At 38.9% G+C, this 144,179-nt stretch overlaps 7 protein-coding genes across 15 annotated transcripts in view; 4 read left to right on the top strand and 3 right to left on the bottom strand.

Annotated features, from left to right (window-relative positions):
• Positions 1-2,455, bottom strand: part of LOC124162959 (nose resistant to fluoxetine protein 6-like) — an 18,508-nt gene extending 16,053 nt beyond the window's left edge. Inside the window, exon 1 of the mRNA XM_046539739.1 lies at positions 2,393-2,455. Coding sequence (XP_046395695.1) covers positions 2,393-2,455 — 63 coding nt within the window. The remainder of the gene's footprint in view (positions 1-2,392) is intronic.
• A 41,110-nt stretch (positions 2,456-43,565) lies between these two features.
• On the top strand, positions 43,566-62,713 carry LOC124162193 (farnesol dehydrogenase-like). The gene is made up of 7 exons (XM_046538634.1): positions 43,566-43,777; positions 46,531-46,702; positions 53,881-54,049; positions 56,453-56,585; positions 56,950-57,079; positions 59,219-59,368; positions 61,973-62,713. The coding sequence occupies exons 2-7, from the start codon at positions 46,571-46,573 to the stop codon at positions 62,012-62,014; spliced, it is 756 nt and encodes a 251-aa protein (XP_046394590.1). The 5' UTR covers positions 43,566-43,777; positions 46,531-46,570; the 3' UTR covers positions 62,015-62,713.
• Positions 62,714-63,830: 1,117 nt separating this feature from the next.
• On the bottom strand, positions 63,831-73,077 carry LOC124162649 (protein AMN1 homolog). Of its 2 annotated transcripts, none has more exons than XM_046539245.1 (5): positions 72,861-73,077; positions 68,595-68,901; positions 66,286-66,503; positions 65,303-65,468; positions 63,831-64,646 (listed from the first exon to the last, which is right to left on the bottom strand). In XM_046539245.1, the coding sequence occupies exons 2-5, from the start codon at positions 68,881-68,883 to the stop codon at positions 64,576-64,578; spliced, it is 744 nt and encodes a 247-aa protein (XP_046395201.1). In that variant the 5' UTR covers positions 68,884-68,901; positions 72,861-73,077; the 3' UTR covers positions 63,831-64,575. The 2 variants fall into 2 exon arrangements, with proteins under 2 accessions (XP_046395201.1, XP_046395200.1); XM_046539244.1 differs by having other exon boundaries at positions 68,595-68,872; positions 72,861-73,075.
• Positions 73,078-73,340: 263 nt separating this feature from the next.
• Positions 73,341-96,835, top strand: LOC124162003 (clathrin light chain). 6 transcript variants are annotated; one of them, XM_046538311.1, is made up of 9 exons: positions 73,341-73,449; positions 73,522-73,656; positions 73,774-73,869; positions 74,138-74,182; positions 74,435-74,470; positions 83,466-83,570; positions 85,577-85,688; positions 86,696-86,707; positions 96,260-96,835. In XM_046538311.1, exons 2-9 carry the CDS (start codon positions 73,527-73,529, stop codon positions 96,435-96,437), a joined length of 714 nt encoding a protein of 237 aa, XP_046394267.1. In that variant the 5' UTR covers positions 73,341-73,449; positions 73,522-73,526; the 3' UTR covers positions 96,438-96,835. The 6 variants fall into 6 exon arrangements, with proteins under 6 accessions (XP_046394267.1, XP_046394271.1, XP_046394269.1 ...); XM_046538315.1 differs by lacking the exon at positions 74,138-74,182; XM_046538313.1 differs by lacking the exon at positions 74,435-74,470.
• A 3,983-nt stretch (positions 96,836-100,818) lies between these two features.
• LOC124162463 lies at positions 100,819-135,914 on the top strand. 2 transcript variants are annotated; one of them, XM_046539004.1, is made up of 10 exons: positions 100,819-101,059; positions 101,136-101,326; positions 101,409-101,600; positions 102,296-102,418; positions 102,536-102,681; positions 103,590-103,801; positions 111,369-111,440; positions 112,763-112,879; positions 123,556-123,784; positions 135,472-135,914. In XM_046539004.1, exons 1-10 carry the CDS (start codon positions 100,972-100,974, stop codon positions 135,812-135,814), a joined length of 1,713 nt encoding a protein of 570 aa, XP_046394960.1. In that variant the 5' UTR covers positions 100,819-100,971; the 3' UTR covers positions 135,815-135,914. The 2 variants fall into 2 exon arrangements, with proteins under 2 accessions (XP_046394960.1, XP_046394958.1); XM_046539002.1 differs by having other exon boundaries at positions 101,400-101,600.
• A 2,900-nt stretch (positions 135,915-138,814) lies between these two features.
• On the top strand, positions 138,815-140,216 carry LOC124162376 (mitochondrial import inner membrane translocase subunit Tim8). Of its 2 annotated transcripts, none has more exons than XM_046538890.1 (3): positions 138,815-138,915; positions 139,024-139,146; positions 139,300-140,216. In XM_046538890.1, exons 2-3 carry the CDS (start codon positions 139,030-139,032, stop codon positions 139,465-139,467), a joined length of 285 nt encoding a protein of 94 aa, XP_046394846.1. In that variant the 5' UTR covers positions 138,815-138,915; positions 139,024-139,029; the 3' UTR covers positions 139,468-140,216. The 2 variants fall into 2 exon arrangements, with proteins under 2 accessions (XP_046394846.1, XP_046394847.1); XM_046538891.1 differs by having other exon boundaries at positions 138,848-138,936; positions 139,023-139,146.
• A 1,191-nt stretch (positions 140,217-141,407) lies between these two features.
• LOC124161974 (LIRP-like) overlaps positions 141,408-144,179 on the bottom strand; it is a 20,640-nt gene continuing 17,868 nt past the window's right edge. Inside the window, exon 3 of the mRNA XM_046538259.1 lies at positions 141,408-143,797. Within this exon, the coding sequence (XP_046394215.1) occupies positions 143,592-143,797 (206 nt within the window). The 3' untranslated portion in view covers positions 141,408-143,591. The remainder of the gene's footprint in view (positions 143,798-144,179) is intronic.

Below are 144,179 nucleotides of genomic sequence, written 5' to 3'. Positions count from 1 at the left end.
TGCCCTCAATGGCACAGTAGACTGCGCGACCCACGGGCAGTGTGGGCCGTGACGGAGGGTTTCATCAAGCCGTGACAAAATAATGCTTACGTATTATTTGATTGATACGCACTTTCCCGGCGAACAGAACTAATACTGCCTTAGAACTAATACTACCTATCACATGAAAAATTTAGAAATTTTTTTTTCATTTTGATTGATACGCACTTTCCCGGCGAACAGAACTAATACTGCCTTAGAACTAATACTACCTATCACATGAAAAATTTAGAAATTTTTTTTTCATATAGCATACGTAACTTCAATATTCACGTTCTCTTCTTAACCTCAGAAATTGAAATCTACCTTTCGGCCATTTTAAAAATCAAGGAATGGGTAAAATTTATTTTATAAAAGCTCTTTGTAATGCGAAGTTGTCTTTCTCTCTATAAAAAATATAATTAAATGCACTTATCAAATATTTTGCCCGTGACGAGATGAAGAAGACGTTTCGCCGTTTTCAAAGTTTTTCGCGTGTTCTTCTTCACTCTTTCGATCGTAAAAGCTAAAAGTTTACATTTAAACAATGTTTAGTGATTTATTATTGTAGCCGAATAAAAAATGAGTAAAACGATATATAACGCGCCCCTATGAAGCCTCGGCAGAATTTCGTACAAATGCTTAAAGTTCAGCGTTCGACCTTTTTTGCGGCGATAGTAGTAGGTAGCCTTGAGAAAGGGTGACGAGTCGGAACCCTAAACGTCGCGTCGGCGCTCTTCGAATATCTTACCCGCGCGGAAACCTGAGAAAAGTTTAATATAATAACGCTTAGTTTTACCATAAACTCTTAAGTAAAACGCGCACGTCACACGCGTATTTTTTCAAATTTTTCGAGGTTATTGAATGCATGCCATGTGTAGGGTGGTGTGAAGGGAGAAATATTCTCTTGTTCTTTCCCGGTGTAGGATGTTGCTGAAGTCTCCTCAAGTTTTCAACCGGGTGAGTTCATTGTAGGCCAACGTTTCGATGGCATGAAAAATAGATGGCAGCGGCAGCCATCCAAACGTCGGCCTACAATGAACTCACCCGGTTGAAAACCCGAAAGGACTTCAGCAGCATCCTACGCCGGGAAAGAACAAGAGAATGAAATCCCGAATCCGAAGTTTGGATGGCTGCCTCTGCCATCGATTTATCATACCATCGAAACGTCGGCGTACAATTAAATCACCCGGTGAAAAACCCGAGAAGACTTCATCAGCAAATACTCTAACGCATTCCCTGGCGTAATTGCTATGGATTTTTGATATGGACGCGTTAATTTTCCTCTGCTTCATGGAAAAACTAGGTATTTCAATGGTTCTGAGACTATGAATTTTAGTAGACAAGGCTATGCGGGATATTTTTATCGCGCGTTATACTTGAAATTTTGGAGACAAGTGGACAACTGCCTAAGGTTCACCGGTATTCTTTTCAATGCGCGTTGCACTTAAGAATTTTGGATAGTTCAATGAAGTAAGTTAGTCCATTAACTACTTTTCAATTCAAAAACTCGTGTTTCAGAGCTTAACGCGTCGTAATGAGGCCTCTTTTGGGTTTATCATGGTCACATGTGCCTGACGACGGTTAAATCCAACTGCATTGGTAGTAAACTCAACGTTTCAAATTATTTACAAGATATCAGTTGTCTGTGTCTTCATTGGCTTGGGTATCCTTAATGCGCCATATCCCCGAATGGACCTCATAATAAACAATGTAATCAGAGTTTATTGCATGCATTTATTGATACTGTAGATAGAAGAGGTAATATTTCGAAGGTATCTTGTTTTGAAATTGAAATTCTATTGCTCTGAACTTATTGAACTTCCAAACATGCCCGTATTTAGCTATATCAGTGAAGTCAACCGATTTTGATCCCAAATTTGGAAATTGATAATAACCCCTCAGGCACGGAAAGACTTTAGAAAACTAGGAGCAGGGTTGAAGGCTGCCGACGATTGAAGAGAGTAGAGGCATGTCGTTGACGAGGCCAAAAAATCAGCTTAGTTTTGAGTGGCCACGAGAGTAATTATTGTAATTTCACATCGCATTTTTAGAGTTTGAACCGGTTCATCATCCATGGGCCCAGTTTTGAGGGGGGAGGGGTAGCCTGCCGCCCCAACTTAAATGGTAATTTGTATGGTAATGGTGCGAAAAATGTATAAAAAGCTGTGGAAATGCTAAAAAACTTTGTCTTACACATTACTTAAAATGTTATCTTAGAGGCTAATTTAAATTTTCTAGGCCTGGGCCCCCTTCTCCAGGGACCCTCCCCCATTTCACTGGGGCGTATTCCATAGCCCCGACACCCCCGGCAGGATTGCTGCCCCCCTATCCCCAACGCAAAAAAAACTCTAAATTCCGCCCATGCTCTCACCTCCTCGATGTATTGCCCGTTGGTGGTGGCGCCCCCGATGGTGACTCCATACTTGTGGCACATGATGATCATCACCATGGAGAGGACGCGCACTCCGAACACCGCCTTGAGGCCATCCTTGTTCGTCGCTCGGTGCAAGTTGACGAAATTCTTCCTCATCGAGAAGCAAAGGAACAGGGCCTGGAGAGGAGCTGCAACGATGAAGATATGTGCTATCATTCAGCGTCATACTAGGTGTTAATAAAATACTCTCCGTATTCGTAACAAGTAGTAGTAGATACACGTAAACGTTCTCCGGAGAGATAACGTGGAACAGCATATTCAATGATACAGAAAGATATCGTACTGTCCAGAGGCGTAACTAGGGATATGCTTTGGGGGTCAGGAATGGATGGTCAGGGGTGGCGACGGAGGGATGGGCAAACGGCAAATTTTTGAAAAATCACATGCCTGGAAATACATTTTTACATAATATTGGCACAAAAGATTTAACTTTAAGCAGATGCAGTTATAACATGCCATAACTAGACAATATCTTTAAATATTTTTTTCCTCTGAGGCTTTGAGGGGGGAGGGGATCTATCCCCTCATCCTCCTCCCATAGTTACGCCACTGGTACTGTCCACTTAACTATAATTTCACAAACTCTACTACACGTGCTTCGATTGGCTTTCAATCATCATCATCATCATCAGTCATCTGATGTTAAATGCAAACCAATCATCACTTGGCCACATAAGGTATAATTTTCCTTACATTTTCACCCGCAATATTTGAGTTCTTTGCCAGGTAACTAGCCTATTGCCCTGAATCACATTATCATGACCTAGCAACATTTCAGTGAATCAAAAACAGCCCACCGAAGTGATGATCTTATATAGATTTTATTCTTATTGGTCTCACGTGGTGTAAAGTCTCCGGTAAAAGGGGTTATTTTTACCGCAGGAGTGCCTGTATTCCGCCCTATGCTAATTCAATTGTCAAAATTATTTGTAGTAATTTGTAAAATAAAGTATCTATCGATCAATCTAAAATGACAAACTCTCCGAGGTTTCAGGTTTAAATGAATCAGTAGGTACGTAATTAAACTCCTGGGGCTCATTTTCAACAATATATATATTGATGTTTGGATATCCCTGGACCCTTCGGAAAGTAACCCAATGGTCTGCCCACTCGGTTGCAATGCTTTCCCTTAAACAAATACCTCCTAAAATATTGTAAATCCACATGCAAATAAGATTTTATTTTGGCAATCACTCCTTTAGCTACCCTGGGGTAGGAACTGATAGAATGGTGACTGAGCAGAGTTTTTAAAACGACTGTCACCGTTTACGAATGGTTAGATACTCACTTGGTCTAGAGTTGGCTCCCTTACGATGGAAATCAAAGTACGTCGCAGAAATGCTGGTTATGACACATAATGCCAGGATAACACTGGAAGAGAAAGTGGAAACACCTTTTAAAACCAATTTATATGCATTTGAAGAATTAACTTAGCTTTGAATCAATTCATGTATGTTACTACTTTCATAATATATAAGCTTTCAACGCAGTTTACCAGCACAGAGATCTAAATTAGCCATATTATCGAAAGGAAGCAAACAAAATTCAGGAAATCCTTTTGTAGGCTTCCTCGGGTGATTGTTTGTTAAGATGTAGGTCTTTCGTGCTTTACTCCGCATTCGCTCTATTTCTTCCAGGTCCGAAAAATCTACCTAACTCTAACAAGGGGAGACCACGAAAGTTGCTCCGCCTTTTTCGATGCCGTATTTTTTATGGCCTTCGGAATGGTGAACACATCCCTGAACTAGTAGTGGTTCCGTTGTAAGTGAAATCTGGAAGACGTGTATGTTCGCAATTTTCAGGGAAATAGCATTGTTACGCGATGATAATTCGCGCTACTGCACATACAAACTGTTTTAGGTAATTTCAAGCTCCATTCAAAAAGCGAAATAAGCCGTAATTAAATTTGAAAAGCTTTCAAAGTTAATTGCTTCGCTTGATGATGCAAATAGGAAGAGGCAATCCTAATGTGGAATAACTGTGAAGCAATGAGGGTCTTCAGGAGGTACTTAAAATCTATACTGGATGATGCAATTAAATCAGACAGCATGGCTTCAGCAGCGGCGGTCTGGCCAGGTCGGCTGGTCGGCGATCGCAGAGGGCCCCGACCTTGGGGGGGCCCACAACGATCGCGTCTATCGTGAAGCCTATATGAAAAGTGTAATAAAAAAGACTCAGATTACTTTAGCCAAATTTTTTTCAATTATAAAAGTCTACGTTTTCATTAGTTGCTTTGTATAGAACATAATCAGCGTAAAAATATATTATATGAAAAATAACAAAAGGTGTCAGAAGAATAAAGAGAACCTGATGGTTTTTTGAAAGGGTTATTCTAGAGGTTATTATAGAGATTTTTTTTAGATTTCAGTCCATTTTCAAGGAACAAAATCACTAAACAGATATTAGAACCAAAATAGATAATTAAATTTTGTAGGCTGTGAATATCTCACTTCGTATATTATTTTTTCTTACTAAATTGCTATTTGTGATAAATTTTATCCTGTTTTCAAGAGCCATAATAGCGTCAAATTCAATTTACGGGCATCCGGGCATGCAACTTCCTATTATTTTCCGGGGGAGGACCTTTGAATCCCTCGGTAAGGCGGAAAGTTTGCTCCCAAGACAAATATTTGAATAAAAATGTGACCGAACTATTGAGAGGAATATTTTTCATTATTACCTTAATTATCATCTTTACCTCCCGATCCTCCCCTACCCCACCCCCCCCCCCCCTCATGATCCCCAGTCGAGGATCCTCCATCACCCCAGACCGTCCTGTTCACTAAGGTAATCAGCAGAAAAGTTATATCAGGAGTCAGAAAGAGCTATTTTGAAGTCAACCGTCGCCACTCAGATCAGCAAAATTCGCATACTTGACCCTTCGGACTGCCATAGGGTCAAATTCCAGTCGTATTCTCCCCGACCTGTTTCGCCGGGGAAAATTCGGAAAAAATAAACCTACTTCCGGGATTAAAAGGAGTGCCGGCCACGTGTCTACGGCCTAAACGGCGGCCCCTGGTGGTGATTCAGTGCGGACAGACGACAATATGTTCTCGATAGTCTAGCTGGGGTGGGAAACCAGAATTATCAACATTTGTGGGACATCGTTAAAGAATTTCGGGACGGGTTTTGGGAGGCAAAAGCCAATGACTTGAGCCTCAAAACCTCGTGAGTAGTATACAGTATCCCGAGTGAATGCGGTCATTGGGGAAACAGGTCTCACAATAGGAAAATGGCTGACAGAAAACGAAAGATGCCTGAGCTTGTTCTTCCCAGTCATATCAGTGGTGGCAGAGGATTGCCTTTTTCATCTTTTATGTGAAAATTAATTTCATGTTTTATGTAAAAAATTACTATTAACATTCTCATTATCTTTTCCTTTTTATTTCAGGCTAATCATTCAGAATAGACAATTCGCAAAGGGATTGGAAAAATTTAAGTTGGTGCATACATTGTCATATCGTACGATTCAGAAATGACCAAACTCGACTCGACTCGACTCGATACTAGACTCGATATCAAAAAGCACTGCTCGCACATGCCTAACAAAAACTATTGAACTAATAAAAGTTTTTGATAATATTATATCACTAACTGTGATAATCACCGTTACTGAAAAGAAGCAGTCACTGTCGGTGACTTAAGACTCGAATTCACTGCGATTTGATCACTGTATTCGGTGAAGATAGCACAGGCTGCTAGCAGGTGATGAGCGATCTATCGCTACCTGTGATTGAAGAGAAGTAGCCGATCACTGCCGGTGGCTAAATCACTAAAGACTCAAAATCACTGCGAATGTGAATACGATGAAAATAGCTTCGGCTGCTACAACTGCTACCAACTACCTACAGTATTAAAAAGGTTGTCTCATTCAGCTTTTATGATGAATAAGACATTCTTTACAATATATACAGCTAACAGTTTGAATCATGATAGTTTGAATATAAAATATGTTATAAAAATGCCGACGGGATTTTAATATTTGCCACTTATCAATTCCTTTACCATATCAAATTTTCTTAATTATCGTAATATACACTCTGAATCATAGCTATTCACTGAAAAAATGTTTTGCCTAATTTTTGATTTTCAATAAGTTTATTCGTTTCTTTTGCGGAGAGCTCATTCATTGGAATTGCACAAAGTATCAGGAATAGCAGCGACACAAATCACGGCTGACTTTATGAGTGATTCTTTTCGGTGATCGCAATCACAGTTATCACCGTTACTGATGAGTAGCTGTCACAGGTAACGAAGTGATTGGAAAATCACAGTTCCGCTCATCACTATTTTCCATAGAACACTAAATAAATCACAGCTTTCTTGAATTGGGCTTGGGATCTCTAGGATTGAAAATGGAAATTACCGTGAGAACGAAAGGGCTTATCTTTTGCCGAAATTATGAAACGAAACTTCATGAACTAAAATAGGGCGAAAATTGAAGCCTCGTAAGACGTTCCCTGGCTGTATGCATGCGCAGGAAGAACATAGAACTGGTTGACACGCAGCGACTAAGGCTACTCGATCTTTTATAATCGCGGTAGTGGAGGGGAAGAGCGAGAGGAGGAAGGGAGATCTGTGGATGAGCGGGACGGAACATGCATTGGTCCTGCCATCTGTTGGCAATCTTACACACTTGATGTACTCTACCTGCGACGGATGCACATTGTGTTCGCATACACAGCACTACGCGTCTTCTTCATGGGTTTATATGGGATAAAGGTTTATCTGTTATCTCCCGGGCAATATGCAGGGGCGGATTGACGCCGTTTTTTTTGGGGGGATGACCAGTGGCGCCGACTCTAAGGGGCCAGAGGGGGCCCGAGCCCCCTAAAAAATTCGTTTTGGGTTTGAGGAAAAAATGTGTCAGGCTTGCCGATTTTCCCCGGAGTGTCCAGATATCGAGATTCGAGTTATTAGGGTTCTAATGTTGATCATACGACTCTTGTAAAATGCTTAAAAAACTTAAAACTCACTACTTATAAAATTTTCCTGGGTTTGGCCCTCCCCCCCAATATTTTTTGTAAGTCGGCATCCCTGGGGATGACGCGGGAGGGACCGTGTGATTAAGGAAAATGATCACTCTAGCGATCACTTTCCGTGGTGAAAAAAATGACCTGTGATTAATGTTTAATGGCCAACGGCTAACGCCTTCACTGGGAAATTCAAATCGGGCTAACAATGGGGTAACAAGTCCTATATAAGATCGAGACGAGATCGCTTTTCTCTCATTCTATTGAAAACGCTCTCAGTAGGAAGTTTGAAATGTCAAGCGGACAATGTTACCAGGACAGTATTTCCCGAGAGGAACTAACAAGATGGATAATAATAACAAGGAGAACAACGTGTAGTGTCTTCCGTAGATGACACGTAGTTTCAAAGCGTTAAACCAATATCATCCGGAAAATATAGAATTTCTCCACGCATTTAAGGGGAGATCTCCTCTATCCTCTCCTCTATCCAGCGGTATGTTTCCTTCAAAATAACCAGCCGTAATTCAATGTTCTCTGATCGTTTCGGGGACACATGGAAATGGATAGGAGCGGATGATGTTTTAAGCTTTGCATCTCACGCAATCCATACATTATCTAACTTAGTTGAAGGTTTCTCATAATAGTTAAAAAATCAAATTGGAAAAACTGAAATCAAATGACAGTATTGCTTATGAAACTATATACGAACTGCGATTATTATGTTTCACCATAGAGTAAGTATATATAGAGAGCTCACCACACGTACAAAAATCGTATACGTTTTTGGTGTAGTTCTAGAGCGATTAACCAGATGTCACTAGAAGAATTTTAGCAATTTTTTTCATTTGCTCGTTCCACAAGTCTAAAAATATATTCTGAAGCAGAAAGGGTTGCTACGTTAAGTGGAGACATTAATTATTCGATTTTGTTTATAACAATTGTTATAAAAAATATTTTATCGAATTTCGGCTAGTTACTTGACTTTTCCGAGTTTATATTCCTAATCCATTTTCCGGCAGACTGTTCTTAGTATAAAGTTGAAACTTGCAGGAAATGTTTATAGTACATTTTTTTCCATACTGGTAAACTTTAATTTGTTCATAACTTAGTTTCAACGTTGTTATGTGTGTTTATATATCTTTCGGACGAAAAATATGGAATTTTGCAGGGTAAAAATCAATCGCCTGCTAACTTTCGTATCTTACGATATAGGTCCATATATGCTGCGTATGAAATTTGAACAAAACTATAAATTTATTTTTGGTGAAAAAATTGTAACTTTATCTCGATTACAAGGGGAGTTATGAATTTTTAATGAACGCACCTCGTCAGGCTTTCCTTTCTGGCCTGGGTCCACGCTGAAAGCTTCCGCCTCCCAAGGATATCGTTTTGCCATCAGATAGGTTGGCGAGGTGAGCTGTTGTTTTGACGAGGAAGAGATTTTCCGTGAGGGAAGATTTTTTCCCTTCAAGAGACTTATAAATCTTATTGATGTTCATCGCTTCATTGAACAACCAACATATGGAATGAAATACATTTCGAGTGGTGTGCTTCAGAACTTCAGTTATGAAATACCTCACTTTGGTGAAGTGTAAATGTTATTTACAACACCAAGTGCCGGAATATTACAATAAAATAGGAATGCGAGATAGGATCCCTACACTGAAAAACAATGCACTGTTTGCCTTTCGCTAACGGTCATAGCCTCTTCACCACAGTTGGTAGCTAAAGCTTAAAAGTATTTGGTAATGAATTCTTAAGCGCGCAGCTTCAAACGAACACAAAGAGGTATGGATCAGCAGTAGCATTTTTGGGAATAAGGGGTGGTCGGTGACCTTGATTTGTTTGCTCGATAGCGGGATGAGTAATGGCCCATTCTGTTACCACGTCGAAAATGGAAAGGTTTCTTTCGGCTCTACCATTTTTCTACTTCGGGTCTTACGTATGAGGCAGAGGATCATCTAATGCATGTTTTTGTCTTTCCTTGAGACCTTATTCTAATCATAGTTGTGATAATCGTCGTCTCGTCAATAACAAGACGCATTGTCGTTTGAGGAAAGTTTTGTTTTAAGCGTTAGCATTTAGTTGAGGTTCTTAAAAGTAAAACAAATAGCGGCTGCAATTGAGCCCGGGTTCACTCATTGCTTAAATTCTTGCCTCATTATATGAATGAATCCCTTCTCCCAGGGGCCGAAAAACTAAATATCCAAAGATACATTTTACGCGGTGAGCATTTATACAGGAATATCGAATGGAGTATTTTTGGCATATTCCGATTGTAAGTTGTTGCGGCACTAGAAAAATATGGCGATTCAAAATTATACGCCCTCCCCTTTTTCGGAATTAAACCTCTTATTATGCAGTTTTGTGAATCGAAACTGCAAGCAAAATTTGCTTCGTAGGCCTCATGGGGAATCCTAATCCGTAGGCTAAAATATGTTATCGCGTTAGAATCTTGAGTTGTCCATTCATTAATTGTTATAAAACATTTGATTCTATGTATATTAGATATTGATTGCTTTTCGTACACAATTTAACAAACCAAAACCTATTTTTTTGTCTTTGATGACGAGTTATTCATTTAAATACAGATTTTCAACACTAATACAGGATTTATTATAATCTTGCAACATAAAGTAGGTTCGAAGATTTTCGCGGCGTTGATCAGATTATCTCTGCATTCTCTTCGGGTTTCCACCGCGTCCGTTGGCTTTTGTCGAAACTGTTCTCGCCAAAAGGCAACGGACGCGGTGGAAACCCGAAGAGAAGGCGAGTCATTCCATTTGAAATCAACACAGCTTCCAACCTGACCCTCTTCGATTTTCATGAAATTTGGTGTGTTCATTACACATAACAAGAGAATGAAAAATACCAAATTACAGATTTTTATCACAAGTATCATGAGAGTAATGGCCACTTGAAGTTATAAAAATGTGCGGAAAATTTGGCCAACACCCATGACAGAAATGGCTGTAACTTCCGTTCTAATAATGATAGAACAATGAATTAGGTAATTTTGGAAAGGTCTTGAAACAAGCTTTCCAACAATATGCAATTTTGTCATATTAGTGGAATTTTCATAGTTAAGGTCAGTGACCTTGACCTTTGACCTTGAATATCTCAAAACATGTCACCTTCGAAATTAATGAAAAAAATATATTTGATTTATCATGATATTCTTTACAAGTTAGTAAAAATTCAAGTTGGAATGACCATGGGATCAGGAGATATAAATTAATGAGTACAGCAATGCGTTGCATTATTTCACCACAGGAGGAACCCCATAGCAGGAGGGGTTCAGATACGGAAGGGACCCAAGGCCGAAAAAAAATCGAAACAACGTAGGCGTGAAAAACCCCAATCCTAAGCTTCAAACGTCGTAAATATGATACTAGATGCTGGCAGGTCTTCGAGGTTCCGAGGACCATTGAGTGACAAGGCCTGGAAGGTCCATGACTTCACTATATATTGCCACGGTGAAAGAGGAAGGAAACGATGAGGCAGAAAAGCAGATGATAATGAACCACAGAGGAAAGCATTCAGTGACCCCACTCAGAACACACAATCGCTAAGAAAGCACATAAATCGGAGCGTGAGTGGAGGAATATCTTCCATGAACATCCACCAGGCACCGCTCCTAAAGGAAGCATCCTGGCATCAGCAGGAAAAATATTCGAAAAAAATACGAGCACTCAAACAAAGGCAATTAAGAGGCGCAGAAAGAAAGCAGGCAGATATTTCTCACAGATATACTCATTAAAGTACATATATGGAAGCTAAAGAGATAGGAATTGTTGATGAAACCTTCGGACGCCTATGTGTGTCACGCACGCTTGAGGCGCATTCAGAAGATGCAGTCAGTGCATCGTACATGCTGAGAGAAGGACCACGGGCATTTAAAGTCACGCTTGAGGGGTTAAGCATTGTTACGTGCGCCAGGAGCAGGAATAGGTCACATGTAAACCTCATTTGGTTCTGTTATCCACCTGTGAAAATATAGTATACTGTGCATAAGTGAAGTGTTTGGCATAAGTTATTGTATGACAGTGTGGCTGGTGCATATACACCAATATTTACTGAAAAGGTTTTGTGTATTGACAAAGTTACCTTGAAGATGGAGTTTGAGCAGATCATCTATTGCTGTAATCCATTCGGGGAAAATGGACACGATAGATACAAGAAAAATCTACGTAAAGTGCAAATGTGGATGGTTGACATGATTGGTGGCATAACCAGTGACCACAAAATATGTGATAAATGTAGAAAAAAGTTATCTCAGGGACAACGGCCTGTGACTCACCCAGCTACATCAAAACAAGTGGATTCCACAAAACGGCATAGCTCCTCAGAAGAGTCGGACACATTCGTAGCCCCAGAAATTGCCTTAGATTCATTAAATGATAGTTTGGTATCTCTTGGTGAGTCCCCAGTGAAAAAGAAGAGACTGAGTGAGAAAACTTATGCACAGAGGAAGTTTGAGAAAGTGTCTGAGGTTTTCAAAAGTAAATATGTATCTAGTGTAGAAAAAAATACAGAGCATGAAAACAATTTAGAATCTCAAATAATATTGCAATTGAAAGATAAATTCAGAACAAGCACCACAACCAGTGAAAAGATACAAATTCTGACACTACTTCCAAAAGGTTGGAGCATTCGAATGATTGAAAATGAATTTGGAGCCTCAAACTATTTAGTAAGAAAAGCAAAGCAATTAGTCAAAGAATTCGGTATTTTAGCAACTCCCAATCCACGACCTAAACGTTCCTTAAGCGAACAAATAGTGAACAGTGTCATAGAATTCTACAATAGAGACGATATAAGCCGCTGTTTGCCTGGAAAGAAGGATTTTGTTTCCGTCAAAGAAAATGGTTCCAGGATTCACAAACAAAAACGACTGGTGCTAGCAAACCTGCACGAACTGTATAAGGCATTTAAGGATGAACACCCAGGACTGAAAGTAGGGCTATCAAAATTCTGCCAGTTGCGACCCAGGAACTGCGTTTTGGCCGGTGCAGCTGGTACCCATAGTGTTTGTGTTTGTAGTATTCACCAAAATGTGAAGCTCATGTTGGAAGGTTGCAGACTAAAAGAGTTGACACGTGATGCAGACTGTCAACTTAGCACATACAAACAGTGTCTTGCTTGGATTATTTGTAATCCTGCACATCCAAAATGTTATAATTCCACTTGTGAAAACTGCCCAGGTATGCATTCCACAATGACACACCTACAAGAATTATTTGATGAAAATGGAATAGATGAAATAACATACAAACAGTGGATATCTACAGATAGAACAACTCTCCAGACATGTGTATCATCCGTGGAAGACTTTTTGGAAAACCTTGGAGACAAATTAAAAAAGCTTTTGTTGCATTCCTTCATAGCCACACAACAATCACAATTTCTACAGCATCTGAAAGAGAGACTTAGTGACAATGAATATATTGTAATATGTGATTTTGCCGAAAATTATGCATTTGTCTTGCAAGATGAGGTTCAGGGATTTCATTGGAACAATGCTCAGGCCACAATTCATCCATTTGTTATTTATTACAGACATCCAGAAAACCATATGATAGATCACATTTCATTTGTTATAATTTCAGAATGCCGTAAACATGACACAGTGAGTGTTCATCTTTTTCAGCGTCACCTGATCAACTTCATGAAATCCCACTTCCTCAGAACACCCAAACACGTGTACTACTTCTCAGATGGTGCTGCAGCCCAATATAAGAATCACAAAAATTTTACAAACATAACTTTTCATCATGCTGATTTCAGTGTCTCTTCAGAGTGGCATTTCTTTGCCACATCACATGGCAAAGGACCATGTGATGGTGTGGCTGGTACTGTCAAGAGACTTGCTGCTCGTGCCAGTCTGCAGTGCATCTACAACTCGCAGATAATGACACCCAGACAGTTGTTTGAATGGTGCTCCAAGAACATTGAAGTGTGTCATTTTTGTTATACAACCAACAGCGAGTATGATGAAGAATTATCTCTCCTTCAAGAGCGGTTTGCACAAAGTCACACAATCGCAGGTACCCACAAAATACATTGCGTTATTCCCATTGGCCATTACAATATTCAAACGAAAATTTTCTCCGATTCTCTCGACATCAGAAATGAATCCCTAACTAGGACCCAACGAGACTTGTTCCTTGATGACATCACAGGTTTTGTTGCATGTATGCATGAAGGTCACTGGTGGCTTGGATGTGTTTTAAATGTTAATGAAGATACCAATGAGGTTTCAATTAGCCTTCTACATCCTCATGGGCCTTCACCTTCATATGTATACCCTGAGAAACCTGACATCTTAACTGTGGACAAGAAGGACATTGTTGCGAAGGTTGATGTGAGAACAGCAACCGGTCAAACTTATTTGATTTCACCAAAAGATGCACAAAGAGTATTATATGCTGCTTCCCGTTACTGAAGAATAAGAAGTCAGGTGATTTATTTTTCATATTTTTATCTGTAATTCTGAATGCCTGCAAAACATATTTTATGCTGGGAGGCCAAAACCATGATTTGCATCATTGAAAGTCTTATATCAGTGCATGTGACCTCCCATATTACAAATTCTTGCTATTGGCCCGTTGATTCACTTACTGACTGTGCTGTGGTAAATTACCATTTTTTTCTAACCAAAACATTTTTCAGTGCTTCTATTCCCATTGTAAGTATCTGAATACGTTTAATTGGGAAATAATGCAACGCATTGCTGTACTCATTAATTTATATCTCCTGATCCCATGGTCATTCCAACTTGAATTTTTACTAACTTGTAAAGAATATCATGATAAATCAAATATATTTTTTTCATTAATTTCGAAGGTGACATGTTTTGAGATATTCAAGGTCAAAGGTCAAGGTCACTGACCTTAACTATGAAAATTCCACTAATATGACAAAATTGCATATTGTTGGAAAGCTTGTTTCAAGACCTTTCCAAAATTACCTAATTCATTGTTCTATCATTATTAGAACGGAAGTTACAGCCATTTCTGTCATGGGTGTTGGCCAAATTTTCCGCACATTTTTATAACTTCAAGTGGCCATTACTCTCATGATACTTGTGATAAAAATCTGTAATTTGGTATTTTTCATTCTCTTGTTATGTGTAATGAACACACCAAATTTCATGAAAATCGAAGAGGGTCAGGTTGGAAATTGTACTTTTCTGTGTTGATTTGAAATGGAATGACCCAGGCAGAGATCATGCAACATAAAGTTTTAAGTCCACACTTCGAACTGTAACAGACCTATTGACGAGCCTTTCCGGAGATACTTCCTCTGAGTGGCTGAAATGTCACCTAGCAATGATTTTCCCAAGGTGTAATCCTCATTTTCCTCCATTGTTGGGGACTCATGTCCTGACGAGTAAAAACTAGTGATGTGTTTTTAGAAGGTTAAAAGACTTCCATCTGATGTAAAAAAATTTCGACGGAGTCGACGTGAAAGTAGCCCTCCGGCGCGAGAATGTAGGAAAACAAAATTGTGCGATATATATAATTATATTACTTTTGCTAATCCAAGTAAATCTCACCGTATGAAAATTAATCACAAACAAGTTGATTTTGATCAATCAATTAGAAGATAAACGAAGGAGATTTGATTATTTCCAAAGCAGAAAAAAAGAACAGTGTGCTAATCCGTAATAAGATCTCATGCATCGCAAAATGTTACATTCAATTTAATGTTACATAGATAGGTCAATCTACCTTCAAATGCAGTCAATTTCAATTGTGAACTTTCCACAATGAAATCAATTGCAATTTCAAATGGCTGCAGCTTACATACTTAAACTAAAATCCTTCAGAGAAAGATGAAAACGCGAGCTATTTCTCAGCTTTGCTCCCTTCCGCCATCACAGAGAATTCTAAAAATTGGTGCTGGTCATTTTTTGTGGGAGACCTTTCCAACAGGCTTGCAAACAAATTCCCCAAAAATAAATTCTATGTTTCTTTCTACAACCCTTGCACTCTCGGTGAAGTTCTGTGTCGTGACAAAGACAAAATAGAACCCATCCATCAATCCGGCATTTACAAAGTTAATTGTGAATCATGCAACTTGAGTTTCATTGGTCAAACAGGCAGAAGTTTTATTATCAGAATGAAAGAACATAGAAAGTGCAGGAAATTGGGATGAAACATCACTTCTCGCCAAACATTTGGTACAGACTTTTCATTCTTGTCATTTTCAACCATAATTTTCTTCACCCCTTCAGTAATGGCACAAGGCTTGATGTTTTAGAAAAATTTGAAATAGTACAAATTTATACAAATATTCTTATTAGATGTTCCCGTAGACATACCCCGTTAAGACGGTCTTAGGCACAGCTCCGCGGTGTCATAAAACGTCCGTTTTCGCAGTAAAACCCTGGGGGTGAGGGATCGGAGAGTACAGAAGGTATAACAGTCTCAGCTGGTATCTTTCTGGTAGGTCTTTTGTATGATTCCCGGGAAAACAAGTCACTTTTTCGAAGTGTGAACGCTTTTAAAAGAAGCATAGTCTTCGATCGTATCCAGTGAAAACGAAATGAACTGCAATGAAACGTGCACTCACCTCGGCTAAAATACTTCCACTGTCTTCACCACAGACCATTTGAGAATCGGTGTCTTGAATAAAAGCATAAAAACGGTGAATGCTGTGCGTTAAAACCCATACAGTTTCAATAACATTACCACGTCGCGGCTAATCCAACTCCCGACGTGCGCAGATTAAAGAAAGAACACCATGCCAATAGATTATGTGGTTTTTTATTCCGCAAGAATCCACCTACAACTTCACCTTCTACATACTTTGGAAGATTTTCAGAGAAAATTGAAGACGGGCGTTTTCATGGAACGTTGCTCACGTTTAAGCCTGTGTATCTCAGAATCGGGTAGGATCTTTGTCAAATGAATTGCATATCCTTAAATTTCAATCAGTTTTGAGTATACCTGCGAAGTTTTAAGTTTATAACTCAAAAAAAGTCATTTTGTAATTTTGTCCGGCTTTTTCCGATTTCCGCCCACTGTGCGATATCCCACGGTAAAATTTGCATCAAAATTTAATGCAACTAACGCGCACCCTGTCCCACCGTCAAAATTTCATCCAACTGGCTTTTGGTACTATCATTTGTACAAAACACCGTTTTGTCCAAATGGATAGGGCAGGTTCTAAATTTTCATCCAATAGGATGAAACCAACAATTCACAGGGCCCTTGACAAAAAGCATCGCCTAGCGCTGAAACAGAGGCCACATAGGTTAAGCCGGTGCCCCACGGTCAAACGGTGCAAATATTTTGATGCAACTGGACGGGGGTATCCCACGATGCATATCATTTGGACGAAAAGGAAAAAGACGATATTTATGTAAACAAATTTGGAAGCTTATGGAAGTGAAGGATTCTGTCTTTTTTAGCAAGCGAAATTGTCTGAACAGGCCTCTTGAATATTGAAGAGGCGAAAAAAAGAAAACAGAAGAAATGCTGAGCTTGGCCTTGGCTGGAAAAGGGGGTATGAATGGTTGGAATAAGCATGCTAAACATGATGGAGAAGGAGTTGGTCGCCGATGTTCCCGTATATTATCGATAATAATTGACGATAAGTGATGATATTTGCATGTCCCTTATCAGCAAGGTTGGGGGCAGAATGAAACGGCAGGATACAAACGTGACGCAGTTTATTCCCGAGGTGAATATATTATTAATAATTAGATGGATTTTGTGGTTGAGAAGATGTTATGATTAGTGCCGTAAACGTGCATTTAAATCACATTTTTCCTCTCCTAATCTAGCAGTTGCTAAAATAAGGCCCTTATCCTAAAATAATAGTGATAGAAACGGGCAGCTGTAGTGTTTCACAGGTATAATCGTCATTTCATATTAGTCATTTCGCCAGCTGCTCGCTCGCTCGGATTGCATGCCCGCCACAAAGATAACCTGTAGAATTCGGTCTCGATACCTTAAGTAAATCTTTTATTATTTCCAAAACTCCCCTCCTAGTATTGCGATTCTAAAGATAGCTTCCTTCTTATTAAAGATCAACTCATTATTACGGATTTCCTGGTTGAGAGTTTCCATCGCCTATCGAGACCAATTTTTGCTCATTTTAACTTTTAGGACCACACCAGTCGATGAAATAGACGATCACGAACGTATATATACATTTGAAATAATGTTTTGTGAACTCACTTCGCGGTATGGTGACATTATAAATTCAAAACTAAGCCATTTAGTATTCAATACAGTATTAATGAAAAAACTCAACCGGTTTCGATATTTTCAGGTATTTATCTAGAGGTTTACGATAACGCTAATGACCTGAAAAGAAGGAAACCGGTTGGGTTTTTAATGCATACTGTGTGGAATACAACAAAGTTTGCAAATGAGCATTTTAATTAATAAAATATATATTATGGACACAAAAATAAACTTTGTTGTATTCCACACAGTATGCATTAAAAATCCAACCGGTTTCCTCCTTTTCAGGTCTTTAGCGTTAATTGTATTGTATTCGATCGCTTCTCAGAACGACTTCAATTGCGTTTTGGTGATATATTGAAGTAAATACGATAGGCTACATGCACTGCTAATGGGAAAATCTACTACCGGCTTCCCTTTCTTTCAATCCGAAGTGGCAAGAGACCCGTCACCCGAACACATGCCGGACCTTAGGGACGTGGGAAGTGGTCCTTAGTCGGGACCTTATGTTATCTTAACTTGGAGCACCACCCAACTTGAGTTAATTTCCTAGAGGTGGTCTGACTTGCAATTGAAGCTACACTTGTTAATAGATGAGGTCTTTACCTTCCACCCGCCTCCTTTTGGACGGGTTGTATTGCAGGTCCGCCGCTATTTCATGGCATTGCATTTTCGCACAAAATCTAAACATTTCACATTCTCTTTACGGGTCCAACCCTACCCCTACAAGTTATCTGGGGGAATAGCCACATTTTCATGGCTCTTCTTTTTAACCCCGTCCAAATAGCGGCCAAAAAATTTTGTTACCCTTCAGTTTCTCCTTTTCTGCCGATGTGAACACATACCCATTACTAATTGAGAAGTCCTATTTTGGCCACAGTTTTTGTGTTTAACAGTGATCTCACACTGAAGTTATAGTGTTGTGATAACTAAAGAAATGTGATTCAGTGATTTATTAGTTCCTGACAACCACATACGAGTAGGCATACTATGTTTCATTTATTTCCGTTTCTAGTTTCCGTTTTTTTAAATTGGTCTGAGACGAGGCACAGCACTATTTTTCATATTTTCCCTTCTATTTTATATTTAAACTTTGTAGGAAGAAGACTGTTGTGTAGCTTTTTACAAATCTGTGTAATTATTGTTGACTGTCAAAAATTTCATGGACTTTTACGCGGCGAGAACTGCACGGAAAAATGCTGGAGAAAAAAGAGAAAACCATAGTTGCTCGAAAAAGGAATTTGAATGCATATCTAGGGGGTTGTTTCAGATTACACGGAGATGAAAGGCAAAACTTGAGCTTATTAATTTTTTGAACATGAAATTTCTTTATTCCGACGAGAGAAGATGGTGAGCTAGTTCACGATCAATCTCTTTTGTTTTTTAGAGGAATGGCAAATGGTTGGACAAAATTGTTGATTTCCCTGATGTATTTCGCAACCTTCCAAGCACCTCGGGTTCGTATTTTCCTAGTATTTTAATGGTGACATGGGGTCCCCTGGGATATTGTTCTAGTAGTCTTATTTTTTAACAGGTACTTCCGATATACAAGGGGGTAGGCCAAGTAACCAATTCACTGATGTTACTACGCGCTCCAAAATTAGGAAAACGAAGCTGCTTGAAGTCAATTAATTTGCAGGAGTAGAAGAAGAGTTAATCTTTCAATTCTCAACTAGTTTGAGATCTCTGTCTTGCGGATTTTTGATTGATCCGGTAAAATTTAAGAAGTTCTGCTTAGATACAGCGGATAATTTTGTGAGACATTATGGATGGTTTTACATGCCACCCATGGAGCACGAAGTATTTCTACATGGTGCAGATGTTATCGAGTTGGCTCTTCTTCCTAATGGAGAACTGTCAGAGGAAGCCCAGGAATCTCGCCATAAAGATATTAGAAAATACCGCGAGCATTACGCGAGAAAAATATCTCGAATTCATACGAATGAGAATATTTTCCGGTGACTGATCCTGACATCGGACCCTTTTATTAGCACATGAGGAACTGACTGAACTAATGTCGGGGCCTTAAAGATCTTTCGCAGGAGGTTCGTGATCTCTTGGTCTTGCATGAGTCTCAAAATTCTGCGAGCGAATGCGAAGAGGAGAGGGATGGGTGGGATTGAGAAGAATCTGATGATGAATAATTATAATACATAATTCGTAAAGTTATAAATCATTAACCATGCTTATATTAGAATGAAAGAGTCACTTAAATACTATTTTGACATTTATTTAAAAATTACATTTAGTCCATACAGAAGAACCTCTCGAAATCTGGAAATCGCACCTCTTTAACGTAAGTCAATGAACCCAAAAACCCTACTTTTAGCCTTTTTTGTTTATTGACTAATTTCAAAGATCATTAACTCATACTTTATAACTAATTATCATTTATTTTCATGTTTTATCATGATTTGGGTTCGTCTATGCAGTCAGCGTTACAATTGGCCAGTAAATAAGTTAAAGTTCCACGTATCGCCTAAAATAATATTTTTTCGTGAAAATAACTGCAGAAATGAAAATAGCATGCCAATAAACGTATAAAGAGCAATTTTCAAAGACATCCAACGAAAATCTGATTTTTGTCCAACTTTTTCGCGATCTGGGCCATTGTGCGCCGCCTGTCCTCCTATGCTCTATCAGGCCGATATAAACATCTTGTTCCCTTCCTTCGATGCTTGGGGCTCGGGGGACTGAGTCAGGAAGAGGGGGAGCGGGAAGGGAAGGGGATAGGCGAGTTGACCTTGACGCGATCTCTCTCGCCTCTGGCTAGCTACTGTCGTGCCATCTTCCCGCTTTTTGAGAATTAAAACTGTCGATACGATTTCCCCCTATGCCGTGAGCCCTCTAGAATATACTTACTCTATGGTTTCACCCACCCCTCCCCCCTCAAAGTATCTTTAATGCCTCGGCCGTGATAATCTAACTTGGCGTTTCATTATTAATGAGACAAGCTAGTAAGGTATTTCAAAATTCTAAGGTCAGACTAATAAATCATTAAATCAATTTCGTACAAATTTTAGTAGTTTCTGGGACACACAATGGGTATTAATATTTTTACTGCGTAACATTAGTTTTTTTAATCAAAGAAATGTCTTCCTAAACTTCACATTCAAAATTACGCCATGCAATGACAATTTAAGTTGTCATAAACGTGAGCTTTACACCTTTAAAACGTAAATGAAAATATAAAAATAATTCTCTCTCAAAATTAACTTGGCAAAAATCGCCTATGGGTAGGGGAATTAAAATTTGACGATGGAAATTTTTGTACTCGTTGCAGTGCCAGATAATACATCCGTAGCTTCATACTTCTCTGCGTTACGTAACCTTACGTGATGCTGGTGATTTCAACGCCCGTGAATACAATCGGGGGAAGAATAGGATGACATTTAGCCAAACCATAAAAGTACTCTACAGCTTTTCGACAGGGATACTAATGAGGAGAAAGGCGCCAGTTTAAACACGTGAGCTGTATGAATTGTACGTAGCAGACATTTGAAATTTTGCTCCATTATGCTCTGATAAATTAACTAAAATTCCAAATGCGAAAATAGTTTTAAATTTTCTTAAAAGATGACTTTTGTTATAAATATTTTGGCAGAAATTTTATTAAGTGCTCTGGTCTAGATATTCAATTACCTAATTCACCACTCAAAAGTAGAAAATACAAATACAATAATAAAATATTTTAACACGCTTTTTCGAAATCAGCAAAATACATGAGAAAAATAAGTTTTCATCCCTCGGACAATAAAGCGTGGATGCTAAATACCTTAATGTATACTTTATTGCGAGCTAATCCTTACTCACCCATCCAACAGGGTCTTCTACACTCGTTTCTAATAAATTTTAAATAATCCTAATCTGTACCCACGCTTTATACTCCGAGTGATGGAATGGTTATTGTTTACTTATTAGTGAAATGTACACTGATTTTGGAAAAATATGTTTTTCGTAATATTTTTTTTACTTTACCATACCGACGCCGTAATTAAATTTTTGTGCAGTAGCATTGCCTCAAAGTCGAAACTATTGCCCACTATTTCCCTGTCCACTCTCTTTTAAGTTTTAAAATTAATAATATTCAGAAGGGGCGACATCGGTAGGGGCGGGGTCCTTACCATCCGAACCGAAGGTTGGTGGTTCGAGTCCCGCATAGTTAAGGTTGAATGAAAATCTTTTATTTTACTTTTCAGTGCGTTTTACACTATCCATGGATGAGCTTGGATATTTGTGATCGTGCGATGTATCTTGTTGCTTCTCTTCCCATACTCATCCCAAACTAAAGGCCTCGCTAATCTGTTTTCGGTGTAAAGAAGGTACCTAAATAAAAAAACAGAAACTTATTCCTGTGTGTATGCAATGCATCCTTGTCAAAATTTACCAGTCTAACAGGCAGGAAAAATAAATCCTCAGCATTTTCTCTGATGCAATATTTCTCTATTGATAGATTTACATGAAAAGTTACTCGTATTTTCCACGAATACTTAAATGGAATATTTGCAAAATCTCTACCAGACAAAAATGCTAGATTTCAAATGTATAGTCCATCCGAGATATCTTTAATTTATTCAAATTTTTAAAATCTACGAATTAGCAATTACGCTGCAACACATGATCTCCAATAAATTTTCAGTAGATCTCAATTGAGAAAATTTAAAACCATTGAAGTTAATAAATTAGAGCAGAAAGGGACAGGACTTCAAATGTCTTATTATTGAATATTGCATCGCCACAAGAAGCAACAAAGAGCGCAAAACTTCGATCCGATCCGACAGTGGGAAATGGGAAAAAAACCAGTTACAAGATTCCTTCGATAAAAAAAGACGAAGCAAGTTAAGACAAACGCGTAATATTAAACACTTAGGAACAATTTGAGTAGAAATCGCTCCACAGACTCGGCAATCAAACTTGAGGAGCCTGCAAGTCCACGGTGAAGAAGTAACGCGTCACGCCCACATCACCGGCCAAATGGAGGTCGCGAGGCCAACCGCTGTGGCAGAGAAATGGGATGTAATAGTGACACAGCTATTCTCAGCACGACGGAATCTTGAGGGTGGCTGGAGTGTTTATTTTATTTAAGAGGGCTCATCAGGGGCGGATTCAGGATTTTTTTCTGGGGGGCACAAGGGTCTGATATGTCTTCGCATACTTGAGATTAAAAGCAAAATACAACTATTGCTGTATAAAATACTCTCTTTATTTTGATATGGAAGTTATTAATACGGAATTAAAGGACTGAGGCTCCGTAATACACAAAATAAAACGAAAGTAATGATAACCGTATTAAAAATCTTGTCAAGGGGGGGCACGCGCCCCCGTGCCCCCCCTAAATCCACCTATGGGGCTCTTCACTCTTGTTTGACAGGTCGCATATTGTCGTTTTTGCAAGCTTATCACACATTTTTAATTTTAGCTTCAATTTAGTGCATAAAAGAATGGTGGGGTTTCGGTAATTCATAGGAAGAGAGAAGGGATAGGGTGGTAGAGATTTTTCAGAGGCTGCCCGATCCCTGCTTGAGTGCCCTAAGTAAGGCACTTCAAGTGCAGCACTCCGACCGTCGGATAGGACGTTAAGCCGTGGTCCCCTTGGCGCCTTTCGTTCGGAGTGGGCTAATTTCGACGCCAGATTTTTATCTTTTCAAGCTACTAAGGGCGCACATAAAGGATTTATTAAATTTCCAAAAAAACTGTAAAGGCCTGGTTACATGATACATTAACACGTACGGGTTAATGTCTAAATGTATGAACGCGAGAATGAACGCCAAAATGCACCGTGTAACCACCCAACTTGTGCGAATGCATGCACAGAAAATAGAGCCTGTTCTAATTTGGCTCATGCATTCGTACACGTTCTGTTCCGGTCCACCAAAATCATTCACGCAATCGTACATTTACTTGTACGTGTTAATGTACCGTGTAACCAGGCCTTAAGAGACGACAAATTCGAAAAATAAAAAAAAACATAAACTGTAAGTAACTCTGATTTATATTCTAAATATGATCCGTTCTAGAGAAAAAAGCAGATGATGGAGGTAACTTTTTAACAGGTTTCGGCATAAATGTCTTTAAAGAAGATAGCCATACTTGATGGTACTTACCAAAAGGCTATATCGGAACCGCCAAAGGCCCTGTTTCCCTGTCCGGGGCGGCTGCAGTGGTGCGGCTGCACGTTGACCTGCAGCTGGATGCCGTTCTCGAGGCCCAGGGGGGGCAGCACGTGGTTCATGACGGACTCGAGATCTCCAGCAGAGCACGACGCCGGGACGCACATGGCCCAGTATGCACTGTCGCGACGGTGGCGCCAGCGGGCCCCCTTGTACTAATGGAGTAACGAGAGAGTCCATTAGTGTGGGATTTTCGTGGTTATAGTCGCTTGGAAAATATTAATTTCACCCATTTCCAAAAAAATAGATGCTAAACTTGATCATAAAAACTAGTCACTTTAAAAATAACCATGCTCATTTTACTGTGAACGCTTATTAGCGCCATAATTAGGGAAATAAACAATTAATTAATAATTTAATGGAGCAAACTGGTCACTTCCCACAAAGGGCATCTTTTTGTGGAATATTTCCAGTGTTTATTATAAATATATGTTAAACTTCCGCCAGATTAACCCTGAAAACACTTTTTTAAATGACTTTCTTATAATTTGTCTGGTTTATCCACGTCTACTGAAATGAGAATTGGTCCAATATTCTACGCGGTTGCCTATTTTTCCACTACGGAGTTTGGCATTAGAAACTTTTTCCTCTTTCTTAAATGTAAATATTGTCGTCATTGATGGCAAATACAATTCCTCTAATTACCATGATTTTACTAATTCCAATGCCACGAAAGACAATGAATCCATTATCACGGCTTTTTCCTGGTCTTAATGGCGATAAGTTACCAAAATACCTTCCCATGCACGGAGGCTGATAGAAGTATTCATTATTATTATATATTTTAAATCTACTCTCAGGATTTTGGCTCAGAATTGTAAAATATCGTAACCGTACCCTTCGTAATCTACCTACTGACGATCTACTCTCCAAACCTGAAATAGCTTCCTTCCAAGGTCGGCGCGTGACCTCAGTTTTTTTCCATCGGGTAATAAATCGCTGCTTCAGGTCTAACGATACTGTATCCCTCCGATGTTCTCCCTGTGTGTCCCTTCTCGTAAAACACGGCACTCTTCTCTCTTCGATGTTCCTCACCACCGCTTGGGTGACCCAGGGATTTAAATGCTTCCGTATTTAATTAAATGTGAAATTTATATACGAAAGTTGGCTATTTACGTTGTGTGTTACGCATAAGCGGATTCAATAGTGGTGAACGCACTATTTTTTTATAATTTACGTCAAAAAATTAATTAAGTTCTAAAATGGGCGATTATATTCAGAATAAATTTCGATCCACGTAAACAAAAAATGCGTCATAATTATAAAATCGTTAATAAAAAATTATATTAATTAAGTTCTAAAATGGGCGATTATATTCAGAATAAATTTCGATCTACTTAAACACAAAATCCGTCAGAATCATAAATTGTTCATAAAAAATTATATTTTTTAAACTGTGAGCTGTTACTAGACGTATAAGAAGATTTATTTACTATAGATTATTATATCACGACGCCGTTTCCGCCGCGTCAAGCCGTCGCGATAGCTTCAGGGAGTGTTTTCTTTACATTGTGTATTATGAGCACGCGAAGGTAGACCGTGATTTGTAAAAAAAAATATATTCATCACCAAATGTAAATAATGGTTGTCTTAAGAGCGAGGTGAATGAATCATTGAGTAGATTTACTCAAAATACTCAGGAAGCCTTTAAGAGTAAGTAAAAACACACTGCTAATTCAAAGTTAAATACCGCCCAAAAACGAGAGAATTTCACATTACCAACTTCCGATTATATCAATAACTGTATTCCAAAAAATAGGCAGTGAAAGAAGATAATTTTTTCCATTTTCCAAGAAATGATGCTTTAGTTTCGTAATTGTTTGGAACGGTTTGATCGACTTTTATTCGCAGAAAATGGGATATTAGACCGCAGACTACCTCAAAGGTACGAAACGGTAAACACGTGACCGCCGACGACGATTCTTCCTCCCGTCGAACAGGTCTTGTGCTAATTAACTTGATTTTTGCATAAAATTTGACCATTTGAATTTTTGGAAAAGGCCGTGGGTTGAATGCGAATTTGGCCGAGGAATTTTTCGAGATTGGCGATAATTACCTATATATGCAAGACTTAAAACATTATAATTTTAAGGAAACGAATAAATAAATGCTTAATTAAAAGCCATATCAGAGCATGGGAATTGTAATTGACGGGATTCGAACCCGCGGCAATCAGTGTAGTCAGCGACCTATCCAAATCAGAAAGGCTACTATAAATTTAATGAAAATTTGACTTCCTAGTGATTCATAAGTAACATGAATTGATACGTAGTAGCCCAAAGACGCCTCATGGGGTGGGATAGGCACGGAAGGGAAGGGATGGAAGAATCTCGCGCCGCCATTTGCGCGACGCGGGTGACCAAATAAATCGTTCCCAAGGAAATGTCAGATCATCTTATGAAGAAAACGATGCGCAGATTTTCTCTAGATGGCCAGATTTTTCTAGATAGAACTAGAAATGGTTCGTGAGACCAGGGTGGGTGTCCATGAGAATACAACCTTGAGGGCCGGAACCAAGTTACTACTTTTTCGCCCGGTCACCTCGGGAGGGGGTGGAGAGGAAGGAAAAGGAGAAGAAGGAACCGCCGCGAAGGCGCCACCAGGGTAAGGATAGGGGTAGTATTGGGATGAAAAAAATACAATAAAATGCACCAATCAAATGTTTTGCTCGTCACGAGATGAAGAAGACGCCCGATACGCCGTTCTCGTAGTTTTCCGCGTGTTTTTCTTCACTCTTTCGACCGTAGAAGCTAAACCTTTACGTTTGAACAATTTTTAAAGATTTAATGTCGTAGTCGAATAAACAATGGATAAAACGATATATGACACGACCCTATGGAGCTTCGGCAGGATTTTATACAAATGCTTAAAGTTCAGCGTTCTACCTTTTTTGCGCCTATTAGTACAGTGGTTTCTACGAGTGTCCTAACATACGAGATATTTGAGATAAGAGCCGTTGAGGGAGCGAAGTTTCGCTTTGAAAAACGAAAAACAATTTGAGATACGAGGAACGGCCGGCGATACTTGAATCCGACGAAAAAGTCAAAGATCAGTTAAGAGAAAAGCAGTGACTAAAATTTAGCATAAAGTAGCATTTGTACGTTGCATTTAAGCGACCGAAATATAAATCCACTTTATAAAAACAGTTTTTTTTCTGCTTTACATTCTCTTTTGTTATGTTTTTATACAATATTTGTCATTTATAAATACATTTGTCTTATTCAAAAACACGTATTATAAACAATTGGGGTTGTATTTTCGGGTTAATGGAAATTAAAGAAAACTTCATAATTCCACATAAGCATTTAACATGTTGTCTACCGGAGTATTTAAATACAGAGGAAAGGCGTAACTGTGTAGAAATTGTAACTATGTACCAATTTCCGCGCACTGCCTTTCGTTTAAACATACTTAAATAATCTAATGTTTAAAATATAACTCAACCAAATTAAAAACTAAAATACGACCATTCATTATAAGTGACGAAAAACGATTGAAAACGTGCTACCTAATGCATTGAGGAAGCTTTACAATTGTTCAAGTTGACGCACTTAAATGACGAGAATTTTCGAAACACGTCCTGAACAATCGACAAAAAAACGAGAATTCTCGTCATCCGTACGCAACGTGTGTACGACCTAGGTTTCGACGTGGCACGTCATAGCCTGGTATAGATGCACGGAAGTCAGAGAATAAATAGGGGAAAGAGACCTAGAAGTTTGTGCATCCGTACCAGAGGATGCCGCGCCTAGGTCGTACATTAAATATTTACATGGAATTACAAAGTTTTCTTTACTTTACATTATGTCAAGAAGATTCGATAAAGTCACGCCTGGAACAACTAAGAATTTTTGAGGATGGAACCGATTAATGGCATTTCAATTAATTTCAGTGGGGAATATTGCTCTGAGATACGAGAAAATTGGCGTAGGAGCCAGGTTACGGAACGAATAAAAACTCGTATCTCGAGTCATCACTTTATAGCCCGGTCAAATTAGACACTGACCCTTGCATAAATTCCCAACAGGCTGAAAATTTACAGAATACTATGAGCGCTAGGAATACCACTCTCATGAGAAGGAATATCACAATCCTGAGAGGTCTCCATCGACCCCGTGTGTGCAAAAAAATTTATTCAAGGTCAAAGGCCACTTAAATGTTTTTTTTTTGCTTTTTTGGCCAAACGGTTAGTTTTACGATAAAAATTGTGGTACCAAATTTGTAAACCAAGAAATTATCCGCAAAATTGCCACTATACTTTTTCCTCTAATATTTTTCATTTTTGAGAAAAAGCCATTCGAAAGTTAGCTGAAGCTGTCCAGTAATGTTCGGAGAGCGTAACAATATAGTCAAGATTATTACAGAGAATACAGCTCCAGCTAACTTTCGATTGGCTTTTTCTCCGTAATGGTAAATCTTAGAGAAAAAAGTATGGTGACAATTTTGTAGATAATTTTCTGATCTGCAATTTTGGTCAGACATTTTTATCGTAAAACTAACCTTTGGCAAATAACTTATTTTTGTGACCTTTGTCCTTGAATAAAAATTTTTGCACACACGGGATCGATGGGGACTTTTCAGGATTTCATTAGAGTGGTATTCCTAACGTCCCAGTAAATGCTCAGAGTGTTGGGATTTTTGTAAGGGTACCCCTATTTTTTGGGCTAATAACACCGCATAGCTCCGCAATAACACCGTACAAGCGACAGGCGGGTACTGCGCAGGTAGGGCAATTGCGTGTCCTCCGCACCACACACCCAAGTCATTTCTTAGCATAAGTTGTTCGTTTTAGGTTAGTAAGAATCTCATTAACTACACTGCGCCAATTGATTCTCCCGCCAAGTGAGTACTGCGGAGAGACAGCGAGAAAACTCGCGGAATGTCTTCAGCATTGACTAGTTTTGACCTTTGTGCCGATAAAAGAGAACTTTTCTGTAATGCAATGCGGCTGGAGTGTGAAACAGAGTGAAAAATTACGTCCTTTCCCATTCAAAACAAAAGAAGAGACATACTGACTTCTGGAAGTGTTCTGATCAATGACAACGCCCGTCAACTCAGCGCTGATGCTGCCTAACCGCTCCTTGAGCAATTTCTATGAGACATTTTCGATCACCCGCCGTGAAATGCCAACCTAGTGCCGCAGGACTTCCATCTTCACGCTGAAATGAAGATGTGGGTAGATTGCAAGGGTTTTCTAACGGGCAATGAGCTTCAGGACAAAGGCATAATTTAATGGAAGTCATTGGCAGCAACACTCCATGAAGAAGGTATAGTAAAGCTATTCCACAGGCACGACCAATTCGTCAATCGCCGAGGCGATTATGTCGAAAGGACACCACAAGTGTGCTCAAAATTTAGCAATGAAATAATTTTTAATCAGTCACTTCGTCTTCTGACCATGATCCATCCGAGGTTGAAAAAAACGGCCCTCGTATTATTTAAAATATTCTACAAGCAGAAGAGAAGAAGTCAAGACTAACATTAAAATAGGGAAGCAAAAAGTGATAGAGGTGGATGAATTCGGTTATTTGGGAAGCAAGATAACTAGTGACGGGAGAGGTGAGAAAGAAATTATCAGCAGAATAGCCCAGGCGAATAGAGCATTCCGCCAAAAGAGAGACCTGCTTACAGCGGGAAACTTAAATATGGAAGTAAATAAATAAATTTATAAGAACCTTCATTTGGAGTATGTTCCTATACGGAAGTGAGGCATGGACAATTACCGCAGCGGAGAAAGTAAGGATAGAGGCCTTTGAAATGTGGTGCAACAGAAGAATGATGAAAATCGAATGGATCGACCGAGTTAGTAACGAGGAAGTCCTAAGAAGAGTAGAAGAGAAGAGAAGCCTCATGAAAACCATAACAAGAAGACGGAACAACCTTATAGGTCGAGTGAAGAAAGATCTGAGGTTTTCCCGGCGTATGATGTTGTTGAAGTTATTTCGGGTTTCCCACCGGATGAGGTTCTCCATCTCTGCCAAAGAGATGGAGAACCTTATCCGGTGGGAAACCCGAAATAACTTCAACAACCTTATAGGTCACATCTTGAGACATGATGGCCTGATAAAGGCAATCGTGGAGGGACAAGTGGAAGGCAAGAACGGAAAAGGAAGACCTCGAACAAAATATATGGAACAAGTAAGGAAAGATGTGAAAGAGAAGAAATACGTAGGTGTGAAAAGATTAGCTGAAAGAAGAATTGAGTAGAGAGCTGCGTCAAACCAATCCTAGGATTGTTGACCAGTGATGATGATTCTACAGATTTCATTGCTAGAACAAGCAATGCACCCACCTCTATTTGCTCCCAGGTGGATGTGGTGGGGTCGAGCCAGATTGCGAAGGGGTCGGGTGTGGCTGGCGACTGCTGACGGCGCCTCTTCTTCGCCTCCTCCGGCTCCAAGATGGCGACTCGCGCAAGGCAGTACTGGCCCTGGATGCCGTGGGGTCCTCTGACCGACAGACACTCGTCGAAGTCACCCATGTTGTACACGTTGCCCGACAGAATGCCCAGTGGGTACTTGACAGAGGCGTCGAACACTGTGCGTGCAGGAAGAAATTTGGAGATATGATAAGGGGAAAATTGGGACATTACACAGGAATTTAAACAGCAATCGTTCAGAAAAATAGGGTGGTTTCCAATATTTTTTTAATTGCCTCAATCGAAAGATTATTACGCCTGGAGTACGTATTTCACGCTTCTAGATTTTTAAATGACGATATCTATTTTTCGCGATTAAATGAAAAGTGAAAATTTTCAAGCGCGCGAAAACGCGACGGCTAAGTATGAATGCTGAGAAAATCCCGTGTGCCGTCATTCTGGTTCCGGCTACCGCCGTGTGAGGCCACCTTGGTGCGAGCCTATGAGCGCCGATACGATGTAGGCTGCTAGCAGGTAGCGCTTGGTTTTAATAAGGATTATTAATACCCTATCAAACGAAGGAAACTTTCCAACCATAGGCAACTTTAATAAGTGATTATAAAGAGGTTTCCCTGAGCTCTGTGCCACATGCATGCAATGGTAATCTCAGACGATGTGAAACTCCTGACTACTCGTATAGCATATAGGTCCCTGTGACGTCACGTGGAGCTACATCGAATGACCCCCAATGCGGCCTTTTCCAAATGAAGTCAAATTGACCACTAGCATTCATCTAAACCGGGATATATAAAACCAAATAATTTGTATATATGAATACACTAATGGTGGGTAATGAATCGCAATCAATGCCTTTCGTATTCTTTGATGAAGGAAGCTACCCAATTGGGGGATAATTTAGTAAAAAAATGTAAATACAATTTATGACGTAAATAATGGAAAATATGTTGTTAATCAATAAAAGATTTTAATTATTCCTGTTGAATAATATTCAGGAATTCTTCTCAGGTTTTCTACCAGATTCATTAAGTCGTATTGTCCGACGTTTCGGAAAACGACTCGTCTTCCATTCTCAAGGCATGTTACTGTCTGAATTAGGACATTTATTAGGACATTAGTTATTCGGATGTGGTAAACACATATACGTGAAAATATACTTTTTGGGCGTGCATATGCACAACTCACTCGGGATAAATTGAGAGTATTGAATGGCTGATATCAGTAGTTTACATGAATCAGGTAAAGTTAACTTTTAAGAGGGTCATAAAGAGTCCAAGATCTTGTTACTCTCATAAATCCTTACGTGTTGTTTTTAATTAAAAACAAAATGTTCAACAAATCATTTTATCAGTGCATTGATAAAAACCTCTTTTGAAATTAAAATAAACGGACACGACACCTAGGCTTTGCCCATCACATTCCTATGCTGGGCCGAACAAAGAACTTACTCAGTTCCCCATCTTCCTCCTTTTTCTTCCGCACTCTTTACTTCAAATTAATGCTCTTTTAATGTCATATGTCACCTGAAGATGATGAAGTGCCATTTAAACCCGAGTCGGAAAATAAAACCGTTAAATTAGGCGTTGAGGTCAATTGCACATTTCCTTTTTTCCTTTCGCTATATTCGAACATCAGGCAATATCGCCGCAGAATGTTCAATTTTCAAAGATAATGGGTATAAATCCCATATTTTTTTGCCATCAACTGAAACTAGACATGTTATTAATTTCTTGTCACACATTAGACAACCCTAGTCTCGCATCCCCGCTTTTTTCCTCAGCGTCACCGATCAACTCTCAGGCGTAGGTACATATATAAAATATCTTCTAATCCACCAGGAAATGTGTGGTCTGCATCAGTCACGTAATTTCTACCTGATCCTTCAAACCTTACAACGCTCGCATTTTTAAAACGAGTAGAGAGTGAATAGGAATGTGCCAATAATTACTCTTTTATTTTCACACTAGTGTCAAAACATTTCTCTGTTTAAACAGACACGAATCACGGTCGCACTCCGTCCAGGTGCGTGAGAAAGATCGGGAAATTCTGGAATGCTATTGTGAAGTATTGTACCTAATATGTTTAGGACATTAATTCGAGTACCCTGACGGTACTCAAGTGCCCAAACTAATACATAGATAGAGAGTGCCTCAACACATACCTCCTGACCTAAGAGGAATACTTGCGACAATATTTAACAAAATATCATAATCTGATGCATTTCACTCAATTTTCTATTTCTCAATTCTCTTTAACACCACATTTCTGAACTCGTTCCGAATAACATCAATAAGATTCTGAAACTCTCTCTCAATGCCCCTATGGAAAAAATCTTATATTTAATTGTAATTGCCCGAACCAGTTATCTCTTTCAAAATAATTTTATACAATTATTTAAAGAAACGACAGAATATAGGAAGTAGGATTTACACCCGCGTCAAAAAGACACCCTTCTACCCTTCGACTTTCCTCTTCGCCGGCTGTATTTATCAGAAAAAAGTTTTGACGCAAAAACCCTTTCTCTCGCACCGTGCATTTATTTTATTAGGCTCTGAGTAATCGTAGGTATGAGAGAGAAGCACACGTTTTCACTGCACATAGAGATACAATTAGGACGTAAGCGGTGTGGATAAATCCATTTCCGAACGGGTCTCACTCACTTTGCGTGGCCCACAGCGTGAAGTTGCGCAGTCCCATCAGGAACTCGCGCGTGTCTTCCCGACAGCCGCTGCTGCGCACATCCGACAGGGCCGCCTCGATCGAAGCCTCGAACCCAGAGATCTGGCTCTCCCGGATCACATCCCAGTAGTCCAGACTATCCTGGAACCCGAACTGCTTTTGACCATGTTCATCATCATCATGGTCCTGCTCCTCTTCGGCCTTATCTTGTCCTGATGCCCTGTCGAGCACCGCCGTCGTGGTAGCCTCGGTGGTCATCCACGTGGAAGACGAAGGCGCAGGAGGCTCTTGCGTTGAGGCTACGCTGTATAGCGAACCATCTGGAGGCTGTCTACCCAAACGAGACGACGTATTTTCATGGAACTGATGATCTTCAGGCGACTGGAGGAATGATTGATGTTCGGGTGAAGTTTGTAAGGGTCCCAGCGTCGTAGGAGGACCTTGCGCCGAGGCTAAGCTATACTGCGAGCCATCTGGAGGTGGTTTGCCCAACCGGGACGATGTATTTTGATGGAATTGATGATCTTCGGGTGACTGAAGGAATGATTGGTGATCTAGTGAAGTTTGTAAGGGTCCCGGCGTCGTAGGAGGACCTTGCGTTGAGACTAAGCTGTACTGCGAGCCATCTGGTGGCGGTCTCCTCAATCGGGACGAAGTATTTTGAAGGATCTGATGATCTTCTTGTGACTGGAGGAATGGTTGATGATCGGGTGAAGTTTGTAAGGGTGTCATAGTCGTGCTAGCCTCTCCTCGGGTTCCGGACACCGCGAGCAGGTACACCAAGAGGGGGAATGCAGAATGCAGGAGGCCCAGGTATGTAGGGGCCATTTTTGAAGCGCAAGCGAATTGGGGGGTAAGTGTGGTAAACTTTTGGGTAGGGCACTTGGCTTCCCAACGAAGGGGATCCGGGTACAAATCCCTCGCGAAGTTCTAGATTAGGACGTGGGGACGGGAGCTGGAATACGCCCGAAACTGTCGTCCACAAAATGAGTCAACGTGGCATTAGCCCGAAAAAATATCCTCCCCCCAGCGAAGCCTTAGGACACCCCAGCACAAAGAATGCTCCGAGTGCGAGGTATCCCAGGGAAGGGCCACCGCAACCCCTACACCGAATTTTTACTTTTCACAAACAAGTGGATTAGTCTGGATTGAGCTCCACCCTCACCTTCCCTGATCAACCTTCGGGTTGGATCACTGCGTTAGTATGTGATAATGTTCGGGGCGTCGTGTGCGGGTATTAAGTAACACTCAGTCTTGAGGAGCACTTGTTCTAGTGGAGTCTAGAGCACGAATGTGATCGTATGGTACGGTCGCACTCTGGATTTGCAGAGCACGTCGGCGCATAAGGCGTCGTTGAGTGCCTTACTTGGAGCATAGACTGCGCTTCAAGGGCGCCATGCTTTGAGACTGGCCGTCCCCTCGCAGGTCAGCCCATAACAAGTGGACGGAGGGAAGAGCTGCGCAACTGCCAAGTGGGAATGTAGAGTGTATGCATAATATTACGGCCGTCGTCTGATCAAGGAAGTGCCCCTGGGAAGAAGAACAAGGCGGAAGCCACCGCTAATTAGATAAAAAGAAATTAGGTTCAAATAAATACTTGCAATTTTCCACAAATATAATATTTATCGCTATGTGCCCTTGCAAACCATGGTATAGACAATATCCTTATCTTTGACTTCTATAATTCTGAAATTGTAGATTATGAAAGTAATTTTATTAATTATTTAGAGAAATGATTCGGATATCTAAAAACAAAAACAGCTGCAGTAAAATATCAGAAATAAACCCAAATTTGTGGTAACTATGGTATTGTACTTGATTAGTGTCCATCAGTAAACAAATCTTTTCAAGAAAAGGTATGTCAAAATTCTTTTATTTTATTTTTAATTTTAGGAAAATTGAACTCTTTTTTATTTTTTATTTCATTGATGTTAAAGACATTTTAATAATCTTTCATGCCTGCATGTATCTATTTAATGTCATCATATTCATTGATAGCCCTGAAGAAAATATAAAAATATATATTAACGCTGGCAAATAATTTTGCCTATCATTCTTATACCTATACTTCGAAATGTTAATTAACATAATATTTATTACGACCTAGATATCAATTTTCATGGTGAATATGATGTAACAACATAGAAACCTATGTCGTAATAAATTTTATAATCGTGGAAAATTGCAATTATTTATTTTAATGTGGAAAATTCCACTCCACTACGCTTTAACCTTCGGTTTTTATTAAAAAGAGATTCCACTGCGGTTTAAGACTAGCACTCCATTTCCATTTTTTTTGTAAACATTATTTTGAAAATCATAGGTCACGCCAATCGAGGGAGTTCTTTACCTATATTCTTTACTGCCATGAAGGCTATGTTCACTGACTGCGTCCTCCCAATCCTCGATTACTTCTCCGTTGTCTACTCCACTGCCTATCCCTATAACTTGAAAATGCTAGAACTCAATATTAGTACGCAGAAAAAGAGAGGAGGCTAAGACAAACATTAGCCTAGGAAAGCATAAGCTGGAAGAGGTGAAAGAGTTTTCTTACCTGTGAAGCCAAATTACCAACGATGGACTATGCAAGAAAGAAATAGTCAGTAGAATATCGCAGGCGAATATGGCTTTCTACGAAAAGGAGAATCTTCTTACAGTGAGAATACAAGCATAGAAGTAAGGAAACAATTCATCAGATGCAACATATGGAGTATGTTTCTCTGTGGAAGCGAGGCTTGGACGTTGACAGCAGTAGAGAAGTCAAGAGTGGAAGCATTCGGAACGTGGTACTACCGAAGAATGATGAAGATAAAATTTATTGACCGTGTAAGTAACGAGGAAGTGCTAAGAAGAGTGGGAGAAAAGAGAAGCCTCCTAAAAACCTTCAGCAGAAGACGGGACAACTTAGTTGGCCACATTTTGAGGCATGGCGGCCTGATGAAGACTATCGTTGAAGGACTAGTGGAAGGGGAGAAGGGCAAGCAGGGATGCCGACTCACAAAAAATTGGGGGGGCCCAAACCCCGGGAAGTTTTATAAGTAGTGAGTTTTAAGTTTTTTAAGCATTGTAGAAGAGTCATATGATCAACATTAGAACCCTGATAACTCGAATCTCGATATCTGTACACTCCGGAGAATATCGAAAAGCCTGATACATTTTTTCCTCACACCCATAACGAATTTTTGAGGGGGGTCGGGCCCCATCGGGCCCCCTCGGGCCCGATGGAGTCGGCGCCACTGAGGGCAAGGGATGTCCCCGAATGAGCTACGTAGGACAGGTCATAAAGGATGTAAAAGAGAAGAAATACGTCGTTTTAAAAAGGTTAGCGGATAGGAGAGAGAAATAGAGAGCTGCGTCAAACCAATCTTAGGATTATTAACTTATAATTACTTCGATTCGCTTCATTTCAGTTATCCAACACCGCGTTCCTCACCTCTGTTATTCTTCTCGCTCTTAAATATATTATTTGCCCCTACCGTAGGAATATTTATGATTTCTTTCATTTACACTGCCTTTAAATGGTTAATACCGATCGTCTGAAATACTCCCATTCTTTTCGATTCTCATTCCCACCCGCGCCTTTCGCAATAATCACCTATAACACCAACCTACATTCCGTACATTCCTAGATAATTTCTTTACGGACTTCCTACTTTGTGCCACACCATTTCATCTAGGTACCCTTCCCTGGATATCTTCAGATCATTCAAGAGGCAGCTTCGAAAAGTCATCTTCACCTAAATTTTTATGTTTTATTCTTATTTCTTGTTTCATAATTTGTAATTGAGGGGGTGAGAAGCCAAAGGGTACAAGTGATTTTTTTTAACAGAGTTAGGTAAAGTTAATTGTTAGAAGAAATGCACAAAAACTTGGTTGCCAAGGGATACGAGTGAGTCTCTACTCCGTGGTGACATCGAGTAGAAAATCAAATGCACTACTAAATATCTAATTTAACTCGTTTGTTTTCTTTACGTAATTTCTGCACATAACTGTATAAAAAAATAAATCACTTGTACCCCTTGGCTTCTCACCCACTCAATTGTTAAAGATAAATATTATGAGTTTTATATTCAATGTAACGGTCACATAGGCTGTTAATGAATAAATAAACTATAAAAAGTAATTTACCCTACCTTGGAGCGGAATCAGCTACAGCAAAAAAGTTTAAGTAGCCTATATATAATATGCATTTGACTGGCGTAGTAGATGAGCCGTGGTCTCTTTTAACCTCCTCAGTCCCGGGATAAATTCCGTTCTTTTTTGTCTGTCTTATAGTTTTTTTTATTAATTGGATATTAACAAATATCATAAGCGATTTATGTGCTTCTGTATGATGCTATTATCTGTCAGGAAGCACTGAACAAGTTGCAATAACAACATTTCACTTAGTCAAGCGGTAAGAAATTCAAACGTCGATGTATTGTAAACAATATGCCAGAACCCAGGAGGTTTAAGCATTAAGTAATTCCCATCTCAGTGTATGGCAAAATTACCCCTCCTAAATTCCAATTTCCGATCTTTCCAATCGAACATTTCATTTATGTAAAAAGAGAAAAAGTGTGATAAATTTTAACAAAAAATTTCACAGAAAAATTAATTTTTCTAAATATGAATCTACTGTCCCGATTAGAATTTCATTCTATCATCCATTTAACTTTGAAACTTTCAATTGAATATTTCAAGCAACTTGTATGAGAAAACGAGATAATCAACCCTACGGTTAGCCCATGATAATGTCCAGGAATACTCGCAGGTGTTTCCATGTTGATAAACGATGAGTAATGTGGGAAGCATGATGAATGGAAGCGATTGCATAATGTAAGAGACTTTAGCTGCAAAAAGGCTGTTTCATGTGACGGTTATGAATGATGGCATTGCAAATTCAAAGGCCTCTAACGGATTAGGCTTCCTTCTCGTGGTTGTTTATTAAATCGAGAATATACTAAATGATTCAGATTTCTGCTTCTAGCAGCAATTTTTTTTACTTCGCTGCGGGAATAGCCGGTTTATGATGACTCGTTTTTTTCCGGGTACATGAAACTCGAATAGCGATTAGATTGTAACTCCAAAGTGGATGATTTGGCGGACAATAATTTCGGCTGCTATGCATGTACCTTAGATTGAAAATAAAAAAGTTGCCTTTGCGCTCCTATTACGCTAGCTTGCACTGACCAAGGTTACATTTAGCAGTAGCAACGGCAGTCAGCGCCAAATGCGGTCAGAATTTTAAACATTATCGGGAGGCACTTGTAACCCGATGATTCGTATTTAAAATCATGTTGGAAACACAATTTGTGCGACTCTAGCTACTCCTATACCGTGCAGCTTATTTCTCCTTAAATTAAAGATTAAAGTCGATATTTCTGATCCTTCCAGCTACATTTCTTGAGAAAACAGTGTCGTTACACGAGTTCATTCTGAATGGCAAAGGACGCTAGTGCCTCGAATCAAGTCCATTGACCAAACTTTAAGCACAAATACCAACTGGAATATATGAAACTCATATAAGTGAACTTTGGAACTTTGAATTTCCCGTTTCCGCTGACCACTGCTAGCGTTCTGAGCATATGAGGCTCTTGGAGGAAACTTTCACTCTTCTTCTTGCTGTCGATTTGTCACAAATATATACTGTTGAATACTGCAATAACTTAGCCACTTATTAGTTTATTTTCGAATCCAGTCAAAATAAGCCAACTGACGGAAAAAGATGGGTACGAAACGGAAATTCTATAAGGAAGCCTAATGTCTGTAAATTACGTGCAAGTACCATAAAAGTAAACTGGAACGGGCATTGAATAGATCATTTTAACTTGCAAAAAATATAACTGATAACTTCAGGCTTGAATTTGTGAAACCTCTCCATATTTGAAATAATGGAATAAAACTGTGTAAGGTTTACTATTTGTAAGGTTCATTATTATACAATAGTTAACCTTACAAAGTTTTATTCCATTATTTCCAGTAAGTATGCTTGTCATCTTTACCCAAAAATATGCTTGTCATGAAGATCCATCCTTTCCATCGAGATCACTCGTAGAAATTGAACAACATTAGATTCTGGCCTCGTTAATACCCTGTGTAGCTACACGGGTGAGTCTAAAAATACAAGTTGATGAATCACCAAGATAGTTCACTGGATTACTTAAGACGACCATAGGAGTAGTGTTGGAAAAATTTCGGTCGAAATCGATTTTCCGAAGAATCGTATTTTAATCGAAATGAAAAGTTCGACCTCGACAAAATCGAAATCTGAACCGAAAAATCGATCAATTTAAAAAGTTGACGGGTCTTTCCTTAAATACAATTCATCCAAAAAATGTTTATTGCTTGTTTTCTTGGATGTAAGTCCATTCTCCGTAGTGTATATGGAATGCACTCGAAAGAAAGAAGCCTTTCAGTGTACCTCTTGCAGTGCCCAGCGATTGCATAATAAGAGTCATTCGTAGCAATATTTATTAATTGTAATTTCGGGTGATTATTTTCTATCACTTTTTTTATCTGTTATCCAGATATAAAAGTGAATGTGGCTATATCGCATCTACACGCTTGCCGCATCGCCGTACTCCCCGTCGCCAGCAGCAAGAACCGGAGTCGGCACGCTCGAAAAAACGATGTAAAATTCGGGGGTGCGTGCTGGTGCAAAATTTTACTTTAGATTCGAAATGTACAAGCTTCATAGAATGATGTGGTATAAGTAACTTGGCGGAAGTCGGCGGAAGAATCTACTTTTTTCATACGTTTATGTAAAAAATTGGCTAAAAACAGGCTCCGCCATTTTGTTATAGATCAATGTTTAATGGAGACACAAAATCTTTAAAAACCCTCCAAATGTAAGAAAACGAAGTTATAATTAAGATGGTACAAACAGTTTTGTCAATAAAACGAGGATAAAGTTGGAAATTTTCAGAAAAAATCGAGGGTGGTCGTTTTTCGCTAAATTTGTTCAACTTTGACCTCAAATATATTTTATAACGTGAAGGCACAGGAAAAAAATAATCTGAAAATTTATGCACAGTTTATTTGAAAATATGTTTGCGAATTTCAACTTCCTAGCTCAAAAAAAATCGTTTTTGAGGTCTTGGCCAGCTTTTTTTCGATTCTAGTCCACTCTGCGCCATTCAGATCACTCGAAATGATCGAGATCGAAGTTTAAAATCGAGTTTGGATCGAAACTCGAAAATCATGGCTCTATATCAAATTCTACGATGTTTGAGTGTAAAAGCTAGATTTTCGATTACAATCGATGTCGATTTTTCCATCACTGCTCAGGAGGAATGTACTTAAATATCTTCACAATCGCAGTTAAAAAATTTTCTTGGCGGATGTGGGTTTATGTTTTTATTTGTCTCGATTGTGAAATAAATATCACTTTGTCAACAGCCCTGTGACGTCATGGTGAAGATCCATTCGGGAATGAGAATTTAGGTCTTTCAGTTTCAAAATTTGAACTTTGTCCTTGGTGGTCAACGGTCAAGGGCATGACGGAGGTGTTTTCGCATGAAGTGCCCCGAGCAATCTCTCTTGAGTGGGTCGCCAATGGAAGTAGAAAAGGAAATAGAGGATAGCTCTTCTATAAAGCATAGAGTCATCTTATTTACGTGCTATTTCATAATTTTCTTTTGATTTTTATGACCAATGACTATTTTCAAATAGATGATGCTGAAAAAACGTTGCTGTTTAATCTTCACTCATCGCTAGAGGTTTAGCCAAGAATTTCGTTCGGGGAAGGGGGTCCAAAACCAGGAAGGAAAGCTTTTGAAAAACAGTAGAGGGCTTCATAAAATTTTTAACACTTTTCCTAAGCGAAAAAATTTTATTTTTCACAGAAATCTTTTGTAGATTCATGATTTTTCAATGTTTTGTTTTCTTTTAGGAAGCAAAGTGATTGTGTTTTTATATTTCGGGGGAGGGGGGATCCGGACCCCCTTAATTTCCCCCCTCACTACGCCACTGGTCATCGTATTCCAGTCTACAGATTATCAGTTTTCTTGTATACTCTTTCTATTTCATTTTTCGGAGGCCGCGTATGAGAAATCATTCCATATTTTTCATTATACCTTCCAATTATACAACTGGTTTTCGGAATTACTTTCACAAATACTGATTATACTTTTACTTGTATTGTATATAGTTGAGGCCATCGGTGAATGACTCACGCCAAAATTTTAGCCAAGGAATCGGAATTAGTATATGTCTTCCCTCGTGTTAGTATTTTGATAAACCGCCACTGAAAATAATCAATTATAGGGCATTTCTTTAAATAAAAGCCAAATATATATTTCTAACAAAAATCAGAACAAAAATACGAAAAAATTATAATACTACGCAAAAATAACGACTTTCGTAAACATATTCCGTTGATTTTTTAGCAAATATTGAATTATTTTTGTTTTTATCTCATACATTTCCGCCAATAGGTTCCATATAATGGTAGTTTATTATTATATATCCTCGAGCAAGGACATATGACAGCTCTCAAGAAAATTTCAACCATTTTCAAAGTCATTATTTTAAGGACCTCAACGAATTAGAACTAAAAAATTAAAATTAATACCATAAGTACCTTGTCTTTACAAGATAATTTCAAAAAATCCTTTAAAATTCATTGATATCATAAGTGCATTAACTATATTAGAAATACATCTGTAACTTTTATCACATTTTCATTTTTATTATGTTACCACATTTATGTTTACCTATTATTTATTTATTTATTTATTTATTTCTTCATTTATTTATAGTAATATATTTGTTTATTTATTTTTATTCTCGGATTTTTTTATTTATTTAAAAACTTCTTCTTTCCAAACAAGTGAGCTTAATATGGGACGATTATCATTCAACTCACGCGATAATAACTGGATTCATTGGCTAAAAGTTTGAAAATGATCATGTTAACGGCCCCTACTGTTATTTTGGTCGCATTCCTTACTGTATAGCAAACATTATGTTCGCTTTTTTTAATAAGAGCAAGCCTAGTTGGGAGAGAGCATGGCTGCTCACCGAAAGGTCCCGGGTTTTAGGATGCAGGTATAATCCCATGCGAAGTCTTCCGATAACCCAACAGGAAAAAAATGATAGCACGAAGTTTCCCTGAGAAAAAATTCGGCTCCTCTTGCGCTGAATATGTACCTGAACTTCTCACACCTGTGGCTTACTCATGAGTGAGCTCTACGCTCACCCATCCAAAACAACCTGTCAGTGGGTGAGTGATAAGTGTGAAGATCAAACGGATTCGTAGTGTGGGTAATATGCAAGTACTGGAAAGATTTCGATAAAACGGAAATCATTAAAAAACCTTAAGAAGAAGACGAGTCAACCTAATCGACCGATTAGGCGTTGTAGCCTGATGGAACAACCGTCTAGTGACAAATGGAAGGGCATATCTACAAAGAAAGGCCTCAAATAAGGTATGAGGAGCAGGTGATGAAGGCATCAAGTAGTCATCATTAGAGTTTAAAGATAAGCTGATAATGGAATTGAAGTTGCTTCGCCTAATTAATTCTAGCTGGTATGATTCATGATAATGATAATAAAGCCTGAATCACACGATCATTTTCCGTCCCTCAGAATGATAGCTCCAATGATGGATTCTCTGGACCAAAAGAGTGATCGCGTGAGCCATCATTTTCTCATTCACGCGGTCATTCCCACCGCCCCTTTTTCCATCGATTATTTCGTCATTTTCCGTATTTACAACTGTCAGTCAATTAAAATTCAAGCGTTGCGTTATAATCCCTGTTATCGACCGTGCGATCTGATTGACTGAAGGACTGTGCCAGATATGGTTTCAGCAACGGAAAAAGGGACGTACCGAGTGAAGGGAAAATGAATGGAAATCCCATCCCTCGAGCCATCGCGGAAAACAATCGCGAGCAACTGTAATTTTTTCCTCCATCATTGGAGCGATCTTATGCAAGAGTTTAAAGACAAGGTTAGCGAGGAATCTGATTTAGAGTGTTGCGCTTTACGGCGCGGAAACGTGGCCACTTCGGAAGGATGACGAGAGAAGACTGAAGGCTTTGGAGATGTGGTTGTTGAGAAGAACGGAGGAGGAAAAGTGGACGGAGAGGAGAAGGAACGACGAAGTTTCGGACATTGTGGATGAGGGGAGGCACCTTTTAGATGAGGTACGGAGGAGACAGAAGGTATGGATGGAGCTAGTACTTAGCGGGAAGGGGATGTTGAAAACAGTGTTAGCGGGTAGAATGTTAGGCAAACGAGGGAGAGGAAGGAAGAGAATTGGATTTTTAGATAGAATGAAAGGGAATAGGTCTTATTGTGAATTGAATACGGAAGAACATGAAGAAAGGGGAGTCTGCAAGAATGCATCTTAAGAACTCCATTGAGACATACCTTAATCGGTAGAATACTTTTATGAAATGAATGAGTTGGGGGCATCGCTGGAGTTGTCCCCCGGCAGGGATGGAAAAAATGATCGCGTGACTCCGGATTAAGTAATGGTAGTATTTGTGAATAATGATGATTATAAGGTTCTCATTCAAGAAAACAGCCTTGGCCTTGGCTGTGATTGCAGCGCTCCCCTGACCTTGACGGAGAGACACCTCAACAGCGGGGGAGGGGCAGGAAAATATGATGAAGCAGAGGTAACGGCTGCTCGCATGTCAATCATTACGCTTCCCTCACCTCCGCTATGTCCGAAACAGCAGTTACGGACTTCAGGGGTGGGAAGGGTAGGGAAAGACGCTCGCCGCCGCGATTTGCCAGTGTTCTTCCATCCGTCATCCAACCGACAGCCTTGCCTTCATTCCATCTACTGATACGCTCTTGATCTTCTGGAACCCTTTGACAGCAGATAGCGTCGCGTCTTCTTCCTCGATCCTTACACGCCTCTATAGTCCGACTTTTGCCGAGGGTCTTCGAACTACTTTTTTCCCGGTACGCTAGCGGCGAAGCTTAGCAAGGTACGTTAATAGGTGTATGTGATAATTAAATAGACGTCCTCAGGGCCGGATTTAGCTGAATAGAGGCCCTAGAATAAGGTCCTTTGAGCTAAACGCGTTTGTCTTAACTAATGCATTTTTATGTTTGTTTATTAATCATTTTCGTAGAATTTCTCCTTGTTTTAGCAGCGAAGTTTAGCAAGGCAAGTTAAAAGATCTGTGTGATAATGTAATAGATGTTCCCAGGGCCATTCAGCTGAAAAGAGACCATAGGCTATTCCGCTTATAAGGCCCTTTGAGCCAAAAGCGTTTATCATCAAGTCAAGTTTACAGTCAAGGGCATGACGGAGAGGTTTCGTGTGATGTGCCGCAAGCAATCTTTCTTGACTATGTTTCCAATGAAATAGAAAAGGAAACAGTATAAAGCTCCCCTAAAAAGGTTAATAGTCATCTTGTTCATATTATATTTCATATTTTTATCGATTAGATACGGTGCTCCAAGAATTTCGTCAGGAAAAATACAGGCAACCTTCAAGAATTATTCTTTTCCCTCTACTTTTACGGTAAATAACCCAATGTAAGCTTGCTCTCCAGTCATTTCTGCAGAATGCATTGCAAAATTCGTTTTGAAAAATAAAAATACGGGTTATTCACTTGATTGTACCGTAGGTGATGCATAAATCTGAGGAAACAAGAAAGGAACAGAAAATAGTGAGCCAGCCAGTTTAGCCAAGGACTTGCCAATAGCTTTGACTTTTCGCGAACAGTATTTGCCATAAAATCTTTTTGATCTGCTTTTAGTCTTTCGTTTGGGAAGTCTTCGCAAGGAATTTTCATGATAGAGACCTTTAAGTTCTCGCCGATTTAAAAGCCATGGAAAGACACACGCCAAGGTCAGGTTTCTCTAGATGAGTTTCCGACACTCGTTAGCGTCTCCTCCATGATTTGAGAGCGGAAATGGTTGATAGAGTTTTTCGTGTCCATTCTAAACATCACGTAGACTAACATTCTCTCGGCTCCTGCGCTTCGACCCATCGGTGGCTCTACCGGGAGCAGTGGCGCAGCGAGGGGGGTTTTGGGGGATAAAACCCCACCCAGAGCTCAGAATTTTTTAAGCTTAATCCATTTTACTTATTTGGATCAGTATTACTTGTAGAATATTTTTAGGGTTAATCAAATATCCCCCAGAAAGCCGTAAAACTCGCCATTTTGAACCATTATTCTTAAAATTTTTCTGGAGGAGGGCCCCCGCAACCCCTTGTTACCCTGGTGGGTATGCAATACTCCCACACCCGTAAGTACTAATTGCTCCTAAAAACCCCCCCTAGCCTTAATTCTTAGCTGCGCCCCTGACCGGGAGTAATTAAGAATTACCCCCACTATTGCATTCCAAATGGCCATTGGTACGCGAAAGCTTTTCCACCTCGAAAAGGTTGTAATCCACGGGTTGTATTCCAAAGCTTTTAGCTGACAGTAGTTTCATTGTTTGGGGTATTCTACCGGTTGTATTAGGTTTACATGGAGACTTTTTATGAATCTCTCTTGCCTACACACTAGGGCGGATCGGAAAAATCGATTTTTTTCAAATCCATCTGGCCCAATGAAAAAAATTTGTGGGACCGATCAAAAATAAGGCCCGAAAAATTTGAGACCTCTATACGTGAACCCCTGACCCTCGCTCAAATGCGATTTAGGGGGGGAGGGTCAAAGTTCTAAAAAAGTAATATTTTATGGCCATTCCCTATGGATTTTGCCGAGTTACTTTCCCTGTGATCGAAAATTTCGTGCATTTTGACGTATCTGCCACCGTTTAGCCACAAAATGCCTAATTTTAGTCCGCGTCCGCGAAGAAAATATTCCAACGCCCACGCAGCGTCGCGGATACAAGAACGGCAGGCGAATCCCGTCCCCTCCCCGCTCGCTTCTTCCCCTCCCACGCCTCGAATACAGCAAAATTCATCCTGCGTGTGCTGCTAGGAGGGCGTTTATCTTTGATAATATAAATCGGAAGATGGTAGAAGGTAAAAAAGGATGCGTAGTGAGACGACTTGTCTCTTATTTGGCGCCTCGTCGGCGTTAAACAAATCGATGTTATCAGCTTTTAGAGAAGTGATGAAATATTTTTAGATCCGAGAACGCAGGAAAGTAGGGCAGTAACTCGGCAAAATCTATAGGGAATGACCATAAAATATTACATTTTTAGAATTTTGACCCTCCCCCCCTAAATCGCATTTGAGCGAGGGTCAGGGGTTCACCTAGAGGTCTCAAAATTTTCAGGCCTTATTTTTGATCGGTCCCACAACATTTTTTCATTGGGCCAGATGGATTTGAAAAAAATCGATTTTTCCGATCCGCCCTACTACACACCCCTTCCAATCTGAACTTTATGAGCTTTATAAATTTACATACAATGTCCATGAGAAACAGTTTTCCCTCCAAAAAATAAACGCTCTTTATAGTCGTATTTTGAATTGGTTGTTGCATTGATAAAGAGCGCATGACGTCAATGTCATTTTTTTCTCCAAATTTGCAAGGTTTCAATTTCATTGATTATCGATCGATTATCGCCTTATCGACCAATTTCATTGATTTGTTACCATAACGAATTCTAGTATGCTGACAACATTTCCTGTGGCTGCTGAAGCAATTTGTTGATTTGACAGATCATTGAGGACAAATCGATGCTTTATTTTACGGCAATTACTGGGTCAGAAAATGGATTTTGTAGTGAATAATTTTTATCAAACTCTCTCATTTACCGTGTTTTATTGCAGAGAGGCGGCTGTTGGATCAGACGTGGGCGTCCGGTTTCAGATGGATCGCTGGTCGGGGCACGTTGCCGTGGTGACGGGCGCCAGTTCTGGCATTGGCGCCGCCATCGCCCAAGAACTGCTGCGGCACGGCATGCAAGTGGTGGGCGTGGCCCGAAGGGTCGAAAGGGTCCAGGTGAGAAAGATAAACCAATAGGGTGGTTTCCTATTATTTTTTTATTGCCTTAATCGAAAGATTATTACTCCTGGAGTACGTATTTCACGCTTTTAGATTTTTAAATGACAATATCTATTTTTCGCGGTTAAATGAAAAGTGAAAAATTTCAAGCGCGCAAAAACGCGACGCTTAAGTATGAATGCCGGGAAATATCTCCGTACGTCGTATTTCTGGTTCCCCCTCCCGCCCGGTGAAGTGACCTTGAGGCGAGGCTTAGCGCTGATACGTCGCAGGCTGCTAGGGGGTAGCCGAGTACCTTGCTGGATGGCAGCACTTGGCTTAAAAAAGGTTTATTAATACCTTATAAAACGAAGAAAACTTTCCGACCTTAGCCAGTTTTAATAGGTGATTATTAAGACATGTTTCCCTGAGCTCTGTGCCTCATGCATGCAATGGTAACCTCAGACGATGTATAACTCCTATCCTCTCGTGTAGAAACTAGGTCCCTGTGACGTCATGTGGAGTGGAATCGCATGGGCGCCAATCTGGCCTTTTTCAAATGAGGATAAAATTTGACCCTTGCCATTCGTCTAAACCGGTATTTCAAAAACCAAATAATTTGTGTATTATGAATACACTAATGGTGGGTAACGAATCGCAATCAATGCCTTTCGTTTTCTTTGATGAAGGAAACTACCCTATTTACCGATTGATGACTGCCAAGTTCTGAAGGGTTCTCCAACCGCGTCTGTCGTTGTTATAGTTGACTACAGTTTCGAGAGCCATCCTGCTTTCGTCTTCAGGTCGAAGGCGAGTAGTGTTCGAGCAGACTTTCTGGTGCGCCGAAGGCGCTTGAAGAATTGTTTCGGTAGCCAATGGCCACCACTACCAATGTTGTCAGAAAAATAATTCTAATAAAAGAGACTTTTGTTTGCGTGGCAAGTGTAGTGTATTTTTTGTGAGAATAGGAAGCTAAAAATCTAAATGACTGTTCGTAAAACTTGAACAACTAAAGCTTGGAAAATAAATAAAAACAATAACAGGAACGAATTAAATTATGGCGTAGATATTTTTTTAAAGGTTTCTGACGGTTTTTTAATAGATTTTCTAGTTTTATATTATAGTCCTTTTCATTTTCGATATTTTTAATTATTTTGCGGATTTTCGAAATTTTTAAAATTTTCTCTTTTGTTTTCTAACGTATCTTTTGGGTGAGAAGTGTTGATTTACCGCCGCCTTATATAGCACTGGCCGTCCTCCCTCTGTGAGCTGATAGGTCAGTACTCTCTTCCACACGTTGCTGATTGAGTAGCCATTATCCATGTTAATATTTGGTGTTAAATGGATTTTCCTCAGGCAGGTCGGGGAAGCATTGACAAAGTAGCCTGTAGGAATTTGCGGACTTGATTTCTTTAAAAATTACAAGTGAATTCAACTCTGAATTCGTGGTTTAATCGGGATTATCGCCAAATCTTCTCACTGAACAACTTGCCACTTTTAAAACGCGTCGTGATATTCAAATAAATACTTATCTATAATCCGTCCAAATAGGTGTTACCACAGCAACTGATGACGAGAAAGGCAGTAATGTCATAAAATTAAAGTAGGTTCAAAGTGTTATCGATTATAGCTAAGTTATAACTGTGCCCCTTTATTTTTTTGGTAAAAACGAATCCCAATTCCTATCTACCTGACAATTTACTTCTTTCATTTTAAGAATGATGAAGATAAAATGGAACGACCGAGTAGATATTGAAGATGTGCTGAGAAGAGTGGGAGAAAAGATAAAATCATCTAAAAACCTGAAGCAGAAGACGGGACAACTTAGCAGGCCGCATTATGAGACATGATGGCATGATGAAAACTACAGTGAAAGGACAGGTTGAAGGGAAGAATGGTAAGGGACGACCCCGAATGAGTTACATAGGTTAGGTATGAAGGATGAAAAAGAGAAGAAACACGTCGCCATGAAAAGGCTAGCGGATAAGAGAGAGGAATGGAGAGCTGCGTCAAACCAATCTTATGATTGTTGACTAGTGATGATGAAGAATGTCGATATGGGTTGTTTTATAACTTTAAAGGAGGGTTATAATGTTATCGATTATTGCTAAATTATTACTATGACCCTTCCTTGTTTTTGAGAAAAAACGATCCCCAGTTCCTCTCTCTCTCTCTCTCTCGCTCTCTCTCTCTCTCACTCTGACAATATACATATATTAAATTTGATCGTTCCTATTGGGTATGGATATGTATTTTTGTTTTAAAATTATGTTGTTTGCATCAAACTGAAAGATATTTTTTACCAAAATAATATCGAGCCATTAACCAGAAGTAAAGAGAGACCTTTATGTCACGAAAAGTTATTACCTTATCCCTAAATGAGGTGAATGAAGCTCTCTGCTCGCACTTTGGCAGTTATATCAATGCAAACTTGAGCTAAACTCGTAAAGCAATCCCTTCATGCACCCATAGATGTGTTTTCCGGTAAATCATGATGTGAAGACTCACTTTTCCTCGTTGATAGAAAAAAGAATACCTCCATGAGGAAGGTCACTTACGTGAAAAAAAGTTGGCCTTGACCTTCCCAATTGTGAAGCGGCGCGGACTCTCCGAGCCATACGTTGCGCTTCCCCAGCACGTACTCATGCCTTTCACTTTCGCGTATGATTGATCACTGCTGGAGTTATTACTGGCGAAAATATAGTGATAGCCTCCCCTATAAAAAATACGTGAAAGCGGAATTATTTATTTTCATTGACATCGACCAGCAATACTGATATATCTCACTCAGCTCCCCATCTAGTTAGCTTATTCAGTGAATGGCTCTCACAACGACATAATTGACTCGTTAATAAATATCTCACCGTGGATTTTCACTGCTGAGGCCTTCTACTTGAATTCATTGATGGTTTGTCTGATGTAAACATTGAAAATACGAGGGAAAGGGAAACCCTTGTCTTACTCCATTCTATTTTTTGTTTTGTTTTGCAGAAGGAATTACTAGGTTTACAGCACACCTATATTTAGTTTCCAATTGAATTTTCATTCTCATCAAGATTTTCTACGGACGTAACTGTGGTAGGAATATTTTCATTTGCTATACGAATAATTTTTGTAAATATGTCTAGTAATGCCATGTAAATAAAAGTTCCTGAACAGAATCACACATAAGGAGATATTTTGATTTGCTGAGGCCAAGGGACACTCATCTCACCGTGGTGGATGCCACAAAAGAATTGCGGATTATATTATTTCTTCTTTGAAATGCACTTTGACTTAGAACTTTTCGAAGGCGTAGGCAAAAATTATATTTACGTATTTCTTTGTTTATATTTATCACACAATTTTGTCTTTTTTCTCGGGAATCTTTAGAAGTTGTATTTTACAGACAACGAGCGAAATTTTTATCGTTTGTGAACAAGTCATAAATTGTTTAAATCATGCTCCAAGTGTAAAAATTCCTTTGAATGGCAGTGGCGAATTTAGAGAGGGGTCATGGGGGTCATGGCCACCCCCCCCCACCAAATTTCATCAAAAATTGTTATTTTTTTTAAAGTATAAATAGCTTTTGTATCCATGTAAAAGAGTAAAGTGAGGGTGTAAGCAAATGCATGGCGGCAAGTATCAAACGTGAGAGAATTTTGAGTTGTATTTATCGTAGAGCGTATCGCATTTTTAAAAACATTTTCGCGGGAGAACGCCCCTCTCTCCCAGATCCATAGTCCACGGACCCAGGTCATGAGCCCTTCCCCACTCCGAAATTTGATGCATAATCTGCTCCTGCCCTCGAAATTGATGTCACGATTTTTAAGAGTTGTTCTACCACGCCGGGTAAATTTAATGAAAATGGGGATGCCGGAAACGGGCCACCCGCCACACATACTATGACTTACTGTCTGTAAAAAAAGCAAAACACCAGAGTTTGAAGAGCTCGATCGTCTAAACGAGTAAATCAATATCAATGCAACAAAGAGCATACGAAATATAATTTATTTCTACGCTGGATAATTTACTTCAAAAAATTTTCCGCAGAGCAACAGCGACAACCAAAGCTCAAAACAAGAATAAATATCATACGATATTGAATATACTGCTGATATTTAACGGGTATGATCTACGTACTTGCATTACTTACACTCTACGTCACACAACATTACCAATAAATTTTAAATTGACCCATTGGTTTCAAAGTTAGCAGAGATTTGCGTTATTTACAACAAATCTATCATTTTTTGTGGTATAAACATTTGTTTTCTGCCAATTGTCAATAATATGTCTGGCTTTCTTATATCAAAATTCAAAGTTATTGGAACGAAAACTGCGGGAATACCAAGCGCTCAAAGTGGGGCAACATGATTTTACGCGGAAAAAACGGGTACTTTTTTTGGAAAAAATTAAGTACAAGTAATACTAAAGCGCAGAAATTTTTAAAAAGTAAATTATCCAACGTAGAAATAAATTCTCTTTCGTATGCTTTTTGTTTCATTGATATTTATTTACTCGTTTAAACGACAGAGCTCTTAAAACTCGGGTGTCTTCCTTTTTTAACAGACAGTAAGCTTGAAAGTCACGCTTTGCCACTAGTCATTATGCTCAGGTTTTGAAACAGAGAAATGGCTAATTCTGTCATTATCATAAGTCATCAATCCTGTTATTGGTTTGACCCAGCTCTCCATTCCGCTCTGCTATCCGCTAGCCTTTTCATAGTGACTGACATATTTCTTCTCTTTAACATCCTTTACAACCTACTTATCCTGTGTCATTCATTCGGGGCTACCCCCTTACTTCCCTTCCCTTCCACCTATCTTTATACGATTGTTTTCATCAGGTCATCATGCCTCACAATGTGGCCAACTAATGGTGCGAAAAATCCACGGAGAAAATATCATTCGCCTTGACCGGGAATTCTCCTTTTTTTCTACGTGGATTTTTCGCAAAATTTGTGCATTTCGGGTGATTACGTATGGTTATCACCGGTATACTTAAATTAGTGGCCCAATAAGTTTCTTCGTCTTCTTCTTATGGTTTTTAGAAGACTTCTATTTTCTCCGAGACGCAATTCTAATGAAAAGATATTATTTCGGCTCTGACTGCATATCCACGCATAATTCAAGTCGCCGACACTTCTGTTCAGGAGTACATTTTCCCATATGATCGAATCATGATGTCGCTGCATTAACATACGCCGCGTCACGACGCAATACCAATCGAGAATTCTTGCCGCGTGTCATGCGACGGCTTGAACTGTCTGCGGCTCCCGACAGAGTCAATTGAAGTCAGTGAATGCTCATTAGAATGCGTCAATTTTGGAGTGCCGAGAGACCTTGTGCGCGGGTACGAATGTGCATATAGACTGGTTTTGGTGGTGGTATAAATGGTTAGGAATGGTGATCACTCGGAGTGAATGACATGTTTCCTGCATAGCAATGCGTGGCATGAGAAAGAGTTCACATTATTTTATCTCATCTACATCTACAAAATACCCTGAGATCCACCTCTAGGGTTTTTTGGCAAGGGGTGATCAATCACCAGTATGCAACTGGACTCCCACATGCACACCACACGGTCAAACAAACGTCACGCATACTTACAAATTATACTACCACACGCTGATATAATAATTACAAAATTCAGAAACAAGTATTAAGTTTTACTTAAGTTAGTAGGCTACACTACAAGTCATCGAAACTATTAATGAGTTCTAACGCTGCCGTTATAATCTCTTATTGATCGTGGAAAAAAAGACATTCTGAATCTGTCTGTTCTACAGTCTATCTCTCTTATTTTATTTATACGATCTGATCTTCCGTAGTATGTTGGCGTTCGTAAGATATGGCTAACTTCGTTAGAAAAGACACTGCTCTTGAATTTATCTAAAAGATTTAGTCTATTTTTCAATCTACGGTCTGACGGAGATTCCCATCCGAGTTTATCTAAGAGGTCAGTTACACTAACAAGACTATCATCTTAACGACCTTTCATGTATCTGGAATCTTTGCACGCGTTCTAATTCTATCTCGTCTGTAATCTCTGTAATATCTATGGAATTGGTGTTCGCATTACGTTAATTTCCTTCGAATAATTTCATATGTATTTATAATGGAATCGGCACGTCGCAAACATATTGACAAAGCACGGTTGCTATTGGTTCAACTCTTTAAATAAACTTTGCGCTGACGTACTGATGAAACAAATACAACTTTCACTGTAAAAGTGAACTGATTGGTTTGCAAGGCAAACATGTTAAGCGATTACATATTTTTAAGAGATATTTATATTCTGTCTAGATAACTAAAGGTCTCTTTGAAAATTTTTCAAATAAGGTGTTTTCATTCAAATTCAAGCAGGGGCTTATTTATTTGTATTTATATATAAATAATTTGTAAATAGAAAGCTGCTGTTTGTTTTTGTAGGATTTTTCAAGGTTGCGAAAAATTTCCCAACTCTACACAATTTTGTGATTTTTAAATAATTTAAAAGTACATTACGCTTCCTACGAAGCATGTCACCAGAGTAATATTTTCTAATGTCCTTTTCAAATATCTTTGCCACTGGCCCAGTCGTGCAAGTTCGGAATGTTTCGAGTGGCGTCGCAGAAGGAGGTGGGGCCTTCGACACAAGGAATGTAGGATGGGGAGAGGGACTAGGGCGTTGTCAAGTTTACTCAAAAGACTTTCAGTGAATCGAAACGAAAGACTGTCTCAAAAACCGTTTTTCCAACAGCCATATGGCCCATGTGGCTCATTAGGAAGGTTGGAAAAGGTTGGCTATCTCCTCGATGGAAGGGATTAACCATTTCCTATTCCTTCCTTCACTTGGGATTCCTTATTTTGACCATTTTCAAGGGCCGTTGGAGAGCAATCACCACGGCACAACAGGTGAACGAATGCAACGGACGTTTGGCAACATAGCTCACGAAGCGCACACCACGGAGGTTTGGAAGCGACTGAATTTCAAGGAGGCTTAATTCCGTCTATTGCGTCTTGGTTGGTTTTCAGGAAGTGGCGTGCCCTCCGCCCTCACCCGCAAATAACTTCAACCTGTCTCTCAGTCGCAAAGATATTTGAATACAACCATAGTAGCTCATCTCAATTATTTCTCTCCATGCTCATAGTCATGGCATAGAATGGTACACTAATGGTTAGCGCGAGTTCCCTCTGCTTTTAACTCCTATGCTCTCCCGAATTTTATTCCAGGAGTTGGCTTCGAGTGTGCCGGGGGCAAAGGACAGACTGCATGCCGTCAAAGGTGACGTCAGCGACGAGGCCGACGTCGCGAGGGTTTTCGAATGGGTTCGAAAAAAGTTCGGCAAGATCCACGTTCTCATCAACAACGCAGGCATCGCCAGGAACGTTCCGCTTACTGGTAAAACCTTGATCACGATCTGAATGCTAACTATACTCTTGCACAAGAGTGATCAATGATTTCTTGGTCCATTTGATTGCATATTCTAACGACTATTTTTTTGTTTAATTTTAAATTTTATCTTGAATTACGTGTGACACAATGTGGTGGAAGTTATTAATATTAGTTAAATAAGACCCCTAATACCGGACTCGTACTCTCAAACACCACGAGGGTACCACGCGCACGTGATACCTCACCTAGGAACCTTTCTCCAAAAAATCTCTCCAAGGAAACTTTAGTCCTCGAAACCTTAAAAAAAAGACCCATACTCCCACAACCTTCTTTATCCCCACTTTTCGACACCCAAACCCCACTCTTCCTGTTAAACCCTCCCCTTTAGCATTAGGACATACTTAAGGAAGAACTTGGCTGCGTATGATGCACTTGAGAAGGATTTGTAACAATAAAACGCTTCGAACTAAAATAAATTCAGAGGAAACATTACATTGTCTTCTTTGGCTAACATTAATTTTTTCGTTACCTTTAATTTTTTATGGTTAAAATATTCCTATGCTTAGTTTTATTGTTGAATGTTTTATGTTTGGACGTGAGAGCAAAGGGGAAGGTTCGTTGGAAGAAAAGGAGAAGAGGGTGGATGCAAAAAGAGTAAATCCGTTGGGTAAAAGTTTAATGTATTGTGGAGATAATATGCATTGAAAGAAAAACTAGAGTCTGACGCTACAGACGTAGATTTGGGACACTCTTTCCTGGCGACGAGGATAGGATGTTAGTAAAAGTCCGTAATTGCGAGGACAAAGTTTGTATGAAGTATTGAAGGAAAGTGCGAAAGCCATATTGGAGGAGCTGCTAACTTTTACGTCTAGTATTCTAGTCTGGAAGAGGCTCTCTGAGGGGGATTGCGTGGTTAGTAGTCCTGGATGATGCGGAAAATCTCAAAGTGCTTCACGTGAATATAATAACGAAATATGATAAGAGGAAAAATTGGCAGCAGAAGTAAATTTTTTATCGCAAGACTCGGACAGAGAGAAGATTAATCAGGAAAGGAGAAAAGGGAGAGGAAATTAAGGAGGGAGCAAAAAGAATAGTGAGGGAATTTATGCAGGAAAAAATATTGCGTTGTAGAAATAAAGTGAATTGGAAGTAAAATAAGAGTCTGACCAGCGGAAAAGCCAGAAATTTCGTTCGGGTGGGGGGTCCAAAACCAAAGAGAAAATTTTTTGAAAATCAAGGTACTAAGTAGAGGGTTTTAAACTAATTTTAACACTTTTCATTCTCGAAAAAACTTCATTGGTCAAAGAAATCTTTTATGATGTCATGATTTTTCAATATTTCATTTTCCTTTATGAAGTAAAGTAATTGTGTTTTAATATTCCGGTGGGGTCCGGACCCCCCTGCCCTCCGCTGAGCCAATGAATCTGACGTTGCAATATGAACAGGTGCGCCCAAATATTAATAAGAAGGCGTTTATTTTTGATCGCTTAAGGAGGTTTTGCCGTGATCGAATAGCTAATAATAGGTATTTTTTGCATAATCTTCAACAGCCATCAATCCAACAGTTGGTTTGACGCTGCTCTCCACTTCTCATATCAGCTAATCTTTTGATACCCATGTAAGTCTTCTGCTGTCCATCTTTATGTATCGGATTCTAGGCCCTCATCTGCAGTTCATACCTTCTGCCTGTCTTTCTACGATAATTTCAATCAGACCATTGTGTCCGTCTCATGATGTGACCGATTAAGTTGTCCAATTTCCGCATATTTATAAAAAAATATTTTTTCTTTCATGATGATATCAATCACAGTCAAAACTTTTGTTTTTTATGCATAATTTTTAAAATTTATGCCTCATATATTAAACTAAAAATTGTAAGTATTTAATGCGCCAAACATAGCACAATTTCCATGTAAGTCAATGCTTTTGAGACGTGGGATTTTGAAAAAAATATTTTTTCCCAGATGAAATTTGCAAGTACCTATGAGGTAATTTATCTTTCCAGTTTAGAACAGAAAATTCAAATGGTTTAATTTTCAGGAAAAAATAGTATTATGCAGCAAATTCAAAAATGATGTCCTCTTTTATAGTCTCCAATAATATATATTCTGAGTGCTACAGGGTAATTGGAGATAAAAATTATGGCAATTTATTCAAAGCATTTTATATGATAGTATTTTGTCGGGAGCACCTGTGTAAATTTGCTTTATTAAAATATTTTTGGGTAGTTCATTTGTCAAATTACACCCCTGGTAGGTAGGACGTATTTATTTTAGTACATTAATGTCCTAAAATTAATACGCCTTACAATTGTAGCGAAGGTTAAGGTATAAAAAGCTCTCTAGTCACATTCAAAATGGAAGCAACAGCCATGTACTTCATCTTCCTCGAAATCTCTGCTTTACGCAGGTAGCGCCAACATGACGGACATGCGTGCCGTGTTCCAGACGAACGTGTTCGGGCTCCTCTATTGCACGGACGCCGCGTTGACGCTGATGAAGGATACCGGAGTCGACGACGGGCATATCATCCACCTGAACAGGTGAGCAGCGCAGTGCATCACAGCGCAATGGGTCGGACTATTCGCCCAATTGGGGGGAGCACGTGAGCACATGCCCCCCCCCCCCCCCCAGACACTTTAAAATAAGCAAGATTTTTAATACGGTCCCATTATCATTGCGTTCGTTTTGTATTATGGGGTATCCTTGTGCCCCCCCAGAGCAAAATCCTGGATATGGCCTTGCTTGTGCCCTCCCAGAAATAAATCCTGGATCCGCCCCTGAAACCAGGGTTACGGATGTTCTAATTTTTGTCGTGGCTTTTGATAAATATCGAAAATTTCATGAAAAACAAGTCTCTTCACCTGGTTATCATTAATTTGTGGTGCTCGTCGCCATGGATTGCAGCATCACCGGCCACAGCGTGGTGCCGTTGCCTGGCAACTACGTGTACGTGGCGTCCAAGTTTGCGGTGACGGCGCTGACGGAAGGACTGCGCCGGGAACTGCGTGACGCCAACTTGAAGACTCGTATCACGGTCAGTGCTAGAATAACAATTTAGAGAGGAATCTCTGCGCAACGTCACACTCATAGTGTGGTTTCTTAGAGTAAATTTATGTATACTAGAGCGTTCTAGGTGTTGTTTAACAAACAAAAGCTGGAGCTATCTCTGAATCCCCCAAATTCGATCCATTATCGGATATGGAAGAAGTTTGAAGGTATAATAATTTCAAGAAAATAAATAATTTACTGTAATAATTAATAACTGTGAAATAAATAATTTATTGTAAAAAATCATTTACTTTAACTTTTTAAAATATCAGAGCTAGCTTTCTCAGAAAAGTTCACAAAATATATTTTATTATTAAAAGAGTTCTTTATTAAAAATGCATGGGTTTTTCATACAAATTGAATTTAAAATCAGCAATGATCTCAGAAAAAACTTACTCATATGAAACCAAAATATGACTTATAATACATAATATGGTTTTCATACAAATAATTTTAATGCTAAAAACATTTCATGGATCATTTTCAACGTTAAACAACAAAAATATTCTGATGAAGAGAATGAAATTTACCCTAATTAATTGCTACCACTTAAATGCAAAGCCTACTCTTATTTTCTTTACAGGGATTTCTTATTAATGCACAACTTGATGTTTCGTGTTATTTTATCTTCAAATTGATGAGCAAGTGGTTTATTTCGTAATTGATTTGATTTTACGTATTAATTTCCTTTTTGAACAGTTCCAGTGCATTGCAGAATAAACAGCCTTTCAATGAGATAAATAGTTGTTTTTATTTTGACTTTAATGTTTACTTTGTGCGCAGGCGCGTTTAGCTTTTCTATCGAATTATATAAATTTCCTTCGTAATAATCTAACTAATACTAGGAATTAGAAAACATATGCACGACATTACAGGTAAGATGGTTTAACAATAGATTAGTGAGTGTTTGTAAATATGCTTGCGGGAGGCAAGAGGCTCCATGTTGTAAATGTACGAGGGGGTCAATAAGTAATGCAACGTTCGGAACTACGTGAACTATTGTCAGGAGATGCATTCACACTGCTAGTTCGGCCATCTAACGATTTGATCGTCGGATCATTCTTCCTTATAGAATGATTCTCCTAAGTTGTTAGAATAGCAATGGCTGATGCCTGGTTTTGCTGTTGGTAGGACCCGCCCGCCAGGAAGCTGTTTAACAGAAAGCATTGGTCGCATTTGACCGGTCATATTTTATCCTTTTCGCAGACGCTTTGTTAGCCTGAAACACACAGTGTCATTTATAAATGTTTAGGGAATCTAAAAGCCTTTGTGCCGTTTTCGGTGATGAAATAAATAAATATAAATAAATAAAATAAAGTAAACACTTAAAAAATTTTTCGTATCTTAAGTATAAAAATATTACCTCAGAAAACATTGACGATAGGATTTCTTATTTGAAGAATAGTTAAATTTCAACAAGTATCTGGTCTATTTACTCTCAAAATATGTATATGCTTACGCAGATAAAAAGAAAGAAATAGTTCAGGAAAATAGACCGAAAGGGCAATCTTGACAGGAAATGCCACGTCTGCATTTTTATCCTTCGTAACATGCATCTCCAAATCTTCCTGGGGGGGGCACAAGCAAGGCCGTATCCAGGATTTTGTTCTGGGCACAAGGATACCTCGTAATACAAAAGGAAAGCAATGATAATGGGACCGTATTAAAAATCTTGCTTAATTTAAATGGTCTGGGGGGGCACGTGCCCTCGTATACCCCGCCTATGCCATCCCCCCTCCAAATCATATTCCTAGTTACCTCACTGATATAAATAATCTTGATTTCCAGAAAGGAGGACATTTTCCAATTCTTAAAAAATCCATCCGGACGAACATATAAAAAGGAGTACATGTCCGGACTAATCCAGGCATCTGGTCACCCTATGCATTACCATATTTTAAACGTCGTTGATTCAATTAATAATAGCTAATGAAGAACACTAACTACACTCTGGGGGGCATACTCCTGGACTCGCACATTGGAGTGTTGCATAACAATACGCAAGTCCTTGAGCATGCTTCCTTTCTCACTATTTGGCTGCCTTTGATTTTCTTACCAGCGAGGAAACCCGAAGAATGTTTATTCGTGTATTTATACCTTTGAAATGTGAATATGTGCTTCGCAGTGCATAAGCCCGGGGTTCGTGAGGACCGAGATAGCGAGTGCGGGCGGACAGATGGAATTGGACCAAATGATAACCAGCATGCCAGCGATGCAACCCTCTGACATCGCCCATGCGGTCATCTTTGCCATGTCGGCGCCGCCAACCGTACAGGTGAGAATGTGCTCCTCGACAATCAAGAAATTCTTCTGACCAGTGGCGTAACTATAGGGGGGGTGAGGGGATGTATCCCCCACTCCCTAAATCCTCAGAGATATCAAAAAATTATTTGAAAACCTTGTCTGGATTTGATACATAATAACTGAATCTCCTAAAAGTTAACTTTTAAGTGCCAAAATGATGTAAAATGCATTTATTTTCAGGCATGTTATTTTTCAAAAATTTTCCTGAAATAGGAGGGGGTTTCCTGGGGGTTAGGCCCCACTAACCCCTCTCATCCCCCCCTCAAAGCCCCCATTTCCCCCCCAAAGCTCCCTCGTCCCCCCAAAGCATATTCCTAGTTACGCCACTGCTTCTGACTATTGTCCACCTTAACTAAAATTATGTTAACACGCTGCGTGGAGATGGCGAGAATTCTCGTAATTTTTTCCCGAGCGTTCCGGATGGATAACGAAGACTCCCGTCATTTAGGCGCGCCAACGTGAACAATTTTTTAAAAACATGCTATAGGTATTTGGTGGTGCATTTTCATTTGTTGTCCGTTACTTGGAACGGATGGGCGTATCGTTGTTTTTCATTAATCATGGTTATATTTTTAACATTCGCTTTTTAACCATGTTTTAAACCAAAGGCAGTTGCCAAAAATTGGCACATATTTCCAATCTCAACACCTCTACCCAGGTTTGTCGTTCTTCTACATTTAATACCCCAGTACGCAACGCGTTAATCTTGGACGTTCGACCACTGTTGGTTCAAAGGAAACTTCATTATATGGGGTGAGAAAAATTTTCACCAAATTTTAACCCTGTATAGCTGATGCCAGTACGAACCAAAATTACTGATGATTTTTCGCTCGAAAACGCGCCATTTTTTAACTACAGAAACATGGGCTTAATCAGCAAGGGGTAGCTGCCCCCCTCTCCCCTAGAAGCAAAAAGTCTTTAAGCAAAATCAGTACTGAATTGAAACGAAAGTATTCAATAAATTTTTTTTAAACCTACAAAAAATGCTTTGCATTACTATAAGATATGAAACTAAAATAAAACTATTTTTTCAAGGAAATAATGTCATAAACTAATAAAGCGCTGTTATAATTTTCTTAAAATGTTGGTTTCATTCACCTTTTCCATGCTAAAATGTCACAACTTTGCTTGCCCCCCCTCTCCCCCCCCCCCCAGTTATGATCCTGGGTATGCCCTTGTACAGAAACTTTGAGCCAAATTTCCACGCCGCTCATTGGCCGCGAGTTTGTCCTGTTTCCGGATGCTTTTGGATCTCCGGCAATCAAAGTATTTGAAGTCATGAGTTGTCCAGAATATCCGACAGCAGAACAAACTCACGGCCAATCCAAGTGCTTGGCTCCGAGTTTCTTTTGTTTAAAAGCGGTGGGTTTTTGACATAAACGCCATTAGTTACCTATTTTGGATCCTTCTGGCATCAGCTGTCCATGGCTAAATTTTCCTCCACATTTTATCATAGTTTTACATAAACAACATCACAATATGCTGTACCTTTGCGTTAATATTGTAGGTATTAATGGCTTAATTACTTCTACAAGAAAAAATCACCCATTTCATAATTTTTGTTCCCATTGTAATGAATAAACATAATAATTTTTAGCGGTATTCGGGGAAAGCACCAAAACTAGTAACTTAGAAATCAATCCGTCAATAGCAACCGAAATTAGGGTAATTTGAGATGAATAACTTGTACTTCCACCAATATCATTTACCTCCTTCATTGCAATTTCTGCCCCGCTTTCTATGTCGGCCAATGCACCACCCCCCTCAATCTCAGAATTAATAATCACCGCACCTCCTGCTGCCCATCATCCCCCCACGCATCTCTACCAGTGTTTGTCCACACACATTGTTTGTCGCACGATTCCGCCTTCAATCAATGCTTCAAAGTTTCAGTCATTGCCTCCCTCCCTCCCACTGACTCCGCCCTCAATCTCCAGACCCTCGAATTGGCGTGCATTTGGCATTTGCCAGCCAATAGCTTTCCGGGTTAGAAAATCGCATCCTAGCGTCTCGTCCTAACCCCCTCTCCCTATACACCTCTCTCCGCTTTTCCCTCGTCCAACACACTCCTTTCCATCCCATTCTTACTTAGGTTGATGAAGAAGTCAGTACTTCGAAAGTTTCCAAGTTTATTTTCCCGTGTGAGTGTTTCTTTTTTTGTTTCTATGTTTATTGATATTTACTTGAACTATTTATATTACGTGCTAGGGGCATCTCATTTTCCTGTTTCAAAATTTTATCTTTAACAATGAAGAACCCTTATCATATTTGTACACTGTGTGCATAGCAAGACTGGAAGCAAGATATAATTCATTTCAATCAATTTTATCTTATGCTTTCAATACCACCTGACAAAGAAAAATTTTCATTTACCCATTTGAACACTCTGTGATATTTTTTGGTACAAATAGGGCACTTTCAAAATTTTCGATTTATTCCCAACTCATTGCCTAATATTAAGAATCTGAAAATCTGAAACCCCTAAGTGTGTTACCAAGTCAATCATCTTCTGTGTCAGTCATTCAGTTTTTGTAGTTTTACAAATATTGACATATATGCAATTCCAATGTTGCAGGTGCATGATGTGATAATCAAGCCTTTGGGAGAGATGATTTGAGGCGGAGATAGCACATGCCGATGTGAGACGGAGCTAACATTCTCCCAGACTCACTTGTTCTTCGTCCTCTGATAACAGTAGTCAACATCAATACTCCTGTTGCAATATACCTTTGGAAATGCTCTGCTTTATCTTAAATGCTATTTTGGTGTGTTCTGAAATTTCTAATCATATAAAGAAGCAACCAACGTCAACCAGCCTTAAAGCATAAATAATGTTCACTAGTGTTGGCACTCGAGCTACCACGGTCCAAGTGATCAGTGCTACAACAAAGTTATAGTTAGATGGTGAGACAGTTGTATTGGTTCCTAGATGTAGCTCTCTCCGATTTGAAAAAATAAGATATGCTATCATTTTATAAAATTACCATTTTCACCACATCATTCCTGCTTTCTGCACTGATATTCTAAGTTTTATGCATTAAATATATTCTTTTTCCTGCCAACTCATAAATTAAATAATGAATAAAAACAATTAATGAAAAATTCTTACACTGCATGCATGCTACTTTACTTCATTACTGATTCTTTTACTGATACTAGCTTCATTACTGATATTTTATTTTATGCTGCAAAATGAGCCTTTGTAAACTGAAGACTTGAGTAGAATTCGTTTTCACCATGGTTAGAGCTCATTGAATGGAAAAAGGAAGCAATTGGATTTCGATGAGGAAAATAAACAGTAATCATCCATGTGCCATACATTCTTCATTGATTTCCTCAGGTAGATTTTAATTCATTTTTTGCGTGAGGTATGCAAAATGTAAAAATTCAGCCCACTCCCATTCCTCTCCCTATTAGGTCCAGAATGTTTGAGGAATAGACAATGCACACTGAAGCTGTGAATTCTGTTGCATGAAATCACCACATCATACTCCAAGATACAAAAGGGAATATTTTACTGAAGATTGCAGCAAATTATGCAGTCAACTAGCTCTTGTGGGACTAGTGTGAAGACATTCCGGCTCTGAGATGATGATTAAACCACTTCAGTAGCCGTATTTTTTGCCATGTGGCTTTAACCCTTGGAGTGTGGGAACATTTTTATATTTTTTGCATGCTGACTGCGGCATTTACCCAAAATTTTTATTTCCTCTTGGATATCTTGCACTTGGATACTTTTCCTCACCATAAGGATCACTAAGGGGCTTAACTCTATTAGACCAGCCCTCGTGGCAGGGGGTGCCTCCTGCACAGGGGGGTCTCTTCTTCACTGGCTGGCAGCTATAATCATGAATTACCGCAGCTCAATGGTTAAAGAATAGAAATTTTGAAGAATTTCAAGATGTTGTTCTGTTGTTCGGATGCATCTGTTATTTTTTTGGATTTATAGATGCATAATTCATCTTCTTCCCTCTGATAAAAATTCAAATCAACTCAAATCAAACAAGATGGCACTTTTCCACACAGGTTTCAAGTGTATGGTTCATTTGCACTGTGAAGTCATTATTAAGTACCCTGAGACTTAATTGTCAGAACGAGTCATTATCAGGTGTACGGTAACTTAATAATCAAAATGCATCGTAAACCAGAAAACTGAGGAAAAATGCTATCTTATTTTATATGCCTCATAAAATCTTCCCATTTAAGCTTACATGAGACAGCTACTCATACTTTTAAATCAATTTGGCAATTCTTAGTCTTTTAGACTACCCTTTAGCTTTTCCACAGGGTCACATAGACTACTAAGTCATTGAATTCTGTGCTTTCACTTAAAATTACCAGACAATGCATGAAGAAACTCTAATTAGGATTTTCACAGCTTTAGGACATCTTTTGTGGCCAACATCTTGATGCTATACCCATACATCATCATCATTGCTGAAGAATATTGTATGGAAAGGCTGTATTTATACATTTAAACATTGGCCACAATGGACAACCTGACCTCGAGTACATCCTGGGAAGAATATATGTACATTCCACTTGTGCTCAGGGTAAGCAAGAGATCAGGAGATACATGAGTATACACACTGCAAAAGCGGCACCTTTGGGATGATCTAAGGCCCACTCCAAGCCCATTTTAAATAAGAGGCCCTTAATTAGTTGCCAGTAGTAGCCCCTCCATTACCCATTCACAAACAGATAGATAAAGGTTGACAACAATTGCTTTGATAAAAATTGAATTCCGGTAATAAAAAATTAACTATTAGTCAAAGAAATTTTTATCAACCTTCGGAATATAAAATTATTTTCATGCAAATGAGAAAGTTTAATCACAAAACATGAGGACATACATATTTCCATTTACAAAATCAGTCTTGCTTGCAGCATACAAGGCCATTGGCAGTGAAATCTAAGTTGTTTCCAGCCAAAATTATATGTATTATAATTGCTTTGCATGATTACTTCAAAGCAAAAATTAAAAAACATATCCAATAAACAGAGAACTTATTAATTAATAGAAAAATAATTTTCAATTATATAAAAATGGGGGCTTAATAATATTAAGAGGAATTGAAAAAATAAAGGGCATTCAAGAGTAATTACATCTATATAAAAGAGTTTATCTCTTTATAAATAAGTATCACAGCCACAGTCAGGATTTCAGCAGAAGTGTCTTCAGTAAATTGTCCAAGATATCTGTCTCATTTTGTGCTGTGGGGAAAGATCCAAATATTGCTCCACTTGCTCTGAAAATATATAAGAGGTAATCACAAGCATTAGACATTTCAACCTCCTGAGAAGTTAAAATGGAATCATTGAAAGGCTGGGCTTGAAAGTAGCAAAATTAGACCAATTAATGAGGAAGGCATCATCCCACAATGATTCAGGGTTTGGACATTTTACACGGTGATGCTCAGTGGCGTAGCAAGGGGGGAGGTCCAGAGGGTCCAGATCCCCCAAAATATAAAAACACAATTACTTTCCCTGACAAAAGGGCATTGAAAAATCATTAATTTTCTAAAGATTTCTTTGAAAAATGAAGTTTTGTCGATTTAGAAAAGTGTTTACATTTGTTTAACACCCTCTGCTTAGTACCCAGTTTTTCAAAAATTCCCCCCCCCCCTGGTTTTGGACCACCCTCCGCCCCCTGAACAAAATTCCTGGCTATCCCACTGGTCATCCTTGCCCTAGTTAAAAACTAACACTTCGCCACAAATATCCTTCTCTGACATCTATTAAAGTCATTCCAATCCGGTATAATTGAATTACATTTAAGAAGGCAAGTTGCCAACTTCATCTCAAATTCTGATGAACATCAAGACTAGACTATCTCTACAATAGCTAGCTTAAATACTCAGAAAGGATGGCATGGAATGAAGTAAATGTGGTTCTGAAAACTCACCAGAGACAGGACATCCATGGAACAAAAAATACTTCATACAGCTACAGGAGACCAAGATACTTTCCACTCCCTTTTCAGTAACACCAAGGCATTCGTTCACAAGAAGCTCAACCAAGGAATGCTGCGACCGACCCTGAGACAAACTTGCAAGTCCACTGTCTGTTATCTGTAAGATACATTCAAGGAATAACAATGAATGAAGATTGGATTACAAGCTGTGTATAAACCCAATTACTCGTGTTGCGACTAACATAGGACCATAATTACCCTTTTTAGGTATTATTTCATTAATATCTTGAGAGAGCAGTGCTTCTAAGGAGGACAATGTGGTTTTAAGAGATAGGCATAGAAATTTTGGTGAAGGAGAGAATTCAGCAACATTTTCAGACAAATATGTAACAATAATAAAATGCCTTCACTGGGACAAAATGAGATTGTGCAGTCCCTTAGTTCATCATTCAACAAATTAGAGAAAAGTAACGGTGAGGATAAAATATGGTGAGGTACTAGAAATATTATGCCTAAAATTTATTCTGCCATTCTAATTCACAATAACAATACAGTATGTTCTATTGAAAACTAATCTATAGTATTTACATATGTACATCAATAATCATTTGGGTATTCATTTATTCATTTGAGTACTCAAGTAATCATTTGGTTACCCAAGCAGTCAGTCGAGTGGTACTCAGATACCAATAAGTGATTATTTCTGGCACAACCCTAATCCCAATATGCCTATAAGCTTACACTAGCGTAGGCGATAGTCAAATTTTGCATCTGCCTGAACTGAAGATACATATTTAAGGGTTAGTTTCCTTGGAAAAGAATAAATATTGATTCCATACCAGCATAATGGAACACAATATGTTGAATCACTCACGATCACTGGAGAATAGGTATTCAAAAAATAAACACATAAGGAGGTTGTGAGATAACAATAAATTAAGTTGAAAAAAAATACGACAAGACAGTAAACTTACTTGTGACCTAGATATGTTAAGTGACATTAGCTTTGGTGAGCCGTCAGCAATGGCTACAAGAGACTTGTCCGTAAGGGATGTGCACCCAGCAATATCCAATTGTGAAAGGTGGATGCAATTTCTTGCAACTGACTCAATCACTTCATCTGATACTGCAGGACACCGTCGCATGTACAGAGTTGACAGTAAATTCAAACAAGGAAACAACTCCAGCAGGGCTGCAATTGAGGAAAAGAAGAAGGGATAAGGACAAGCATTCACAATTCCTATAATATCAGCAAGAAACTTCTAAGCGCAGCTCAACAATGATTCACACTCAGTGTTGATGAGTAATTGAGTAGAAGTAATAGGATTACTGGTAACGATTACTTTGGCAGTAATTTGTAGTTATAATGATTACTTTCATGTAATGTAATTCTTACTTTTAATTTAATCCTCACGGTGAAAGATGAATTGTTACTTATGTTGTAGTCGTTACTTGTTCGTAATCGACAATCACTATACTTATGTCACTGATTTGCCTAGGCCTACAAAAAACTTCTAGTCTTAGAATACCATAATTTGCTTGTTTAGGTCCAGTCACTCTTTACCTTGTAGCCTACTTCTGATGGGTACAAAAATATGACACACTTTGTGTTGGCGCACAATACATATTAATAACGTATGTACACAAGGTGCATTCCATAAGTAATGAGATCAAATTTTTCCTGACACAACGGTACACTGCAGTGGGTTCTAACCTACCAGGCTAGGTGTATGGGAGTGTTAGATTCAAAATATGCTCGGACTCATTTGGCTGCAATCTGCCAGAGAGCCAGGATGTGCATTCCCTTGAACCCTGTTTTGAGTTTATGTAACACAGCACAATGGATCGTTCTGTGGAGCAACAGTACACTTTCGAATTTTGCATTAAACTTGGAAAGTACGCCACCAAAACGTTTTCATTAATTCAGCAGATCTTTGGGAGTTATTGCTTGTCCAAATTACAAGTTTTCCAATCGTTAAATTCCTTCTTGAGAAGGGCGAGAAGAGATCACCAACAAATCTCGCCAAAAGAAATCACCAACAAACAAACCAACAAAGTGGATGGCCATCAACCTCAAATCCATGGATCCAAGGAGGATCAAAACCAAGCTCATTGTCTTCTTTGATGTCAGAGGCATTGCAAACCATGAATTCATACCGACAGGGACCGCAGTGTACTCAGCTTTCTACTTGGAAGTGCTCAAGAGACTGAAAAGGAGAGTCATACCCTGCCGAAGGGACATGAAAGTTGCGTGGAAATTTTATCACCACAACGCCCCGAGTCACAGCTCCTTCATTGTCAACAACTTCCTCCCCAGGACCCACACCCCAATGGTTCCCCAGCCTCCCTGCAGTCGTGACCTGGCTCCCACTGATTTTTTTTTGTTCCCCAGTTAAAAGGAGCCATGAAAGGAAAACATTCGGACACGATTGAAAGCATACACGCGCATGTTACCTCAGCTGTAAAGGACATTCCGGTAAAGGCCTTCCAGGATGCCTACTAGGCATGGAAACACCACCTCCAGAAATGCATTGATGCAAGAGAATATTTTGAAGATTTATGATTATTTGTACAAATATATTCAATAAATGATTTTTTATGAATTTGGTCGCATTACTTATGGAACACACCTGGTGTATATAGAGAGGACTTCTGCCTTGACCTTACCTTGACAAGGCATTTTTATGCATTAGCATGCACTGATACCAGATAAGTGGACTATCATAATTGATTGGGACAGAGATTGAGCAAAAATTATAAAATAGAGCCATCTCAGCCTCACTAAAAGTTAATCCAGAAAAGGTGGCCGGAACTTCTCTAACAAATCATGTTCAAAACATATTTGAATTTAACGCATTGACCACTACGGTGTTTTAGGGCATCTTTTCCGTGAAGCCACTGGTGTTTTTAATCATTTATGTATTAGTGATTCATGTCACGTAGAGATATCATTATAATGAATCCAAATTGTATTTCACTCATTTTGAGGTAATTTGGACATAATGACCACTTCAATCATGATCCGTGCCAGAACAATCTCTCGCAGTAACCCTTAGTGTAAGAAATACCTAGGGATTCAGTCCCTTTGTGGCCAGTCAATATGACAGGTTTGGCAGTCAACGTGTTAATATACTTTGAATTCAAAATTCAGTCCTAAAATGAATCCTAAATACATAATACTCGTCAAAAATATTTTAAAAATTCAACAATCATAAATGAAAAACTGGAAATAGGATAGAACTAAGTGCAAAAAAGAATTTTATACAAATATATGGGGACAAACCTTTGCTAGTAAATGCATGCACTTGGTTTTTCCCAGGATTCAAATTTAATTTTTGAAGAAAACGACATCTCTTCGTGGCTATTAAACAGTCGTCATCCAAGCATGACTCACTGAGGTCCAAGGACCTTTCAAAGCGACTGAGTAGGCTTGTGAGAGAGACAGCATTCAGCATTCCTCGCTTGCTCATCAACTCCAGCAATTTCCGTTTGAGGTTCACCGGGAGGACGTCCAAGCTTTGAGATTGGCAGTTGAAATGCTTGCATGTTATTTCTACTGCTCTGCAAGGCATGATATGGAAGCACAAAAGCTGAAATTAATACATAACTATGGAGGAAAATAGTTTCAACACAAAATACAATCGAAAAAGGAGAAAAGCAAAGAATAATAATATTTTTTTATTGTTCCTAGAGATCACATGTGTACCGTAACATCGGAAGTCATCAAAAAAATTATAAAAATAAACAATAAAAGTTACAAATAAATAAAGTGATAGGAATATTTACAATTTTTACAGTTTAAAGGAAAAGTTATAATTTTTTGTGGCTGATGGGCAAAGATTATTCAGAGCCAAACATAAAATCTTTCAGGCTATAGTTGTTGTTTTCCATAAAATATTTCTTCAAAGCATTCTTGAATGGTATAGGTGGAAGATATTTGATATCATACGGTAATTTGTTGTATATTTTTGAATGGAAGAATAAGGGTCCTTTTTGGCAGAAAGTTCTGGGGTAGTCTTTGAGGTGAACGTCATCATATCATTACACTTTAATGGGTACAATAATGACAAAGTAATTCTCCACAGAGTCTATTCACCAGTTTTGACATTTAGTGAGTCTTTGCGCAAAGAGTACAACTCAAGGGAGAGACTTAAGTACAGTAGATTCCAGTTAATTGGGACATATCAGGATTTGTGCACTTTGCCCCAATTAAGCGGCTGCCCCAATTAGGCGAACTCTCTTGAATATGGGCATAAAAAACTTTCAAATGGTAGAAAGAAGACTAAAAAATTTTTATAATGCAACATAAGTTTATTAAAATATTAATTTGATTAATAAATCAGCGAGTTTAGTTAATTTATTACCATTTTTAAGAATTATAACATTTTTGTCAAAAATATTTTTCACAGCCACGGGCGACGCTGAATGAATGTCTTTTACTAAGTCCTATTAAAGAAAAGTCCTATTCTCTTACTGATACTATAACAACAAGAGCTTTCAAAATAGGGCAAGAATAGGAACATTTGTGAAAAATAAGAGTAAATCAAAAGAGGTAAATATGTATAAAATATAGTATTCTGAAAACAAAAAATTTTAATTTCATCGCAAGTATAGAGTCTATGTCGCCGACTCATGGCCCAATAAAGCGGCATGCTGTCCCAATTAAGCGGAAAATACTCTGGGATATTCCTCTATTGGGTTCTGTTCTTCAAGATCTGCCCCAATTAAGCGGCTGCCCAAAGTAACCGGTGGACCCATTAAACGGAATCTACTGTACTTGAGAATGACACAGTAATTGTCGAAACTGGTTGGGTTAACCCTTAGGCAGCGGGAATGTTTTTCAACGGTCTGCATGGTGAGTGCGGGAAAAACGTTTTTCAACATTGGACCAGATTTTCTTATTACTTGCACTGGCAACCTTTCCTTAAGATTTTATTGCCATCCTTTTTCCGTGGTTGCTTGAACTCGGCCAAACCTAATGGCAGAGAGCAGAAGGGTGTCTTTCAAGGACTGGGCACCCTCACCACAGGGAGCGCTACCCGGATTACTCCTTTTTCGCAGGGCTGGCCTTAGGGCGGGGCGACCGCCCTGGGCCCCGTGCTTTGGGGGGCCCTGCGTTCGTGAAAAAAAAATTAAAATACACGATAGTTTTGAAAACGCAATTTTAACTATTACTGTATTGTTAAGTCCGTGCCAGACAAAAAGTAATATTATGAAAAAGGAATAATAATGCAGTAATTTTTATTGTGCAATTGCGTTTGTCAGTAAGCGTTTTTGTAAACTAAACTAAGTAATTGCTTTAGGCTTACAACTAATTAACTTTCATAATCTAACTTATAAAAATACGTACCTATTGAAAAAGCGCGCTTTTTGTGTTTATTTTACGTTATAATTTTATGAATAAATATAATTATAAATTTTATTTGTATTATACTATTTTGAACTCAACTGCGTGATGGTATCATAATGGTGTAATTACGAAGTCTGAATTTGGGAGGGGAACACATACTTAGCCAGAGAGTGGTAGGGATTCAAAATGCTCGAGTTTGTAGATGGGGTATAGAGTTTAATATTTTAAGTGAAGGGCCCCGACTGAAGGCTCGCCCCTAGCCCCGCACCTGCTAGGGCCGGCCCTGCTTCTCCGAGAGAGAGCTCCCTTCTCTCCTCGGCGCATTCACGATGAAAACAATTCTAATGAATAGGCGTGTTTCTTAGGAATTTATTTATCTTCTTATTGTCCATTAGCCGGGGAAACTTATTTGAAAGCATTGGTCTCTCTTTCTTATACTTTTGGTGGTGGGTCTTCTATCCCTGCGTAATTACCAAGGACATATTATATTAATGGTCAGTCTTCAGGGGGTAGGGTGGGCAGTCCCTGACTATGAGGGTCCACTACCTGCTAGACACACGCCCAGGGTCGACAGAAAAATATTTTCGCCGCTCATGTCCTGCACACAGTGGCAGCAAAATCTTGATGCTCCCGCAGCTAAAGAATTAAATAAATGTTTTGCAGAGACTTATTAAGTCATTCCCATGTAGCACAGACAGTTGGGCCAACATTTGGAAACGATGCCACAGTTGAGGAATGGTTTGGTTACTTCAGAACTGCTGGCCCAACGTTAGGAAAAGGTGCCATTTGAACGGTTATTTATGATCCCTTGGGACAACATTGGGAAAAAGAGGTAATAATAAACTTATTATTATACATTAATAATTATAAACTGGAATACACCAACCAATGTCATGCCTAGTAATATTGCATATATTAATAGGAGGGATGGTTTTACAACAATTGGTAGATAGTGTGACCAACGAATGGGCCATTAAGGCCTGTTTACACGATACATTAACATATACGAGTTAATGTCTGTTTGCATGAATGATTTTTGTGGACCGGAACGGAACATATACAAATGCATGAACCAAATTAGAACAGGTTCTATACTTCTGTTCATGCATTTGCGGAAGTTAGGTGGTTACACGGTGCATTTTGGTGTTTATTCTCATGCTCATATATTTCGACATTAACCCATATGTGTTAATATACCATGTAAACAGGCCTTAACAATTGGATAATAGTTGGCAAAGTCGACATGAATAATGGTTAATGACCAACCGTTGCACATAACCATTCCCCAATGTTGGCCCACCTATCTGTACTATATGGATTATTACTCCCATTAACATGGTCAATGGGAGTGGTCAATAATGGTCAATGTTTAGAGAACGATTTCCAGAATTTGTTTAGACGACTTATGGCCTTTAATTCTATTTTGAAGGACGGAAAAGTTTGACAAAGATAAATTTTGACACATTCCTGGCAAGAAATGTTACTCTACTACACTTGGGAATTTTTCTCTAATGTTTTCTATTAAACTATGCTACGTAGTATTATTCCAGCTCATAATATTAAATGCTTAAGAATGACGTTAATGGGGATCAATTAGCTGTGTGTCTCAATATTTAATGACTAGAGATGTATTAATTCCACCAAGACTCCATTACAAATTGTATCTTTAGTTTCATAGAATTGGCCAATAAGAATACTAAGTTTTACCATTGTAGTTTCCTAATGAGTATACACTCATGGGAAGTAATCGGTTTTTCTATGTAGTTGTTAATTTACTATGGCATAAATCAATCAATTATGTCCAACCAAAAATTTTATGACAGCATTTAGCTCATTTTCCAGCATTTTGTCGGACAAGTTTGTTTGTGGGGTAGTTTCTCGGCGTACCAAAAATTCTAAAACTGATCTAAATTATTCACGACTATCAATGGTCATAAGTACGCTGCACTATCAGCAACATCCAATTCCTCTCTAGCTATTACTTGACAATGACAGAAAAAAATACAAAGACAAAGACAGATAAACGAGTACAAATTTACCCAATCTGCTTCAAGATATTTCATATATACCTAGCTGTCTTAAAAATTCAAAACAATAACACCGATTAAGTTAGAAGAAAAAATATAATGAGAAAGTGAATTGGCAACTCATAAGTAAAAATACCCTAGAAGAGATTATCAACAACTCTAAATAACTCACAGAGACAGCAAAGTAGGGGGACAAAATAATTCCATTCTCTCACTTTCAGTTCATTTGCTTACAAACACCATAAACAATGTAAACTGATGTAAACAATGGCTAGCAAGAAGCTCCGGTTACTCTCCGCATGACGGACGGAGGGCGGCTGCTCGTCGTTGCGTTGACGCGACGAGAGCCTGCGCACCGCTGCGCACCTTCCGCACCAACCGCAACTTTTTGCGAGCTCCGCGTGTCCGCAATTACCGCGTCTCCGCAACTTCGCGTTGTTCGCGTTAATTTAAAAAAATGAAAGACGACAAGCGTCGTCTCTCGTTTAAATTATTTTATTGTTAAACGTTGTTAAAAACTATTATGATTGTTTATGTAGAAAAAGATGATAATTTTTATCGTTGAAAAGCAATTATCTCAAAATAAATTATAATAAATTATTTTAGTGTTCAGTTTCAATTCAAATGTCGCTAGTAGTGCGCGAAGGAAGCTGACTGTTAATTTCACATCTTTGTGGAACTTCATTGCGAAGGGGAGTTACTCAAGTAATCCGTGGTGAACGTCATCCGAGTTCGATTTTCCGCTGTAAAGTTTAAATCAGGTATTTTTGATGCCCAGTTTGATACATTATATACCAATAATATAAGAATTGATAATAATATCCATATTTCAGGAATAATGGATGGTTTCGGCGATAATTTCGATCAACCGGAGGTTGACCCAGCTGCAGAGTTCCTTGCCCGTGAACAAGATCAACTTGCAGGATTAGAAGATGAACTAAATCCTACACCCGTCCCTGCCGCCAATGGTAAATGCTCTTTGATTTACAATTAGAACTATTGATTTAAACATGAAGGGAGAGAAATATTTATTAAGTTGGTAACAGAATGTGAACGAAGTATATAAAATGATATCTCTGCTACAGGAGACACGCCTCTTCAAACGGATCATACTGGCAGTTTTGAGATGATTGACGGATTTGGGCAGCAAGATGGTTTCGATCAAATGGGGATGGGTGGAGGTAAGATTCCTGTCGGGTGTTCGTGGAGCTTGGTGGGGCTCATATGTGCGTGTAGAATTGCATACCATATATGATGGCGGTCATTCAATGATCTCCTTGGGGAAGAAAACTTGAGTTCGAATTTCATTTTAATTTTTTTATATAGCATGACAAGTTTTAATTGAACTGGCATGTTTTTACTCTAAGTTTGGCCTTGGCCTTCGTTTGTATTGTTTTAATTTGCCAGCCTGTTTTTGTGGCTTAATATTATGGATTATTGTTTCTTCAGAAAATGCCGTGCCTGAGGAATCTGGCCTCTCAGAAAATGATGATGGTAAGTTGTTGGTCTCTTGCCTTGTTGAATAGCTGTGTGTTTCGAAAGTTCGACTTCCCAGTATGACTTAATTGTCGTTTGTGTTATGGTCTTGATGTGAGTTATTTTTCAATGTTCTCTGTACTTAACAGTCGTTAGAAGAAACTTAAAGTAGTGTCTCCTTGTTGGTAGACTATTTTTTTATTGACTGTATCGTGTTCAATGCGAGTGGGTGGAAGTTTACTTTTTTAATATTGTTCCTTTTTGTCCAAGCTGCTCTTGGAACTGACACAGCTGTTAATCAACCGAGTAAGTGGGGTTTAGTCCTATTTTCTCTAATCTATTTTACCTGTCACTATCATATTGTAAACGTATAATATCCATCATAATTCACTGTAACCTGGTTTAGCTATATTCACTAGATTCTTACTTTTTACAAGCTTGTTAAAACGAGATCGTAGGTGTCAAGCAAGCTTGATGGTACAGTTTATGTGCGCATGGTGGATGTTAGTGCTGCTGAGATGTAGACTCTTGTGATCATATCGCACATCATGTCAAGATGTTGTATGAAAATAGTTAATACTTTTGATATTTTGAGGATTTTTTTACTTCAATAGATGAATAATTCTTCATTGCCTAAACTTATTAATAATGGTGATGTATGTTTTACTGTGTCCAAATGAGTTTAATTTCATCATTTTGAGGAATCAAACATCTCACTATTCTTGTTCAAAGTATGGATATAATATGACAATGGAGATGCTGCCTCAAAGAAATTGTTGATCTCAATTTAAAATAATCATTAAGTTGCACAGGACTGTTGATGTTAGCTAGCCATTTTCTTTGTATTGAAGCATTTAGTTAAATGACCAAATGGATCTGATGACTTTTCCATATCATACCAAATTTCTGATGAAAACTAACGGCAAACAAATGCATGGCATGCCTTTGGAACTATCCATGTTCTGTTTCTATAAACAGCATTTGCATTCAGTAATAACTCTTCCATTTCAAGGAAACCCACAGAACATTCGTTCAAATGGGAGTTAAATTTCTTGATAGTTCTGTCAACTTACTACGCTCAATCTATAGGTTGGACCACTACAGGAACTCTGAGGGGATCGGGTTGGTGGCTAGAGTGTTGGCCTCCCACCCGGCGTGCTCAGGTTCATATCCCGGCAGTGGCAGAGAATTTTCAGAGACTGCCCGATCCCTGCTTGAGTGTTGTGTGGAAGACATTTCAAGCGCAACACTCTGTCCGTCGCATGGGACGTTAAGCCGTGGTCCCCTTGGCACCTTTCGTTGACAGCAGGCTAATGCCAATGCCGGTTTCTCTACCCCTTCCCTCATGGTGCAAATGACCTAGCTGTCAGTCGCCCCCTCCAAATACCATAGGAACTCTGATTTTGTTGAGTGACTAGAAGAGCTTCTCAGTGGCATGAATCTTTATTAAAATGTAGCACTCTGTTCAAAAGTCCCTCATAGGTGGCTTAATCTGGCAAGGTGGTGGCCTTAATCAATGTTTGGCTTCACTCAAAGATGGGCTACCGTCAGGGTCGGTTCTAGACTTTTTAGTGTATGCGAACGACCAAACCTCAAATCAAACCCTCAGTCTTTAATATCCTTTTTTATAAATACTGAAAATTGGACTGAGTGCTTAGGCACCCATTTTTGCTTGGCACCCTATGCAGCCCCATACTTTGCTTACCACTTAAACCGGCCTAGGCTACTGTCATCCCATTGAGCTATCTTTCTTCAGTTGGGAGGCATTCCTTGAAAGAGTTCGCATCTTAATGTCCATGTTGCCATTCACAGTTCTGTAAAATTATGCCATCGTTAAGTGACTGAAAGTTGGGTTTGTAATAAGATTCTGGTAGGGAAGTTAAGAGCCATTAATTGAAGAAGTAGTGTTGTACTGTCCTAACTTGGACAAAGAATCATTAAAACAAGCACGCCTTACTTATCGCCATCTTTATTGTCTCACTCACATACAACAACCTTGTTCCCAGCAACCCCAACAATCGACCAACATCATGGCTGCCAACCTTAGGACACTACATCCCTTTTCTCCTTTCAGAGACATTCTTTCCCTTGCATAAATATAATGACGTGAACAAAACAAACAAATCCTTATACATGTTACAACAATGCACTTTTCAACTAAATAAAATTCTTCAGTCTACATAAATGAAAGTCTTTTACAAACTGGGCATTTGTTGAATAATGAATTAATAATGAACACATTAAATAGTGAATACATGTTAAATATTGAAGACATATTAAGTATTGAATACATTTCAGTGATCTACATAATATAATCCTGTAAATAACTAGGTTTATTATGTTCTCTCGTTGACCTCCTCAACTCTCCTGTTTTCCCTTCATTGTTTCTAGCCTTCACAGGACTAGGCTGTAAACACCTTCCCACATCTACTATCTCTTCCCTTGGTGTTATTTCATTGTAGTTCTCTTCTTTGCTCCCATTCTCCCTTTCCCTCTGAACATATGGTTTAACATGAGAAGTATTCCTTCTATAAGTTTTCCCTAGATTGTCCGAAATCAACACTGAATTTCCTTGACGTTCTATAACAGTCAGAGGATCCTGTCTAAAAGGAGTGGATAGTTTGTTTTCTCTAGCTTGTTTCATTAACACCACATCACCTGGTTCCACAAGACTAGGCTTTGCATGACGGTTTAAATCTGCATACAATTTACCTTTATCCTTCAACATTACCTCCCTGTCCCTAATTTCCTCATCTAACACCTGATTCTCCTGTGTAGATAACTGTAAATCTGGAATTTTTGACCTAATTTTGCGTCCAAAGAACAACTCTGCTGGTGGGCAACCTGTTACTGAGTGGGGAGTGGCTCGATATGAGGATAGGTATATCAGAAGTTCCTCTTTCCAGCGTTTCTTTGATGCACCAGCAATCCTTAACCTTTTCATAATGTTTCGATTTTGGCGTTCTACCGCTCCATTTGCCTGAGGCCAATATGGTGTAGCAAAATGATGGATAATATTTAAATCTTTCAGAAACTTTTGAAAACCTGTATCTTTAAATGATGGTCCATTATCTGATAACACTGACTTTGGCAAACCATACCGTGCAAACAAAACTTTTAATTTAGATATTAGTTTTTCAGCAGTGATGGACTTCATTATTTCCACCTCCAAATATCGACTGTACAAATCTAACACTACCAACAAATTGTCACCTGATGGCAAGGGGCCCAGAAAATCCAAACTAATATCTTCCCATGGTCGACTTGGCAATTCAGATCGTACCATTGGTTCTGGCGGGTCACTCCTAGCCACTAACTGACATTCATGACAGGACCTACACCACTTTTCAACATCCCTTAGCATATTTTTCCACCAAACCTTGGTTCTTAAAATTTGCTTCATACTAACAACCCCCATATGACCCTCGTGAGCTAATACCATTGCATGCTCCTGGAGAGTTTTTGGTAATACTATTCTTGTCCCCCTAATTAACAAGTGATTGATTTCACACAATTCATGTTTGATAAGCTCATAAAATCTTAATTCTTGAGGCCAATTGTCGCTTTGGAGACAATTTCTTATCAGTTTCAATTCGCTGTCCTGCTCAGAAGCCTTTTGAATTTGTTGTAAGGACATAGCATTTGGGATTGATGCCTCTACTAAGCACATCACCACCCTTTCGTCACTATCTGTTTTAGACTTTGGCTCATCTCGTATGCATAATAACCTTGACAAACAGTCAGCTATATTACTTTTTCCCGGCCTATATTTTACTTTGTAGCTATAAGCCTGAAGCCGCAAAACCCATCTTTCTATTCTGGCACTAGGTCTTGACTTAGGTCCATAAATAATTTCCAAGGGTCGATGATCTGTTATTAGCTCAAACTCCCTACCATACAGATAGAGGTGAAGCTTTTCACATGCCCACACTATCGCAAGAGCTTCTTTCTCCGTTTGAGAGTACCTTTTCTCTACGTCTGTTAGAGCTTTACTTATATATCTGACCACTCTAGGGCCTTCTGGTTTCAATTGCACCATTACTGCTCCCAATCCCACTGGGCTAGCATCGACGATTACCTGCAAAGGTGCTGTCATGTCATAGAAGTCTAACACAAGAGTGCCACTGATTAATTCTTTTAATTTTGCAAAAGCTTCCGCTTGTTCCTTTCCCCATGTGAAATTAACACCCTTTCTAGTGAGATACCGGAGAGGTTCTGTCACCGAAGAATAGTTATTGATGAACTTTGACACAAAATTTGTCAATCCTAAAAAACTTCTTACCTCCGATACATTCTCAGGGGCTCTAAATTCTTTGACAGCTTGCACATTACTCTCTGTGGGGCTAAAACCATCTGCAGATATGTTATGTCCCAAAAATTCTATTTCTTTTGCATTGAACCTGCATTTTCCTTTATTCAATGTCAAACCCTTTTCTTTAAAAGTTTGTAAAACCCTTTCTAGTCTGCAATCATGTTCAGCTTGAGACTTCCCAAATACCACCATATCGTCTAAAAAATGACATACCCCTTCACATTTTTGCAACACTTGTGACATAATTTTGTGGTACAATTCAGGAGCGCAATTCAGACCAAACATTAATCTTTTATATCTAAACAGACCAACACTGGTACAAAATGTGGTGATTGCCCGAGAGCTTTCGTCTAGCAGAATTTGGTGATATCCCCAAGTGAGATCCAACTTTGAAAAAACTACTCCTCCTCTTAGCTCATTAAGTAGTCCCTCAATCGTAGGCATTGGCTGACGTTCTCTTGTAATTGCCTCATTTACCCGGCGCATATCTACCACCAGGCGCCATTCATTTGATTTCTTCGGCACTATTTGGATTGGAGATACCCAAGGTGTGGGACCATCTACCTCTTCTATAATGTCCTTGTCTAACAAATCTTGGATTAATTTCCTTTCAACTTCTCTTAGCTGATACGGCATTCTCCGTACCGGCTGCGCTACTGGGTTAACATTAGTGTTTATTGGGATTTTAATGCTATAATCTTTCAATTTCCCAATGCCGGTAAAGACACTTTCATACTTTTTTTCCAAAAATGACCCCACTGACCTGACTTGGGCGTCTATTCCCACCTTCAAAAGTCCTAGATCAATAGAAGTATTTTTACTCAAGATTGAAATCGCCTTACCATCCATAACCAGGAATTCAACCTTAGGCACTATTCTATCAAGCACCGATACATCAGCCTTAAAAGCACCCAACACAGTCACAGGTTTATCAGAACCATACACATACAATCTTTGATTAGTTAAATATGAGATACACTTTACTTTCTCAGATTTCAGTCTTTCCCATTCCTCTTTGTCAATCACATTAACAGTAGCTCCTGAATCAATTAGGACGTCAGTTGGCACTGACCCAATTTTAACTTTTAACAAATCATGATTAACTTTAGAACCACCTTTAGCACTAAACGTATAACCACCCTTTACTCCACTACCAGAGCTTTCAGAATCACTTTCGTTGTCACAACTTATATTCCTCACTTTTCTCTTTGAGGGACTCGCTGCCCTAGACTTTATTTTGCTTGCTTTTGTTTTGCAACACTTTGAGAAATGCCCAATAAGACCACATTTATTACATTTCTTTTCCTTCGCTGGACACTCTTTGTCATTTGCGTAATGTCCTGTCAAACCACAACGATAACACTCGCCTTTCTTTGACGTCTTACGTTTACCTGAGTTACGTGACCACTGTTTATTCGCCGTGTGCATTGCATTCACCGCCACTTCTGAAGACATTTGTCTCGATTGCCTAGCAGTCAGCTCCCACCGGCGCGCGATGTCCATTGCCTTGGTCAATGTCAAATCTGAGGCTTCCGTGAGAAGTTTAACTCGAAGTTCACTGGAACAACACTTTGCAACGAGCTGGTCCCGGACAGCTTCCTCTGCTTGCTTCCCCTGCCAACCCGTATTTTGTATCTGCTGTCTCAGCCTAATCACGAATTCATCTACTGTCTCAGTATCACCTTGGCTTATCTGAGCGAACTTGTAACGTTCGTAGGGCGTGTTTACCTCCGCATCAAAATGTCTGTTCAGGATTTTGACCGCTTTGGCATACTCATCCTCCGGTCTTCCCGGTGATGCAACCGTTCCCGCGACACCGTCAGGAGAAGACTCGGCATAGTCCGCTGGGAGTGCAAAATAAATATCTTGCACCTCCGGTCCCGCATAATGTAACAGCATAGCCCGTTTTCTCGCTGCAGCGGAAACATTCTTCGACTCTGCCATCAGCTCGAATCCCCTTAACCACCTTCTCCAACGAACGCCTAATGTCGAAACGTCGCCGAAGGGATTAAACCTTTCGTATTCAAGGCCGCTGGCTGCCATTTCCAATCCGGACTCCCGTTGACGGAACGCGTTCTAAAGTTTTCGAATATCGCGACAAACCCACAGTTTACGCGAAACTAAGGAGTCCTTCCATTGAACGGAAATTTATCCTCGTCGCCAAATGTACTGTCCTAACTTGGACAAAGAATCATTAAAACAAGCACGCCTTACTTATCGCCATCTTTATTGTCTCACTCACATACAACAACCTTGTTCCCAGCAACCCCAACAATCGACCAACATCATGGCTGCCAACCTTAGGACACTACAAGTGTAACTTTTCAACCCTATTTCTAGCTCAAGATAATGTCTTTCTAAGAAGTAGCCAGCAAAGAGGTGGAAGTGGTGAATTCTGTCTACATTCTGAGAAGTTTTCCAGGTATCCCAGCTACATTTTTCTGTTGACAGTTTCGAAAGCCATCCTGCTATCGTCCTCAGGTTGAAGGTGAGAAGCTTGTAATTTTGCTGCCTTTTATAGTGCATTCCATCGTTCTGTTGAGTGCCGATTGGTGAGCACACTCTTCCACATGATGCTGATTGGGTAGGCTGGTCTCTGTTTAAGTTTTCTATCTTGTTTATTTCAAAGGCTTCTGTAATCTGCCTTGGATAGAAGCAGCTCTACTTACCAATATTTTTGGCATAAGGGTGTTATCCAATCAGTATTCAGCAGAACAACGGTAAGCATGATACGAGGCAGTGAAGTAATGAGCTTCTTACCTTAGACCTGATGCAAAAGCAGATGGCTTTCAAAACTGCTGTCACTGGCAACAGACAAACATGGTTGGAGCATTCGGAAAACTTCACTCATCTGTGTCATGGAAACCTTCGCAGGAATGTGTCTACATTCATTTTGAAAGCAAAATTTTGACCATATTCATAAGAGAAACGTCATGTAAATAACCTTTGACCATCTGTTTCTACAGTTTTTGCCCTTATTTAATCACTCACATGGTGCTTTAACCCTTAGGTGGGTTTTGAAAGGTGTGATTATAGTTTAATCCAGGCTAAGCCTCACACATCTAACTTCCCAGTAATCAGGGAATTAGTTCCTTTCCCTTAGCTACCTTGCACAATGAGCCGTTTTGTTTTTGGTTTCCCAATACTTCACCTAGATGGAATCATCAATCGGTAGCCCACCACTAAGTCACATTACCTCTGCCTTGGAATTCATGAATAGGTCAAATTTATTTTCATTCCTTAATAATTGTTTAAGTCAGTATTTGTGAATTTGATTAATGTCTAATGCATAATTCTTGATGGATAAAAAGCTTGTGAGTGCTGCACTTAAGTTAACTTATTAAGGGAGAGGTGAAGCTAAGATGGAAATTCGTTTTAGTTCCTTGCTGGCCCCATATATGGAGTTGCAACATGTGTGCATTTGCAATCTGTTTTAGAATTGTTAAGCTAATGATTACCAAAATTTATTGACCATGACAAATTCATTTCCTTTCCAAAGTATGGGTATGTATGTATGTCAGGGAATTGAATAATAATTTCATGTCTAATATTAGGAAAACCCTTATGGTTGTTTATCCATTTTTATATTTTATTTTGTTTTAAACATGAATATATTTGTGACTATGGAAAACTGTCATGTTTGAAAGCTTGATTGTGCTTGCATAATCTTTTCCATAAAGAACCTTTATTGCATTACAATGGTTATCGATCATGTGTTACACTTCTTAATCGATACTTGAAAGTAGAGGTGCACTCCAGTGAATTTTAAGGATTATTTTTTATTTTCCATTCCATATAATTAGTATACTGAACTAGACTTAGTTTAAAGCACTTCCCATTATGTGAGAGAATGTACAAAGCCTAAAGGGAAGATAGAGTGAAGTTCAGCGATACAATTAAATAGAATATTGCAATGCACGAAATTTTTTGCACCTCTATTCTGGTTACCAACACAACCAAAATTATTAAATTATACTTGCTGCGATTATATGTATTTAATTTTACTTTCAAGGAATGAAAGGTATCTCTTATGTTGGCTGTGATCCTTATCTTCAGTTTGATCTTAGAAAAAAAACATGCCATGAGAAAGAAAACCAGTTTTTTGTACAAAATAGTGGTGGCACAATTTTTGTTGGATCGCCTGTCTCTCACTTAATTTATTTAATGTGTTCCACTTATGTCATTTTTTTAGCTCTTGTCTGTAATGAATGGTATTATCTAAGTGCAAGATAATGCACAAAACGGGCTACAGTAGTGTTACAAGTCATTTGTAATACTTAGGAAATTTGATTTGCATTTGATTAATTATGTATGTATTGTGAAATGAGCAATATAATGGATTGAAAAGAAAACTGAGTCATTGGGCCAAGTGAACCCTGGATCCAGGCATTGTTGATTCCCAAGCGTACCACTTACATTATCTGGTTATTTGTTGTGAGGTGTGCTATTTAATATTTTCCCATTTGGCCTTCTATGTAGTTTGAAATCAATTAATTAGAATTATTCTTCTGTTTTCACAATCCCTCTAGTGACTACTTCTAAGATGTTTTTATATTATTTACTCTCTGTAATTTATTATGTTGTATGTATGTTATATTTTTCTTGGGTGTTGTCTATGGAGGTATTTTCTGCTCTTAGCTCCATGTCTTAATGAAGTCTTTCTCATTGTATTTTATCTTTAGGCCATGGTTATTCTTCCCTTATGTGTTTTAAGTCCTCAAAAAATCATACAAGTCTTAATCCTGTATTGTGATAATTCTTTGGTGGTCTTAATCTGTTATTTTTGGTAGTCCTAGCAGTAGTTGTAGCTGAAAATCATCATAGCATATTCATAAAATATTGTCAATAAGTCATAGGAATCCTTTTGCACTGGTACCGATAGGAGTTACATCCTCTTCATCTAGTCATACTTCCTATGCTGCCGCAAGAGGCTTGAATATTTAACCTAATTGTACCTTTTAGAAGGTTAATCTGGTGTTTGTATTCCAGAGTTCCAGCCTCCTGTGTCTGCCCCAGTGAAGAATGTCATTCGAGAGGAGCCCGAGAAGATCAAGAAGTGGAGGGAGGAGCAGAAGGAGCGTCTTGAACAAAAAGGTGAGTTCTCCATGTGGGTGGCACTTTTGATGGAAGATACATATCTGGCTTTACCCAAGGTTAGCTTGGGAAAATTCCTCCTGGATTTTACACCAGGCCAGTCTATGGAAATCAGTTTAATTCATAGGTAACTGACTACTCGGGATAAAATTTTTCAGCCATTGTAAAATACATTTGTCGCATTAGTAACAAATTGTCATAAGAGGCTCAGCCCACACGGTGCAACAAAGTGCGATGGGGAACATGCATGAAATTTGCTCATCATGCTACATAGTAAGTCTCATTGAATAGACAATTTTCTCACGAGTCCAAATATGTAACTCAAAACTCTCCTAGTCCTCCACAAACATCATTAAATGCTTATTAAAAGGGCTCGAATATCGCTTGATGTCACGTGACCTGAAACGCCTTCTGATGTCATCGCACAGTACACCATTCACTTTGCTAAGAGAGTAGAAGGGCAGAGTCTTGATTGCAATATATCGGAGTAAAAATCATCAACGAGCTTTGTAGAAGTTCCTCAAAGGACAAGTTGACTTAAGAGGGATTTAAGAAAGCACAATACATACGACAGTTTACTTTTGGTCGACTCCCTTATGGCAGCTGATTTTCTGAAAAATAGTGATAGCTTCCAAATCTCACCAAACAATCCCCATCATTTGTTTCAGTAGCGCTTTGGCAACAATGTGCTATTTGACATTGAAACAGCAATTATTTTTGCCAAATTTGCATTTTAACACCTGCATAGACGGATTTTCTATCCACTTCCTCAATCTGTCATCAGTGGATACCTTGCCGTGACGTCACGCTCCGATTATGTCGTGTTTTCAAGCAGCCGATGAAGATTAATTTTCATAGACTCATAACTCAGCTATAAAACATTGTTCATCCGCGAAAATTTCGGCGAGTATATTTGAGGTATGGACCTTCTTATTCTAGTACTTTGAAAAAATTGTGCATGTTCCCCATTGCAAACCAGTTGACTGCACGACTGTTTTGTGACCTTGACAATGTATTTGAGTTGGGAGGTGCACACAACATGTCTAGTTTTTGACGATTTCAAACCAGTCTGAAACCTGTCAATACCACTGTGGGCCTTTGGTTGGAGTTGCTTTGTAGACTTTAGTTGCACGAGACTGCGTTGTGTTTCGCTGGTCTTTTGATGGCTGTATGGTGTCAATCTCAACATGAGAGATCGAAAACTCAACATGAAGATCATTGGGGCAGTGGAGAAGCATGAAGTTTTTTACAACTAGAAACTATGTATCGTCTTTGGTTTTGATAATAGTTAACAATGTCTTCTCCATCTGAGTCTGACAAGGTAAGCACACATAGCCAAGCCAATGCCTTAAAAACAGCACGTACCGCACTAAATAAACATTCCACTGATTGCGTAATAGACGCAACTGATTCACTACCAGCCCTTTGTCAGTGTGCGGAAAGAAGTTTTGTTTCAGTTGGGAGCTGGTTGCAGACACAACTGGTTTCCAACTGTCGTCATAAAATAATTGCTCCTTGAGTGCTGGGCCTATGAAAGTGAAACAACAAAAAGCATTGTGGTACGTATTCAAAATGAGAATCAGATATTTTTACTTCTTCTTCTTTGATGTTTCTTCCTGTTAGGCATTAATGTAAAATGCCAGATTGAGAGCAGAGTTTTTTCATTGAATTTGGATCTGATTTTTATTATCCGGAAGACACAATTTTTAATCCCTCCCATTCCCCCTCCCAACTGTAACTGGAACCGCTCACTTCTAGTCTTCCCCTTCCCACCCCTAAAACTCTTCCTCCTCTCTGATCCTCCAGTATTTAAGGAATTGGCATGTAAAAATGTTTACTTGGCCAATGATTTAGTGAAATCATGGTCAGTGTTAACAAATCGATGTGAAATTTATTTCCTCCCTCAGAATCTAATTGATAAGGTATTTCTTAATTCATATATTCCTTGTTCTTGGGGTTACTTTTGTCCAGAGTGTCTAAATGTGAATATTTCTACTTCTTTTTAGATGCCAATGAGGAGAAGAAGCGTGAGGAGTGGAGGGAGGTGGCCAAGAAGGAGTTGGAGGATTGGTATCGCCACCATGAGGAGACCATCTCAAAGACAAAGGCTGCTAACAGGTGCGTCTTGTTGACAGTCGCTATTAATTCACTACATGCATTTTACCCATGTTCACCACCAGTGGCCTAACTAGGAATATGCTTTGGGGGGAATGGGAGGGCCTTGGGGGCGACCTCCCCCCTAACAACGGGAGGTCCGGGAAAATGCTTGAAATATTACATGCCTAGTAATACATTTTACATCATTTTTGCATTTAAAATTTAACTTTGAACAATTGCAGTTATTATGTGTCAAAACTAGATGATAGTTTTAAATATTTTTTTATTTCTCTGAGGCTTTGGGGGGGTGATCCATCCCCTTCCCCCCCCCCCCCACATAGTCACGCCACTCTTCACCATCAAAGAACCTGTCATGCAGTTTATTAAGAGACCCCTCTCCAGGCCCAAGTTAGGGTCCAGATGATCATGAATAGAAATGTACACGCTCCATGTTTCTCAGCTCCATTTTCACTTTTGCTTTGTTGCCCTCGCTTTAAATTTGGCAGTAACATGAGCTACTCTGAATAACTAACTGAAAAATGACTTTTTTTGATGAGTCTTAAAGTTAAATTGGAAACTTAATATTGATTTTTATTAGACTGAGCTGAGTTTACAAGTTAATGTTGTCCCGTGTTGGTTGTTAAGAAATGAATTGTAAAAAAATTCAAATCCATTTATTGACGAACTTTTTTAGACCCTTGCCCTTAAAAACGTTAATGTAATAATCAAAAGGAGAATGTAAGGAATTATAGAGGAATTAAAGATTTTTGCGAGGGAGAAGTCAATGAATTGAAATTTGCAACCCTGATATTGTACAATTAATATAAGCGAATCAAGTGAGTGAGTGGACTAAATCAGTGATTGTCACCATTGACTTCAATTCTCTGTATTTATCACGTGATTGACTTAGTGTCAGTAATAGTGAGACATACACCACTACTCCATCAAAGATCCCATCTTGCCTCAGCGGCTCCTTTTTCAAAAATGTTAATGTAGCTAATAGCAATTTCATCTTTTAATGCTTTCAGAGAATCGGCCAAGTAAGTTACCATTTTCTCACTTGAATTAGTTGAAAAATGCATGACATTGAGGTACTATTAAGTAAATACATATCAGTATTTCAGCAGAAATTTTTGCCAAGTGTACTCATTATATGCTCTTATTTCTGTAGCCAGTATGGTGTAATGTAGTTAATTTAGGAATTATGGATTATACACAGTGCTGTCGTTCGGAAAAAAAATTAGGTGGTACTTACCAAAAATTGCCTACTGCTGAACATGTATTATACATCCGGCCGCGATTGAATGTGGAACTCTAACTCTTACATTAGTTCCAAGTTGTACCACGAGATAACTCTTAACAAGTAAATAATCATTTCCGATTTTTCTTTCTGAAATCAATTGGACAATTTACAGTAGGGCTGTTTTTTACAGATTTAAGAAGGTAGTTTAACTGGTATGCTAATAAAGAGTGGATTTTAAGGGGTAAGCCGTACCAGCCCAACTACAGCACTGATTATACAGAATGTTGTATTGATACATTTTCAGCAATCTTGTTATTCTTCGTGCATGTGTTATTTCTTCATTCATTATGTATGTATTCATTGAATCATTTTTTTTATGTGTCTGGCCTGCCTAATTGTATGTTTATGTCTGAAAAGTGAATGATTTTATTTTAATATCTATGATGAAATACGCTCCTTTTTTACATATTGGCATTTAGTTATAGTGGAAATAACCCAATTCTCTTTTAAGGCTCTTGTCACTTATAGACTCTGCACACAAGCTGGGTGACCCCAATCTGATAGTCTGTAGATGTTAAACTGCTCACAAGAAGTTAATTGCGGTCCAATTTTTGTGAATGCGTAGCCTGTTGTATGTAATGAATGCTGGTAATCACCCAATTTGGATAAATAATCACAATCATCAGAGCCAAATGACAAAGGTTTTCCCTTGATTGAGGATACTTGTAATTTTGCATCATTTGTGTTTCTTTATCAGCAAGTGCGTGTTGTGGTATAAATACAGCTAACACTGAACACATTTTAAGTTTTCTTTCCTAAATTATCCATTTTCATAGCTTCAATTCACCTTGTATTTCCCTCATTCCTCCATTAATTGAGGATCCTTTCAATTTCCCATCATTTCTGCATGATGCAACACATGGAATCGTTGGTTAATTAATAACTGTTTAGTTGTGTATGACAATATTCGCGTTTTTGCAGTGAAATATGAGTTTGATAAAAGTTTAACCACTCCTGAAATAACAAAGTTTGTAAAAAGTAGAGTTACTCCTGGTGAAAGTGTTGAAGGTATTGATTTAACAAAATATCGTGAGTCTCGTTGTTTAACTCCTAGATTATTATCTTATCAAAGTAGGAAATTTGATTGTGGTGGTGTACCAGATGCAGCAATTGTTGCTACTCATAAAGATATTGATAATGTGAAAGTGTACAATAAAATTCCAAAGAAAGTTATTTTGAAGATATATCCTGGCTAGAATATTTAATCAGCTACTTGATTTAGATGGTATGAATATAGCTAATGCAGCATACAATGTAATGAGATTTCCATCCTAACATAACCATTTTCTTATCTTCAATTCCCCTTTTTCAAATTCTTGCCATTTATTTTAATAGGGATTTGGCTAAAATTAATTCTATTTATATATAACTATAGTAGACTTAGTACTCGATAGATGGTATATCAGATGATGGTATTAGTAGAGTATGAGAAGGTGTCGATATCTAATAGATGATATATCATTTTATATGCTAGTGGAGGTATGTATTTGTAATTGTTTCCAGAATCCTGTTATTTGAATTAATTTTAAATCAAATGGATGCATGTTCATAAAAGCTTGCTGAAATGAGAGCTAATAGGGTGGATTCCTATTATTTTTTTATTGCCTAAATCAAAAGATTATTACTCCTGGAGTACGTATTTCAGGCTTTTAGATTTTTAAATAACGATATCTATTTTTCGCGATTAAATGAAAAGTGGAAATTTTCAAGCGCGCGAAAATGCGACTGGTAAGTATGAATGCCGGGAAAACTCCATATGACGTCGTTCTCGGTTCCCGCTGCTGCAAGTGAGGTGACCTTGGGGTGAGGCTTTGAGCGCTGATACAACACAGGACGCTAGCAGGTAGCAGAGTACCATGCTAGCTGGTAGCGCTTGGCTTAGATAAGGATTAATAATACCTTATCAAACGAAGAAAACTTTCCGACCTTAGCCAGTTTTAATAAGTGATTATTAAGACATGTTTGCCTGAGCTCTGTGCCTCATGCATGCATTGGTAATCTCAGATGATATAAAACTCCTATCTACTTGTGTAGAAACTAGGTCCCTGTGACGTCACGTGGAGTGGGATCGCATGGGCGCCAATCTGGCCTTTTTCAAATGAGGATAAAATTGACCCTTGCTATTAGTCTAAACTGGTATTTCTACAACCAAATAATTTTTATGTTATGAATACACTGATGGTGGGTAACAAATCGCAATCAATGCCTTTCGTTTTCTTTGATGAAGGAAACTACCCTATTATTTTATTTGCATCTTAACTTTTTAAATTAGGTAAATGGTCATGAAAATTGCTAGGTTGTACCTTCTAATTTATATTTTGTGAACAAGGAAGTCATTAAGTTTTAGATTGAATAATTCTTGGAGTATAGGTCATATATAATGCAAAGAAGTTGTTAGCCAACATTTCAGTTTATTTAAAACCTTCATCAGTTAGTTTTGCACATATTTATTAACCACTTTGTTTTTGCACACATGTTTGACCTATATGTACAGTGAGTCTTCGTTTAACGTCACTTACCGTTCCTGAAAAATGTGACGATAAAAGAAATGACGTTAATTGAAGCATAATATCCCATAAGAAACAATGTAAAAAGTGAATATAGGCTCGTAGACCTCACAATTCCTACGCAAAAAAATTTTAGCGTATCATATAGGGGGCATTTTTTACAATGGGAATGCCAAACTATGGCATAAATACGAGTACCTGTCTTCATCGACGACAATAGCAGCACTGACGTAAATCCTTCTCCATTTTTGTATCTTCCCGCATTTGCTTTTCGGCTTCGCTATGGTGGTCGCCCGGGCGATCGTCGCCTGGGCATCATCATCGCTGATACATCATCGCAGTTACAGGAACCAAAATTATTGTGAACACGCCGAAAAAAGTGACGACAAAAGCTCCGAGTTCTACACGGAAAAATTCCTTGAAATCACTTTTTAGGTTCCTGAAAGCCATTATGTCAAGTAAAACGTTGCCCACCTGCCTAAGAATTCATTTAGCAGAAAATTTGCTAAAACCATGATCACAATTAACAATAAACACACAGTTTTACACTTCGTTTAGACTGACTGTATTACCGCCCACCAAACGAATAACCTGCAACGCCCGCCGCTTCGCGTTTTTTTCTCGCGCGAAATTTAAAAGCCTTGACGTTATCGCGAAGCGAAGGTGCGATAAACGAGTGATGGTCTCAAAATTTTCGTGACGTTATCGCGAAATGACGTTAAACGGGGTGACGTAGAACGAGGACTCACTGTACTTCAATAATTATATAATCATTAATTAAATGAGGTCAAGATAAGAGAAAAGAGAAAATCTAATTAAATTTTAGCTGACTATGGAAGTAAATACAGTAAACTCTTGATTTTACGAAGTCAGTGGGACCGGAAAATTGGCACTTCGTAAAATCGAGTTTCGTAAATTCAAACCTTTTTCATAAGTCACGAAAAAAATGTTCGCTTTTGTTTCTTCCGCCGTTTTTTGTCTTTAGTGGTCTTATTTAAATGTTTTCGGTGGTTATTCTCGGTATAACTCATAGAAAAGGCTTTTTGCTATCGATTTATGATGTGAAAAATCGTTAAATAATTATACCACCATAAAATTCCCATTTCTTGTTCATACTTCAACATCAACGATCGCTAAAGAAATTCCCGACCAGTTTAGAAAACGTAATCAAATAATGAATTGCAATGTTTATTATAAGAATTTACAGTAATAAATTTGTGGTTAGGAGCCAATAGCTACTATTAAGTATGCAAAAGATAGATATTTGTTTCTGACACCCACGGAATTTTAGCGGCAGCCGGCCTAACCGCCATTTATGTCGCCCTCTATCGCTCAGTGACGAGAAAAAAAGAAAAACAAGGGTCTTAGCCCGTTTCCAAAATAACCTTCGTAGATTAATATTTCGAGTTACTTCGTATTTTCAGCAGAATGTGCTCTATTTTCACTGAGATTCAATTACGATCATAAATAACGTAGGATGTGATTATCTTCTGGCGAATATTTGCAGTAAATAGGGAACTTGCATATATTTCAGATATAATCAATAGCCCCAAAATTATATAAAAATATATGTTTGCATACCTCGGTGAAAGTTTTTTTATTATTTTATGACGTGGTTTGCGATATTTAATGCATCAAAGTTCACGAAAATTTTCAAATTCAAGTGAGAAGCGAAAACGCCCGATGATTGGCTGGTAGAAAAGTGACGTCATAGTTCAGTACGAGGCACGGCGGCACGGGTTGCATAATTGAATACATGCGACGGCGTGGTTATGATTCATTTACTGAAGTGCAGACGTATCGGAGTTGTTCATTGTGACTTCCTATTTCTCCTCCATTGAAAGCGATAGATTGCGTAAAGATGAAGGCATATGGTTATTCTTACGCTGATCCTAGCAAGCTTCCTGTTACTGATTCCATCATGATAACAGGGTATTTTAGTGAAACTGTAGACTTCGTCGGCTCGGAAAGTCGATGCCGAGAAATGGAAAGGTAGCTGATGTGCATCTGTAATGTTTTATAGTTCATAACAAAGTGAGACTTGCGTATAATATTGGCGAAAGCGTATACTCATGTGAAATGTGTATTCTTTTGGCAGTCCGGTAGAGTCTTATGGTGAACTTATTTCCACCTCGAAGCTGTCGATGATACTTTCAACTTAAAAATACCTTGCCTGGAGGGCGACAGGAAGCTCTGAGGAAGCCAGACTATCAATGTTTCAATTAAGTAGCGATAATATAGACGAACTTCCAACACAATCTACCATCTTGTGACTAAAAACCCCGAAGCCACTTCCTATTCTGCAGAAAGAATCGGTCAATCGCACTTCGATCAATATAATAAACACAACGTCTTCAGGTGTTAATAAGTTACTTTTGAAATGAAATACTTCCTAAATTAGCATTAAAATCTGCATGTTTTCCAAACAGAGTCTTTAATACATTTTGGGAGCTTTTCTAACGATATATCTGAAACCTACGCTAAAGGCGAGCTCATCGTCATTGCGCGATCTGTTGTCACTTAAAAATTCCGTATCGGAAATCCTAGAGGGATGACTTTCGACGATGACCGTGATCACCTGCACTCTCACTATCACTGGAACCCGTGGTGAAAATATCATCCCAATCCAATTTCTATTTGGTTTTAACTGGGGAAAGAGCAACATAAAACTGCGCATTCTTTGGGCAACTTTGGGTTTGACTTTCCCTCAAACACACCATTTCCCCTGTGGTGCACATCAGTCCTATCTTTATACGATGGCCTGACAACCTTTAAATGGATCCTTGGTTTATCCTGACAACCAACTAAATGGAAATTGCTGATCCACACATGTCCATTCTTATCTCCATAGTTTCCAAATCAAAGGCAGCGGAACATTCCTCTTGTGACTCAACTTTTTTTTTGAAAAGCAAGCAACGGCGTAGAATAAAATCAAAGAATGCTGCGATTCATTTTTTGTGACCACCTCTGGATTCCATTCTTTTTCCATCTACAACTTCCTTTATCTTTCGGGGTAAACCATGGGACAAGATAATGTTAAAATATTTTCATTAATTTATAACAAAATATAAGTTCGAAAAATACCCAAAAGCCATTTTATTAATCCGCACTGATGAGTGTAAATTAATGTGGAAGATTAATGCTGTAAACGTAGTAGTTTTCCTTAGGTTGAGTTGCAAAGTTCATGAAGTTGACAAAACGGCTAATTTTTCGGTGCGCGGAGTCATTTATTGCACTGAGTGTGTCTACATTTTTCAATTTTTTTGTAATAAAATAAATCAGAATTTAGGATAACATTTCCTTTAAAATGACGTATAGTTCATTATTATAGCATGTAGTGAAGCCAGGATATAAATTTGCAAAGTACAGCGGCACATCATTTTGACGCCGACAGTAGAAGAAAACGCTGTCTTCTTGGCTGGCACTCGAATGCATGAGGATCAACGTTGCTCTATATTTTCATATTTCCTCCCTTGATTTTAAACATCATGGAATTTTCTATGTCCTTCCGTAACTGAAATTTGACAAGTGCCTTAATAATTTGAGTCCATCGTAACGATCGTAACCATCGAGAAACACCTATCTCGATTTTTGTTCGGAAGTTGAGTTTTTATTCTACGGCGGCCGATTTATCGAATGTTATTCAATATATGTTTCAAGTTATTCTGTCAATGAAATATGGAAATATTATTAATATTAAAGTTATCTTCGGTCAAATAGCACACGGGTTTATCATACTCTTATTTTTCCGAAACGCTCATCCCGACAGACGGCATGCATCGAGGCTTTTCTTCTAATTTCCTCCGTGGGAATGCAGACGAAATTATTTTCTGGGGTGTTATTGCACAGAGGAACAATGCACCACTTGTATGTTTTCCTTATTTCACCCATGTTCTCCTTTAAACGCAACGTGGCTCTTCCAAACCTGCAGTTACTGGGCTTGGATCTTGGACTCGTACTGAACTATGACGTCACAGCCAAAGATTAGTGGGGGCGGTATTTTTTAGCCCGCGAAACTCGGGCGACTTTTGGGAGTCATTTTCTAGGGTATAAAGTGAATTTTAAGCGGAAAAAAGTATATTGCTGTACTAAGTGTTTACTGTAGTATATCAGCATACTGTTTATAAAAAGTATGCAATTTCCCTATTCTGTTTGAGTTCTCCGTCCGACTACTGTGTTCCATCATCTTCGCAGACGTTGCCATAAAAGACTTAATTCTTCATCAGGACTGTATTCTTCATACCGGGTGTGAGGTGATCTGTTCATATAGTATGTTTCTCTCCTTTTATGCCGACAGGAGCAAGGTTCCAACCGGAAAACGACAGGAGAAACATCTTACAGTATCGGAGAAATATAGATAGAAACGTTATTATCCACATTGATTGTTTTCCTACAAGAGACGTTTTATCATTTCTCAACGTGGTTAAGTATTGGTTCACTAGCGTGAATTCCCAAAAAATGACACGCAAAAACCTGTACCGTCACCTCATTTAGTTTTCGTGTTCCTTTCTCCGCCGTATTGAAAGTTATGCAAAGGATCATTGACATAGAGAAAAGATTTTCTTAGTTTTAGCACTAAAAATAGTCGCGCCATAATCGTAAATAAATATAGTGTGGAAAGAGCAAAGAAAATAATTTCAATTGAAAAGTCAGCTGAGAAGAAGAGAGACAAATATAAGCGCGGCACCATTTTCCCGATAGTGGAAGATACTTCTTCCGCCTCTCTCCGGTGAATAACTTCCCCCAGTTGCAGGTAAAGATGAACCATGCCCTTCTCCACAATCGGGGAACGTTCCCAGTGGGTGGGGTGAATAAGAGTGGGATGGGGATTGCCTTGAGGAAGAAGTGTGGTCATCACAAGGACTGGTGAAGGGGGCAGGACAAAGAAGGGTGGGGAAATGGCCTTCAGCTCTGCCTCAGTCTACTTTTGGGGGCCGTATGTATTTTTTTGCGACGCACACAAGCTCAGTCACCTTAGGGAGGGAGTGAATGGGAAATGCTGGGGAAGGAGGGGTTTGGGATGCGTAAGGTGGGTGTCAGCAAGATCAGCCAAAGGCGGCAAGAGGGAAGGGACAAAGGCTTTTGAAAGACAGAACCCCAGCATGGGAGAACGGGGAAGCGCGTGAGAAGAAAGTTCATGGTTAGACTTGGAAGTGCGTCTTCATTACGAGAAGCCTGAAATATAAATTGGCGGTAAATATAGCCCAATACTTAAGATATTTAAGTTGTTCATTCACAAAGGCCAATATATACACGAAAAGATATTATGGCGCGGATTGCATGTATCAACGTCCATTTCGGGATGAGATTAATTTCTGTTCCCATTTATAAAAGTAGCAAATAGATTTGAAAGAATGATAATCATGAATAAAAATATCTAAATCGATATCCAAACGCACATGAGCAAAATAGATGAATGTATACATACCGATCCATCGCAAGTAATACCGCTCAAGCTTCTTCTGGTACAGGACTTTAAAATATTGGATAATGCCTTGGTCCAAGGGCTGGGACTTGCTAGTCGAGTTCGCGGGTAAAAAGAGGACTCGAACATTAGCCAATTATCAGATCCTCCACGTATTTATGAACGGTGGCATTATCCATTATTAAAACAATTTTGCTGTTCTCTCCAGCAATTTTTCTCTGTAGACGTATAACCGTTTGCTGGAAAATTTCTCGGGTCATCCAGCTGTTTTTATTTGCATGGTAAAAAACGGGGAGGGCTTCCAATTTTACATGCATGGTAGCACCGTGGCCTTTCAAATTTCCCAATGACATCGGGCTTATTTTGTCCGTGCCCGTTAGGTTGACGCACAGCCCCACCGTAACACGCACTTTACTCTTTTTCCCCCCATGGCACCTTTGCCCTTTGAAACCCAGGATTGCGTCAGGTAATGCATTAAAAATAGCCCAGTTTCAGGGGCCAGCGAGGGTGAGCTCGTCGAGGAAAGGGTCCCGGATTAGGGACCCTTCGAAGTGCTTCGGCGAAAAGTAGTCAAGTAGTCTTCGTTGTACGTTCACAGCAGTGCAAAGGGTTAATTAGGGGTGTACGAAATACTCCGCGCGACCTTCCTGGCATGTTAAACTACGAATTATTGTCGATGCTATGTTTACGAACAGGCACGTAAATAGGGGTATAATGTCAGCCGCGATATTTTAACTGAACTCCTACTCCCTCTAAATTCCCAGTGAGGTTTTTGGCGACCCATTTCTCTCCAAAGTTGCATTATCATTTACGATTTCGCACTTTTGATGGACCACAGTTGGAAGCGCTGATTTTTTAGCTACTTACGCCGGCGTAACTAGTTTTGTTGACAAATTTTTCGCCGTAGTTCGTATAAACGAATGCCATTTGTTCCTAGGGACCGAGCCGAGGTTCGTAAATTCAAAAAATTTCGTAAAATCGAAACTTCGTATAATCGAATAGCGCCATGTATTTAGCATAGGCTTTTCACCGGGACCGCAATATCACTTCGTATAATCGAAAACTTCGTAAAATCCTGCTTCGTAAAATCAAGAGTTTACTGTATGTACATTAGGGCTGACTAGCAAATATGTATTCATAAGAATTATTTATCTTTTTTTGACATCTCTTTTTTAATCGGTAGAAGAGCTAAGTAAGTTGGTGGTTGTATGTGATGCTGTTTGTTAGTTTTATTGGTAGTTGCTGATACTGCTTCTGAGTTACATGCCTGCATATTTTATTGTAAAAATCAAACTTAAATTTGGCCATAGTACACTCTTGTTTGATTGATTGCATGATCATTTGCGCATGTTAAAAGGAATGCGGAGAAGCTGTTTGTGGCCGAGACTGATGCAATGGAGCCAGGGACAGAGTGGGAGAGGATTGCCAAGCTGTGCGACTTCAACCCGAAGTCAAGCAAGTCCAGCAAGGACGTGTCGAGGATGCGCTCGATAATCCTACAGCTGAAGCAAAGCCCACCAATGGTGAAAACATAAACTCATGAACAATTGGCACGGGTGTGACCTGTTAGTGGAAGAAGGTGGTCATTAATGGAATAGATGCAACCTCTAATGTTTGTTGATTGTAACCGTGAGAATGTGAAATGTCTCATGTTCATTATACATAATTGTTTTTGGTATTAAGAAGACCTTTTGATGCAGTGATTATTATAACCAGTGTTATTTATTTGGATTCAAAACATAAGGCATTCCAAGTATATGTTGCAATAACCTCAGTAAATACTTCTCAAGTTGTACCATATACAACTGTAGAGTTTTTTTTGTATCTATAATGTATTGAAAAGTATGTATTTAAATCAGATTGGTATCTTTAATTGAAACTTACCTCTGGTAATGTTTCTTGTTAAATTATATAAAATGCTTTCTAAAACAAATTGTGTTATTTTTTATGTTGAAATTGTTCTAGATCATTAGGTAAATATGTTTCAGATAATGGAGGGCTGGTCGAGTTGACCAGTGTATCTGTTTTTTATTTTCTTAAATTACACTCCATGGCATGTTTGTAATTTGAAGCTCACTTGCTGGAGAGGATCTCAATTTTGTGCATGTTCACACAACTTCTTGCCTCTTTATTAGTAGGTTACCATTACCCATTTGTACGTCAAAGTTTGTATTAGATAATTGGTTCTCTACCTGTAGCATTCTGCGCACCATAAGCAAGGGTGTAACCCTTGCTTATTGTGCACAGAAGCAGGGTGTAACCCTTGCTTATTGTGTAACCCAGGATCGTAGCTAGGGGAGGTAAGCCATGGGATTTATGAGATTATTTCCTTGAAAAAATAGTTTTATTTTAGTTACATATATTATTCTATCATATACATAACATAGATCTATTATTATTATTCTATCATGTACATAACATAGATCATTTTTTGTGGGTTTAAAGAAAATTTGTTGAATACTTTGGTTTCGATTAAGTACTGGTTTTGCTTAAAGACTTATGCGATTTTTGCTTCCACCTGTCCCTCTCTGGGTACGCCCATGCCAATAAGGCTGAATATATTATTTAAATAGCATTTCCCACACTACCCTTCATCCATTTTTAAGTTTGCCTGATTTCTGTACTCTTTGACTGAATTCAAATGAGGTCATTGAAAAAGGTTTTAGATCTTATTATAAATCTCCGTTTCTTATGTACCTATTATCGGTTAAAGATTTACTGGAGTATAAAAGTGATCATGCTGTGTTAAAGTCCATGCTTGGTTTGATCAAACAGAGTTAAGTGTGGCACCATTTCATTGGAAATTTCAGTGTCGGAATCGATTGTCTGATTTTATACAGATTTTTATGGAAGAATGCTCTTAAATTTAAAAAATTGACAAAAAAAAGCTTTTGATACAGACATTTATTTTTATTATACTTTTTGACATTTTAATGTTTCCATCTCTAGTTCTTCTATCGATCTGATTGCTCTGCACGTTCACATTTAGGGATATTAATAGGGTGGTTTCATTTTTTTTTAATTGACTAAATCGAAAGATTATTGCTCCTGGGGTACATATTTCACGCTTTTAGATTTTAAATATATTTTTTTGCAATTAAATGAAAATTTAAAATTTTCAAGCGCACGAAAACGCGACGGCTAAGTACGAATGCTGGGAAAAGTCCACGTGACATCATTCTGGTTCCAGCTGCTGCCGTGAGAGGTGCAAGGCCATGAGCGTCGATTCAATGCAGGATGCTAGCAGGTAGCGATTGGCTTAAATACGGATTATCAATACCCTATTAAATATAGGAAACTTTCCGACCATAGGCAATTTTAATAGGTGATTATTAAGAAATGTTTCCCACAGTTCTGTGCCTAATGCATGCATTGGTAATCTCAGATGATGTAAAACTCCTGACTACTCTTATAGAATCTAGGTCCCTGTGACATCACATGGAGTTGCATCGCATGGGTGCCAATCTGGCCTTTTTAAATGAGGTTAAATTCACCTTTAACATTCGTCTCATCTGGGATTTCTAAAACCAAATAATTTGTATATTATCAATACACTAATGTTGGGTAACGAATTGCAATCAATGCCTTTCATTTTCTTTGATAAAGGAAACTACCCTATTTAAGTCTTTCAATTCTTAACACTTGTATATCCCATCATGGATGGCAGGGTGAGGCAAAAGTTGGAGGTGATCAACTGGTGGATGATGCCCTAGGCTCAAACTAGTTACGCCCAAGTGTGGAGCAACATTCACCTGCAGGGGCAGATTAAGGTTGTTATGGGAGTTCATGACTCATCCCGGTTCCTTGGTGGCACACACTATCTCACAATGATAATGTTGGTATGTGTAGGTAGGTCGTCAGACATGAATAGGCAAGTGTCTTTTGGGTCTTCAATTATGTTTAAGCATTGCTAAGGTAGTGAAATAAAGTATTGGATTGCCACCATCTTTTAAAATTTTCAAGGACATAAGGGCAGCTACCCTCAAAGACCCCACATTAATCTGTCTTTTCCCTCACGTGGATCACACTCCAGCCAGACTGAATGGTTCCAGGTCTACATCAGAATGATCGTCTATCCTCCACTCAAATCAACTCTTTCGATTTGAGCAACCTCATCAAGTCTGGCTTTATGCAACACAGAAATTGTCTCACTAACTGAGGTCATTTAGCAATCAAGTTCTACAGGTAACGTTCAAATAGTAGGTGGTTATTGTCTGATACCATGGCTGCAGCCGTATATTGATGTGTAAGCAGCAACAGAAGTGCCATGAATGGGCTTGTTCACCATTTTTTAGTTGAAAATTTCGATAGTCTTAAAAATAAAAGACCCAAATTTTTTCTCAACGTGTCGCCTATTTTGTAAGCTATTAACAGCCAAAAAATTAGTGGTCTTAACCTTTTTGCACAAGTTGATGTCACTGACTCCTTAAGTATGTCTCAATCCTGGACCTCATGTGGTTCGTTCTATATTCACTTTTGAAGGATTGCCCCTCTCAAAGCAGTTCTTGTTAAGAGTCGATGATCCGAAACTCATGGAAAGTGGCTGGCTAAGCATGGGCGTACCCAGAGAGGGGCAGCTGCCCCCCCTCTCTCCAAGAAGTAAATGTCTCTTTGGAAAATAATATTTTTTCAAGCAAATAATTTTAAAAACTAATATAGAGCTGTTGCAGTTTCCTTAAAATGTTGGTTTCATTCACCTTTTCCATGCATAAATCTTACCTATAGCGTTAACAACCATTGCTTGCCCCCCCCTAGTTTTGATCCTGAGTATGCCCTATGTGGCTCAGATTGCATTTTTTTTTAATTTCAAATTATGAAATATATCGAGATTTATTCCTAATGCACTTCCTCCAGGATACCATAACAACCTTGCTTTATACTTGCCCAGTTTTTTTCATAAACATTATAGGGTATGAGGTTAAGGTTTCTATATAGCCTGGGTTTTTCACCTAGTTTGGGTTTTGAGAATGGAGGGGACCAACCTGAGGGTTTTTTTATCACCGAGGTTGAATTTTCAACTGACTGAGAAAAATAGGGCATGCAAGGAGGAAGCAAAGGAGTGTAAGGGTTGTTTTGGTTCCAAATTTTCATTAATGAATGATTTCATAAATAAATTCAAAAAAAAATTTATCATAATCACTTGAAGTATAAATTACCGCATGTGTCCATTTTATGAAGAATACTTATTTGCTGAGACAAGAATTGTTTAAATAAGAGGTGTTGATGGATCAACTATGAAACATTTCTGTTCAACTCATGGGAAAGCGGGTCTTGGGTTGTCGACAGCAGTGCAATAGGCTACTACCAAAATATTTTCATACTACATCTACATAATACCCTGCGAGCCACCTCTAGGGTGTTTGGCAGGGGGTGACAAATCACCAACATGCAGCATGCAAGAGGACCACCACATGCACACCGCACGGTCATAGAAATATTACGAACACTAGAAAAATATACATGCTTATTCATAAAAAAATTGCTAATGGTTAGTAATTCATACTAAAATTTCAATGTTATTATATTTCTGGTATTTATTTGTTTCAATCTATATTTTTTCTGGACTTTTGGGAGGATCCTGTAATGCAAGTAGATCATCGTAAAGCACTTCAGTATTTTCATCCTCAATAGGTCTTTTAAATTATATAGCATTTAGGCACCAAATATTGCAAAATTAATTTGGAAGCATTCAAGCCCGTATAGCATTATTTTGGAGAAAAGGATAGAATAAAAGAACATGATTCTTAACCTAAAGAGGACTTTTTTCTAGATATATACCCGAAATTCAAAGAAAAAACTTTCACGAGCTCCTTTATTAGTTAACAAAGATTTAAGTGAATGTGGATGTAGCGCCTCTTTACAATACCTTCGAATGTCGACATAAATGTCTCAAGGCTGTCCTGCCGCACGTATACGATCTCGTATTAATATACAAGTGAGTGACGAAATGCGTTTAAATTTTAGCGGTTTTAGCGCAATCTGCAAATTGTCGAAAAATGATTAACCGCTAGTCATTAATGATTTAGTCAAGTTTTGAGGATAACTACTTAGTGAGTGTATCTCTTGAACATGTCCCAGATTGGCGGATGCTCTTGGAAACCTTTGGTCCATCCCTCATATTGGAATTCTGTTACTAGCCATGATGTTTGCGAGGACGGTATGTGTACTAACGGCAAGCGAAGTGTTCTCATTTTATTTACAGAGGCGTATTTTCATTGACTTAAGGATTTCAGGGTCCGCCGTTTTTGTCAGCACGAAAGAAGGAGCATTTATAAAATTCCACAAGGGTGTCATTGAATCGTCTTGTCGAACGGGTTTTTGCAACGTTGAAACAATAGAACAATTTTTCTCTTATCACCCCTACAAAAGATATTATTTACTGTGGGAATCTGATAAAATAGTGATCATTTCTGAAGAATTAAAGGTAAGTTTGGTCTAAATTGTCCAATGGAATGGATGCTTAAGTTTGTCTTTGAATCTTAGTTTATTTTTGAAAGTTACTCCAGGTTCACACCGGACTGGAGAAATACGAAATAGAAGATTTCATCGGAGAAGGAAGACCTCAGATTCAGCTTAAGCCCTTGGATAGTACTGTAGAACCCTTCATCGTAGATTTATCATCTCCACATCAAGGCACCAGGATAGTGACGAATCAAAGTAAAGGTTTTCTTTCCAGTCGACTGCAGCTTAAACTCAAGGTAAGCTGCAATTAGGCTAAATCTATCTTCACCCTCGAGTTGTGCCTAAGTTTGATGCCTCTTTATTAGACTAAGCGTTGGATATTGTGAATTGTCCTCAAATGTAAAGGAATCACTTCAAAAGACCATTTGCTAGCTTGTCAAAAATACCTAGTACGTGTGATAGATTGTATAAAGATTGGTTGCTGTTATAAATTAGGAACGAATCACTTGTAAATTAGTTTGTTCAAATAAAAAATCCCTCCAAGCATTGACTTAATTATGATGGTTTGTTGAATAATCATCTCAGTAGAACTAGTTACAAAAAAGAGGAAAAATTTCTATACTTCCTGTTCACCCTAGATTTGTCAGGCATGACTTAGAGTTAGCTTACCCTTCTTCCCGATTTAAGATGCTTTAATTTCAGCAGTGATTGAAAACAACAAGAGCTATGTAACTTTCGTTGAAAGTAAACAGATTTATCTTGAAAATGATGATTAATTAATCATACTTAACTTTACATAATTATGTTTGGAAAATAAAATTTTGTGTAATTTTACTAATTGATTTAATTTCTTTAGATACAGTAAACTTTAAAACCATTTCACATCTTCAAAGCATGGCTTTGGTTTTATTTGTCTAAATTTATCTGGTACACCCATTTCTTTTAAGCTGATTGAAGTATCTTTTGATCCTTCCTCATGTCATTCATCAAGGAAACCAAGAATGTATTGATGAAGTTTGTTGAGGAGGCTGAGAGAAAAAAGCGACTTCGTGTGGAGACACTGCAGAGGTTGGCATTAAATTACCCTGTGGAACACAGCAAACCCTCTGCTGGGGTGAGACTGTTAATTTCTACTTCCTATTTTGAGCTACATTTTCCTTTGTACGTGTTGAATGTATTAACATTTTTAGCTGCGCCATGAGCTGTTTTTTGTAAATTCAGTCTTCAACAGTTACAGCACTTTTTTGGTGATGCTTTTGGGGAGAACGTCCATCCCAGTGGTGATGATTCACAACCTCTACAATTGCTACACCATTGGCAAGTTACTATTAATGAAAGGTTGACACTGGGGTTGGCAATTAGAAATAGCAGTGACAGGTGAGCTGGATCTCCAATTTCCACAATTTCATCTCCTTGCCCCCCTTACTAGAACTTATCGATTCATTCCTCACTCTGTCCATCTCACGTCCATTTTCCTCTACACCAACATCTTGAATGCCCCCTTTCGCAGCCTATTTCATGAATATTTAATGGAGTATCTACGTTCCAGAATATCCTTTTAAGTATTTTATACTTAATTTTTTGAACTAGTGAGAATTTCTAATGCTGTTGATATCTTTGAGTTTAATTTCTGGTTGTACTAATCTTTTTTATTGAGCTACAATATCAAGATATCCACTCCAATTTTATGCTATTCATATCCTTTATTCTTATAGAGCTGTAATTCCCCAAGAGTCTGTGCATTTTAGAATATGACTTTTGAGATGCTGAATTTAATTTGGGATCTTGGAGATAAAGTGGGCGGCCAACACTAACCTCAATACCTTACATTAAATTCTGGATTATCTCGCTCAGAGCACGTACCCGTCTAATCCAACAATTTTTTGCTCTGTAACTCATGTGTCTTTCTACTTAAGATTTAGAATATAATGAGTCCGATTGAAATCCCAGTGGTGGCAGAGATTTTTCGGAGACTGGCCAATCCTTACTTGGGTGCTTTGTTGGGGAATTTCAAGTTCATCACTTAGTGTGTCACATGGGATGTTATGCCGTAGTTTCGTTGGTGCTCTTTGTTAAGATCAGGCTATTGCCAACACTGGGTTTCTATCCACCCTTCCTTCCTTACCATTCCCTATCTTGCAACTGACGATCGTCTCCTCAAAATGCCATACTATACCTTGAAAATGTAATGGTACATAGGTGTAAAATTTCATTTATTCCACCCTCTTGGCTTGGGTGTGTTCATCATTGTCAATCTTATGTGCGTATATTTTTGTTTCATTTAGGATCATTCACAATGTGAAAGTCTTCCTCGATGAGTCATCATCGCAGAGAGTGTGCTACAGCATGAGGAGACTCAACTGCTCCAATATGGATGAAGTTCTCTCCAGGTTTCATGTGAAAACACCTGAAGTTTTCAACTTATCATCTGCATCGACTTTCTATCATGAGGAAATGGACCGAGAGCTTCCCCCTGGAAAAGGATGCATACTCATGGGTTAGTTACCTTAATTGCCTCTTGCCTCTACACTCACTCACTCAGTGGCCCAAACCCAAATCTTTTTATGGATGGTTTAGGATAGAGCTCACCTTGAACTAAGGCATAATTATGATGGTGATGGTAATAATAATATTTATTAGCTCTGAGTGCAATACCCCTAAGATCACCAATTTTACAATGGTGATGACCTTAAGGAGGAACCATCATTTCAAACATGCCCGAAAACCTCCCCTCATTTTGACATATGTTGTTGCTCATTATTTTTTCTATCAAATAGTGAAAAAATATTACTATGTCACCGGCCATTTAAGAAAGATTTATGGATTTGAAAATGACTGATTTCCACCTTGAAATACATTGTCTTTATGGGAGAATGATGACCTTCCCTTGTAAAACATTTTTTATTTCAAATTTGGCCCGAAATATATCGTTGAAAATTTAGCACAGCATAGCATAGACATCGATGCTTAATATATCTATTTTTTTAGAAGGGTTTACCGATATGTTAGCGCCAGTATTTAAGTTTAAAGAACATACTTCCGGTTTTCTGCAGAGCGAGCAGCCATTATGCGGCGGAGGTAGTGGCAACGTTGCAAATATACGGAGGTTAAATATGAAGAGCGATATTGCACCTGTCGACCGCTGCATAATTCCAGTGAATTGGATTTTTCGGAGTCATTTTTATACGTATTCATTAAACGAATATTCAGTTCATCTCGAAACGTGCTAAACACCGAAGTATGAAATTTATCAGTGCTGGTTGTTAAAGTAATTCCTATATGCGACTACATTTTATTAAACATGCGAATAATCATTACCGGAATTCAATACATCCCTTGAAATTGTGGGCGTATCGCTTCAAAAGCGAAAATGATAGAATATAATGAGACTTGCGATAGTTTATCAGTTCTTCTGAATACTACTTCAAATTTTTTTACGTTTATTTCGAAAAATATGCATCGTTTTCAACTTGTAGAAAATACTTATTTAAATAGAAGTTCTAAGCGTAAAGTAGAAAATCTAGCGCATTATGTATTTAATCATCAGTTTAATTGATATTAAATGTCTAGAATAAGGTGTACAGGTAAATGAATGTACCACGAGACAAGCATATTGTTGTTGGGTACCGACTATGTAGTATTTGGAAATACAACTTCGCGAACGTACTAATTAATCGAATATTCACCCATGTAATTCTTCGAAAGTATAAAATGAAATAGACAAGAGTACTTCCTTTTTCACTGACCAAACAATTTACTTTGATACGTTTTCCAAAGGTCCAATTAGCATAATTTTAAAAAACAACAGTAAATACATTTACCTATTCATGAAGTCATTGCAGGAGGATAAAAATTAGGATGCATTCCTGAACAATCGATGGCAGCTGACATAAGTGAGTCCGTAGAAGTTGCAATGCCAGCCTTGCAAATTTACTGAAACTTCGGCACTAGGAACAAGTATTATTTAATTATCCTGATACTAATGATTCGAATTACATTTGGGTTATAACTGACACATTAGTTTCTAATTTTCACTAATCAACTCCTTATTAATAGTATGGATGAGGCTATTGAATGGAAAATCTACAAAGAAATAAACATTAAAGAGCTTTGTGTCAGTCATTCGACAGGGACTTTAATCTTCAAAATCAAGACATAAACATTGATTATTTAAACAATGATGGACACTTTATGTTGGGAAATATTGCAAAAATTTCTTAATAAATTAAAAATGCACGTAAACGATTGGGTATCCTTCAACAGATGCACTCGTTGAAATCGCTCCGATGGAATTGATGGATTCACTTTCAGCCACATTTCGTTTCCTCAAATAATCCAAGCTCTTACCTTTACCTTCAGACACAAATTTGCCTTTAAATCGGCATAATGACGCCATCACTTCAGCCCAAAGGTATATTTAATAACTTAAGGCTAAGTAAAAGGGATAATAAAACGAGTAATATTGTCACAATACAACGTAACTCTACGAGGTAACGTAAACAAACAAAGGTGCTCAACCGGTGTGAAACTACGATATGTTGGCAGCGTTGTCAAGTTGGTGGTCAGCAATTATAAATAAACCATTTTTCCAAATTAGGTTGAAATTAACAGAGCAAAAGGTCTCATTAGTTAAGTTAATTTTATTCATCACAAATGATGTAGTTATAAAGCTTTACTGTATTTCCAGAGAAAGTACTTAAATTCTTCCGATACCTAAGAGTCAATATAACAGCCATTCTTCATATCACTAGATTATTCCATTTTAAGTAAAATTCATGCATTGTATAGCTATTTTGATTGATTTACCATTACTTTTAATTTTTATGAATGACTAATTGAGCAATTTTAACTCGTTGTTATCGAGTTTATCTCACTAATGAAAGCAGTATTTCGAAGCGCAGGTTCCTCCTTAAGGTAGTCAACATTATATTGAACAGACAACAGATTAAAGGAATTGTGGAAAAAAGAAAAGCTTTGAAAATGAAACATAAAAATGCAATAAAAAATATGTCATATAAAATAAACCTAACTGAACAGTACACTAGTGAACAAAATGACGTAATTATTTTAGTGTGAAAATAACCAAATACAGAAACTGAACTAAATAACTGTAGAAAATTTTTTGAACCCATTTATAAATCAGTATTTTTAGTGGAAGCCTTTTTAATGAGCAATAAAGCATTGAAAATAATCGTCGCTAATTCTTTTTGGTATAAACTAAAACAAAAAACTAACACTGAACGACAGCATCACGAGTTCATTTTTTGTGTATTCACCCATGCCCTGCTTAGCACAATTTCGTTATGGCACATATTCCTTCATTGGGGAAACATCCCAACGCTGCTTCCCTGATAAAAATAAACTCCTCCATTGTGGGGAGGTCTACCCTTTAATGAGGGTAAGGGAAGGATAGGACTGCCCTTCCTATACCCTTCAGCAAGGGTAGACGAAGCGTATTTTAGAACATTGATGGGTGGCCCTATCCTGCCTGGAGTGTAGGGGAAGGGTAGGACTAATATTTGTAACAGGTATATAATTGACTGGGATTTGTACTACCACTCAAAGGATTGTCACATGTATGAGTGTTCGGATTATTTGCCCTTACAGCGGGTGTCTAGTTTCAAGTATCTGGGAATAATCCTGGATGAGTGTTTAAAATGGCGTCAACATGTTGAAAATGTTGCAAATAGTATGAGGCAAACTATATCAAATTTTTATTTCATCCGTAACAAATGCCCAACATATTTTTTGAAACTCATTTATAACGCTCTAGTAAATACCAGGCTAAACTACGGTGTGTTTAGTTGGGGTGCAGCTTATAAAAATTCTATAAGATCCATTGTTGTACTGCAAAAAAGGCTTATTGGAGTAATTTTAAAAAAGAGCCGTATTGAAAGTTCCTTTCCTTTATTTTATAGTATCTATAGCCTATAGGCTTGCTTCCCTTGAGACATCTTTTCATTTACAAGGTTTTACGTCGATTTTTCATGAGAAGTGGAAATTCGGGGTTATTATTATGCAACCATCCTTCCTTCACCCTACGAAGATCACGTATTACTTTACCAAGGACTAACCTTACGCTGTATAAACGTTGTTTTTTGTTTATAGGGCCAAAAGTGTACAACTTATTACCCAATTCATGCCTGAAAGCAAAAAATAATAACGTAATTATGAAAAATATTCAGTCTTGGCTGTTTGGAATGCAAAGTGTGGAGGATTTTTTTCTATGATGTAATACCATGTAATATATGTACGTACTTGCTTCAATTCAAATGTTGTGCTTGCTTCAATTCAAATGTTGTGCTAGCTTCAATTCAAATGTTTATATGTCAGCATGACCCTATGTAAATGATGGTAGCCAAAAAACAGGTTGTCCTTCATGGCTACCTAAAGTTACTCCGTTTTATGTAATTAATTAATTTTTTTCTTTTAATATTTTAATTAATTATATTCTGTACTTTTATTTTTTGGAGTAATAAACAATTATTATTATTATTATATAAAAACTAAAAATCCATAAATTAACATGAAAATTAAAAAAATCGCTAATCAACTAAATTAAAGGAATGGGGATGAGTTGTAACAGTGATTTCTAAAATTGTAAGACAGAAAAGAAATTAGCCGTCACAAAGTCTTGAACCCAGTACTCACATATTGGAGGATGATGAAGTAGCACCTTAACAACCTCGGCTACCGAGGTACTTGTGAGTTAGTGCTTCTCAATGGCACTTATACTACAAAATCTTTAGATGAGATTATCTTTTGCACCCGCGGGCCTATGTGGAAGAAAGCTGTGACTAAACTTTTTTCTACCATACTTATTTCGTTTCAGAAAATAGCATCGGCATTCAAATACCGAACATCACTCTCGCGATGTCTCATTGTCAGCCATACAGATAGGTTACATCCTAAAAATGTGAATTAAAGAACTTCTAAATGAGCTTTTTTCACACAATTATAGAAACTATTGTGTACAGTGGCGTAGCCAGGAATTTCGTTCGGGGGGGGGGGGGGGGGGGGGTCCAAAACCAGGGGGGAAATTTTTGAAAAACAGGATACTAAGTAATAGGTTTTAAACTAATTTAAACACTTTTCATAATCGAAAAAACTTCAATAGTTAAAGAAATATTTTTTAAATTCAGTATTTTTCAATATTTTGTTTTCTTTTATGAAGGAAAATGATTGTGTTTTTATATTTTGGGGGGGGGGGGATTCGGACCCCCCAGGACCCCACCCCTGGCTATGCCACTGAATATGTATATTATTGCTTTCCTTAGGGGAATTTTAAAGATAAGTTGTGCAGCCCGTCTATCTTTGCTTTCAAAGACTGCTTATGTTCTTGTACAGAACTCAATACTCTTTAGCAGGTGAAAGTAGCTGAGGAGACACTATTAGGATATGTTTTCCTCAGCAATAAATGCTAAGTCCCAAGGAAGGGTAGACGAAGGATAGCCCTACACTTCCCTTACCCTTAATGGCGTGTAGAGGAAGGGTAGACGGATGGTAAGCAAAGGAGTGCCAAGGAAGGGTAGATGAAGTATAGGCCTACCCTTCCCTTACCCTTAATGGCGTGTAGAGGAAGGGTAGACGGATGGTAAGGGAAGGAGTTCCAAGGAAGGGTAGACGAAGGTTTTTTCTACCCTTCCCCTACCCTTAATGGTGGGTTGAGGAAGGGTGGACAGATGGTAAGCGACGGAGTTTTCAGGAAGGGTAGAGGAAGGTTTTTTCTACCCATCCCTTACCCTCCTTGGAGTGTAGGGCGTTGGTAGTGCAAGGGTAACTACCCACCATGGTGGCTACTACCCTTCTTTTACCCACCATGGGGGAGTTTATTTTTATCAGGGTTAGCCTAATCAAATAACCTTAACACTCTCAGAAAGACTGCTAATTACCTGGATTTATCACAAACAGTCAAATGATGTTCCTCTATCACAGGAAATTACTTTTTTCAAAAGCTGTGGCTTTACTTGAATCTTTATTATATTTGAATTTATGTGGGTGGTGATTGCTCTGAGACATTTAGGGGAAGCTCCGGTTGGTTTCAGAATTTTTAACGGCTAGCTGGTATTTTAGTGCTGCTATATGAGGTGAACCTGCAAGTGCTGATAGTACTGTTGCTGCAGCATTTTCTCATGTACTCCGAGCTGTGATTGAGAGTGGCTCCTTCCCACATCAAGTAATTGCTAATGTTGATGAGATGGGATTCTTTTGGAAGAGAATGCCATCTCGTTAATTCCTTTTTAGGGAAGAAAAACCTGGGTCAGGTTTCGAGGGATTTAAAGACCATTTCGTTTTGACAACTTGGGGCAAAACTTGCACAGCAAAAAAAAATAATTCACCTTGACTGGGATTTCCACAGAGTGGAATGATCCCTAGGTAGCTTAACTGGCTTAAGCACTCGACTGGAAATCGGGGGATCCAGGTTCATATCCCAGTCAAGGCAAATGATTTTTTCTCTGGGAATTTTTGCTCAATTCGTGCATTCTGTTGAATCTGTTAAGTTATCATCATGGCTAGTCCCAGTATACTTTAAAAAATTGCCGTCAACGTTCAAAATCACTCATCAGCGACCCACATGGGGGCACAACAAAACAAGTGAGTGGTGATTTTGCCAAATTTAGCGTTGGACTCCCTTTGCAATATATGGCACGAACAATAATCTATGGGCTATATTCTAGAACTTGACTCAATTTTGAGTCCACATTCTACCTTGGAGGTTCAGGTTCTTATGCTCAAGTTTAGTTTAACTTAGAGTTTTATCCATGATAAAATAACACAAATGGTAATTTCCACACTTTTAATACAAAATGCAACTACCGACCATGGTTACAACACATTTTATACGTTAGAATTTGATATTTGAATCCAACTTCAACTCCACTCACTTGAGCTGGAGTAGTTATGGTGACGACGTTCGGTCACAAAGTTTACAGAATAATCTCTGTGCCTGAACTCTTGTCGCTCATGGTTTCTTGGTCATCAAAAACTACCTCTACTGGAGTACAAGGTCACACCTAGAAGTATTTTAATGAGAGATATTTCATTTCAAAAACATGTGGCAATGGCACCATTCATCTTGGAACTTGGCGAGTCAGTTTGAGTTGGAACTCAACATATGAACTGTGGAGTATAATCTGAGCAATCTATGGGACTTTTTTAGGTCTTGAAATACCAAAATGGCGACTGAGTCAAGAATAAGTCAGGATCAAGACATGAGTAATATCTTGTGATTAATGTGTGACAAGGGAAAAAAATGGATCCAGGTGTATTTTAGGCGGTTTGAGGTGCATGCCATTGTCCATGCTAATCATCTCTTCAGTGGGAATTGGTCACTAATGATTCAGAATTGTGTTGTGTACAAGGATTATGTCTAGTGTGTAAAATAATAGGTACTAATACAATAATACAATAGGACGTAGATTCGATATATATCGAAAGTTATTCCACCAGCAGCAGTCCGTTTAACATTGATCAGTGAAGAATACCAAGATGTACCATTCCTCCAAATTTCATTGGTCTATCCGAAACACTAAGCAAGTTGTTCTAATTTGCGTTTTTCAATGGCAGTATAGGTCAGGTAATGTACATTAGGCAAATGATTTTTCCTCTGTGGAATTTTATTATACATAATTCATGGTGTTTGTAAGGATGGCAATGATTTCATATTTGTTTTTATTATGTGAAAGATTCTTCATGATTTTTCAGTATTTGTTTCTGCATTTAGGTAATGGTATATTTTCAATTATTGTCTAATGGCATTTATGGTATTCCTGGATTAGCAGAAACTTATCTCTTGGTTTATGACTGATGTACATATCTATCAGTTTTGTTTTATGCAACGTTCTATTTATTATTTTCAAAAATAATAAAAAAATGTCTAAAATAATGGCTACCAGTTCACATTACATTGTTGTCAGTTGCAGCAGAGTTGAAAAATATTTGTGCCATATTTTATGTAGACTTTGTGTGTGAGCAGAATTTATTTACTTATAATTGGTGGAATTTGAGTGTTCCTCTGGTTATTATGCCCGTTACGTATTACCTTGTGGTTGATTTTTTTTCAGTTGTGCTTCCATTCCCAGAGTTTGTGTGGTCATCTAGGAAACGTGTCTTTGGAAGACTATCTTATTGTGTGGGTAAGTTTTTCATGCATGCGTAGGTAAGAAATGAAATGCATACTCAACCCAGACTTGTTTATCTTTTGAATGCTCAAGGTCAATTGTTCAAAATAGCTCACTGTACATGCAATGATAAGTGTTTGATAATAGCTCTTTGAGGTGAAACATTAGGCAGTTTCAATATTGCTATGGTTTTCTATTTATACATTGATGACATCAATCGCATTTACAATTTCATTTTTTATAAGTGAGGGTAAAAGGGATGAAACATGGCATTATGGTGATTGAGGGTGAGAACAAGATGGATGTTATGATGTTGAGTAGATGCTTATCCAATAGAAAGGTTGTAGAACATGAAACAAAAACAAAACAGTCATAAATAATTCTGAGGCCTCAAGCACAAATTCATGGGAGCATGAACAAAAATGGAGTTTCAGATATGGCAAGACATAAAGTATGAATGTACAGAGCTTTTTTGGCAGGTTTGTAGGTTTGCATTTAAAACTTTAAATATAAAGTAATATGATTTTTTGGAGCTAATTTCTTTCATGTGCTCTCAATACTTACGGATATTTTAAAGCGTGACAGATACTTAAAAAAACCGTTGCAAAAGCTACATGAAGCACAAAAAATAAAGGGGGGAGTAAAAGGGAGGTAAAAAACACCTGGCTTATCGATCAGCTCATGGCACTCTAAGCTTCTACCCTCTGACCAATAGATTGGCCCACTGTTGCAATAAGGGTTAAGAGAGACATTCTTTAGTACTTATGTGTGTGTGTGGGAGCAAGGGATGCATTATACTTTTCTTGATATTTGAGAAAAGAGTTAATGTTCTTTTGTAGGTGAAAGTGGATTTCTTTTTCTAAATATTACTCTATTTGTTTAACAATTGACTGTTTTCAAAATGGCTGACTCCACATACCTTGTATGAAAGTTTTTTTTTAAGAGTTAAGGAGGATTTACATGACTCATTACATTGTGCTTACTTGGACCGAGGGATGCTGACTTACAAAAAATATTTGGGGGGGCCCAAACCGGGGATCTTGTCCCAGGAAATTTTATAAGTAGGGTGTTTTAAGTTTTTTAAGCATTTTAGAAGAGTCATATAATCAAAATTAGAACCCTGATAACTCGAATCTCGATATCTGGACACTCCAGGGAAAATCGACAAGCCTGACACATTTTTTCCTCACACCCATAATGAATTTATGAGGGGGCTTGCGCCCCCTCAAGGCCCATGGAGTCAGCGCCACTGCTTGGACCTTATTAATGAGTAAACACAATGAATTGATGATTCACATCTTTTTGCTGTGTAATTTCATTTCCCAATTGTTATGCAGGTTTTCCTGATGATGAGGGTGATGCATACACTCAGGAGCTCCCCTTTTTTGAGACTACCGCCAGGGGTGTGCTGGATGATTCTCTGCTCTCCCAGGATGACGTGCACAAAAAATTCTGTAAGTGGATCCTTTAGAAGGTGTGAAATTGTTCCCTTTGGCTCTGTAAATACACCCTCCCTTTGGCCTATGCACCTGCAGAGGTGGGCATTTGAAAACACTTTTGAAATTGCAGCACACTCTCGATTATCTAGGCTAATGATGGGGAGAGACGGCACGAATAATTGGAAAAAAATAACCCAAACTTTAAAGTCTTATAATGTCAATAATTTACATAAGACAAACAATTTATTATTATTTACGCACTTATTCTGTTATTTCCGAGTGCTTCCCGCACTCATTGACAGCTTTCTTTGCCAGACCGCAATCTTTTTAGTGGCAATAACATGGTTGTACTCCTATTCCTACTGCTCCATAAAAGACCTGGTTTCGAAAACCACATATCCGCGGCTGTGTGACCACTGATACAGAAGAGTGGTTTGCACAGTTGCTTCAAAACCTTTGTGTGACGTTGGTAACTACACTGTCGGGCACCACGCCATGTAATCGCGTCTCGCACAAGTTGCCCGGGTTGCAACTGCCGCAAAACACGGATATGTGATCACGGAGCATGTTCGCACACTACGAGGCTTGGAAAACAGTACATGGAGCTCCTGTGAATGCAGCTAGCACGCGATTGTGCCATGGTGCAGCAGGGGTGCTAGGCTGTCCACGCCGGCGAGTGCCTGGCTTTGACTCATGCAATCTCTACTTCCTTCTTCTCTGCTTCCACTTCTCCCACTGACTTCACTTCTACAAATCCCTTCCACTCCAGTTTAATCTTGAATGGTCACGGTGTTAACATGCCTGAGTTCGACAAAATCTCCAGTTCCCTTGGGCTGTATTCAACCGCATGCAAGACCACAGCAATAATTGCTCATTTGCGATATGAAGCATGCATGTAAAGATTGTGGATAACATTTTTCTTAACTTACGATTGGTTAACAGTTGAAGAATCTTTTAAATTAATAAAGATATTTTTCCCGTCGCTTATCGTCTGTTTCAATACTAGAGCAGACCATGTAAACTTGAAACATTCCTTGTCAGCAAGTGAATAAAATACCATATTTCCAAATATAGTCCCCCTCTGAATGTAGTCCCCCCCTCCCCTAATTTTGAGGCTTCAGTTTCTGGAAAAGTGAAAAAAAAATGCATTTGAATATAGTCCCCCCCCTTTATTTTTACCATGGGCAATTTTTGAAAAAAAAAGGGGGACTATATTCAGACATATACGGTAATTCTGTTTTATGGAGAGGATTCTAATGAAAATTATTAACTCAGTTTAGCCTAGTATTAAAATGCAGTATTCTGGTAATTTTGCGTCCGATTTTTTTTATAAAGGTCACGGAAAACATTAAATGAGTGTGAAAATCATGCATGGATAATCCGCAACATGGATAAAACGGTAGCTGGATATTCGGGAGTCTACTGTACAGTTGTAATTTTTCTTTTACTTCCTAAGCTGTACATTTTTGTAAATGGGCTTACAGAGGAAACCAATTACAATCCGGGCACACTAATTGGGAGATGGCATGTATTTTAGTGAGAGGCCTAGTATACTACCATAGAGTAAGTATATATAGAGAGCTCACCACACGTACAAAAATCGTATACGTTTTTGGTGTAGTTCTAGAGCGATTAACCAGATGTCACTAGAAGAATTTTGGCAATTTTTTTAATTTGCTCGTTCCACAAGTCTAAAAATATATTCTGAAGCAGAAAGGGTTGCTACGTTAAGTGGAGACATTAATTATTCGATTTTGTTTATAACAATTGTTATAAAAAATATTTTATCGAATTTCGGCTAGTTACTTGACTTTTCCGAGTTTATATTCCTAATCCATTTTCCGGCAGACTGTTCTTAGTATAAAGTTGAAACTTGCAGGAAATGTTTATAGTACATTTTTTTCCATACTGGTAAACTTTAATTTGTTCATAACTCAGTTTCAACGTTGTTATGTGTGTTTATATATCTTTCGGACGAAAAATATGGAATTTTGCAGGGTAAAAATCAATCGCCTGCTAACTTTCGTATCTTACGATATAGGTCCATATATGCTGCGTATGAAATTTGAACAAAACTATAAATTTATTTTTTGTGAAAGAATTGTAACTTTATCTCGATTACAAGGGGAGTTATGAATTTTTAATGAACGCACCTCGTCAGGCTTTCCTTTCTGGCCTGGGTCCACGCTGAAAGCTTCCGCCTCCCAAGGATATCGTTTTGCCATCAGATAGGTTGGCGAGGTGAGCTGTTGTTTTGACGAGCAAGAGATTTTCCGTGAGGGAAGATTTTTTCCCTTCAAGAGACTTATAAATCTTATTGATGTTCATCGCTTCATTGAACAACCAACATATAGAATGAAATACATTTCGAGTGGTGTGCTTCAGAACTTCAGTTATGAAATACCTCACTTTGGTGAAGTGTAAATGTTATTTACAACACCAAGTGCCGGAATATTACAATAAAATAGGAATGCGAGATAGGATCCCTACACTGAAAAACAATGCACTGTTTGCCTTTCGCTAACGGTCATAGCCTCTTCACCACAGTTGGTAGCCAAAGCTTAAAAGTATTTGGTAATGAATTCTTAAGCGCGCAGCTTCAAACGAACACAAAGAGGTATGGATCAGCAGTAGCATTTTTGGGAATAGGGGTGGTCGGTGACCTTGATTTGTTTGCTCGATAGCGGGATGAGTAATGGCCCATTCTGTTACCACGTCGAAAATGGAAAGGTTTCTTTCGGCTCTACCATTTTTCTACTTCGGGTCTTACGTATGAGGCAGAGGATCATCTAATGCATGTTTTTGTCTTTCCTTGAGACCTTATTCTGATCATAGTTGTGATAATCGTCGTCTCGTCAATAACAAGACGCATTGTCGTTTGAGGAAAGTTTTGTTTTAAGCGTTAGCATTTAGTTGAGGTTCTTAAAAGTAAAACAAATAGCGGCTGCAATTGAGCCCGGGTTCACTCATTGCTTAAATTCTTGCCTCATTATATGAATGAATCCCTTCTCCCAGGGGCCGAAAAACTAAATATCCAAAGATACATTTTACGCGGTGAGCATTTATACAGGAATATCGAATGGAGTATTTTTGGCATATTCCGATTGTAAGTTGTTGCGGCACTAGAAAAATATGACGATTCAAAATTATACGCCCTCCCCTTTTTCGGAATTAAACCTCTTATTATGCAGTTTTGTGAATCGAAACTGCAAGCAAAATTTGCTTCGTAGGCCTCATGGGGAATCCTAATCCGTAGGCTAAAATATGTTATCGTGTTAGAATCTTGAGTTGTCCATTCATTAATTGTTATAAAACATTTGATTCTATGTATATTAGATATTGATTGCTTTTCGTACACAATTTAACAAACCAAAACCTATTTTTTTGTCTTTGATGATGAGTTATTCATTTAAATACAGATTTTCAACACTAATACAGGATTTATTATAATCTTGCAACATAAAGTAGGTTCGAAGATTTTCGCGGCGTTGATCAGATTATCTCTGCATTCTCTTCGGGTTTCCACCGCGTCCGTTGGCTTTTGTCGAAACTGTTCTCGCCAAAAGGCAACGGACGCGGTGGAAACCCGAAGAGAAGGCAGAGATCATGCAACATAAAGTTTTAAGTCCAAACTTCGAACTGTAACAGACCTATTGACGAGCCTTTCCGGAGATACTTCCTCTTGAGTGGCTGAAATGTCACCTAGCAATGATTTTCCCGAGGTGTAATCCTCATTTTCCTCCATTGTTGGGGACTCATGTCCTGACGAGTAAACACTAGTGATGTGTTTTTAGAAGGTTAAAAGACTTCCATCTGATGTAAAAAAATTTTGACGGAGTCGACGTGAAAGTAGCCCTCCGGCGCGAGAATGTAGGAAAACAAAATTGTGCGATATATATAATTATATTACTTTTGCTAATCCAAGTAAATCTCACCGTATGAAAATTAATCACAAACAAGTTGATTTTGATCAATCAATTAGAAGATAAACGAAGGAGATTTGATTATTTCCAAAGCAGAAAAAAAGAACAGTGTGCTAATCCGTAATAAGATCTCATGCATCGCAAAATGTTACATTCAATGTAATGTTACATAGATAGGTCAATCTACCTTTAAATGCAGTCAATTTCAATCGTGAACTTTCCACAATGAAATCAATTGCAATTTCAAATGGCTACAGCTTAAATACTTAAACTAAAATCCTTCAGAGAAAGATGAAAACGCGAGCTATTTCTCAGCTTTGCTCCCTTCCCCCATCACAGAGAATTCTAAAAATTGGTGCCGGTCATTTTTTGTGGGAGACCTTTCCAACAGGCTTGCAAACAAATTCCCCAAAAATAAATTCTATGTTTCTTTCTACAACCCTTGCACTCTCGGTGAAGTTCTGTGTCGTGACAAAGACAAAATAGAACCCATCCATCAATCCGGCATTTACAAAGTTAATTGTGAATCATGCAACTTGAGTTTCATTGGTCAAACAGGCAGAAGTTTTATTATCAGAATGAAAGAACATAGAAAGTGCAGGAAATTGGGATGAAACATCACTTCTCGCCAAACATTTGGTACCGACTTTTCATTCTTGTCATTTTCAACCATAATTTTCTTCACCCCTTCAGTAATGGCACAAGGCTTGATGTTTTAGAGAAATTTGAAATAGTACAAATTTATACAAATATTCTTATTAGATGTTCCCGTAGACATACCCCGTTAAGACGGTCTTAGACACAGCTCCGCGGTGTCATAAAACGTCCGTTTTCGCAATAAAACCCTGGGGGTGAGGGATCGGAGAGTACAGAAGGTATAACAGTCTCAGCTGGTATCTTTCTGGTAGGTCTTTTGTATGATTCCCGGGAAAACAAGTCACTTTTTCGAAGTGTGAATGCTTTTAAAAGAAGCATAGTCTTCGATCGTATCCAGTGAAAACGAAATGAACTGCAATGAAACGTGCACTCACCTCGGCTAAAATACTTCCACTGTCTTCACCACAGACCATTTGAGAATCGGTGTCTTGAATAAAAGCATAAAAACGGTGAATGCTGTGCGTTAAAACCCATACAGTTTCAATAACATTACCACGTCGCGGCTAATCCAACTCCCGATGTGCGCAGATTAATGAAAGAACACCATGCCAATAGATTATGTGGTTTTTTATTCCGCAAGAATCCACCTACAACTTCACCTTCTACATACTTTGGAAGATTTTCAGAGAAAATTGAAGACGGGCGTTTTCATGGAACGTTGCTCACGTTTAAGCCTGTGTTTCTCAGAATCGGTTAGGATCTTTGTCAAATGAATTGCATATCCTTAAATTTCAATCAGTTTTGAGTATACCTGCGAAGTTTATAACTCAAAAAAAGTCATTTTGTAATTTTGTCCGGCTTTTTCCGATTTCCGCCCACTGTGCGATATCCCACGGTCAAATTTGCATCAAAATTTAATGCAACTAACGCGCACCCTGTCCCACCGTCAAAATTTCATCGATGTGCGCAGATTAATGAAAGAACACCATGCCAATAGATTATGTGGTTTTTTATTCCGCAAGAATCCACCTACAACTTCACCTTCTACATACTTTGGAAGATTTTCAGAGAAAATTGAAGACGGGCGTTTTCATGGAACGTTGCTCACGTTTAAGCCTGTGTATCTCAGAATCGGGTAGGATCTTTGTCAAATGAATTGCATATCCTTAAATTTCAATCAGTTTTGAGTATACCTGCGAAGTTTATAACTCAAAAAAAGTCATTTTGTAATTTTGTCCGGCTTTTTCCGATTTCCGCCCACTGTGCGATATCCCACGGTCAAATTTGCATCAAAATTTAATGCAACTAACGCGCACCCTGTCCCACCGTCAAAATTTCATCCAACTGGCTTTTGGTACTATCATTTGTACAAAACACCGTTTTGTCCAAATGGATAGGGCAGGTTCTAAATTTTCATCCAATAGGATGAAACCAACAATTCACAGGGCCCTTGACAGAAAGCATCGCCTAGCGCTGAAACAGAGGCCACATAGGTTAAGCCGGTGTCCCACGGTCAAACGGTGCAAATATTTTGATGCAACTGGACGGGGGTATCCCACGATGCATATCATTTGGACGAAAAGGAAAAAGACGATATTTATGTAAACAAATTTGGAAGCTTATGGAAGTGAAGGATTCTGTCTTTTTTAGCAAGCGAAATTGTCTGAACAGGCCTTTTGAATATTGAAGAGGCGAAAAAAAGAAAACAGAAGAAATGCTGAGCTTGGCATTGGCTGGAAAAGGGGGTATGAATGGTTGGAATAAGGATGCTAAAAATGATGGAAAAGGAGTTGGTCGCCGATGTTCCCGTATATTATCGATAATAATTGACGATAAGTGAGGATATTTGCATGTCCCTTATCAGCAAGGTTGGGGGCAGAATGAAACGGCAGGATACAAACGTGACGCAGTTTATTCCCGTGGTGAATATATTATTAATAATTAGATGGATATTGTGGTTGAGAAGATGTTATGATTAGTGCCGTAAACGTGCATTTAAATACATTTTTCCTCTCCTAATCTAGCAGTTGCTAAAATAAGGCCCTTATCCTAAAATAATAGTGATAGAAACGGGCAGCTGTAGTGTTTCACAGGTATAATCGTCATTTCATATTAGTCATTTCTCCAGCTGCTCGCTCGCTCGGATTGCATGCACGCCACAAAGATAACCTGTAGAATTCGGTCTCGATATCTTAAGTAAATCTTTTATTATTTCCAAAACTCCCCTCCTAGTATTGCAATTCTAAAGATAGCTTCCTTCTTATTAAATATCAACTCATTATTACGGATTTCCTGGTTGAGAGTTTCCATCGCCTATCGAGACCAATTTTTGCTCATTTTTACTTTTAGGACCACACCAGTCGATGAAATAGACGATCACGAACGTATATATACATTTGAAATTATGTTTTGTGAACTCACTTCGCGGTATGGTGACATTATAAATTCAAAACTAAGCCATTTAGTATTCAATACAGTATTAATGAAAAAACTCAACCGGTTTCGATATTTTCAGGTATTTATCTAGAGGTTTACGATAACGCTAATGACCTGAAAAGAAGGAAACCGGTTGGGTTTTTAATGCATACTGTGTGGAATACAACAAAGTTTGCAAATGAGCATTTTATTTAATAAAATATATATTATGGACACAAAAATAAACTTTGTTGTATTCCACACAGTATGCATTAAAAATCCAACCGGTTTCCTCCTTTTCAGGTCTTTAGCGTTAATTGTATTGTATTCGATCGCTTCTCAGAACGACTTCAATTGCGTTTTGGTGATATATTGAAGTAAATACGATAGGCTACATGCACTGCTAATGGGAAAATCTACTACCGGCTTCCCTTTCTTTCAATCCGAAGTGGCAAGAGACCCGTCACCCGAACACATGCCGGACCTTAGGGACGTGGGAAGTGGTCCTTAGTCGGGACCTTATGTTATCTTAACTTGGAGCACCACCCAACTTGAGTTAATTTCCTAGAGGTGGTCTGACTTGCAATTGAAGCTACACTTGTTAATAGATGAGGTCTTTACCCTCCACCCGCCTCCTTTTGGACGGGTTGTATTGCAGGTCCGCCGCTATTTCATGGCATTGCATTTTCGCACAAAATCTAAACATTTCACATTCTCTTTACGGGTCCAACCCTACCCCTACAAGTTATCTGGGGGAATAGCCACATTTTCATGGCTCTTCTTTTTAACCCCGTCCAAATAGCGGTCAAAACATTTTGTTACCCTTCAGTTTCTCCTTTTCTGCCGATGTGAACACATACCCATTACTAATTGAGAAGTCCTATTTTGGCCACAGTTTTTGTGTTTAACAGTGATCTCACACAGAAGTTATAGTGTTGTGATAACTAAAGAAATGTGATTCAGTGATTTATTAGTTCCTGACAACCACATACGAGTAGGCATACTATGTTTCATTTATTTCCGTTTCTAGTTTCCGTTTTTTTAAATTGGTCTGAGACGATGCACAGCACTATTTTTCATATTTTCCCTTCTATTTTATATTTAAACTTTGTAGGAAGAAGACTGTTGTGTAGCTTTTTACAAATCTGTGTAATTATTGTTGACTGTCAAAAATTTCATGGACTTTTACGCGGCGAGAACTGCACGGAAAAATGCTGGAGAAAAAAGAGAAAACCATAGTTGCTCGAAAAAGGAATTTGAATGCATATCTAGGGGGTTGTTTCAGATTACACGTAGATGAAAGGCAAAACTTGAGCTTATTAATTTTTTGAACATGAAATTTCTTTATTCCGACGAGAGAAGATGGTGAGCTAGTTCACGATCAATCTCTTTTGTTTTTTAGAGGAATGGCAAATGGTTGGACAAAATTGTTGATTTCCCTGATGTATTTCGCAACCTTCCAAGCACCTCGGGTTCGTATTTTCCTAGTATTTTAATGGTGACATGGGGTCCCCTGGGATATTGTTCTAGTAGTCTTATTTTTTAACAGGTACTTCCGATATACAAGGGGGTAGGCTAAGTAACCAATTCACTGATGTTACTACGCGCTCCAAAATTAGGAAAACGAAGCTGCTTGAAGTCAATTAATTTGCAGGAGTAGAAGAAGAGTTAATCTTTCAATTCTCAACTAGTTTGAGATCTCTGTCTTGCGGATTTTTGATTGATCCGGTAAAATTTAAGAAGTTCTGCTTAGATACAGCGGATAATTTTGTGAGACATTATGGATGGTTTTACATGCCACCCATGGAGCACGAAGTATTTCTACATGGTGCAGATGTTATCGAGTTGGCTCTTCTTCCTAATGGAGAACTGTCAGAGGAAGCCCAGGAATCTCGCCATAAAGATATTAGAAAATACCGCGAGCATTACGCGAGAAAAATATCTCGAATTCATCCGAATGAGAATATTTTCCGGTGACTGATCCTGACATCGGACCCTTTTATTAGCACATGAGGAACTGACTGAACAAATGTCGGGGCCTTTAAGATCTTTCGCAGGAGGTTCGTGATCTCTTGGTCTTGCATGAGTCTCAAAATTCTGCGAGCGAATGCGAAGAGGAGAGGGATGGGTGGGATTGAGAAGAATCTGATGATGAATAATTATAATACATAATTCGTAAAGTTATAAATCATTAACCATGCTTATATGAGAATGAAAGAGTCACTTAAATACTATTTTGACATTTATTTAAAAATTACTTTTAGTCCATACAGAAGAACCTCTCGAAATCTGGAAATCGCACCTCTTTAACGTAAGTCAATGAACCCAAAAACCCTACTTTTAGCCTTTTTTGTTTATTGACTACTTTCAAAGATCATTAACTCATACTTTATAACTAATTATCATTTATTTTCATGTTTTATCATGATTTGGGTTCGTCTATGCAGTCAGCGTTACAATTGGCCAGTTAATAAGTTAAAGTTCCACGTATCGCCTAAAATAATATTTTTTCGTGAAAATAACTGCAGAAATGAAAATAGCATGCCAAAAAACGTGTAAAGAGCAATTTTCAAAGACATCCAACGAAAATCTGATTTTTGTCCAACTTTTTCGCGATCTGGGCCATTGTGCGCCGCCTGTCCTCCTATGCTCTATCAGGCCGATATAAACATCTTGTTCCCTTCCTTCGATGCTTGGGGCTCGGGGGACTGAGTCAGGAAGAGGGGGAGCGGGAAGGGAAGAGGATAGGCGAGTTGACCTTGAAGAAAAAGACCCTCTCGCCTCTGGCTAGCTACTGTCGTGCCATCTTCCCGCTTTTTGAGAATTAAAACCGTCGATACGATTTCCCCCTATGCCGTGAGCCCTCTAGAATATACTTACTCTATGATACTACATATAGTCAGTTAATCGAAGAAACAGATATCACAATTCGGAAAGCACTTGTGTTGCAGACATTAACCAATAAATGTTATCTACATGGAACCAGAAGACTGGTTCATAATACCACAATTTGATGAATAATATGTTTTAATAGATTTATTATAATTGTAGCTTTAAGAATATTTTCTATCGCCTCCCCTCTTAAATAATGAAAATATTCTGGGCACCTTAGAGGGGCCCATTCCTGAATCAAGTGAGCACCTGTCAATTTAATACATTTTTTTTGTGTAAGGTGTAAAAATATCAAATTAAGGTTTTTTCGCTTAACTTTTTTCCCAAATTTTGATAGACTAAAATACATAATTTCAATTGATCATGTATACAACTCTGGTTTTGAAGGTATATCTCTATTTCTTGAGCTTTGATCAAAATTAATTAGCTTACTTCTCTACCAACATTGCAGAAAGTTGATTCCCATCTTCATGGTTTTGGAATAGAAACTACATCGACAAATATGGTAAAACCGGCAGTGAACTAATAACGTTTTGTATGTCCCTATTTTTTCAGAGGTACAGAGCTTAAATTTTGAACTTGAAAGTTACGATAACAACACATTTCCTGAAATGGTGGCAGAGAAATGAATTGATTAATCATTTGACCAAGCTGAATAGGTCAATATGTAAATATATTTAAGATAGAGGTTGGTCAAAAGATAAATAATTTGATAAACTTGGATGTTATTGACTATAGACTTATTTTTGTGCGGGTCCTTGATTTTAGTTAAGATGTTATAATAATGTGCACCACTCCAGTGTATGTGGGTTTTATTTCCCTTAAGTTATTACTATCTGCGTATAATTGAAGTATTTTTTATAGTGTATGCTATGAGCATTATTTCGGTAAGCGAGAAAATCATGCTTGCTGTGACAATGGGAACATCTTCGAGAACGGTGGAGGAACTTCTCAGTGATGGTGTTGGATTCTCTCTGCCATCAGCAGGAAACAATTTCTTTGTGCATTCAGGCAATGGATGTGCTGTCCTGGCTGGTAGCCTCATCCAAGTGATTCAGTCAGCTGACGGATGTGAAATGCACGTGTATGCTAGGTGAGTGGAAATATTTTTTTTATTTTCAAAGGCAGTGATGTCTCAATCACTGGAAAAAAGGAAATGATATTGAATGCAGGACTTCAATCTGAAGGTAATTGATGCCAAATGTTAATTACTTTACTGTTACTCACTGGAGTGATGGATACTAGGTTATTCTAAAGTGTTGAGGAGCAAAATCAGCGAGGGGTAGCTTTAATAATAATAATAATTTTTATTGTTCCTTGAGATCACATGTTCCGGTGACATTGGAAGTCGTCAAAATAAAGTAAATAATTAAAGTAATAGTTACAAATAAATGAAGTGATATAACATTTACAATTTTTACAGATAAAAGAAAAAAAGTTAAAATTTTAGTGGTTGATGGGCAAAGATTACTCCGAGCCCAACATAAAATCCTTCAGGCTATAGTAGTTATTTTCTATTAAATATTTCTTCAAAGCATTCTTGAATGGTGTAGGTGGAAGACATTTAATATCATACGGTAGCCTGTTGTATATTTTTTATATGGCAATATGGTGAGTAGTATGCCAAGGTAAAGAGGCATGTCAACAATTAAGGCTAAAGATGGAAGAATGCTAACCAAATAGGATGAGGCTCAGACTAGGTGGAAGGAGGTTGTTGAGAATCTTTATGACTGCTGTAACTGGTTGAAAAGATTAAATTTTATGGAGGAAAGTTCAATGGAGGAGGATGATCTTAGATGTGGAAATCAAGAGAGCCATTTGTGATATGAAGTCTACAAAGCAGTGTGGGCAGGGGCGGATCCAGGATTTCTTTCTGGGAGGGGCACAAGCAAGGCCGTATCCAGGATTTTGTTCAGGGGGGGGCACAAGGATACCTTGTTATGCAAAACGAACGAAATGATAATGGGCCCGTATTAAAAATCTAGCATATTTTTAAGGGTCTGGGGGGGGGGGCACGTGCCCCCGTGCCCCCCCCCTGGATCCGCCTATGAGTGTGGGTAAACAAAATCAGATGAATCGAAGAAGGGATTGTATGAGAGGGTATGTATTTCAAACTAGCAGGATCGATGAGAAGGAATGTTGCCCATAGGATTTTGTGAAAATGGTTCTAATTCCGCTGCCAAAAAAGAAAGGTGTAGAATGCAGAAACTACGGGACTAATATCCCAATATCGATTGCAGAAAAAGTTATGCTGAGGATTTTAACCCATTTAAGCCCAAGCGGTCGAAAACGACCAGGGTATCATTTTATCCCAAGCGGTCGAAAACGACCTTGGGGGATTTTTTTTGTTCTACACGCCGGCAATCCACCAATGTACCTACAATGTAACTTAAATGTAACATTTGACTTCTCGGAACTATGTGGGGTTGAGATCTCGCAATTTAGTCAGTGTGGTAGAGAGATCAGCCTCGTGAACTTCGGGAAGTCTATTCTACATTGGCATGTCAGGAAAAATGTCTCGGTAAGTTTTCCATTTTTTATTTAAGCACTAAACAAACATGTATTTCATAAAATAGATAGCCTGTTTTATTGTATACCAGCGAATTACATGTTTATCTAGAGTTCTATTGAGCCTAGAGCCTATTTATCTATGAGTGGTCGTTTTCGACCACTTGGGATAATGCATGCTCTGCTTGCTTATTTTCCGTAGCGAATCGTGAGATGAAGGATTCGTTGCCCCGATGTTTTTGCCTATGGGTTTAAGACTGCCCACCACTCTGAAAGATTAAAACTCTGTAAATGCTTAGTTGCATATTTTTACTTTCGTACAGCCTATTAGTTTTATGTTCCTATGTTCATAACCTACAGCTATGTACCTACGTGTTTTCTGTTCTGTTTAGAGGGAAATGCCTCACCACCGCAGAAATAATAGAGCAGTGTGAGCGCTTGAGTGAGGATGATATTCCTGATTCAATTTATATATTGCCTCCTATCCAAACATGTGATGAAACTGATGAAGATTCTGGAGATGAGGACGATTTTGACCCCAATAGATTGAATCGTAACCAGTTAACGGCTCCGGTGGAAGTGCGTTTCAGTGACCGTGAGGATAGGAGTGATGACATACCACATGACGAAAGTGCAAGTGCTTTTAAGAAGCTTAAAGTATGTGAATGGGTCCAGGGAGATAAAGTGATGTGGATTCTATACCAGTGCCTGAAGAAAAATGTTTTCTCCCTCCTCTCACGATCTCGGAACACTCCGAGGCAATTGACTTCCTGAAACTATTTCTTAATGAAGAAATTGTCGAAGGTTTGGTGAAACACACTTCAATGTATTCTTCTCAGAAAAACAGTTCCCTCCATGTGAATCATGATGATATATACGCGTTCATAGGGACCTTAATTCTATCGGGTTATAATTCATGCCCTCGCCGAAGAATGTATTGGGAAAATAGAGCCGACACCGAAAATGTGCTAGTGAAAAACACCATGATACGGAATCAATTCGATGAACTATTTTGCCATTTTCACGCTTGTGATAATTTGAATTTGGACGTCAATGATAAGTTTGCTAAGGTTAGACCACTTGTAAGTAAAGTCAATGAACTTTTCATACGATTTGCTCCATTAGAGAGTTTTGCATCAATTGAAGAATCTATGATCAGGTACTTTGGAAAGCATTCCTGCAAACAGTTTTTGAAGGGAAAGCCGGTACGTTTTGGTTATAAAGCATGGTCATTGGCTTTGAAATCAGGGTATTGTCTTCAATTTATGTTATATCAGGGAAAAGATACTTCAAATGGTGAGAACAAGAAAGAATTTGGCTTGGGAGGGTCCGTTATTTTCAGTTTTGTAGATTTATTGGAGAGTTCATACCCCGGATTTAAATTTTCCTTGTTATTTCACAATTTTTTTACCAGTTCTAAAGTAATTTCACAACTCTCAGAAAGAGGATTAGGTGCTACTGGTACTGTACGTGAAAATCGAATGGAAAAATGCACCATCACGTCAAAGAAGGATATGAAAAAAATGGAAAGAGGAACAATTGACAAATGCGTTGAAAAAGGAAGAAATATTATCGCAGTGGAATGGAAAGATAATAATGCAGTTTTACTTATGTCAAACCAATTTGGTGTAGAGCCTTTATCGAAAGCAACGCGGTATTCCTTGAAGGAGAAACGAAAAATTGAGATTCCTGAGCCAAATATAATTAAAATGTACAACAGATATATGGGTGGAGTGGATCAAATGGATAACCATATTTCCAATTATCAGATAGGAATGCGCGGTAAAAAATGGTACATGCCTATTTAGTTCTGGACCATTGATGTTTGCGTGAACAATGCATGGCTTCTTAGTAGATCGTATGGGTGTAGATGGGATAAGCTAGAGTTTCTACGTCAGGCTGTGGATTCACTCTGCAAAACCCATGGTACAAAACGAAAGGTCAGTGGTCCATTTAAAAAAAATAGAGTAAGTCAATGTCAGAAAGAGTTGGGGAGGCATTTAGTGGTAACTGCTCAACCGAGAAGAAACTGTGTTCATTGTAAAAACAAAACTGTGACTGCATGTGAAACGTGTAATGTCCCCTTAAATGATAAATGCTTCATTCCATTCCACACTTAAATGATTATTATGAATGCCTGTTAATATTTAAACATTGTTTGAAATAAATAAAGTCAGAGGCTTGAAAATTTAGTTTAAAAATGAGTTATGTTATTTGTGAGCTAAAGAAAAAGATTAGGGATCAGTGGGAGCTGACAATGAGTAAATTTATGTCCCATTATCCCAAGTGGTCGTTTTCGACCTCACCAGATAAACAATTTTAACGGTTAAAATTGTAAATGTTTTTTGTTTATTTGCCACTTGTGTGACATTTTAATGCAAATTTAACATCCAAAACACTAAAAAAACATTTTTGGAATTGTGGGCATTTGGAGGTATTATCGAGTCCAGAATTGTGGGCTTAAATGGGTTAAACAGGCGATTGGAGGCAAGGGCGAACATGTACATGTATTTGGGCGATGATCAGTGTGGTTTGAAAAAAAGGAAAGTCTACTTGAGAAGCGATAACGGTAATGATATCCCTACTGGAGAGTTACCTAGCATATAAACATATGTATGTAAGTGTGAGGTCGAGGGGTTATTAGGAGAGGTAGCATGGATTTTCAAAGCACACACGGAAACACTTTCACTTAGATGCAACTAGAACTTTAATATCGGCTAGATACAGCAACTCGTGTGGTTCTTCCCTAGCAAAACCTGCACCATCTCTCTACACTCCCGTCACCCACACACATTCTGCACGACTGGCTGCGCGTTACTATCCCAACTGGCTCGTCCGTCCGAGTTCCTCGGCGTCCCGCCGAGGGGCAGCACCTTCCGGACCGTCTCGTACAGCCGTATGATGACAGTCGGCCTTTCCTGATTTCAGGGCCGTCCTCGGCCCGATCTTGCGGTTGGCTGACCTCTTCTTCTACAGCATCGGATTCCTCTTGAATCTGCTCGTTGGCTCCCTGGTCTCCGAGGCTGCATGGGGATGGGTTGTCATCTTCTTCTACAGCAACGGGGTCCTCTTGAATCTGCTCGTGGGCTCCCTGGTCTCCGAGGCTGCATGGGGGTGGGTTGTCATCTTCTTCTACAGCATCGGGGTCCTCTTGAATCTCCTCGTGGGCTCCCTGGTCTCCGAGGCTGCATGGGGGTGGGTTGTCATCTTCTTCTACAGCATCGGGGTCGTAGTCTTGCGGCGATTGGCACCATGGTTTCATTCGATCTGCACAAAAGACCGAATGAAACCTCCTCTGGGTTCTGGCTGCTCCTGGGATGTCTGTCAGCAAATATCTATCCCTGGGGAATACCTTCTCCACCCTGTATGGTCCCTTAAATTTGGGTGCTAGCTTTCGAGACATTCCCGTCGCCTGGGCTTCTCGCTCGACTAACACTAACTCTCCCCGCACGTATTTTCTTGGCTCCTTGTGAGCTTCGTCAAACCTTTTCTTCTGCCTCTCCTGACATGTTACCATCCTGCCTAAAGCTTCCTTCCTAACCTCCTCTATCACTTCTTTGCTCACTTCATGTTCATCTTCCTGCAATGTCACTACAACTCGGTTCCTTAACGCATTCCGCGGGCGGTACGCGAACAACAGTTCATGTGGACTGGCTCCCACCATCTTGTTCTTCATCGAGTTCATGGCAAATTGAATGTCTTTCAAGCGCCCATCCCAATCACTTCCATCCTCCGTTGAATTCATCGTAGTGATAGCTCGAGTAATTATGGCGTTTGATCTCTCTACTTGTCCATTTGCCCTAGGCGTCGCAGTGGCGTTCTTGATGTGTTTTATCTGATGCCCCTCGCAAAATTCCTCAAATTCTCTCGACGTATATGCCGTTCCTCTATCCGAGATGATACGGTCCGGACAACCAAACAAGCTAACTATCTCACTCAAGGCCTCACAGACTGGTTTTGACCTTGTGTTTTTCACGGCTCGTAGTACTATGAACTTCGTAAAATTGTCTTGGTACGCGAGGACGTATTCACTGCCTCTTTTGCTACGAGGGAACGGTCCTAGGTGATCTATATTAACGGTATGAAAAGGCGTACCCTCGCGCTTAGTTGGGTACAGTATTCCTTCCCTTTTTCCGCCTGGTCTCTTGTGGTACGCGCATTCGATACAGGCTGCGATATATCTCTTTATCCTTTGTCTCATCCTCGGGAACCTGAAATATCTTCTCAGGTGTTCCAGAGTCTTTTCTTCTCCGTAATGTCCCATGTCATCATGGCTCCCCTTTATGATTCTCCAAATCGCATCTCTTGGGACCACCCAATGACTTCCCCCCTCCACTCTTCGACATATTCGATGGTCTCTTACTACATAATCAGTGGTGCACTTGCTTATCCTCGTTTGTCTGTGCTGGCTTTTTCAATGTCGCATGTATTTTCTGGAGACTCGGATCTTGCAGCTGCATGGTCAACAGCCAATCCTCCTGCTGAATTCTGGTGGTGAATATTTTTGAGTCAACCATCTCAGGTTCTACCGCCTTCCCCACCGGGTTTCTGCTGAGGGCGTCTACGTGACTCATGCTCCTGCCTGGTCGGTATTCGATTTCGAAGTCGTACTCCTGTAGTCTCAACCACCACCTGGCGATTCTTGGCAACAGCTCCCTCTTCGTCATCGCCGTCTTTAATGCATTACAATCCGTTACTACCTTGAACATTCGATCCAACAAGTACATCCTGAATTTGTCAACTGACTCTACTACCGCTAAGGCTTCGAGTTCGTAGCTGTGATAGGATTTTTCTGCATCCGTTGTTTGTCGGCTGTAGTATGCCACAGGTCTCAATGGTCCCTCATTTTGCGATTGCATAAGAATGCCTGCTAATCCATGTTTGCTGGCATCTGTGTGAACCTCATGCTTTGCACTCACATCAAAAAGCGTCAGCATAGGTCTTTCGACCAGTCTTGTCTTGAGTTCTTGGAATGCCACCTCTTGTTCCTCATTCCACTTGAACTCCACTCCATTCTTTGTGAATTTTGTCAACGGTTGGCTAATCGCAGCAAATCTTGGTACAAACCTTCTAAAGAACCCGGCCAATCCAATGAATTGCCTGATTTCGTGGACATTTTCCGGTCGCTTGAACTCTCTCACGGCTCGAATCTTTCGTTCGCCTGGTTTTATTCCATCTGCGTTTATCTCGAACCCCAAATAGTCTACGCGCTCCTTGAAGAATTCGCATTTCGCCAACTTCAATGTTAGTCCTGTCTCTTTGAGTGCTTCTAGAAATCTTTCAAGCTTCTCAAGTCCTTCCTTCACGGTTCTGCTCGGTATCAGAACATCATCCATATATATCAACACATCCCCTGGTTTTGTGTTCCTGACAACTTGTCTCATCGCCCGATTAAACACGGCTGGTGCGTTTACCAGACCAAAGGGCATACTGTTGAACTCGAACAACCCTCCCAGCGTCACAAACGCTGTAAGATGCCTTGACTGAGGCGCCACTGGTATCTGATAGTAACCCGACGCGAAGTCTAAAGTGGAAAAATAACGGTTTCCCGCGAGGCTGTCCAACTGCTCATCATTCGCCGGCATGGGAAACTTCTCCTTCCGGGTCTTCTGGTTCAGCCCTCTGTAGTCGATGCATAATCTGTCCTCTCCATTTGCCTTTTTCACCAACAGAGCCGGGCTAGCATATTCTGATGTAGAAGCTTGGACTATTCCAATCCTCATCAGCTCCTCCACCGCTTTTTGCATGCTCTCTCTTTTTGCGTAAGGCAGACGATACGGACGTGACGTCACGGGTTTGTCGTCATTCAAGTCAATGCTGAAGCTGGTGAAGTTCGCCTTGCCTAACTCGCTTAAGTTTTTAGCAAAACATCCCCTGAATTTATTTACGAGGTCGCATAGTGCCCCTTCGTCTTGCGTCATCAGGTTCTCGTTCATGTCTATCTCGTCTTTCTGGATCCGTGACTCCTCTTCCACCTTCCGCACTTGAGAATTCTTTCTTTTACTAAGGTCAGCGTTTTCTCTGGAAATGGTGAGTCTCCCAAACTCCTTTTCGACCCGAATTCCTGGTTGGTCTAAGGCACTCCGCCCTACAATGATAGCATCCTCCTGAGAATTTTCTGGGACAATTAAAACCTCTACTTCCACATTCACATTGTCTACTTTCAAGATCATTCATTTCGTGCCAATAGCTTCACAACTCCCTGATCCAAACCCAACTAAACGCTTTTGGCTCGCCTCATATTCGACTCCTAGTTCTTGTGCAACGTCTCTTCTCAGGGTGACAACATCGCTTCCTAAATCAACGAAGCCAACCACCCTGTCGTCATTTATCTCTATCCACTTGTGGTACTCGTCCTTTATGATGCAATTGGGTCGTGTGATTTTCCTAATGTTCCACTTTTTCTCATTCTGGGTCGTTCTCGGTGTTGCCTGCAAACAATCTTTCTGCATATGTCCCGTCTGCTTGCACCGGTAACAAATTCTCTCACGGGCAGCTACTCGGCACTCCCTATCGAGGTGCCCCTCTTTTCCACAATTGAAACAAACGCCCTGGGTATGCGTCCTTTCGCCCCTCACTTCCTTGACTTCATCCCTCTTGTCAATGGTCACAGGAGGTCGATTGTGAAAGTTTGCCCTATCTCCCAATTTGGCCCTATCAGTGACACTCTCGTATCGTCTTATCTTGCGTAATAGTCCTTCTACATCTTCAAAGTCACACATAGTCAGCAGCTTCACTAGTTCCTTATCCCACATGCCATTTAGAATGTACTTGATAAGGGAGGCTTCATTTACTTCACCACGCCTAGCGATAGTCTTCATCGCGTAAACATATGACTCATGCGTCTCGCCACGCTGCATTATTCTCTTTGTAAGACTCAAGTGCACGTCGGCTTGGTCCTCCACTGATGGGAAACAATATAATAGTCCTTTTTTGAACGCCTCCCAAGAGTGTACTTCCTCGGCTACGCTATTCAGCCATAGTTTCGCCGCTCCGCGTAACTTACTAACGGATTGGGCTAACAACATCGACTCGTCCCATCCGTAGGCTGATGCAATGCTCTCTACTCGCCTGACCCACTGTACCGCCGTGAACCCCAGGGTTAGCGAAGGTTCAAACTCCGGCAATAATTGCTCTGCTATTTCTCGATAACCCACCATACTTTTCTCAAGAACTAACGATTGCCCATTTAAAAGCTCTCGTTCACGTTCTAGAAGTTTCCTTTCTCTCTCTAACAATTCTCTCTCGTGTTGCAAGAGCGCTTGTTCCCTCTCCGCTGCGCTTCTAAGGACGCCACTCTCTCCGACAGGATTCCGCCAATTTCCAAACGACGGTTCTCTGCCCTTCGTAGGCCACGCGACAGTAGCCTCGCGCGGTTGCTCACCGGGTCCTCTTGCCTGTATATCCTCCTTAGCCTTGTCTCTCGTGGCATACGGCGTCGACGCAGGCAGAACCCACTTAGCGGTAGCCTCTCGGTGCATCTCACTACGCTCCCTGGCCACGCCGGCCTCGCTCTCCTGCTCTCGACATGTTCCCGCCAATTCGGTCGCGTCCCTTCCTTCCGCAGAATGGACCCCGTTGAAGCTACCAACGCGACACTCGCCGTCCCACGACGCATTCGTCGGACTGGTCATTGCTACAACTAGAACCACACTCTCTCACCTTACTCAGTCCGCACTGGGGTTTTTGATGTTCTATCTATTGATGGCTGGATGTGCACGAACAACTCCACCTCAGCTCGCTGGTCAATCCCACTTCTGAACTGTGAGGTCGAGGGGTTATTAGGAGAGGTAGCATGGATTTTCAAAGCACACACGGAAACACTTTCACTTAGATGCTACTAGAACTTTAATATCGGCTAGATACAGCAACTCGTGTGGTTCTTCCCTAGCAAAACCTGCACCGTCTCACTACACTCCCGTCACCCACACACATTCTGCGCGACTGGCTGCGCGTTACTATCCCAACTGGCTCGTCCGTCCGAGTTCCTCGGCGTCCCGCCGAGGGGCAGCACCTTCCGGACCGTCTCGTACAGCCGTATGATGACATAAGTGAATTCCTGCTTCGTTGATTTTGAAAGAGCGTTTGATAGATTGGACTGGGTAAAGCTAATGAATATTATTAAGAAAATAGGCATAGATTGGAGGGAAAGGCGACTCATTCATAATCTGTATATGGCCCAGACCGTGCTAGGGTGGGTGGTGGATGGAGAATATGGGTGGACAAGTTAGGCAAGGCTGTGTACTATTGCCATTACCTTTGAACATGTACGCCGAGGAGATGGTAAAGCAGGTGTGGGATAAGTTGGAAGCAGGAATTAAATTGAGGGATATACATAATATGTACTAAGGTTTGTGGATGATCAGGCATTGATTAGCCAGTCAGCGAGAGGGTCACCAGCTCTAGTAGATGCATTAGAAAAGTATTGCGAAGAATATGGCACGAGAATTTATCGCAATGAGACCAAAGTTATGTGGTATTTGAGAAGCATCATGAGAAAGGAATGTGAGGCTCAAGATAAAATTAGGTTGGCAAAAAATTGAGCAGATAAAGTAATTCAACCACATACATATGTATTTTGGCAGCACATTAGAGGAAAAATGATACTGCTGTTAGTAAGTGATGGACATGGTGGATGATGAGATGCAGCTTCTAGATAATATATGTAGGAGACAGATGGTTTGGATTGAGTGATTACTGGTAGGGGAGGGAATGTTTAAAACAATATTAGTGGGGGAAGAATACAGGGTAAACGAGGGAGAGAAAGTAGAGGAAATTTTGATAGAATGGAAGGGAGAAGGCCTTATTGAGAATTCAAGAGGAAAGGCCATGAAGCGAGGGGAAACTGCCAGTAGTGGCTACTTTGTAAATACTCCATACAAACCTACCTTAATCTGTAGAACACTTTAACATAAAAAATGAAGATATGTGTATCATATATTTGAACAGATATGTCTTTTATACACTTTATCATTGAGGCAATTGGTCCCTACATCAACCCATACCACTGACTTTAGAATGTTTATATTATCACCTGAGGAACCCATACATCACATGGTTTTCAACTAGTCGTTTCAGGTTGTGCATGCTTAGCTATATGGATGGGGCATGTGATGCTAGTGGTCTAGTCTCGTAATGAAAAAAGTTTTTGTTTGTTTGGGCTAATTTTGCCCGAGCAAAGCATCTATTGTTTCAATGATCAAAGTCAAATATGCATACAAAAGGAAAACAGGAAAACACAAACACACACTTGCTTATTCACTCATTAGAGATATTCCCCTTGGAATAATTCTCTGCATAAGTCTTGTGTTTGCACACAATCAGGTTAACTTTTAGCTCCTGAATTTGTTCCTTATGGTCAGACTTCAGTGCCAGATTTAATCTCTACCCCTTTCACTTATAGTGTACAGACATGCCAGGCACCAAGTGGAGCTTTTTCCCATGCCGGCATGCTAGGTTTTTTAAGGTTTATGAAGATATGAAGGACAGGTGGAAGGGAAAAAGGGCATGGGATGGCCGCAAATGAGTTACATAGGACCACTGGCGGATCCAGGATAGGGACAAGGAGGGGCTATGTGGGGGGTTGACTACCAGCAGTATTGCGGGTCCGAACAAAATTACCATACTATCTAGTGTAAATTGGAGATTCAAGGGGGGGACTATAGCTCCCCCCATAGATCCACCACTGCATAGGACAAGTTATTAAGGATGTCAAAGAGAAGAAGGGAAAGGGAAGATACGTCTCTATGGAAAGGGTGGCAGATAGGAGAGAGGAATGAAGAGCTGCACCAAACCAATCTTAAGATTGCAGAAAAGTTTCTCTGGTTTTCCGCAGATTGATGTTCTCCATGTCTCCCAACATTGCGAGCAGCGACTTGCTCTTCATCTTCAGGGGATCTCCTGAATGCCGTTCTTCAGAATTTGGCAAGTGTATATGTACACTCCATCCATGGTCAGGTGTAACCTGATTGGTTACTGCGTGTTGTGCTTTTCCTGCCATTTTTGTTGCTGAGGTGGAACAGCAAGTAGCTGCTCAAAACCTCAGGAGACATGGAGAACATCAACTGGTGGAAAACCCAAGAAACTTTTCTGCACCTGATACACCGGGAAAACCTAAGATCATAAATCAATCTTGGGATGATAATGATGAGGATTTCTCCTGCAGCAAAGGTCTCCTGCACCACTCCACCTGGGAAGAGGAAGGTGGCACATAAAAAGTGCCCTGGATTGTGCTAGTTAAATTGAAATAACTTAAGTGAGACTTCTTTTCAGGTCAGCTGAAATCCTACGGCTGCTGGTTTACAGCATATTGGAGGCGTGCCCGGGGTCTTGGAGAATATCATGTGGCCATCGTGCGAAGCAATCAGATGCAGTGAGTCACCCGTCATGTATGACCCTGGGGGACTGCTCCGATGCCCTCTCCCAGGAGATACACTGCATCATTTACAACTTGTCAAAGTGGAAGGAAGACGACTCATCTCATACACTGTCTACAGATGTGAAATCATATGTTGATTTCAGAAGGGAAGTAATTGCCATTCAGAGAAAAACTGATGCAATCTTCTCAAGTTTTGAACGCAGTGACACTAAGAGTGGACAAATTGTATACCATTGACTTATTGAATCTGATGTCTATTTTTAGGAAATGTTTTATTGTTTAATACTGCCTGTTTTATAAAAATGTTATTTTTTTATATAAAAATTTCTACTTTTCTTAAAAATTTATAGTTTACTTTCTCTTCAGGATGCTGAATCTGTCCATCTCTTGATGAGAGATTTCATTTAATATAATCATGCATTTGCTCTACATTAGTTCGTCTACTCATAATATAATTGGTAAAATGCCATAATCTTGAAGTATGTGTGGCAAAACATAATATTCGCAATGAAAGCTCCCGAGTGTAGATGCTGGGCAAGAATACAGCATGTTCATTAGGCAACGTTCATGCAACCAGGTGCGAAAGTCTGCTGTGTTATGCCCAGTACTTATGAGAGGAAGAGAGAAAAGCCCAATCTTTGACGTGTGATGTCATTCTGGTTCCTGCTGCCGCCGTGTGAGGCCACCTTGGTGTGAGGCTATGAGCGCCGCTATGATATACACTGCTAGCAAGTAGTGTTTGGCTTAGATAAGGATTATTAATACCCTATCAAACAAAGGAAACTTTCCGACCTTAGGTAATCTTAATAGGTGATTATTAAGAGATGTTTCCCTGAGCTCTTTGCCTCATGCATGCATTGGTAATCTCAGACGATGTAAAACTCCTGACAACTTGTATAGAATCTAGGTCCCTGTGACGTCACGTGGAGTGGCATTTTGTGGGCACCAATCTGGTCTTTTTCAAATGAGGTTAAATTGACCAGTAACATTCGTCTAAACTGGGATTTCTACAACCAAATAATTTGTATATTAAGAATATACTACTGGTGAGTAATGAATCTCAACCAATGCCTTTAGTTTTCTTTAATGAAGGAAAGTATCCTATTGGATTTGTGGGCACGTCATCCAAAGCCAAAAACGCTACAAATTTCCCCATATCCTTATTGGAAATATTCAATTGCATTTAATTGAAAAGTTACGAATTTCATTTGAATATGAGGAAATTCAATTTAATATTGGCACATTCAATTGAAATTTAATAATAGGCAATAAAAAAATAATAGGAAATCACCCCATTAAATCTGCAGATTTTTCCAATAGGGACCAAAAATCTTTTCAGCTTGGCATTGCCTGCGAGTCGTATTTCACCCTCTGGAATAAGGGCTCTGTTTTGTGAAGATTTTATGACCAGAAAATTGGTCTACGTTAAGAGAGGTACATACACTCAGGTTTCACTCGGATTTGATCTGAAGAACTCGTAATCCATATAAAGATGCTTCTGCCACTGAAACGAAATTGCATTTATGCAATTCCAAAGCCAAATATGCCAGCTGCATTCACAGATTCACTAATTACTTGGACCATTCAAAGTGAAACGTTGGCGATGATTTTATCCTAAAAATTTAGTGGGGAACTCGATATTTGATGTTTTCCATATTGTGACACACATGATTGAATTTCACTGGTACAGATGGTATGAAATTTAAAAGTTTGTGCATCAAAAACCCTCTGGGGTAAAAATTTTTGAAAGACAGGCTTCTTCCAGTAGTTCCCATTCTTGCTGCATTCAGATACCAATGAGCGTAATGTTAATTTTTTTACCATTGTAAATGGGCATACATGTTTGCCTTTTCAAATAGATAGCAGGACATGTAGTTTTTAGTAAAAATTGATGAAACAGCTGATTTTTCTCATAATGGTCATTCTTTTCAAACAGAATATAAGTCACATTTTTCCGGATGAATTCATGTTGCAGCCCACTATCAGTGAAATATGTACCCTGCTGTAAAAAAATTAGAATTTCATTGATGAGATTGAGGCTCATTGGGTACTAAAGGCATTATCGTTCCCTAAATTTAAGATGATTTCAACCCAGAAGTATAGATTCTGCTAACTTCCTTCAACTGTTGAGAATGCATAATATTTAACTGGTGATTTTTTTTGCTTAATCACATTTACTATAACTTATTATGTGGAAAATTGTATTGGAAGTGTTTGTGTGATTGGTTATTACAATAAAATGGAGAGAAATTGGCTTGAAGGAAGTTCATGCCGTTTCTAGTAAAAATCATCATTAACCAACATACCATCAAAGAGTGCAATCATTAATGCAATATGTGTTGAAAAAATCGGTAAAGCAAGCCAGTGGCAGATACGGAAAAAAGTCAAGGTGAGGCACAAAAGATATGTTGAGTTACCTTTACTTTTATCGTAATGAAAGCTAAAGTCACATTCTAAGTTTAAGAAAGTTATATTTAAACTAATTATACACGTATACAAGACAATGCCATCATATGATATAAAAAAGCCACAACTGTGGTTCTGCAATATTCAGCAACAGGGGCAGTCCCCTATCCCCCCCATATGTATCCACCACCAATGCAAGCTGGATTCAAATCCATATGACTATTTTCTGCAGTACCTTTACATACATCACAATGCTTAAGTGGCCATGTGAAAGCAATATGAGTACATATAGGAAGTTGCATTCATAGAAATTTCTAAGAAACCTCTTGAAGAAAATATTACAGCTCTGTATTCTGATAAATTTTGTATTTGTTACCTCTAATGATGGCATCAGAATTTCATTCAAAAGATGTAAACGGCAGTTAAACCAAAAGAAATTAATATTTGTTAGTCACTAAATATTGAGAAAAACCTGTTTTAAAATATAGCTAATCGCGGGCTCGGCACTGATGGGAACTCTTTCAAGTATCCTTGCGAGGGAAGGGTTTGGCACTACACTGAGTTGGGTTCCCAATTGGAGAAAGACTCACAAAAACTTACTTTGAGAGAGCTCCTTCAGGAGAAAGAAACATTTTTTTGAGGTTTTTGGGTGAAGGAAAGGTTTACCCGGAGTACTATATGGGCGCATAAGAGCTGAAATCGAGGACAAGTCCGGCCTACTACGGCTGCACCATCGCCCTTCTTTAACGAAATTTAAAACGCAGCGGGTAAGGCGAGGTAAGCGCAGCGTCTCTAGTGGCCATTTAGTAAAACAGTGAAGAGAAAACAATCGCAGCCTCCCTGCTCCTTGTGTTTCTTGTGTCCTTGTCCTTGTTGACTGATTTCTAAAATGACAATCGTAAATTCTTGCATCAGCTCGTGGTGGTGTTTTCGTGAGTAGTCTGGATAGAATTGCTAAATGATTTGTAATCGAGTGATATTGGAACCTTCCAATATACGATAATGCTCGTAAATTACTATGTGTATTAATATTTTCTCAGAGAACCATGGCGGACAGCTTTTCTAGTGATTCTTCCTTTCCGCAAGATTCCGGTAAGGAAGTGGATCGTGAACTGCAAGACTTCCTAATGGTGGAAAAGCAGAAAGCACAACTACATGCCCAGGTGATTGATAGTAACTTTATCAAGGCTTTGAGTTTATTTGAGAGTTTTTGATCGAACCTCGGGAAGTCGGAATTATGTAGATTTTTTTCTTTTAAGTGACTCCGACATGTAGCTTTCTCAAACATCCTTTTATATGCTTGTATTTTATTACAGATCCATGAATTCAATGAATTCTGTTGGGAAAAGTGCGTCGACAAACCTGGAAGCAAAATGGATAGCAAAACAGAAACATGTTTGACCAATTGTGTAGAGAGGTTCATCGACGTTTCTCTCTTGGTGACGAACAGGTTTGCTCAGTTACTGCAGAAAAGTGTTTCCTAGTCTAAAATACTCTGTGTTGAATGGTAGATGTCTTAATGCCGTTTCGCACCACGGAAAGACTCTAGGCGTTTCCATTAGTTGTTTCCTCTACGTTGTCTTCTAAAGCCTCCTTTTAAATCTGTATGCACATACTGAGATACATGTAATACATGGCTCTCACTTGTTGATTTTGATTTCATTGGGATAAAAATCTTCTTCCTCATTTTAATTTTGTACATTGTTTGGTCGATTCATAAGGAAGTGTGGTTTATTGTGATGGATGGCCTTGGAAGAGGATATTAGTATTTGGTGTGGTACCGTACCTGTACAGTTAATGAGCCGAAGGTTGGTTCCAATAAACCATAAGAGGCTTTTGGAAGCAAAGCCCTTTATATTGTTAGATTCCTAAGAAAGTTGATTTCGAATTTCTGTGATTTTTTCACTAAAATTCACCTCTTCACTCTTTCATATGGACACGAATCCAGGTTTGAATTCTCAATGTAATCATCAGGTAGAGGGGAGAATGTATCTGTGCCTAGCTGTATAAAGTTCATGATAATGAAAATTAAAGATGATCATGTTTGTGTGGAAAGTCAAAAATGCAGTGTTTGTAAATTTTCAAATTAATGATGTCAAGCTCAATCAGTCACCCATGCAAGATTTATTTTCAAGGTTCATTCCAATAGTGAATTTTCTTTTGCTGTAATGAGTTCCTCAGGAGGACCTGTATTTTACCCTTGGATCATAAATAAATCTGCTCATATAAATTACTGCTTGTAAACCAGTTCTACATCGTCCTTATATATACATACTTCTAATACATCATACGTAGTTACTAATACATCCTTCGGGATTATCTCAAAACTCTTTAGACAGACTCCCTTGAACCTACTTATAGAGTTCTAATAGACAGAATTCATATCAATGCAGTGGTGTAACTATGGGAGGTGATGAGGATAGATCCCCCCCCCCAAGCCTCAGAGAAATACAAGATATATTGAAATCTCTTGTCTAGGTTTGACATATAATAATGCATCTGCGTAAAATTATAGATCATTTATCAATATCATGACAGTGAGACAGCCACTGAGATTTTCCTAGGAATTACGAGTGAAACCCAAATTTTAAGTGCCAAAATGATGTAAAATTTATTTCCAGGCATGTTATTTTTCAAAAATTTCCCCGTTGCCTGGGGCGGAGTCACCCACAGGCCCTCCCATCCCCCCACAAGCATATTCCTAGTTAAGCCAGTGTTCACAGGGTTCCCACTCGACCGTGAAAACCTTAAAACCGTGAATGAGCCGTGAACTTAGTCTACCGTGAAAAAACCTGGAAATAGCCGTGAATTTCGTCACAAAACCTTAGAAATCTCTCAAACTTGATTTTAGATTTACGATAGACAGATTAAAAGAAAAATCGATGTTTCGATCATGCTTCAAGGCCGAGTCACGTGCAGATACTGTCCACTCACACATGTATTCGAAGCGCATTATTAATTGTTCCGTGTGCCATGACTGCACATTGACCTTAAGCCTGCGATTGGAAGACATTAACCCTGGCAAAAAATCAGGCACTTCTTCACTTCCCTACCACCCTGCTCTCTCCATTTTCCCACTCACACCCTTTAGCCGGACCTGAATTTTGCTAACTTTAGGTGACGTCATAAGAGATAGCGCTTTCATTGCTGCGTTTGCATGCAAGGCATCTGTTGCGTTTGATACATTTTTAGTTAACATGCGGCTGATGATTGTTGTGTGATCAATATTTCTGCTTAAAATACCTTATCTACAAACCGTGAATTTTATAATGTAGTTAGAGTGGGAACCCTGGTTCATCAATGGATACATTTATGTATGTTACCATTTGATACTGTAGCTTTTTTTATGACAACCACATTCTCCTGTGAAATGCCATTTTGATGCTTCTTTATGTACATAGGTTAATGAAAGAGTACCAGGCAATTCATGGTCTGTGTTGTATTTTTTTAATTGAACCCTATACAATCATTCACACTTTCTCAACTATATGTGAAAGGTGCAGCATAAATAAATTTTTAATGCATTCCCACTTTTCAAAGCCACACATTTGTGGCAGCACGCACCATTTCATTGTCCCCTTTTTTCATTTTTTTTCTTCCTCGATTTTCAATTTATTAATTATTCAAGCACCAGCCATCAGTGCAGTGTTCTTAGTCTTCACTTTTGGAGCCACTGTACACTTGATTCACGGTGCTCTTGTTCACTAAGGACAAAATGTTGATGGAGAAGTTGAGAGTAGTACACCTAAAGGCCATAAAAATTTGCACTAAATGAGGTGGATCTCCTATACACTTCAATAGTCAATGCACACACAATCATGAAATGTTCAAGTTTGATTCCTAAATGTGGATAATGGGTACCACTCGCACCAGGGAAGTCATTTCTTGCAAACAAACGGGAAGTGCCCTCTTATATCTGCCCTACAATGGGATAGAAGCCATTCAAGGGAGCCAAAATGCTAATCTATTATGGGTGGAAGGTTAGATGGTCAAGCTCATCTTTGTAGCCTGCATGTAGCCAATCAGAGTGGGTTTTGAGCATTACTTGCATCATTGCAGCGTATTAAGGCCGTTTTACACGGTACATGGAATTGCGCAATCTGACGTACGTGCGAAGGCGCAATCAAAATTGCGTCGTGTAAAGTGGTGAATTGCTAGAACGAATGCGTGGATGCGAGATGACAAAATAGCCCCTGTTCTAAATTCGTTCATGCGTTTGCGCAATTCCACCCCATTTTAGAAATTAATGCAGCTCTAACCTGCGCAATTCCGTGCCGCGTGTATAACGGCCTCTATCAAACCAGAAGGGGGTGTTAGTTAATTCGACTTCCTACAGCCAGATTTCCAAGAAGTAAAAACTATAGGAAAAGGTATGTAAACTAGATAAGAAATATCAAAGTGAAAGTTGGCTTAATTGAGCGAAATAATACATTTATTTTTATGGAATTTAGTGTGGTTTCATGTTAACCAGCACAGAAGAATAAAGAAAATTTATAGAATCTCTTGAGTCTGTCACAACAAAAAAACTTGTCTCAAATTGCTTGATGCGGTTGAAACTATGGAAAAATTATGTGAAGAGTTGGATGAAGTGAATTGAGAGAGTGGAATTTTGATAAAAAGGTAGGCAAATTTCTTTATCTGCATAAATAGCAACATAAAGACGTCTTGATTGTGCTGCATGATATGAGAACCAAACTGTTTCTGTTTGCACCTTCTATTTGAATTTTTCCTTATGGTGTAAGCCTCCCATTGGAGATAGGCAATTTCTTAGGGCTGATGTCTTATGGCATTTATCTTTTGGATTCATTCTATTGTAGACCAGGCATTAGTGTGGTAACTAAGCGATAGCTCGAACAAAAAGCCCTTAAATGTGAGGCTGGTGTCCACTCTGACTAGAAATATTTCCATGCTTCAATATGTGTGTAAATCTTATTACATACCCATATAATATGTGCATTTGATCATAGCGGGGTCCCTGCGTTCAATGGCAGATCTATGAAAGGGGCAGGATTTAGGTGGGTTAGTATCCCCACACATATAGCCATCTCTCATCAGATTGAAACTGACACTAAATAAAATCAAAATATTTGGAGGGAGCAACTTTGTACAGGTTCATTCAGCTTTCATTTTTGTGATTTTTTAATCACTGATGGGGATGCGAAAATCATGTAAGGAGGGATTTAAGGAAATGACCTTGAGGAGAGCAGCTTGAAAAATCTTTATCACATTTCCTGGTGAGCTATTACTGGAACTATCTTGCTAAGGGATGGAAAAGTGAATGTGTGCGACATTGAAGCCTAAGTATGAGCCCAGCATCCATGTAGGGGACTGAGTGTAGGTTTGTCGTTTGCCTGTAGTTCTCCCTGTTATGGAAGTGGTTCCCGTAAAAGAGAGTGCATTTGCTTTCACTGTTGCTTTTGTATGAGGGTTGTCCCTAAATTTCCAGCTAAAACCTCCAACTTAAGCGTGCATGCATGAAGTCATATGTTTGGGATCCTCCATATTTGTCACAAAATTATGCCCTCAAGGCACATTACTCTCAACTTCAAATATAGGGCCTTAAAGCTTCACCCCCATTTCCATTTTTCGGTGGAGAAATTTTCGCCATTTATCTTCGGCCACAATAGGAGGCTATCTCATTTAAGGTGCAGCTTTTTCGGCAGCATTCGTCGTGGATCCCACGTTTCGCCCTGCGGAATGACTTTGGCTTCAGGGCTGTCGCTCTGGATTTTGGTTGGAAAGGATATGCTGGGGCCACTATGTCTTCGACTTCAATATCCCTATAATCACTTCCTTCATCTGCTTGAATGACCTCTGTTGGAAAAGATGTAATTGAGTTAATGATAATCATATTAAATTCAATGGTAAATGAAAATATATTTCTTGGTGAGACAAAATATATGTGTGTAACTTGAATATGTATACATATTCTTGGGAAAAAAATACAAATACAATTCTTGTGAAAATTCACTGATTGCAGTTTCATGGATGTACAAAAATGTTTAAATAGTTTTGCTGACATAGTAGGTTGGTAGTTAATGCAACCATATTAGAGCTATGTTGTTCATGAATGAATCCTTCAAAATGAACGATTCAATGGCATGAACCGAGTGAATTGAATCTACGTTTTTATCTTGAATCGTTCAAAATGAACGATTTGATTGAAGATTCAAATGTGCTGAACCCAAATTATTCA

Source organism: Ischnura elegans, chromosome 7 (genome assembly GCF_921293095.1).
Source record: "Ischnura elegans chromosome 7, ioIscEleg1.1, whole genome shotgun sequence".
Classification (NCBI taxonomy): domain Eukaryota; kingdom Metazoa; phylum Arthropoda; class Insecta; order Odonata; family Coenagrionidae; genus Ischnura; species Ischnura elegans.
This window is presented reverse-complemented; position numbering and strand designations above follow the sequence as displayed.

Excerpts from the sequence above, each read along its gene's own strand:
- LOC124162376 (XM_046538890.1), top strand. The coding sequence starts at position 139,030 with ATGGCGGACAGCTTTTCTAGTGATTCTTCCTTTCCGCAAGATTCCGGT. Across the intron at positions 139,147-139,299 it reads AAGCACAACTACATGCCCAG|ATCCATGAATTCAATGAATT; the intron begins GTGATTGATAGT and ends ATTTTATTACAG.
- LOC124162463 (XM_046539002.1), top strand. The coding sequence starts at position 100,972 with ATGTCCCAGATTGGCGGATGCTCTTGGAAACCTTTGGTCCATCCCTCA. Across the intron at positions 102,682-103,589 it reads ATTAGAAATAGCAGTGACAG|GATCATTCACAATGTGAAAG; the intron begins GTGAGCTGGATC and ends TGTTTCATTTAG. Across the intron at positions 123,785-135,471 it reads GAAATGCACGTGTATGCTAG|GTCAGCTGAAATCCTACGGC; the intron begins GTGAGTGGAAAT and ends ACTTCTTTTCAG.
- LOC124162649 (XM_046539244.1), bottom strand. The coding sequence starts at position 72,895 with ATGGAATTATTTTGTCCCCCTACTTTGCTGTCTCT. Across the intron at positions 68,873-72,860 it reads CCCCCTACTTTGCTGTCTCT|AGCAGTAGAAATAACATGCA; the intron begins GTGAGTTATTTA and ends CATGCCTTGCAG. Across the intron at positions 64,647-65,302 it reads CCATGGATGTCCTGTCTCTG|AGCAAGTGGAGCAATATTTG; the intron begins GTGAGTTTTCAG and ends ATATATTTTCAG.
- LOC124162193 (XM_046538634.1), top strand. The coding sequence starts at position 46,571 with ATGGATCGCTGGTCGGGGCACGTTGCCGTGGTGACGGGCGCCAGTTCT. Across the intron at positions 54,050-56,452 it reads CAGGAACGTTCCGCTTACTG|GTAGCGCCAACATGACGGAC; the intron begins GTAAAACCTTGA and ends TGCTTTACGCAG. Across the intron at positions 56,586-56,949 it reads CATATCATCCACCTGAACAG|CATCACCGGCCACAGCGTGG; the intron begins GTGAGCAGCGCA and ends CATGGATTGCAG.
- LOC124162003 (XM_046538311.1), top strand. The coding sequence starts at position 73,527 with ATGGATGGTTTCGGCGATAATTTCGATCAACCGGAGGTTGACCCAGCT. Across the intron at positions 73,657-73,773 it reads ACCCGTCCCTGCCGCCAATG|GAGACACGCCTCTTCAAACG; the intron begins GTAAATGCTCTT and ends TCTCTGCTACAG. Across the intron at positions 74,471-83,465 it reads CACAGCTGTTAATCAACCGA|AGTTCCAGCCTCCTGTGTCT; the intron begins GTAAGTGGGGTT and ends TTTGTATTCCAG.